Raw genomic sequence first — 108,724 nt, 5'->3', positions numbered from 1 at the left:
GGCGGCGGCGGACGAAATTAAAAGAAAGATCAAGGAGAATAGCAGCTCTCCAAAAGGCCAGTCCAAGACGCTATTCTACTTGTTCCCTGAGTAACTGCAAGTAAAGAACACACCAACACCAACACTAGGCTTGTTTTCTTTGTCTTTACTATTTTCGTCACAGAAGCCTAAAAAGAAAAGGATTGACTAGAGAAAAAGAGAGAGAGAGAGAGGGAGAGAGAGCTTTGAATCAAAACTCAGAAGTAGAAAAAAACACACATCACAATCGCTGTGGCTAGGTACGACTGAGCAATCACTGTGTTCTCCCCTGATGGCCATCTCTTCCAGGTCGAGTACGCCCTCAAAGTCGTCTGCAAGGGCAACGCCGCCATCGGCGTCCGCGGCACCGACAACGTCGTCCTCGACGTCAAGAAGAAATCCACCGCCAAACTCCAAGACTCCAGGTACTACTACTCTTTTCAATTCAATTCCCTCCGTTTCAAATCCCTTTCCCCTTCGATTACTAGGGATTAACCAAGAAAACTATGAGTTATAAGGAAACCAAACTCCGTTTCAGAGACTATCCAAAAAGTATGCGATCTCTAGTGAGAAAAAGATTACCAAAATTTACTACAGAGCAAACCAAAAACTACTTATTGGTTCATTTGATTTTATTGGCCTAAAATATTACTCCTCAACATATGTCTCTGATGCACCTCATCTAAGCAATGCTAGACCTAATTACATAACATATTCTCTTATCACTCCTGCATTTAAGGACTCCAATCTTTTATCATTCTATCAATTCCCTAAATTGCATGTACTAGTTCAATACTTTTAATTTTGATAAAATATTAAACTACCTCTTTTTATAATTATGCAGATTGCTTCTGATTTGATATATGTTACTCCAATAGGAATTTGTGACCTTTTTTTATATACCAAGGAAAAGTACAATAATCCATTGATTTACATCACTGAAAATGGTAAATAGCAATTGTCTATATACATTTAATTTCAATTTATGAAATAACATATGTTGTACATAATTTTCAATTTCCCCAATCTATTGAAAAGAATGTGTATTCTAACTTATGTTTCACATTAAGGATAAAAGAAATTTATTGTTATGATAAAGTTTTCATTTTTATTAATTATATTTGTTAATTTACTGCATCTTGTACCGGGGGTTTGTAAAAGTTGATGACAGTAAAGCTCACTCTGTTCTCATCATATGGTTGGAGAATAGAAATTGAACGAAGTAATTGAACAAAGCCACAAACTTCTATGTATACATATAAGTATATCCCCAAGAAAATAAGCACGATATATCTATAATTTTTGCATCCTAGTTTTTTTGTTAGCTACGATATATCTATAATGGATTTGATTTTTATTTTATTGATATCTGGTTGGTAATGTTGTTACTGATGATTATCATGATTATATTGGCACATTTGAATATTGGTGGACCCATGGTTTAGTTTCAGATTCCACGTATAGGATGCTAAGAATTGCCTGCAATTTTGGTTCCTCTTTGCATCCATCAGTGCAATGCATGCAGGCTCTCAGAGTTGCAACTGTGGAGCAGGGAAACATCGATCCATATAGTGTTCTCTTAATGAAAATTGAATTAGCTTCAATTTCTAATACTTATATTACTTCATGAGAAATATTATCTCCTCAAGAAAGTTATTGAAGTGGTTAATAAGCTTCTGAAATCTTGGAATTTAACATAGGAGCATTTTGATTACAAATTTACAATCTCTAGGAATTTACTGAGGTGAGGATGATATATGTAGTACGATTCACTTGCAAAATAATCTAGATGAAAACAAAACATATTGGTCCTAAAAACTAAACCATATTGATTTTCTGTTGTGAATGCAATAAATTGTTTAAATATCATTCTTCTTAATTTTTTTTATCCTAAAATTACATGGTTACTAGTCTATTTTTTTGAAAGGCTAAGGAAAATGGTTACTAGTCTATTTAAGATTAGGAGTTTAGGACTGTCATATTTTCTAGAATAACATTTTGCAATTGCTAAATTCCCTGAAGCAAAATAGGTGTTTGAACTTTTCATTGCATGTTTCATTCTTAAAATGTATAGCACCTGTAGTTGTTTAATTTTGTCTTTTTTCTGTTATTAAAATGATTTTATTGGTTGCTACTGATTTGAGCCAAGTAATTTATCCTGATTCTATTCACTCCCTTAAGATTGGACCCTTAACTCAATATTGGCAAATTTATGGCTTCCATTCGTTGTGAGGAAATATCAATTCATAAAAATGGTTTCAGTTTTATTTATGTGATTATGTCATCTATGACAATAATTATTAAAAACCATTTGTATATAATATTCATATATTATGCAAAATAGTAAACTTTAACGTCTAAAGCGCCAATGTTAGTTTTTGGAGGAAAAAAAGCAGCATACTTGAAAACATTTATAGCTTCCACACTGCCTTGCTTAAGGTGCTTGTAGACTTTGAAAACATTAGCATTTATGATGTGCCTTTATAGGATTCTTACATAATCTCTTTGTTTTTCTAGGAAGATATGAGGAATGGTCACTCCAATTGGCTTCAAAGGAACAAAAGATAGCCGATGAGAATGTCTTAAGGCTTGATGAAGAGCAAAAGGTTTGCCTCTTATTTACTATTTAGTGTCTTGGTTATGAAAAGCTTGCTATTTATCACTTCATTCTTATACATTGTGAATACATCTTATTGATGTAAACTTCAAAATTTTCAGCGAGAGAAAGAGGAGGCCTATAACAAGATACTTCACTTGGAAAAACAACTAGATTTCTCTATCCATATAAAAGTATGACCTTGTTTACTTTCTCCCTGATAAAAGTATACCCCCTGGTCCCCTTTTCTCTATCCATATATAGAGATTTGCTAATTTACCCCGACCTTTTTTAGGAGTATTTTAATTTAGCAAACCATACCTTGGTCTTGGATGCATTTGAGAAAATCCTAGTTATATCTTTCACTTAGATTCCATGGCTTAACTTTTCTCTTCATTGATTCTTGAAGATAACCACTCTAAAAAGCAATTGCTTCTGTTCCTGCGTCTAATTATGCCAACCTGTGAATATGTTTGCAAGAAGATTTTGTTCACCTTTATGATGGAAATAAGAATTTTGAAATTCTATTTTGTGTGAGTAGATTTCCTCTTGAAGAAGCTAGGACCAAAGGTGTCAAGCTTTGTTCTTTGTGACAAGAAAATGTGAAGAATTCAGCTTGGCATCCATTTAAAGTGGTCACAGTTGATGATAAAGCAGAGGTATGTACAACCTTGACATGCTTTGTGTTCATAAAGGAGTTCTGCCTCAATTGGTTAGTTGGCATGGTTGCTTGTAATTTTCTGTTTGCATATGAAGGAAGTTTGATTTATATGCTTTATTGTCCCAATAAAATGGTTTTCATTGTTAGTAATTAAGATGCTTCATGGTAGTATAGTTTGGTACTATATTGTCTCCAAAATACAAATATTTAATCTGTGAAGTAGGTTGTGGTTTGTTGGTAGTTTATACAAAAGTCGTTTCCAAGCTCTTTTTTTTTCTTTGTTCTTGTGACTTTTACCGACCTTGTTAATACTAGAATACTGGCATAAATTATAGCTTAAATTTATCACGTATCTTTCAATTGAATGCTCCTTGAATAAATATGTAGTATGTCTCTTCTCTTGTGTTCATTTATCTTGCTAAAAGTTTTCTACCAGCAAAATGGGGGGCAGGCAATCGACTGTTGCTAAATGATGTTCCAAATTTTGAGTGTTCTGAACTGACTAGGTACATGTGAATAGATTAAGGTTTATATTTTCCCCTCCTTTGTGTCCTGCAAGTAGCCTTCGTGAATGAAAAAACAGTTTCTTTAACCTTGGAAGACGATATTGTGTAGACCCAGAATGATGTTTGCAAAGATTCAAATAAGACATTTATAATTTTATATCTTGCTACAAATAGAAACTTCCATGATAGGAAAAAAAGTTCTTCCTATAAGATATGATTTGGTTAATACATATTTCACTTCGCTAATGTTGGATTCTGTTTAAGTAAAGATCTGATTTTGATATTTACTACTTTAGTTTTTTAATAGAATATCTATATGTTTTGGCTCATATGTACTTTGATTAACCAGCTATTGTTTTTAATTTGTGTTGCTCCCTGACTTACCTATTTAGTTTAAAACATTGAAAGCTGGTGCAATTAATTTTGAGGTTGCAGTGGTGTATCCTGAATGTTCTTTCAACTAGAGTACCAATTTTAATTTTGGGTATAAGTATAATTAAGTCAGAGCAGTTAGCCAAGTATGGCAGGAAGATATGATGTTAGTTATGGCATCTTTTTTACCATTTATAATAAACTAGGACAAAGCATAGTTACCAGTAGTGTAGGAAATTCATAGTTTAGCATTTTTGCATCGTACATGGGTTGGAAATTTATTTATAACTATTATAATAATAATTATCTTGTACATATTTCTTAGATGATTTTGTTCTTTAATTAATTTTAAAACTACCTCTAAATCAGACTATTATTATAATAGATAACTCCTCGACCGTTATATACATCTTTTAATCAAAAAATAAAAAATAAAAGATATTGTTAGTTTTCTTAGATAAAAAGTATTGTTAGTTAAGGCATGAAGTGCCTATTCCGCACTAGTAATTCATGATGACAATTTCAGTATAAAATTCTGGTAACAAAGCAAGGGACACACCCTTCCCCTGGAAATGTTTTCATCAAGACTTGACCTCTTGACTTAGTAACTTAGATACCTCATCTATATCCATTGCCACACTCAAGTTAAATGAGAGTGACTTCGATTTTGGGGGACGTCAGAATAGGAAGTAAAATATAATTGACTAGTAACAGCATGGTGATATCCACCTGGCTTGGATAGTGGATATCAATGTCTTGCATCAGAGTGATGTACTTAGCATATCCATAGTCTATTGAGCAATCCAGTGTGCTGACTTGCAGCCAATAACAAATAACAAATGTTGTGAAAACCAGGCCTTTAGTGTCTATTGTGCAGACTAAGAGCTGTCAAAACGAGTCAGCCCGGCCCACGTGGGCTGGCCCGCAACGGATTGAGCTAAAAGTGGGCTAGCCTAGCTCGGCCCACTTTTGTGTGGGCTAACAAAATGCCAGCCCGGCCCAACCCACCACGGGTTGGTGGGTTATGCGAGCTGACCCACTTTTCTGCCTTTTTTGTAAAAAAAAAAATATTCCAAACAACTTAAAATAAAATCCAATATAAAAATCAAACTAAATCAAATCCAAACATTCAATATTCAAGTGATTGAAGTCTTCAAAATAAACATTCAACATTAAGATAATTGAAATTTAAATGTCATCAAAAATAAACTTCTAAACTATTGAAATTAAACATTAGAGTCATGGACTGTGAAATCCAGAAGAACTTCCTCTTCTTTCTCAACATCACCATTAATTTCATCTACAAAGACAAAAAAAAAATAAACAATATCATTAATAAGTCAAATAAATAAAACAACACACCAATAACAAACTAAAAATTATGGAAAAAGAAATGTAAATTACCAATATCTTCAAAACCATTTATCCAATTTTGGGTTAAAATTAGTGCTTGAACATTGGAAGGAAAAAGACTAGCGCGATACTTGTTTAGCACACGAGCACCAATGCTAAATGTCGATTCACTAGCAACAGTTGTTATAGGAATGCTTAACACCTCACATGCCAATTTACAAAGATTTGGATAACGTTCTTGGCGGTCTCTCCAATAACTCAAAATATCCAACTTAGGAAAAAACTTTGGCTCAAGTGGTGTCTCAGCCAAATAGAGATCTAATTCAGACTTGTCATTGACATTAACATTTTGGCTCACATAATTGATATATTCCTATGACAATATAAGAGAAAAATTAAATTAAATAAATTGAATCATAAAACAATTAAATAATCAAACAAAAGAAAAGACTAACATTATATGGATCATCCATCTCTTGATTTTCTTCTATACTGAAATCTTCTTCAACAGTAGGTTGTTGAGAACTTGATGAAGTAGATGAACTTGACTTTACACTCACATATTTATCAAAGAGCTTGTACATCTTCTCTTTTATGTTATTAATCTTTTCATCACAAGTAGAAGCATCAAGCTTTGAATAGTAAAACCGAAGTGCTTCAAGCTTCATCCGTGGGTCAAGAATCATAGAAATTGAAAGAATGACATTATAGTCACTCCAATACTTGCCAAAATTTTCCATCATCAACACCGTCATATTTTGCAATACTGGATCATCACACTTAAGTGTTTCTCGCAACAACCATTCAATTTTCCATGCTTGCATGAAATATTCATTGGAAGTTGGATAAGATGTACCTAAAAAAAATTCAAATAAGATAATTAAACTATAAATATAAATCTGAAACTATTTATTATAATTATGAAGTTTGAAAAATATACCTGAAATCAAATTAGTCATCTTACAAAATGGCTTCAAAAATTCACACAATTTTTCAGCTCTTTTCCATTCCTCATTAGATGGACAACATTTGTATTTTCTATCACGAATAGTGAAACTTGCAAAAGCACGACGATACCTAAGAGCACTCTCAAGCATGATATAAGTAGAATTCCACCGAGCTAGTAGGCACATCCAACCTCAAGCCCACTTTAGTATCAATACCTCTCACTTGAGCAATACATTCGGTAAATACTATTTTTTTCTTGACTCGGATGCTCTCATATATTTAATGTTGTCTCTAATTTTTTGTAAAGCAACTTCAGCCACTTTTAATCCATCTTGAACTATAAGATTCAACACATGGGCACAACACCTCACATGCAAAAATTCACCATCACACAACAAGCTATTTTGCAATCTTAATTGCTCACCCAAAAGTTCTTGCATACAATCATTAGCACTAGCATTGTCTAAAGTAATGGAAAATATTTTCCTATCAATTTCCCATTCAGTCAAGACTTCAAACACTTTGTTTGCCAAATCTTCACTGGTGTGAGGAGGCTCCAATTTACAAAAAGCAAGAATCTTACTATTCAATTTCCAATTATTATCAACAAAATGTGCTATTAAACAGATATACCCCTCTTAAGTACTAGCAGTCCAACAATCAGATGTCAAACAAATTATATTATGACATTTATGAATTGCATATTTTAATTTTTCTTTCATCTCACCATGAAGTTTCAGCAAACTAGACACCAATGTGTTCCTACTCACATGCTTAACATCAGAATTTATATATGAAAGTAATTCCCTAACCCATTTATATTCAACAAAGTTAAATGGCAAACCATGTCGAACAATACACATTGTTAGAAGCTCAAGAACACGCTTTTGGTCAACTTCCCTAGATCTTAACTTTTCAGCATGATCAATTATCATTCCACCCACATCATGAAATTTAGCTTTCTTTTTACACAAGAGCTTAACATGACGCAATAAATGTGAAGTACCAACTTTACTCCCACCAATTACATATTGTTGCCCACATGCATTACATTCTGCCTTTTCTTTACCATCTACCACACCAATTTTAGTAAAATATTTCCAAGCTATAGAAATGCAAACCTTAACTTTTTTACTCTTTTTTTCATCATTGTCACTTCTGTTCTCCTTTGCATTTGATTTAGGTTCAACCCTGGCTTCTTCCTCATCTTCCATAAACTTAATATCATCAACAGAGTCAACTCGATTTATAGTTTCAGAAGCCATTTCCATCAATCTAATGCACCTGTAGTTAACAAAGAAAAGGAAAGAAATTAAACTCAGATTCAACTTGGTTCACAGTTAGAAGCCATTCAACTCAGATTCAATACATCAAGAATAATTAACATTTAACAAAGAAAAGGAAAGAAATTAAAAGCATGAAAATAGGAGAGAAATTACCGTTTTGGAGGTTGACCACAACGGTGTCGTGGTGACGGGCAATTGAGCGTTCGGAGGTCACCGTCACCGTTGGTGGCTCGTGTGGTGGAGGTGCCGCTAGATCAATTTTCACAATTCACACTAGTAGGGATTTAGGTTTCGTAACTTTTGTTGGCTCGTTGTCGTTTAGGTTTTCTACTTTTACATCTTGTCCTGTTTGTTTGGGCTTGCTCTATTACGGAATGTGAATTGCCAATTGGGTTACTAACTACAAAATAAAAGTTTAATTTCTTAACAATTATAAATTTATAATAATAATAAAATAAAATAATATACTATATAAATTTAGTGGGTTGACGGGTTGGTCCACCAACCCACGGGTTGAACCCACCTAACCCACGGGCTAAGTGGGCCGGGTTAAAAAGTTGTCGGTACCGATTTTTTTTTTAAAAAAAATTGAGCCCAACCCACCTCTAGCCCGCAGTGGGCCGGGCTGACCCACGGGCTGGAACCCATTTTGACGGCTCTAGGCCAGACTTGAAGCCAATAACAAATGCCTGTTACAATTACACCCTGTCAACAAACATTGTTAGAAATAATGAAACTGATAGAATAGAAACTAAAAAATAAAAAGTAATTTATATGTTTATTTTCTTTGGATTCCTCGTGTTTTGATTCATGGCAGATGATAAAGTAGAGATGAATGAATTAGATGGAAAAGTTGATCCATTGTACATTTCCTAAGAATAAAAATAGATCAAAATGGAAGGGGATGAACCCTAATCTATCCCATTTAATTATGAAAAATGTTAAAGTACTGCACGAAAGATAGTTGCACGAAATCAGATAACTAAAATCTGATTGATTACTTAATTATCATTTAAACCATCCATGTTTGATTTGATTTTGATAAAATTTATTATTGATAGAATTTAAAGATTTGATAGAATTTGATTTGATTACTTAAATCTGATTATATATGTCTGATTGATTACTTAATTATCAGTAAATTTTAATTTTAAGATTTGATTTTGATAAAATTTATTATTGGAGAATGTTTGATTTTAGTGATTCAATTCTTGTAAAATTAACTGTTAAAATCTACCTCCATTTAAAAGATTGATTTTTTTTCTTCATAAAATTGATTTGCATTCAATTGTTGTGGGTCAAAAAAATAATTTAAGATTTCAAGATAGCATCTATTATTAGAATATAAAATAAAATATTGAGAGATGTGATACTACATGATAAAAAAAAGATGACTATGATTTATATAACATCTATCCATTTAATTCAATTATTCTCCCACAATTTGGGATGAAGGGGTGGAATAAAACTTTTAAAATAAAAATTTTCTTATTTTGACTAGCTAAAATTTCTTAAATACTTGTTTATTTTTTTTTTTGGTGCCAAATAAATACTTGTTAAGACGATGATTCAATTTTTTTAAATTGGAATAAGCTTGTAATAACCAGAAATTATTTTTTGTTATATGAACCCAAACAAAGTCAATTATCAATGGCAGTGATGCAAAACCACTTGTTTAGATGACTGAGTAAAGATCTCTTCCCTGGTGTATTTATATAGTTACTTGTACAATTTAATTTTCTTTAATGCCTTCTACAAGCAATATGTCTTGGGCAATGCACTGTACAAAGGGATGTTTCAAATTGTGGTGGAAATGGGTTGAATAACTCATCAATATACTTATAAGTTTATTAATTTTATCAATATATTACAAAAACATTTTCAACAAATTGTATCTCTTGAAAACCAAGGCTTAGACCTGTTGGCTTTTGTAAAAGCTATAATGCAAAGTAAGCCTTTTAGGTTAGGCCAGGCAAAAAACGAATAGCCTATTTCTTATAATAGACTGGACTCAAACTTTATGTTTGAAAAACAAGCTTAATCTGTTTATGGCAAATCTGGTGTTGCTTATTTCCATGTCAAGTTGTGAATGTAAAGTTATTTTCATTTATTTTTCTTGAGAAGTTGAATGATTGGCAAGTTTCTTACAGGTAAAAGAAGAGTAAAGGATTTATTACTTCAAAAAGATAATCGCTTTTGTGCTGATTGCAATGCTCCAGATCCTAAATGGGCGTAGGTGTATTCACCATTGTACATTTTTTCCCGTGTGTGTGTGGTTTATGGTCATTGCCACAGATTATAATACTCAAAACTGGAGTCTGTGTGCTGAATATTTTCTGGGAAGAATTTATAAAACATCCTTGTGATTAAGTTTCAGGAAACTAGCTACATGAATTTTTCAAAATTGATAATGTGGAATGCATATTACCTCTTAGTTGTGAATCCATTTTTCTAACTGCTTCTTCAGGTCAACCAATATTGGAGTTTCTGTATGCTTAAAATGTTATGGTGTGCACAGAAGTATTGGCTCTCAGATATCAAATGTAACTATTCCTAAATCCACTTTACTTAAGAGTTTAGAAAGAAATTTTCACTTTACTAATAAGGAATTTAAACTGAGATCCTTCTTCATTTGTCTACAACAAATTGAGAGACTAATATACCTATAGATGTTGCTAATTATTTTTTGAATTGGGTTCAACTTGATTTGATGAGAAAAGAATCAACCACTCTTATATGTCTATACTCATGAAATAGTCCGGTGAACTTTACTTTGTCAGGGGGGCATTATTTTGTTTCATTTTTACTGCATTATGTTGTGGGAGTTTGCAGGGCAGCCTTATTCTTAGATTCCATCCCACAACATGTTGTGATGTGATATCTAGTGAATTTTTACATCAAAGCCGATAGAACCAATAGCTAGACACAGGTTCTAGTTGTAATAAGTGAGAAGTGAGTAAGGAATCTCTGCAACTCTTACCTAAGAAGTAAACTTGTTATTTTGATTCCCAAGGTCATTGCATTGGATTTTTTATTAAATGTATTATCAACATATTAAGAAAGTTAGTCATGTCAAGTAAAGCTCAATTTAAAGCTTATGCAGCATGAAATTAGGCCAAATAAATCTTCAGTTCTTCTCAAATAACTAAATGATAGATAGTGTGATCATTCTACCAGTCCCATAAAGGCCCTTCCCAATTTATCATTTTGCACTACTTGTTACCTGTGTTAGGATTTCGTTTAATGAAAGTACTATAGGCAAAGGTGCTGAAAGGCGTGCCTAAGCCACTGAGGCATGGTGCACGAAGCTTTTTTTTTCTTTTTTTTAATCATTTTATGCCTTCTATCTTTTCAATGAGTTGTGTCTATCAAGTTAATAGTGTGCTGAACTTATTTATTTATGCTTGGTATTATCGTGCATTACAGCCTTTAGACATTATTTTCTTACTTTCAGGTTTTGTCTGTGACATTGGATGAATGGTCAAGTGATGAAATAGATGCAATGATTGAAGTTGGAGGAAATTCTTCTGCTAATTCAATTTATGAGACTTATTTTCCCAAAGGATATACAAAACCTGGACTAGATGCCAGTCATGAGCAGCGTGCGAAATTCATCCGGTTAGATATGTTTTCATCTAATAACTTTACACTGTACATCTACCATTCTTAGCATCATTTTGCTTGTTTTATAAATCTATTATATATTATATTTATGGTCACCATAAAATGGGTAAAAAATGTAGTCAACTTTATATGATATAGATACGAACTTCTGTGCCCTCATTGCAATTTTTTTCTTCTCATGTTTTTCTTTTTTCTTTTTTACCATTTGGCTTTGCTGAGTCATTTATGTTCAAGTTTCTGTTTTTTTTTTCTGGTACTCTTTTTAATTGCAGTCCATTGTCCTAGGTTGATAATGGGCTAACTGGCATTGTGTTGGGATATTGCTCATGGTATCATCTATGATAGAAATCTGACCAGGTTAAAGTATGAGCATCAAGAAAAAAAAATATATTTGAATATATTGCTATTGCCATTCATAAACAAAAAGCAAAAAAAAATTATCCTACATCGTTATACGAATAATTGATGTAGAATGATTTACCATGGATAGCATTCTACAACGCTTGACAGCCACAGCCGATGTAGAAAGCTGACGATTCTACATCGGTTATTAGAAAACCCGATGTAGAAAGTTGATCATTCTACATCGGTTATCGGGATAACTGATGTAGAATCATCAATTTTCTACATCAGGTTTACCTAATAATCGATGTAGAATTGTCAGTACTCTACATCGGATTTGGGTCCGTAGTGGAACCCAAGCCATTCTGCATCGATCATTGAACCGTCTTAGTAGGATGACGATGTTTCAGCATCGCTGGCTACAACATTGGGTCAAAACCGATGTAAAAAGCCACTTTTAACCGATGCAAAAAGCCTACTTTGTAGTAGTGTCTACTAAATGAATTGAGTTGTTCATGAACTTTAATCGAGTCGAGTTTGGGTTGAAAATAAGATTCATGTTGAACTTGATCAATTTGAGTTAAATATTGATGAGTTTAGTGGAGCTGAACCGAACTTAATTACTAATTTTCAACCCTAACCACGAGCATAGCCCAAATTGTTAAGAAAAATCATTATTGAAGGGTTATTGCATCCTACACTCCCAATATTGCATCTTACACCTCCCAATGAAAAATTCATTCCAAAATACAAATTTGTATTTCAAAATAGTTTTCCCGTGCAATAGTGAGACTGCACCTCTCGAAGTCTTCTTAAAAGTTCGACCATATTTTTACAATAACGGGGAATTGAATCTGGCACCATATCAAAACTGTATTTCTGAATAGTTGTTCTTGAACCAAAGCCCGTGGTAAAATATATTCATTATGAAATAACGTAAAATATATTCAAAATATGTTTACATTATACTGTAGATATTTCAAAGATGCATAGAATGATTTTCACCCACAAATAAAAAAAAAAAAACAACAGAAAAAAGTCACATATTTGTAATTAAAGTAAAAATAGAAAAATAAAAAACAATTTTTCAAACCAAATATATAGATCTATTTGTAGTTATCATTGAAATGACGTAATTTGTTCCAAGGCATACCTTTGATTCTTTTTTTCCTCTTCTTTTGAAGTAATATGAAGCATTAAGCATGCCTATGGAATTTGGATTAAATAATGCTTGATGTAACAAATGTGGACCACAAGCATAACCCAAACCATTGAAAAAGTCAAAAGTTGTATAGTTCGGCCATATTTGGTACCATATCAAACTGTCATTTTTAAAAAAAAAAAAAAACGAACAAATAAATACATGAATGTGTTTTATGGATTTTCATCCATCATCCTAATTAACTCTTACCTGAATCAAGCCCATGGTAAAACATATACGTCAAAGTATAGTATACTTAGATTATACTTTAGATCTTCTAAAAAAAATTATATTTTAGATATTCCAAAGATGCGTAATTAAATTTCACCCACAAATAAGTTTATCAAATTTATGATTTAGTCATATGTGTTTAAATCCAACTTTTTTTACGAGGGTTTTACTGTAACTTTGAGTCTATGATTTGAGTAAAAATATTCTATCAAGTAAACCAAAATCATAATTTACAAACTATAATTTAAACAGGGTACTATTAGTTAATTATATGCGTGCGTGCGTTTGGAAATCTTCCTGTCACATCCAATTCAACATAAATTAATATTCTAAAATCACGTAAAACATAAATATTAGGTTTAGGGCCGGCAGGGTATGGAAGATTAGAAATTGGTAGCAATATATACCATATTAAAGTATATGTTGTGTTATTCTCATAATATTTTAGCGGAATAAAAGTTATAGAATAAATCTGTGATAGGAATTGACTCAATTCATTCACACACAAGGATCTGTCGTGTATGATCTTTTGAAAGAGACTAATCCTTATCCTAACACATAAGAACTATAATAATACAAAGAATAATATAGAGAATCTTAAAGTACTACACCGATCGAATTCAAACTTTGGCCGGTTGTAATCCCCAGAAGGAACATTGTGGTAACAACGTACATTTTGTGCCCCAGAAAATTATTTTTTTTCCTTTTCTTTTCCATTTTATTACCCACCGTCTATATATGAAAAAGAGAAATAAAAAATTTAAATTAACTCAGTGGATCCACAAGCTTTAAATGTAACCGACCGTAATGAAACATAAACCATATGTACCGTATCATTAACGGTGGCTTTACCTTTAGATTCATTGAAGATAGAGGCTGAACAACAGGGATTGGTCCTTTTTATCCCTTCATCGTAGAAAACATAACATAATTATGAGAAACATACATATCCCATGTGTTATAATAATTATAAAGTGTTTCATTTAAAATATGGGTGGCTACTTGCACCGATGAAGAAGATGTGACAACATAACCACGTCACAGAAAAACCTAACACTAAACACTTCAAATAGTACCTTAACGTGTTAATTTTTTTTTATTAAATGGCATCAAGGTCTATAATAAGAATGAAACGTCTTGGCGTCTCTCTCTCTGCCTTCTAATGTCTAGAGGTATATATATATATATATCGGTTTGATTATAGATTTATAGTATTATACCATTGAGTCTATGTTCAAATTAGCCACCCTTTAAGATGAAAAGGGCAAGTATGGGAACATTTTCCCAAAAGCATTCTAGCAAATATGGTGTTAGATCCATTAGTTTGCCAACAAGATCACATCCAAGCACAGTTAGAGTTGAAGAGGAGCTGAGCAAGCTTAAATCATTGGAGGCATCATCATCTACACCAAAGGTGGAAACAATTTGCTGTGGTCTATCTGGCCTTGCAGAATTGTACAAATGCATTGAAGATCTTTTGAAGTTGCCATTGACCCAACAAGCACTAGGCCAGCACCAAAATGAGAAATGGGTCAATGAGTTGTTGGATTGCCCAGTAGGATTCTTGGACCTGTTGGGAAAAACAAGGGATTCCATTCTGTTGATGAAAGAAAGTGTTGGAGAGCTTCAGAGTGCACTTAGAAGGAAAAGGGTTGGAGATTCGGACAGGGAGAGTTATCTCTCTACATATTGGAGGCTCAGAAGAAACATGAGGAAGGAGTCCACAAAATCTTTGCTTTTGTTGAAGCAGATGGAAAATGAGTCATTTGTGGCATCTCCAAATTTGGATCTTAGTGAGCACCTCTCTGCAGTGGTAAGAGTGCTCAGAGAAGCTAGTTTAATCACCAGCTCCATCTTTGAGTCACTTGTTGTGTTCCTTTCTTCACCAATCTTGAAACTAAAGCCTAATAAGTGGGCATTTGTTGTGTCAAGATTGATGCAGAAGGGGCTGTTCGCTTACAACAATCATCAGGAAAATATAAATGAGTTGGAAAAGGTGGATTTTGCACTTAACAGTTTGATTGTGGACAATCTGAGCAAAGATGCTGAGGCTGAGAAGATTCAATCTGCACATGGAAGGTTAGAAGCTTTGGTGGTGGCCATTGATGAGATTGAAAATGGATTGGAATGCTTATTTAAGCGCCTGATTAATACTAGAGTGTCTTTTCTGAATATATTTTCTCCTTAACATAGAATATGACATACATGTGTAGTTAAGAAGTCAAGTCCAATTAGGCCTTGCATACAAGATTTCTGGCATTTTCCAAATGTACAAATAGAGTTGTTAATATGTAATTCTACATTCTGTTTGTTCTTCTTTGACATTTTCTACCCTTTTACCCGAAATCCCGAATATTTATCTTCTTTTAATTTTCAAAAGCATATAATGCTTAAATCTTTGCAAGGCCCAAATTCTGTCATTTCAGTGAATCAGTGGCATTAAAGATTTTGAAGATTGAATCGGACAATTTGATCTATAAATAAATAATATATCAAAATGGCATGTTTAACATCCCATTTTTTTAAATAAATTAAAAATGTTTTTTAGTTAAAAAAATAAAATTTTAAAAAATGATGAGATTTTATAATTAAAAAAGGATAAATAAATGTATTAAAATAATAGTTTCAAGAAAAAAAAATAAAAAAATATTTGATTTATTTATTTGATAGTCAATAAAATAGAGTATTTGTTTATAAAATAATAAACAAAAAATAGAGTAAATAATAGGTTGTGAATATCCTAAGTATAAATAGATGCATTTTAGCTCAGTTGCGATACTTCCTACCCCTCCTCTTCCTCTCAATTTTGTTTTCCCTTCTCCTCTTTCCAAAACCTCTCTTTTTTCCGCATACCACCAATCCTGTCTCAAAAAAACGATGATATTGGACTCATTCACCGTTGGATCATCATGAAATTGTGCATCAAGTTCGGAACTCATTTCCAAACATTTTCACCGTTGGAATTTACGAAGACATGTTGGAGGTGAGAGAAATAGTCTTTCCATCATAGTTTTTTCTTTTCGCGTAGAAACCCAGAACTGTCTTAATAAAACTATGATCTCAGACTCTTTAATCGTTGGATTGTCGTGAAATTTTGATATGTGGTTCGCAATTCATTACCGCATAGTGTCAACACTGGGATTTGTAAAATAATGTCTATGGAGGGAGAAATACTCATCGCACGTAGACAGTGGAATGAAGGCTTCAATCCTTTCTTCTCTCTCTAACGCTTGGAAACCCTATCAGAACAATCATAGGAAAAGCTTGAGGAATCTTAGGAAATTGTTAGAGATGTCGCTATCGTTGTCAGAATACACACGTGAGCCCGCTCATAGGTAAGAGATGAGTTTATTGCAATTTGAGTTAGAATGAACATGTGTAGAGGTTCTTAAAGGATCAAATTGAGATTTATTTTGTGATGTTTATTTATTAAAATTCTTCTTGTATGATTATGTGAAATTGTTTGAGGGGTTTTACTCCCCTTGGATTGAGAAATATTTTTAATAATTTGTTGGTGTTTTGAATAAGATTAGCGTAATAAATAGTTATATTGAGATTATGAAATTGTGATTGAAATTATATATATAAGCGATAAATTGAATATATGATGAATTGTAGAATACTATATTACTTTGAGATTATGATATTGTTATGGAGATTGAGTATAAGTGCAAAGTTGAATGTGTTAAATTGTGAGATACACATAAATATAAGATGGTTGATTGTGACATAATGAGATGTGAAGTTGTGAACATGAGTTTTGGTTGTGAATAAATGTGTGTTTAACACTTGATGTGACAATAATTGTGTTGTAAGCTGTAAATTATACAATAACTCGATCAGTGTTTATATTGAGAAAAGTGTTTATGCGCAATGTTAAAGAGAAAGTATACGTTCCTAGTTATAGGAACCAGTGTTAAATTGTAGCGCAATGTGTTAAACGTGTTTGAAACACGAGTGTAAGGTCATGAGTATTGTATAATTCATGAGCAGTATCTACTTGCAAAAAAATTGTTTTAGGGGTTGGACTTGATTCTTCGGAGTCTAGGTCTTGAGGGTAAAGACACTCGGTTTGAGTGTTCCTTTAAGCCTATCTTGATCTCATATGATTGAAGCATTCTCGCAAAATGAAGTAACCCTGGTTGGTCACCTTATAATTTTACTTAGTGAGAGTGACTTGACATATCCATTATGTGGTGTGTCCAGTTATGTACTCCTAAGCGCCCCAGGGTAATTTTTCATTGACATGGTGTCACATTGCATGTAGACTTGAGTCTTAGTTTAAAAATTGTTGTATAACGCTTGCTAATTGTTTATTATGAAATTGATGAGTATTATTGTGTCTTGACTCGAGTGTGTGATTCATGTGTAATGTGATTAGTGATTGAAAAATGAATTTTAAAGATAAAGTGGTGAAGTGACGTGGGTTGTATTAAGTTGAGTTATATTATAAATATTTTCATAATTTATTTTGATTACGTCTTGTTTATTTATTTTGTTATTTTTTTGTGTGATAACTCACTCTCTGTGTGCTATTTGTGTTTGGATTCTGTGATGATCTCGAATCTTGTATTCGTGGGAGCAGATGACTAGGTGAATAACTCTAAAGAATCTCGTGTCAGAGGACATTGGAACACGATGCTTTGATAGAATGTGATATTGGGAATGAGTTTTTACTTTAATTGTATGATATTATTTTATTTTATTTTACCTCACTGATTTAACAAAAAAAAAATTGAAAATTTTGACGGCCTTGTTTTGAATTGAATATGTTTTTAATAAGTCTTGTTTGGTAATAGTAAAGTGAATGTAAACCTTTTACCCACATGAATTTGTTGATCAATATTTTTATATATTTTATTTATTTATATGTATGTCGGGGTAGAGGGTGTCACAGCATGGACTTAGCTCGTGCTTAGGGGATGAGGGAATTAAGGTAGAGATAAGATATTAAAATTGTAGTAATTCCTGAAATAAACACAATTCGACTGTTAATTGAAGTACTTTCAGTAAATAAAGAGACTCCTTAGCATCTGTTTCTGTTCCCAATTTTGTTCCTTGTTTGCAAGTTGCAAGTCTAAGGCCCTTTCACTCTTTCAATTGTTCTAAAGAAAGAAATACCGAAACTTATTATGGACTGCCCCCATAGTTACAAAACTATTGTAGTTGTAAATAGTGAATATAAATATGCAGTGTATAGTTTAAGCTGGGAAACTTAAATGAGTGGGACATGACTCCAAATTGGTTGCAGTAACCAACATTACTGGCTACCTTAGTGAAGTGGGTGAAACTAACAATTGGCAAAAGCATAGCATAGCAGAACACCACTAAAGCCCAACAACTCACAACTGGGAAGAGCATGAACTACATGATACAAAATTTATCAGTGGATTAGTGAAAGAAAAGAAAACATCAAGGTTTTCATGATTTCTGCAACGGCGTTGGCACTGTAATTATGGTCTCGTTAGTCATATTTATCAACAATTTTTCACAATATCTAGTAAGTGACTTAAACGCGTTCGAAACTGTAGTTTAAAAGACTGAAATTTGCAGAAATATCTTTCATTCTGTGACAATTTGTGCCTTCCTAATCCAGACCAGGGAAAATTAACAGCGGAAACACCTTCACTTAATCATTTATCAAATGTGGCCTAAATTAAGCTCTGCACTGGAGTGCTTTATTTCTGGTATGCAGAAGAGTCTGTTTTTCTTTTTTTCCTTGGCTGTCTCCAATTATGTTTCTACATAGTGGGGATATTTTCTTGTTAGAAAGTTCATAGCAACCTTACTGCTTAAACTACAATAGACAAAAATAAAAACGTCAATAATGCACACATCATATACAAATGTGGCCCCATCAATGTGTTTATTCACACGGATTCTTTCTGGTTCTACGTTATTATACGACCTTTTCCAGTATTGTTTCTTAATTTCACCCACTGCATATTTATATTCACACATCCTATATGAAAGGATTATCCATCAATGATTAAAATGAAAATTCTTGCAAATGGCAGTATTAATCTATCTGTGAGTAAATACGAAAACTATTAACTTGGCTTGTAATAGAGATCCATCAGGTTCTGTTATAAAATGACATAATATCTTTGAATTATGAAAAGAAAAAAGAACCTAGATGGATTTAGCGACTTTCTGATCTAAATAGATCACTTAGACCAAAACATTATGATATAGGAATCAAAACCTGGTGTACACAGCCTGACTTTGATAACAGGTATATACTCAAACAATCTTCTTCAAGAATTCTTGCAACGTTGAATTTTCTTTATTAGTAGAGAAATAGGTTATAAGCAATTCCATGGAGGTAGAATCAGTAGATAAACCTTTGTCTTTCATTAGTTGAATTTGTTGACCTTGAAATATCATATCTTCGTAGCAATCCTTGGACAAACACATTATAAGAGCACCCATCCGGGGAACAGCCATTCTCTCCCATCTTCATCACTAAGTCTTCAACATCATCCAGTATTCCTTCTTTACATAGACCTTTAATCATTATGGTATAAGTAACAACTTTAATTTTGACCCCTTTACTTGGAAGACAAGAAAATATTTCCTGTGCTTCATTTAATTTTCCTAAACTACACAGCCCATCCAGAATAATATTGTAAATTACAATATTGAGATCCAAATTCATCTTTTCCAACTCCCTAAACACTGACATTGCCTCGGCATGAAAATGACACTTGAATAGGCCATCCAATATAATGGCGCAGGTTTGGAGATTGGGAAGTTGGTCATGCTTGTGCATAATAAAAAACAATTCCTTTGCAGCTAGTGATTTCCCTGCTTTGCAAAACACCCCAATAAGAGTTCTCCAAGTGACAACATCTGGATTCAGTCCATTGTTAACCATTTTGCCGAAGAGATACATAGCCTTATTTAGATTTTTAGTTTTACACCATCGACGGATTAATGAACTATAAGTTACAACAGTTGGCATGCAGCCCTTGTGAATCATCAGATCAAATTCTTTGATAGCTTCCTTCATTTGATTTAGTAACCAGTCAGCACTAACCACAAATTATTTGTGAGAATATTAGGTTCTACCCCCATATGAACCATCAAACCCATTATGCTTTTCGCCCTTGTAAGCATCCTCTCTTGGCAAAAATAATTAACCAAAAAAGTAAAAATTTGCACACCCGGCATGACTCAATTTCTCATCAAATTACCCAGCAGAGTTGCAGCCTCTTTCCATCTATCAAACCTACAAAGATCGTGACATAACGAATTGTAAGTGATGAGATTTGGTTGAATACCATTGCCAGACATTTTCCAAAACAAATCCGAAGCCTTGGATACCATGTCATCCTTGCAAAGACCGTGTAACATCTAAGTTGCAATTTCTTTCCTCCATCTTCTTGAGATACTAGACAGCAGCAGACGTGTCGCCCACCTTACACAACCCATTAGTTATCGTTCTGTGGATGTAACTGTTTGATTGATAGCCATTGCCTTCTTAGCAAAGGCCATTAACAAGTGTGGTAAGAGTTAATAAGTTGGACTCCATGCCAATTTTGAACATAAGCCGCAAAACAGAGAACCCAAACACTGCGTGGTTCAAACGGCAGATACAATTGATGACAATGTTGAGAGTGTAGATATCTGGCTTGACCCTTACGGAACACGTGTTTGATCAGGGAAATGGCAGTGGGCGTAATGCTTTATCTTCGCAATGATGCCGAACAATAAGTTGGAGCCCTTGACACGTGGGAGAGACTTCATTGCAACCATTTTGTGGAAGAAATCGGAAGCAGCTTCAACGGTTAGCACACTACTTTTCATGGAATACAAAACTTGGCCTTTATTGGTAGCAGCATGTGTGTGAGTATGGTTGAAAAAGAAGAGTGTGTGGGAATAGGAAAAGGACCACATTGTCGAAGAAGAGAGAAGGCGTGAATCTAAACGCAAAGGTACTTTTAGCCACCAAGAATTGATACTCAAAAGATCAAAAATTTAAATTTAGTTTGGATGTACAAAACATGGAGACAAGTTCTACTCTTAAGTCTATTATGTTAACTCAAACATTTGCGTGTTTGTGCACCTCTAGAACCCGTTGTCATTTAAAATAAGTCATGTGAATTGTTTGCTTAATGAGAGTAATTTGTTATGATATCCATAAGTTAATTTGTTAATTTTAAAAATTGTTAAAAGAGTTAACAATTTATTATGATTTTGGTCGGTAAATTTAATTGTGTATTGTTATTTTGGTTTTTATATGTACTTTTAAATTTTTAATAAAGTTTTATGTGCAAAGTTCATCATTTATTCAACTAAAACATGAATTCTAATAGGAAAATAACACAAAGATATCTTAAAAAAATATTTAATTTTTTCTTAATAAATATTGTTTTTTTTTAAGAAGTTACATTTTATTCAAAAAAAAATTCATATAATGCTTCAATATTTTCAAGTAACCATTACATTTAAAATTTCTTGATGTTTATATATGACTTGCAGTAGTAGTTTGTGGAAACAACTTTTGTTGTTTACATTTTTTAATATGTTAGATTCTTTCACTTTAACTATATATCGATCATGTTCCAATAGATTGCATTGATCCTATGTCACCTCTTCCCCTTACACCTCCTTCGTTCTTAAATTTTTTAACTCCTTACATTCTAAACATGATCAATATAATGAAAAAAGACACTGCTTCGTGTGTCACCAAAGAGTCATATTCTCTAATCCTCGACCCTTAAACAACAATATGAAAATTACAAAAAATGGAAAAAGAATACAAACAAGATGTAATAGACTTGTCTCATCGAAAACATATATATGGAACCATTTCATTTATCCATGTATTTTCCTTTCATGATTCTCAAGTTTTTTAACTGTTTTTTAATGATTAATATTTTTCATAAATAGATTATTTAATTAATTTAATATTTTACACAAATTAATAGCATATAAGACAATCAATAACTTGATTTAGGTAAAAGAACATTATATAATCTTGTTAGCAATATCTTGAATTTAGCTGCTAATTACTGTTATATAATCACTCATAAATTAATTTCACATTTATAGTATACATAATTTAAATTGCATAATTGATAAGAGAAAGAGAAAAAAAATATGAGAGATAAAGAATAGAAGTTGGTCAAGAAATAAGATTAGAAATTTTTTTTTCGTAAATAATATTTAAGCGGTCATGTAGTGACACTGAATCGTTACAATGGGTGCTATCATGGCACTAGAAATTGCAAAAGATATGGATTGGTAGCATCTTTGGCTCGAGTGTGACTCTCTTATAGTGTTGGAAACTTTTAAGAAGCCTCGTATTATCCATTGGCACATAAGAAATAGATGGATGAACACTATTCAACTCACTAGATCCATGTATTTATTTATTAGTCACATTTATCGTGAGAGTAACATTTGTCCGTATAGATTGACTTCTCACAGGATTTCTGTAAATGACTTTTGTTGGGGGAACTCTATTCATTCTACAATTTTCCTTCTTTTTGTTTTTGCAAATGACAGGACAACTTCTTTCTAACTACAGGTTTAGATAGACCAAATTGGATTTATCTTTCTCATGGGTTTGGTGTATGTCCCACATGGTTGTGATGTTCTTTTTCTCCTATTATTAATATATTTTGGTTGTGTTGCTCTTGCTTGGGGGTTGTTGAGGTGCCAATCTAATTTGAGAGCCAACCTAGCTAATTTGAGATGTCTTCAACCCTTTTACTTTTAAAAAATAGATCTACAACGTTTTTTTTTTATAATATTTAAAAAAAATCCTAATTTTTAAGCTCATAAATTATTAGAAATAAATTCAAGAGTAAATTAAGCTAACCAAATTTTTTTATTTTACCTCTCAAAACAAGACAAGAATATTTTTAGATATTTTATTTATTGTTTTTTCACGAGTTTTTATTTTTTAAAAAAAAGAAGTTTGATATTATGGAAAAAAAATTGTATTTTTTTATCTTCTAAATTAATATATTTTTTATTTGTTGGACTTGACATGAAGAAACCTCTACTCTTACTTATCTCTAGGTGTAATAAAGAATTAGAGTTATATAATTCTTTTGTAAAAAATATTTGTGTTGATATTTTTATATTTTTTTAATTTTACTATTAGTTTTTATGATTATTTTATTTTATTTTTGAAATTTTTATTTTGTAGCAATTTAATTTGATTTAATAGTGGAATATCGTGCATGATACTACTATCCAAGCCCTATCCTGAATAGTAAACCCTAGTGCCGACAGATTCCAAAAAAGTGCCTTCATGTTATTTGCCAATCACTTTCATTTTGTGCAGAAAGTTGGCATCACTCGTCTTATTAGCCCCACATGCTTCCTCGTTTGACTTCTTCTACTCCTTATTGGGCCTAAAGTCATTTGCCACCTTAGCTTTCAATGGTGACCCAACACCCGATGGTGCTACACCTTTATTATTAGGCAACACCTTGGAGTTGACTTTCCTCCCACTACTAGGAGATTTTTCCTCCTCCTGAGAACTTTTCCCTCCATTAAGCTGAGGATTTTTCCCTCTCAATGCATTTATGACTCGATCCATCCGAGGATTTCCTTTCTGAATGAGAGGACTATCCTTCCTTTTGTCTGACTCTTTTTTGTTGTTGGCAGTAATCCCCTTTTGTGTCTCATGCCTATCTACCTTTAAACTTGACCCAGTTGTTGTTTTGTCTTTGCGTACGTGGGTTGCTAGGCAGTGCTTTTTCCTGCTTGTGAGGACATTTTTGTCCCTCTTTTACCTTCTTCCTAGGTTTCCTTTTGATGATCATCCATGGCTCGTACCCTACCGAAGGCTCCACCTTCGTTTCCTTACTCTTCTCTTCGTTCACCACTCGGTTGCCCTTGGGAACATCATCACTGTCTGCACTCTCATTATCGGGGCTTCCCTTAGTCTTCTCTCCCAAAAATTTTTGTTATCAGACACACTCTAGGGGCAATCTCCTTTCTTATGTCTGTACCAGCCACACTAAAAAAAAGTTTGTATACCTTCATATTCCAAATAAAGGGGATAACCCCTTATCATAACATGTGTAGTAAAAGGTTTGCTCAGATCAAGCTCCACACACAATCTCGCAAATGTCTCTCTTGAATGAATAGATGTCATCAGGTCGACTTTAAGCATTGTTCTAATGATGGACCTAATTCTCTAGAGAAATTATTCATTGAAAAGCTCAATCAGAAGCTCAGGTATTCTAACTCAATCAATTACTTTCTTTATCTTTTCCGCATTAAAACAGAAAATGGGCTCCATCTCTACACTATCAAATAACGTTCTACTATCAACCATGGACCTTCGAAAAAGGCATGATTATAATCATCTTGGTTGGAGAAGTGAATCACGTAGTAGTCATCAAGCATATCAAGAATCTTGATAGTGTTGTTCTTTGTCCAATTACGTTGGAGTTTTGCTTCCAAGAATCGGAAGCTCACCTTCCTACCTAACACTTAACTACTAGACAATTTTCCCTAGGTTCAGACCACTTAGTCCATTCTGTCAGACATTGGAACTTCAGGGCCCTGCAAGCCCTGTTTATTTGAGCTATTCGTTTTCACACTCTGGAAATCAATCTTCCCTGGCACTGTTGTCTCCAAACCTGGAGTTGTTCCTTTGACTCCTGACATACTCAGAAGCTTTTCTTTATACGAAGCTTTTGGTGAGACATACATCTCCTCCTCCACCTTCAAGGTTTCTATCACTACAGCCTCACTATCTCGTGTCTTCACTTTCTTAGTGCACCAACTAGCAGGATCTTCCTCAGTTGTCGGAGCTAGAGGCCTAGCCTCCAGTTCCATCATGCAAAAATCGATACAAACAATAAAAAGAAAAAACCCTAGCAGAGCCCTTCTTTCTACTTAATCTCAACTTTTTTACATTAAAACCCAAGTCTTACTTGTGCGTTAGTAATATTTTTTTTTATATATATAAAATGTGCAATAAATAGTTATACAGTGACAATCCGAAGTTGAATTATAGCCTTTTTACGTTAGCCTTATCTATGGCTTTTACATTATCTTTTTTTATTGTATATTACATTTGTTTCTTACTTTTTTGGTTTTTTTTTAAATTAAATTTTAATAGCAATGAAAGTGGACCTCTTTTTTTAACCACAAATTAATAAAAAAAAATTGTTAACCTATAGAGTAAGCTTTTAAATAGACTAATAGGTCAGGTCTTACTTTAAAAAATGTCAAACCAGACCTAGAAAAAAAATATTAATGAATAACATATTAGACTTAGGAATTAATTTTATAAAAGAGATCAGACCTATTTGTACAAAGCCTAATCCTGCCTGATCTATTCTCATTTTTATTTACAACGACTCATGCTCATTGTTCAATCAATTGAGCTAAAGCTCCTTACTAATATATGAACTTTTCTACCAAACACGTTCAATTCAATTAATTGGGTTATACACTTTAAGCTTTTCATTTCCTTGCGTTTAACCTATTAATTTTTTTTATATTTTTCTACTATCTTGTATGTTATTTTTGTCAAGTACATCCAAATGATTAATTACCTAATTTTATGATTTAAATGGTAATGCTCCGAAAACCTTAATTCACTGTTATTCATCGGTACATAGTTCTTTATCATAGAAGAAGGTAGAGGTGACAATGAATAAAATTAATTTAAAAATAATTTGAAACTTGATTCGATAATCAACTTGTTGAATTTGGTTCATGAATTAAATGAGTAGAACTTGAGTTAAAAATTAAACTTGTTAAATAAATGAGTCAAACTTGAGTTATAATAGTTAGACTTTGATTGTAATTATATTTTTCTGTCATACCTTGTAACCCCACAAAGCTAATAAAATAAATTTAGTTTTATATTTTTTTTAAAAATTAAATAATTATTTTATCTAAAATCTACTAATAATAAATAGAAAATTTGAAATGTATAGAATTAAAAAATTTTGATTTTTAGTTCATGTGATTCAAACTAAAGAGCAAAATCGAATGGTGAAATTGGCCAAGTCAAATTTGAATAAAAAAAATTAATGTCAAGCTCGAGTCAAAATTAAACTGAACTAAAGATTAACTAGATGACAGAAATTAAATCATGGTTGACTCATTCTCATCCAAAAAAGATAATATATATATATTTTTTTTTGAACTTATAAGAAGAACCTTTTAGCAATAAGGTTCCCATTACATGTCCTTTATTATATATATAGAGAGAGAGAGAGATATATTTTGAACTTATAATGAGAAGAACCTTTTAACAATAAGGTTCCCATTACATATCCTTTATTATATATATATAGAGAGAGAGAGAGATTTTGAACTTATAATGAGAAGAACCTTTTAGCAACACATGTCCTTTATTATATATATATATAGAGAGAGAGAGTTTTTTGCTTAAAATGGCCTTTGATAGTAGCAATCCAAGTTGTTCCCAGGGCTCACTCCCAATATACGGCAGTACCTTAGGTAGAACTCGATCCGACTTTCAACCCGAGTATCCGGCTTGTATCGGCATTCAATTCTGCCGTTGATTATGTTGGTGATCACACCGTATCCGGGGACCAGCCCCGCTGACTTGTCAATATCAGATGGCGTCCATTTTCCAGTAATAACGTCATGGCATGATGGCTTGTTTCCCTGCGGAGTCATCCAAAACCACAACGCTGTCTTGAATGACACTTCTACATTTGTGGCTACTAGGTCTGGATTGTTTAGCAAATCTACACCAAGTGCCGTACCAGCTTGCCCGTAATTGTAATTGCTGTTATAAAAGGGTCAGCATGCCATTAGCCCACGCATATGCTACACTAGTGTTACAATGAGTAATTATATTTTGATAATAAATAATATTAAATATCAAATTAATAATGTTTTCTTATTTTTTTCTTTCTATACTATTATATTATCAATCAAATTAATTATTTTTTTTTATATACCATTATATCATCAATCAAATTAATCATTTATCTTTTCTTTTATCTAAAAAGTATTTTTCTATTACAATATAAACACTTGATCACAATCCATATACTTCATTCCCTACTTTCAAATTAAGCACAAAACATTTAATATGAATAAATATTGTTTATTTTTTGTCTTAACCTTCCTGTTCATCACAAAAAAAGAATTTAAACTAATCCAAAATTCAATGAGAAGATAACTAAATTTTAACAGAATCAAATTTAAATAATTCTCAAACGATTCAATTTTAATTTCAACACATATTAACCAATTGTACTCGATCATAAATAAATAGTGATAAACTAAAAGTTTTTATATTTAAATAGAGTAACAAATAAGTTAAACTTACAATTTACATACAATTTCTTACACACTACAATCTCAATGAAAGGGGCTTAATCTAAATATACATTTAAACATATTATATCAACCACCACTATAGTTATGATGACACGTTATATGCAATATATTACACATAAATAAATAGTGATAGACTAGAAGTAAAGGATAGATAATCATTATCAACTTTGTTTTGCCAATTGTCACCACTCTAGTGGTTAAAGATAGAAAAGTGCAAGAAAGAAGCCATTGAATTAACCTAGGTTCCTTCCGTCCTTGGGTGCTGCCCAGTGGCTTGGCCACCGACGAAGTGGATCTTTGCTCTCTACAAACGCTAGGGTTCTTTCTTCGATCCTTGGAAGTTCTTACTGCCTCGGTCTCCAAAGCTTTTCCTTGTTTTTTTCCAATCGCGTGTCCTATCACTTTTTCTCATCTTGGGCTATGAAGTAGTTTGTTACTACCTGCAATATCCAGCTTGAACTACTCCTGATGGGGAAAAATAAGGGTCGTCAATCGCACTCAGCTGCAAAGAAAATTATGGTGAAGGGTACTACCTCAGGTTCAGGCAAGGTGCTCGTAAAAATGGCAGGGACAAGTTATGCAAAAACTGATGATGTCACACACCAAGTGTTTGATAATTTTTCAGAATGCAGTGCTGATTTTGAATCTTTCCCAGAGGTTTCTTGCACTTTAGGGGACAATGATTCAACTACTGATGATGATTCATCTCACTCCTATGGCTCTAAGTCATCACCGCAGCTAGACGATAATAAGGCTCCCACTCCTTGGGTCAATCTGTTCAAAGATAACAGAAACCCTTCCAAAGGTTTTGGAATGAAGTTCTCCTCTCCACCCTCTGATGATGAAGTGCTGTTGGAAGAAACTGATTTGCAACCCCTGGGAGAGGCTTGGGGACATAGCCTTATTGGCTATGTGGCTGATATGAACCCTCATGGAACAAGGGCTGACTTAGGATCGCCTAGGATTAAACCTTGATGGAAAATGCGGAAATTGATTAAGGTAAGGATGGAAAATAAGGTGGTTAATTTCGTGGGTCTTAATCAGGTGGTTCTTGGCATAAAATGGATGAATGGGATGGTAAAATGTAGGTTAAGTGGTGGCTGGACAGAAATATAGAAATGGCAATAACTGAAGCTACAGGGCTCCAAATGAGGTGATTCCAAAACGAGGTGAAAGTTCTCGTTTTGAAATTCAATTTAGGCTCAAGAATCACTTAATTTGAGTGCGTAAAACGAGAGTTATGGCCACGAGATAATTCTGGGCAGAGGTGGATTTTCTGGAATTGTGGTTTGAAAGAACAAGGGTGAAGATGAAAGGAAGGAAAGAATCACTCTTTCCAGCGAGGGCAACACACAAAGGTTGTGAAAGTCCTTTGATACAGCCAGGGTGTTCTTGAATCACTCAAGAATTTAGGAGAATCACTCTCACTAAGATAAAAGAGATAAACTCTAATTTTCTGAATAAAACTTAACTTGTGTTTATTGATAAAATGGTTCAGCTTATATAGAAGCTTTACAGCAGATTTTAGTAATGACCCACTAACCTAGAATTAAAATAACTTAATGCCATTAACCTAGGGAATTAAAAAAAAACTTAATGGCTGAGTGTAACTGAAATTGTGGCAACCAAAAGTCACCCCCAACAACCAACAAGTCAGCCACCATTTGGTCTCCCAAAAGGCTGATGCCTAGGTTGCCAATTGGGCCCTTATTACAACTTGAACTAAACCTAACTAAAGCCCTTTTAGTTGATCAACCCAAAACATATTTTTGGTCAGCCAACTTTACAAGGATTGGGCCATTATTTAGACAAACTAAACACTCTAAAATTGAAACAAAGTGGTGTCATTTAGTCCTCCTCCATTTGGGCCATGATACAACTCACAACCTTGGACTTTTCTCCTTGAAACTTGGGCTTGTATTCAAATAGTATGGACAGCACTTGTTGAAGAGCTTCCTTGGCTTTCCTTGCTCTAGCCCTTGTCATAGGTCCTCCAAGTCCTTCAAGTGGATCCTTGCCCTTGCTCTTGGTCATGTCCTCATCATTCTCTCCCTCTTGAGAAGGATTTGTCCTCAAATCGGATTCTCCATCTGCATCAAAAAGAGATAAATCAGAGACATTGAAGGTGGAACTAACATTATACTCACCGGGCAGCTCAACTTTGTAAGCATTGTCATTGATTCTTTCAAGCACTTGAAATGGTCCATCTCCCCTTGGTTAAAGCTTTGATTTCCTTTGTTCCGGAAACCTTTCTTTTCTCATGTGCACCCAAACCCAATCTCCGGGTTCGAAGACAACCTTCTTTCTCCCTTTGTTGGCTTGTTTAGCATAGCTTTTATTTTTCCTCTCAATTTGATCTTTGACTCTCTCATGAAGCTTCTTCACATAGTCCGCCTTTGCTTGACCTTCTTTATGCTTAAAAACAGAAACATTAGGCAAAAGATCAAGAGGAGTTAGTGGATTAAAACCATAAACAACTTCAAAAGGAGAACAATTAGTGGTGCTATGAACAGCTCTATTGTAAGCAAATTCAACATGGGGTAAACAAGCTTCCCAAGTTTTTAAGTTATTCCTCAAAACTGTCCTAAGCAAAGTTCCCAAAGTCCTATTAACAACTTCCGTTTGCCCATCGGTTTGTGGGTGACAAGTGGTTGAAAATAACAATTTAGTGCCCAACTTGCTCCACAAAGTCCTCCAAAAATGCAAATCATCAAGCCTAGGTATAGGATGCCTATATTTAATGGTGATGTTATTAAGGGCTCTACAATCAGAACACATGTGCCATGTCCCATCCTTTTTAGGGACCAAAATCACTGGGACAGCACAAGGACTCATACTATCTCTTACCCAACCTTTGCTAATGAGTTCATCCACTTGTCTTTGAATCTCTTTGGTTTCTTGTGAATTACTTCTATAGGCTGGCCTATTGGGCAAAGAAGCTCCCGGAATGAGATCAATTTGATGCTCAATTCCCCTCAAAGGTGGTAGTCCACTTGGCACATTTGGTGGAAACATGTCATGAAAATCCTGCAAAAGAGTTTTAACACTAGAAGGCACTTCAAAATCATCAAAAGTGTTAGTGGTCAAAATCTGATTTTTGCAAAACAAGATATAGAGTGACTGTTTAGCACGAAACAACCTCTTGACCTCACTTTTTGTGGCTAAATAGCTCTCCCTCACTTCAAGTGTTTTACTCTTCTTTTGTTCACTCTTTTTCCTCTCAAGTGTTTCCCTCTTTTTCTCACTCTCAAGTGTTTTGCTCACCTTTTCTTTTTCTCTTTTCTCTTGAAGAAGTTTTTCTCTCATTTTCTTTTGATCCTCACACACTTCTTGTGGACTCAATGGCTTGAGCACAATCTTTTTGTCTTGGTGCATGAAAGAGATCTTGTTGGTGTAACCGTCATGATTGGCTCTTTTATCAAATTGCCATGGTCTCCCCAACAGTAAGTGACTGGCCTCCATAGGAACAACATCATAAAGTACCTTATCATTGTATTTCCCAATGGAAACGTCCACTTCAACTTGCTGCCTCACTTGCACCTCCCCATCCTTACTAAGCCATTGAAGTTTGTATGGCCTAGGATGTGGTTTAGTAGCTAAATTTAGCTTTGACACTAATCTAGCACTAGCCACATTGGTGCAACTACCTCCATCAATGATCACCATGCACACCTTGCCATTGATTAAACATCTAGTGTGAAAGATGTTTTCTCTTTGGCTCTCCTCCTCATGCTTCAATTGACCACCAAGTAACCACCTAATCATCAACAAATCTCCCTCCGGAGTCTCCTCTTCCTCTACGTACTCACTCTCCTCTTCCTCTTCAACATCAGATTCACTTATATATTCTCCATCTCTAAGAACCATGGACCTTTTGTTAGGGCACTCATAAGCATAGTGTCCTAGGCCTTGGCACTTGAAACACTTCACATCTCTACTCCTTTTAGAGGGTTCCTCTTGGGACTTTGAGCGAGTTTTTGATGGGATAGGTGTGGAACTACTAGAAGTAGCAGCCCCATCTTTCTTACCTTTGTCTTTCCAACCAGAAGAATCAAAGTTGGTAAAACTCCTCTTAGCCACTCCCTTCCTTTTTAATTGTTGCTCCACTTGGATTGCTTTGTGAAGCAAATCATCCATTTCAACAAACTCCTGCAGCTCAACAATATCACGGATATCATTAGTCAAACCATTAAGAAATCGAGCCATAGTTACCTCCTCATCTTCTTCAATCTTTGCTTGAATCATGAGCACTTCCATTTTCTTGAAATACTCCTCAACCCCCTTGTTGCCTTGGGTTAGTTTTTGAAGCTTGAATTTCAAGTCCCTTGAGTAACTAGCCGGCACATACCGCTTCCTCATGATCTTTTTCATCTCCGTCCATGTATCAACCATTGGCTCTTCATTTCTTGCTCTCTCCTTTTGTAGCTTGTTCCACCACACAAGAGCATAGTCGGAAAACTCCGTGGCGGCAAGCTTCACCTTCTGGTCCTCCTCATAGTTGTTGCATGAGAAAACATGCTCTATTTTCATCTCCCACTCCAAGTAGGCCTCCGGATCATTCTTTCCTTTAAATGGAGGAATGTTGAGTTTAATACCATCAATTCGGTTTTGTCTAGGAACACCATCATTCCCTCTTCTCCTCCTTTCTTCTTCATTATGATCTCTATTCTCCATTTGATCCAACCTCTCATGGAGCGCATCATCTCGTTGTTTCATGAACCTCTCCAAATGTTGCATCAAAGCTTGCATTTGGAATTGCGAAAGCCCCACTCCATCATTAGGATTAGTACTTGACATCTCAAACAAACAAATCAAACGTAACAAGACAATTATAGTTGTTGTTTGAATACCTCACCCACTCAAGTGTATCAAACAATTATGGCTTTTCTCTAATGAAACACTCTTGCCTTTTAACACTCTAATTCCCCTTGAGTTCTTAGGCAATTCAAGAGATTATGGCCACAACAAAGAACAATTCACCAATATGTGTAAGGTAAGGCTAGAGAGACAAGGAAAAGGTTAACCAAGAAAAAGGCTAACAATGTTTTTAGGCACAAATGAAGGAAATAAAATTCAGAATTTAGGAATTCAAGTAACAATCCTTCATGCAACCAATATATTACCTTAAAGAGATTTTTTTTTAAAGTTCTTCAAGCATGAACCATTCAGCCCAATTTTTTTTTTTAATTTTGCTTATACGAAATTCTGCTTTTTTTTTTAACAAAGAGATCAAAAGGCTTAACTTTTGCAATGGTTCAGCCTAAAAAAAATATATATATGAATAAGAAGGTAATATAAATGGCAAAGAGAATAAAGAAGGATGTTACCCAATATTTCCAGCAAAGTAAGTGTTGATCCTAGAACCGGAGCTCTGATACCAAATGATATGAACCCTCATGGAACAAGGGCTGACTTAGGATCGCCTAGGATTAAACCTTGATGGAAAATGCGGAAATTGATTAAGGTAAGGATGGAAAATAAGGTGGTTAATTTCGTGGGTCTTAATCAGGTGGTTCTTGGCATAAAATGGATGAATGGGATGGTAAAATGTAGGTTAAGTGGTGGCTGGACAGAAATATAGAAATGACAATAACTGAAGCTACAGGGCTCCAAATGAGGTGATTCCAAAACGAGGTGAAAGTTCTTGTTTTGAAATTCAATTTAGGCTCAAGAATCACTTAATTTGAGTGCGTAAAACGGGAGTTATGGCCACGAGATAATTCTGGGCAGAGGTGGATTTTCTGGAATTGTGGTTTGAAAGAACAAGGGTGAAGATGAAAGGAAGGAAAGAATCACTCTTTCCAGCGAGGGCAACACACAAAGGTTGTGAAAGTCCTTTGATACAGCCAGGGTGTTCTTGAATCACTCAAGAATTTAGGAGAATCACTCTCACTAAGATAAAAGAGATAAACTCTAATTTTCTGAATAAAACTCAACTTGTGTTTATTGATAAAATGGTTCAGCTTATATAGAAGCTTTACAGCAGATTTTAGTAATGACCCACTAACCTAGAATTAAAATAACTTAATGCCATTAACCTAGGGAATTAAAAAAAAAACTTAATGGCTGAGTGTAACTGAAATTGTGGCAACCAAAAGTCACCCCCAACAACCAACAAGTCAGCCACCATTTGGTCTCCCAAAAGGCTGATGCCTAGGTTGCCAATTGGGCCCTTATTACAACTTGAACTAAACCTAACTAAAGCCCTTTTAGTTGATCAACCCAAAACATATTTTTGGTCAGCCAACTTTACAAGGATTGGGCCATTATTTAGACAAACTAAACACTCTAAAATTGAAACAAAGTGGTGTCATTTAGTCCTCCTCCATTTGGGCCATGATACAACTCACAACCTTGGACTTTTCTCCTTGAAACTTGGGCTTGTATTCAAATAGTATGGACAGCACTTGTTGAAGAGCTTCCTTGGCTTTCCTTGCTCTAGCCCTTGTCATAGGTCCTCCAAGTCCTTCAAGTGGATCCTTGCCCTTGCTCTTGGTCATGTCCTCATCAGTGGCTGGCCGCTTCCCAGGAAAGAAAGCTCTGCTGGATTGTTGCCAAAAATGGGGAGTCAAGTTTTCATACTCAGCTCATGAAAGTGGTTGGCTGGTGTTTAAATTTGAGTCTGAGAACGATCTGAACCAAGTCCTCTCTGCAGGCCCTTACTTCATATTTCAAATACCCCTACTGCTGAAGATTATGCCAGCATTCTTTGACTTTGGCAATGAGGAGCTCAGCAAGATCCTTGTTTGGGTTAAACTCAGAAATCTTTCTCTGGAGCTTTGGAATCCTCAAGCCTTAGGGAAAATCCTGTCCAAGATTGGTTCGCCCATTCGATCTGACCAGCTTACTGCTTCTAAGGGGTCTGTTTCTTTTGCTAGAGCTTTAGTTGAGGTTGATGCTTCTTTGGAGCTCATCGATGAAGTGCGATTTAGACTTCTTACAGATAAGACTTTTGTGCAAAAGATTGAGTATGAAAATAGACCTTCTTTTTGCACTCACTGTAAGATGATTGGGCACCACCTCACTAATTGTAAAACTGTCACTGCGAATAAGTCTGCTCTCATCACAGCCTCCCCTACCTTGGATCAGCCACAAGTGGGTGATTCAGCAATGCCCCCACATACCAATACAACAGGCCCCTCTGATAATCCAAAGACTGTTCAGACTAATCTGTCTGTCCCTCCTCACAGAAAACATGTCCTGGTTGCAAATCATGTTCATGTCCTTCATAATTCTTCTGACCCCAAAGAAACAAGGAACACTGAGTTTGGTGATCCTATAGAAGAGGGGTTTGTTCAGGTGAAAACAAAACACTAGAAAAAAGGTAAAACAGTGCAACTCATAAAGACAACCCGTACTGAGGATATGCACACGGATGTCCAAAGAGGAAGAAATCATAAAGCTGTAACTAGGGTCGGGGAGGCTTCCTCCCATTTGAATCCATGATCATTGTCTCTTGGAACATTAGAGGCTCTAATTTGCCTCTAAAGCATCATGCGATGCAGAGCTTCCTTCGCTGCAAGGAAGTTAACATCATGGTTGTGTTGGAAACTAAGTTGAATAAGGTTTCAGTTGAGGAAATCATGAGAAGAAAGTTTGGTGACTGGCACTTCACCCATAACTTCGCTTCTCATAATGCTGGCAGAATTCTTATCCTCTGGAAGCAGGATAAGATCCACCTTTCTGTTTTGGAGTCAAATGCCCAATTGATTCACTGTGCTATTGATTGTAAAACCACTGCCAAGCGCTTTTAGGTTTCATTCATCTATGGTCTTCACTCCATTGTGGCAAGAAGATCTCTTTGGATAAATCTGAATAGTATCAATGCTAATATGAACTGCCCTTGGCTCCTCATTGGTGACTTCAACTTCATTCTGTCTCCCACCGACCGTTTCAATGGAGCTGAGCCCAATGCTTATGAGTTGCAAGATTTTGTTGATAATTGTTCTGACCTGGGGCTGGGGAGCATCAACTCTCATGGCCCCTTGTACACGCGGACTAATGGGAGGGTGTGGAGCAAACTGGACAGAGCTTTATGTAATCAGGCCTGGTTCAATTCCTTTGGAAATTCTGCTTGTGAAGTTATGGAGTTTATTTCTATTTCAGACCATACTCTTCTAGTTGTCACCACTGAGTAGGTAGTGCCTAGAGGTAATTCTCCATTTAAATTCAACAACGCTATTGTGGATCATCCAAATTTCTCAAGAATTGTTGCAGATGGCTGGAAGAAAAATATTCATGGCTGTAGCATGTTCAAGATCTGTAAGAAATTGAAAGCTCTTAAAGCTCCCTTGAAGAATCTTTTTAAGCAGGAGTTCCGCAACATCTCCAACCGAGTGGAGCTAGCTGAGGCTGAATATAACAGTGTGCTTAATTCTCTAAAGCCAAATCCTCAGGACCATTCCCTTCTTGCTCTGGCAAACCGCACTAGAGAGCTGACCATTATGCTTAGAAAAGTGGAGTCTATGAAGTTCGCTCAGCTCATCAAAAACATATATCTCCTACATGTTGATAAATGCTCCAAATTTTTTCATAATTTAATCAAGCGCAACAGACACAGCCGGTTTATTGCTGCTATAAGGCTAGAGGATGGGCATAACACTTCCTCCCAAGATGAAATTGTCCTTGCTTTAGTGAATCACTTTAGGAATTTGTTTAGTGCTCATGAGTTGACCCAAATTCCTTCCATTTTGATCTCCAACAAGGGTCCTAAGGTTCCCACCGATTGTTTTGCGATCTTACTTTGTCCTACTTCTAAGCAAGAGGTTTGGAACGTTATTTCTGTGATGGATAACAATAAAGCTCCAGGGCCAGATGGTTTCAATGCTTTATTCTTCAAGAAGGCTTGGAATATCATTGGTGATGATATCTTTGAGGCGGTTGATGAATGCTTTACAACTGGAAAAATTTTAAAGCAGATCAACCATGCTATTATTGCACTTATTCCTAAGCATGGCCAGGCCTCCCAGGTTAACCATTTTAGACCCATATCTTGTTGTAATTTGTTATACAAGATTGTGTCTAAAATTCTGGCCAACCGCATAGCCCTAGTGCTTGAGACTATTATTGGGGAAACTCAAACTGCTTTCATTAAGAACAGAAAGATGATGGATAACATCTTCCTAGTTCAAGAGATTTTGCACAAATATGCACGGAAAAGATCCTCTCCGAGATGCCTCCTGAAAATTGACTTGCATAAAGCTTATGATTCCATTTCCTGGGAATTCTTGGATTGGATGCTTAAGTCCATTGGCTTCCCAGCCCAGTTTTGTACTTGGATCATGGAATGTGTTTCTTCCACTTCCTTTAGTGTGGAAGTCAATGGATCCATTTATGGCCACTTCAAAGGGCAGCGAGGTCTTAGACAAGGGGATCCTCTCTCCCCTTATCTGTTTTTGCTTTGCTTGGAGTACTTTTCCATAGATATGAGCCGTCTCAAGGATGATGCCAATTTTAAATTTCATTCCAACTGTGCAGGTATTCAGCTATCTCATTTGGCTTTTGTAGATGATATTATGCTTCTATCTAGAGGAGATATCTCTTCTGTGTCAACTATGTTTGCCAAGCTTTAACACTTCTGTAGAGTTTCAGGGCTTTCCATCAGCTCTGATAAATCTGTCATATACTCAGCCGGTATTAGACCTCATGAGCTTTCTCATATTCAGTAGCTTACTGGATTTAGCTTGGGTGGCTTCCCATTTAGATACTTGGGTGTTCCCCTTTTATCATCTAGATTAAATGTATGCCACTATACTCCCTTGCTTTCCAAGATTGCTGCCCTGATTCAGGGATGGAACAGGAAGTCTTTATCTTATGCAGGTAAGCTAGAGTTGATCAGAGCAGTTATTCAAGGAATTGTGAATTTCTGGATGGGGATTTTTCCTTTGCCTCAATCTATTCTGGACCGGATCAACGCTTCATGCCGTAATTTTCTGTGGGGCAAAGCGGATATTAGCAAAAACAAGCCCTTGGTTGCTTGGTCAGTAGTTTGTTCTCCGAAAAAAGAAGGGGGTTTAGGCCTTTTTAATCTCAAGGACTGGAACCTTCCGCTTTTTTCCCGTATCCTGTGGGACTTTCATTGTAAGAAAGATTCTCTATGGATTCGGTGGGTTCACCATTACTATTTCAGGGGGAGCGATGTGTGGAATTACAATACTTATTTATCAGATTGAGTTTTGATAAAGAAAATCATTCAAATAAGGGACTTTATTATCTCCAAAGAGCTAAGTACAGAAGAGGCCAAAAAGAGGATTCAATCTTGGAGCACCAATGAACAATTGCTTGTTGGCAAAGTCTATGAATACATTAGAGGTGTCAAGCCTACTGTTAGGTGTTCTGTTATATGGAACCCAGCAATCCCCCCTAAGATATCTTTCATTTTATGGCTTGCTAAAAGAAACCGGCTGCTTACTCTTGACAAAGCTGCTTTTTTGAACAAGGGTTCCCTTTGCCCTTTATGTTCAAATGAGACTGAGTCAAATGCTCATTTGTTCTTTTCTTGTAGGAAATCTCTCCAAGTTTAGGCTCACATTTGTGATTTGGCTCCTTTTCGCAGGTGTTTCACTTATTTGCAGTGCATTACTGACTCTTTAATTAGGGACAAATCCACATCAGGTGTTCAAGGAAAATTTCGTTGTCTAGCTATAACAATTACAGTCTACTGCATCTGGCTGTCTAGGAACAAGCTGATTTTTGAATATTATCAATTTTCTGTAATAAAGGTTATTAGCAAGATTAAGTTTCTTATGTATAGACAAGTGCACCTGTTGCATTTGTTTTAACATCTTGATATATGTTTTCTTGTATTATGGAGACTTTTGATTTTTTCTAGCTGCGGGGTATGCCCCGTTTATTGTTGTATCATTTTGGGTTTAATATAATTTACATTTTTTCAAAAAAAAAAAAAGTTAAACTTACAAATTAATTACATACAATTTATCACATACTACAATCTAAATGAAATGGGTTTCTTCTAAATTTAATTAATTAGAAAAATTATAATAACCTGTTCTGAATTTTCTTTGGAAGTGGGGTTGAAATGCTAGTGAGGTTTATATTACTTACAATCTAAGTTGGATTGGTCCTCGGCCATAATACTTTTTACCAGGAGCACAGGACCATCGGGTGCCGCTAGTACAATAATATGCCTGGTTGCGTTCGTTGATGAAACAATATCCCCACGCGTATGGACCATCTGGTGCAGTTGGCCACCCTCCTAGACAAAACATATATTCACATACTACGTACATACTATGTAACATTATCGCTTACAATAAGAAATTTAATGTGAGTTTGTGACTTATCTTATTATCTACACAACCAATTTTTAATTTTTAAATATATTTTTAGTCTTTAAAGTTATATATTTTTTTTCTTAATTTTAATTTTTATTATTGCAAAACTATGCAAAAATACATGGTTTTGTAATTTTTAGAAATGAAAATTATAATTAAAATAGAGGTTAATTTTAAAAAATATTATAATTTTAAGGGGTCAATATCTGGTTTGAGCTAGTATGCAATACAATTATCAACGAACCTGATGTTTCATGAGAAGTTTGAGCCAAGAAAGCAGCAATCTCCCTCTTGCGGGTGGTTATATCACCGGTTGTGCCAAAGCCATTGAAAGAGCTAGCAGCAGCAATGAAAGCATCATAGGTGTAGAATCCATGTCCAGGACAAGCTGGATCATTTCGGTGTTTAAGCATTTCCTCAAATTGAGAACGAGTCATGATGTTGCTAATATTTCCACCACTAGGTGTTGGTGTTGGTGTGGAGCCATTTCTACATTGGCTCTGGCAACCTGCTCCACAATGGGTATCTGATTCTCCACACCACCCAAATTTGCTGCAACATAACCCATTTGGGCATAACGCTCCTGCAACTTGGGAACCACAATTTTGTGCTGTGGCCCCAAGCAAGAAGAATGCTATAAACAAGCATAGCATAAAAGAACACAATTTCATGTTACCCATTTTTGTAAAGTAAAAGAATTAGACGGTGTATGATGTGAATCATATGTTTGACTTGGACAATCTCAAGATATTATTAATTTATAGATGAGCTACGATGAGAGTAATTAATCTTTTATCTACTTATTTTCAAAATTGGCTCCTGCTTCATCTTGCTATCAAGATATCAATTTGTAGATGAGCTACGATGAGAGCAGTTAATTAATCTTTTATATCTACTTATTTTCAAAATTGGCTCCTGCTTCATCTTGCTATCAAGATATCAATTTGTAGATGAGCTACGATGAGAGCAGTTAATTAATCTTTTATATCTACGTTATTTTCAAAATTGGCTCCTGCTTCATCTTGCTATCAAGATAGTAATTTGTAGATTAGCTACAATGAGAGCAATTAATCTTTTACATCTACTTTTTTTCAAAATTGGCTCATGCTTCATTCATCTTGCTATCTTAATCTTGTCTTCATGACTTTTTGGGGTAATATTAATTAGTTTGACGCCATACAGTGCACGAGAGTACAATTACTCTGAAGAGGATTGTTAGAACAAAGAAGACTCATGAAAGTTTTTTTTTTAAAAAAAAAACTTCAAGTCCTACATCGCTCAGGATAAACACTTAAATAATATTTCACTCCTTATATATAGAGAATTCCTTTCTTCATTTTTTCTTGTCCCAATTGAGAACCATTTCCTCAACTTTTCTTTCTCCTTCCCAAATCTTAGCCGATGCATTTTTGGCAAATTTCTCTCCCTTTCTTTCTGTCGCACTAAATTTTCGGTTGGCTATTAGAGTAAATTTTCAAGTCATATTTTCGGTTGGCTATTAGAGTGACTTTTCAAGTCATACAAGAGTGTGTAATTATAGAAAGGTTCCCTCAGTGCAGTGGGAAGAAATGTTATATAGTGATCTAGACTGTTTTATCCTGGAAACTTCGTGGTTGATAGTCTGCTTGCACAATTTTTGGCAGTGGCACGAAACGTCTTAAAAAAAGCGATATTGTCCGCGACTCACCCAATAATTTTTTTGGTTTGTCATAAATTATTTTTACAACAAGTACAATTACTTTGAAGAGCACAATCATTCTGTATATCCAAATTGTGTTCATGGTTTGATTTTCTTAGATTGTATCAATAATGCGTTTGAGGTGAACTATTGACAACGATCGAGTTATGATGAATGTTGATACTTTTTGGCCAAGACTACATGAAAGTTGAGTAAGCACATGTTAAAGATATTTTGATGCTCAACCCTCCCCTCTCTGCACAACCCAAGACACATGTAACCGATCATGATGATCATAATAATGATAATAATAATAATAAAACCCAAGAAATAAATCATGATCTTTAATTTATCAATAAAAATCATGTTTCTTAATTCTTATTTGTCACGAGATAAATAATTTCTTCATTCACACACAAAAAATGTCATGTTCAATGGCGGATCAAGAAAAAACAAATTAGTCAAAAAATCTATAATATTTTCATATAAAAAATATTATATTTTTTTATAAAATATATAATCTCGTAATAAAAATACAAATTATTTATAACTTTCTAGATTCATTTTTTAAGAAAAGGTCTTAATTATGGGGGCAAGCAAAAAATATTTGATGTGTTAAGTGGAAAAAACTTAATTTGTGGGGGTGGGTGGGGGAACTGTCCCCATTCTTTTTAATATGCATCGATTGATGGTCATGTTTCCTATAGAGATTGATTACATTACTTATTTTAAAAAAATGTTTCTTATTTGCTAAAAGATCATTTTTTAAAGAGATATATACATGAATAATATTGTCATTTTGTGATGTTTTATGATTATATTACAGAAGATCTTTCGTAGAAATTTTAATTTAATAACTATAGTATTTTTTATTAATCAATATTATTTATTTATCAAGTTTTTATATTAATTAAAATGCTATGGGTATCCAACAAAAAAAAAAACACGAGTATTAAAATTATTACTTATATAGGTGTTCGTCCAAGTATGAGGATTTTTTTTTAAGTACGAGTATGAAAGCAGGTTCTATGACCCGTTGTCATTCCTACATATCATCTATAATAATTGAAACAAAGATATGCAATTCCCATAAGGGCTAGTTTAGGGCAGGGTATAATAGGATATGGTATATAATAAGAGAATAGGACAAGAATATATAATAAGATAAGAGTAGGATGATTAACCTGTAGTCCTATCCAGTATTTGGTGCATATTAGATAACAAATTAGATAATAATAAGATATAATATAAATTAATTATGTTCAAATGATAAAATTATTTTTTAGTACATATTTTTTTTAAATATATTATTTTTAAATAAAAATTATAGTATTTTAAAATTAGTCTTTGGTATAAGATTTTAAAATTATGATTAATATTTGAAAATAATTATTTTATTTTAATATTTTAATTCATAATATAATTTAAATTTTCATGTCAGTTATTATTATTATATACATATATTCATAAATTACTATATATTATATTTATTATGTATAGTATATAAAAATCTAATATACTTTTGCATAATATTATATATATATATATATATATATATATATATATATTATGTTGAAAATTATAATAACATTAGAAAAAAAAAACTACACACTTATGAAATAGTTTTACTCTAATTACTGGCAACTGCCTCAAAGTTGTTGGTAGGAGAAAGAAATCCGAAGGAAGCAGAAGCCTTAGCGTTTAGATATGCGGAATCCACGCATCAGCTATATATATAAGTGAATGAGAATGGCAAATGCTACAGTCTTTTTTAGGAGATTTATCTTTAATAAAACGCTAACGATTAAAATGGGAAAATAAAAATATCTGTGTTAAAAGTCAAATACTTTTTAAGTTAGATTAAGGAAACAGTTAATGCTAATTATTTCTATTAACCTACAAGCAGGTATTAGTTACAACGATTACTACTTTATCTTAATACCAAATTTTTAGAAAACTTTATAAAATGAAGGGCAAAAACATATAGCACTTATGATTTTCAATTAGTCACCTTGAATTACAATTCTAAAGTAACTATCATATAAGAATAGTCCAACGTTCTTTGATAGGATTCCCAATAAAAGTACTATTTAAGGGTGTACACAAGGGTCTTCTACATTAGTTCTGGGAGCTTTTTACATCGGTTTCACTATTATAAAAACACTATTTTACGACACGAGATTAAAGATGGTTGTATAATTCTTTTATAAATAATAATAGTTTTTCAAAGACAGTTTTGTAATAAGTCATCTTTGAAATGTCTGTTCAGAGACGATTTTATTAAAATCATTGTGTAAACAACCTTCATATTTTGAGTTCTTGTTTTCTTCTATGACAATGAGAGTTACGGAAGTAGAGCAATGCAATCTTTGCACGTGCATTATCCTGGGTGTGGCCCACAATACCCTCAACACCTTCAGTAAAATTGGATTTGTCAAGCACACATTCCGCGTGTGGTCTTTGTCGATCTCGAACCCACGTTCATCGATGAAGTTCGCTGTGGCACCGATCGTCAACTCTTCCACCCCAAACAATCATCTTCGAAAAGGAAAGTGCCGCAAACAACTTTGCCAGAGGCCACTACTCTAGTTCCTCCCTCTCACATTCTCACTCAATTTAAATTTCTCTAACCTATTTTTTTCAATTTCTGAGCTAATTTGATTTCCCCCAATTTTAGTTGGCAAAGAGATCATAGATTTGTGCTTGGATCCTAAAAACAAGCTTGCTACTTGAGTTGGTTCTTTTCGGGCTTCTATTAGAAAGTTTCATCTCCAAAACAACTTTGGTGGCACTGAGAAAACCAATATTGTTGCATTAAAGAAATAATTGGATGCATAGTACTTCGATGAAATAGCTATTGGAACTTCTCCTCAAAAGTTCATTGTCATTTTCAACACCGACAACTCTAATTTGTGGGTTCCATCATCTAAATGTACCTTCTCGGTGAGTTTCATTGTTTTTTGTTGTATATATCAATTTGTTATTTATGACTTGTGAATAAGTATCAATTTAATTCCTTATTTATTCACGTCATTTTACATTTTGGTGCAGGTTGCATGCTACCTTCATCCTAAGTACAAGTCTAACAAATCAAGTACTTTCAAGAAAAATGGTTTGTCTTCCTCATCATTTCTAATAAGGCTTTAAAGTTAACTTCATTCTTTTAGTTCATGATTAACCTTTTACTTTTTGCAGAAGTTCCCATTTTTTATAAAATAAAAAATTGAAGTTTTGAGATTTGAGTAACGGACTAATATTCTATCATCTATTGAAGCATATTGAAGTTGTGTATTTCCTGTCTCTATATAATATCAATAGGAACAAACATATATTGTTTTCCTGGTGACTAAAACATGGTGGGGTGTGAACATTTATTATATGATGGAGCTAAGGTTTGAAATTTTACCATCCATCATATGGTCGGTAGTTTGTAGTTTTTGACATATTGTAATTGTGACTTATGCTTGTTTATATGTTCATCTTGTTGAACAAGTGGTCTCAATAACTTAAGAGGCGGGGGTGAATTAAGTTTCAAAATTTTTCCACTAACAAATTTTAACCCCCTTTTAAAGATAAGTTCAGAATGTAGAAGAAAAAGCAACAATCAATTTAATAATGTTCTTTAAACGTGAAAGACAAAATTGATTGCAATAAAATAAATAAGATAAAAGAAGAGAGAATTGCAAACTCGATTTATACTGGTTCGATCACTTCCCGTGCCTACGTCCAGTCCTCAAGCAATCAATTTGAGATTTTCCATTATCTCTTTAAATCCTTTACAGACTTTAAACATACCTTGGGATCCCTCACCCTTGTGTTCAATATTCTCCAAGAGACAACCCTTCTCTTAATTATAATTCTCACAATCCAAGAGACAGCCAGTCTCTTGGTTATAACTAACTTTCTAAGATTAACAGAAAGATTTTTCTCCTTTATAGTGGATGATACAAATTTAAAATCCTAGAGGAATTTCTCTCTTTTAGAGATGATAATTCAATTTGAAGTTCCTAGATGAATTATCAATAGATTTGCAAGTGTTTGCCCAAGAGTTGTTGAGAGAGCATTTGACAATTAAGTTCTCTTAGAATATCTCTCGTTTTTTTGCTTTTTGAAGTCAGACACACACATATATAGGCCCATCGTGCCTTTTCAAAAATGGTTTGAAGAGATGTGTCTTTTCAAAAAGCTTTTTTTGAAATTCTTCACTGATAATCGATTACAGGTTTCTGGTAATCGATTACATAGTTATATTTTGAAGGGTCATGACTTTTCAAAGTGTTTTCTGAAGTGTCATTGCTGGTAATCGATTGCAAACATCTGGTAATCGATTACATGATTCAAAATTCAAATTCAAAATCCTTTTTAAAAGCTTACTTGCAAACTTGTCTTCTAGTAATCAATTACACTGCCTGATAATCGATTACCAAATCTTTAATCTCTTGGAAACACTTTGTTTTAAGGCAAAAACCAATCAACCAATGAGATTGTTTGAGGCCTTATCTTTTTCTTTATCTTGTTTGCTTGATCTTGAATTAATCTTTAAGCAATGTTTAACCTTTGAATGTTTGTTGAAGCAACCTTGTTTGAATCTACTTTGGCATCATCAAAACCCTGTATTTATACATTTTTTCACACATCTATTTTGGGTCATTCATCATTTTGAACCTATAAAAAGGATGCTATGATTACGTCTTTCTCTATCACAATATTTTTCTTGCTATTATTTAGGGACTGTTGCTACAATTCAATATGGTACCAGAGCAATATATGGTTTCTTTAGCCACGACAATGTCAGAGCATTATTGTTCAAGTGTTTGTATGGCACTAAATGGTTTCCTTTATTTTACTTGCATTGTAGAGGTTGGAATAAATGAAGCCACAAATCAAAATTGATCTTGCTTTAGTTATTAGCTTGCTTTGGATTCAACAATCATTTTGTGGTTAGTAAAACAATTTGGAACACACTAATTAATTGTCTCCCCAATTTTTTTATTAGCATAGCTTATGCACTTAAATTTAGGTGCTTCGTTGCTTAAATAAAAATTGAATAATACAATAGCTTTTGATAGGCATCACAATTATCTTTTTAATTATTAATTTTAGATGTTCAATTTCCCATATGATTTTTGATTGGTTTGATGCCAAAAGCTATAAGGACTCATTTTATTCTTTTCTCTTATCCATTTCTTGTTTTCCCTTATGTTCCGCTAACTCAAAAAAGGGTCAAGTGGGTATCTATATTTTATTCCCTTGCCCTTTCTCTTTATATGTAGTTGCTGAAAATCGTGAAGTTTTAATTGAATGAAGACATTGAGGCGATCTTAATTAAATGAATGCTTCTTTTCATATGCATGACTTATGATCCTCAATTTATTGACATTTGTTCATCTCCCTTGATTCTAGCCCTTCTTGTTTGAGAACAAATATCAACTTATGAAGCTAGGTTTATAAATTAAATGTTTACAATCTCTGCTTTTATTATCAAAATTTAAAGGTAGAGGTCCTTTTTTTGTCCAATTTCTACTTATTAGTATTTATTAAAATAGGTCTTGAATGAGATAATCATTATCATATACGAGGAATGCTAACCCCAATTGTATATCAGGATATGGTCAATGGCTGAATATAAAGAAATTTCAAGGGCTTTTACTAAGATTCGAAGAATAAAATTAAACTCTGAGGGTTGTCATTAAAATCTAGTAAGTAGGGTAGGTCTTTCAGGTTTTCAATGGAAGATTGAGTTCCTTGAAATTATTTTATACTAGTTATTGGTATAGAAAAAAGTTGAGTGGAAGTGACTTAACTATATTCAAATATCTAATCTTCATGCATCTAGTGCTTTCTAAATGAAATTAGCTAGAGTGGCATTAATGTAAATAAGAAGTTGTACGTGCTTCCACTCAGTAATTTTCCTGTTTGAACTGATAAAGTTAACAACCTATGATAACATGTAGTTTCCATTTTCATAAAAAATCTGTCACAGTAAACATATATGCTTGTTATTAGTTAATAATAATAATAATAATAATAATAATAATAATAGTTATAGAAGCTTTATTTTTAATAGTCATTTCAAAATTATGTGAACTAGTGCATCCTTCATGAACATTTGAAGATCCTAGCCAGTTGGATTTTCTTTTGATGTTGGAATCTAAATCCTTCTTTTCACTACTTTATCTAGAGACTTCATTTGCAATAATATTGAGTAGATCAGGCTACATTCAATGCAGATGAAATTTCCACTTTTCTTGCTTGGCTTTCCTTTTTGTCCACTACTTGTTTGATTGTCTTGTCCTTAAAACAAGAAAGTGAGTAAACTTTTCCCGCGGGCAATATTTCATTTCTTAATGGTTACATTACAATTTTCATTCATTTAGGCATCCTATAGTGATGAACCTATCACTTTCTTTCATGACAAAACTGCATGGTTTTATGTTTGGAATAAATTTGTGTCTACAATTTTTGTTTTAATTCAACCACATGACATGAGTTTCTTATTGTGCTTTTGTTTAGTACTTGAAGCACTACTAAAAATAATGGATTCAATGATGGTTCTAAGGGTCTTACAAAGACGCTTTTGAACCATCTCTGAAGGCTATGTTATGGAAAGTTAATATTTTTCACGACTGTTAATCGACCATCTTCGTCTAGGTATGTATCTACGATGGTTTTTTAAATAAACCGTCTTAAAAATTGTTTTTTTAAAAAAATATTTGTTTCTAAGACGGTTTTCAAGTCAAAATTATCTTAGAATGACAGTTTTTCTAAGACGGTTTTAACTTGAAAATCGTCGTAAAACCGTCTTAGAATGATTGATTTTCTAAGACGGTTTTATGTTATAACCGATGTCATTATCATAATAGTTTTTCATGCCCATTGCCCATTGCAACCCACTACTTTTCTCTAGGGTTAGGACCAGTGTTTTGTAAGCCTTGAAAGAAAAATATGTCTCACCAAAACATTCAATAAAATAAATAAAAAACAGAAAAAAAAATTAAGCACTCATTTAATTTGAAAAGACACGATAGCATCAAAAAAGCACAAAGACTATAGAAGAAGCTTTTGATGAGTGGGATGATCGAACTTGATTTTGATATAGATTTTGATTAAGAATATCGGAGATGGACCAAGAGAACACCTGGTCTAATAATCCTATACCAGGAACCTCTTCCTTTTTTTTATTTGTTCTAACCATCTTCCTTGACTGTGACATTAATGTAGGCCTAGTTGAGATTGACTTGTATATACATTCCAGAAGCTCCATACAGAAGAACAATGGTCGCTCACTTAGTAATGAAGGAATTGCATTAGTCTTTATTTGTCTGGCTAAACGTGCTTGTACCTACTATTACTAAGGAATTAAATAAACGAAACAATAATGTCATTAAGTGCATCTCAAAATGCCAAACGATACATAGTAGGCATGCAAATATATTATTAACTCTTGGAATACTACCAAGTTGACGTTCATTTTTCCAAAGATTTTAACTCTTTGCTCCAACTGTCTTGCAATGCCAAACTAGATTTTTTTGCCACTTTCTAAATTACCAATGACATGGCCCACCACATGAATCGACAGTCTCAAAAAATCCTAAATCATAATGTGCAAGCATTAATTTTATTGCACATAAAGAAAAAAAATAATCAACATGTATGACCACATTGGTACTCTTCGGCGCAAGGTAGCCGACAAGGATGGCAGACTCCATAATGGCATTTATGTGGCTAGACAAAAATAATATTTTGTTAATAACATGAAAAGAAAAAAGATGCATTGTGAACAATTAAGCATACACTTTTTTTAATTAATGATTATATAAGTATAATAAGGATATTTATGGATAGTTTCTATTCATTCATATTTAGAGAAATACAAAAATAAAAACACATCAATATATATTATGAATATTTATTTTATGAAAAAAATATTAATATCTTATTTCATTTCAACCCATTTCCCGGACTCCTTGAAACAGTGAAATATTATAAATCAACTTGACAAAACTTATCTCAAAATGTATTAAATATAAGAACAAGCTATAACCTATCATGATGATGCTTACATGCTTGTCTTCCATTAATTTCTGATTAAAATTCTTATATATACTCAATTTGTTCCTATATAAGACTCAATTAATTTATTTATTAAGAATCAGAAAAATAAATAGTTTAGATGATAATAATATATTTATCTTTAATTTATAATTTTTTTGAAACTATTATTATTGATATTTCTTTCTCTTCTAATTATTTATCAGTATATTGTCTCTGCTATTTTAATAAGGGGTACCTCTAGTCTAAAAGAAATTAATTTAAAAAACAATATGAATTGTTTCTTATAAAAAAAACCAACATGATTTTAAATTTGAGTATTATAAATCGGAATTGAGGAAATACTTCTTGGCCAACTTTTGTATCCTAGAATATAAGATTTTGTTCTTGTCAAATTTGTCCCCTTGTAACCTTGGTTGAATTGCTAGGTGGAAAGAGATGTTGATGAACATTGACATCGAAAAGAAATTACATGGACATGTATACTATGGATCATGCATTATTTTGATGATGTCGAAAAGAATTCACTTGATTATCATCATCAAAAAGGGGGAGAATGTGAATGTATGTATACATGATTTTGATGATGCCAAAGATAATCACTTCTCAAGTTTGATCCGAGTCAAGAATTCAGAAATTCAGAAAATAATTCTCAAGAGTTACAACTCTTCAGAAAATAACTCCTCAGAGTCACATCTGTTCAAGAGATTTTTAAATGGTCATCAAAGGTCTATAAATAGGTGACTTGGGAAACAAAATGTATGAGAGAGATATTCCAAGAGAACTTCATTGCCAAATGCTCTTTCAAAAGAAACTCTTGGGCAAACACTTGAAAATTCATTAAGAGTTTCTCCATGGACTTCAATTGTAATATCCTTCTCTTCAAGAGAGAATTCTTCTTTCTTCTCATTCAAAGAGATTGATTAAGGGGCTGAGGGTCTCTTAAGTTGTAAGGATTCCTGAACACAAGGGATGGGTTATCCCTGTGTGGTTCAGACTTTGTAAACGAATTTTTACAAAGGGAGTGAAAAATCTCAAGTGGGTTGCTTGAGTATTGGACGTAGGCACGGACTTTGCGGAACCAATAAAAAAATTGTGTTTGCATTCTCTCTTCTCTTATCTCATTCATTTTATTGTAATCAATTTTGTCTTGCATGTTTAAAGAACATTATTAAATTGATTGCTGCTTCTTTTGCATTCTAAGCCTATCTCTTCTTTTAGAAGGGGGTTAAAAGTATGTTAGTTGGAAATTAATTCACCCATTCTTAAGCTTAAAAACTTTAAAACTTCAAGAATAGATATGGCCTCATCCAACTTTCCATTTCCTGAGGAAATTCTATCAATAGGCTCTTATGTTTAATGGTGAGGGTTATCATTATTGAAAAACCCGAATGCAGATCTTTAAAGAACTCATAGATTTAAAGATATGGGAAGCCATTAAATTTGATTCCTTTATTCCTACAATGGTAGAGAGAAATGTAACTACATAAAAAAACTAGAGAAGAAAGAAGATGATGATGAAAGAAGAAAGAAGAAGATTCCTCCTTAGCCCCAAAATGCTGAATGCGATCAATCTGGGCACATAAGATTCAATTGTCCTGTCTTCAAAAGAAGAATGAAAAATCTGACAAGAGGAATTTCAAAGAGAAGAAAGAAAAGAAAAGATACATCACTTAGGAAGATAATGTTATAAATTCTTCAAGTGATTCAGAGAATAAAATCATAAGTCTGGGTATTATGATGAAAGACTATGAAAATGGAGAAGAGCAAAGTCAATACATTGATAGCAATTTCTCCAAACACTTGGCATGCATCAAAGTATATTCGTATTTCTCCCCAAGATAAGTGGATATGTGATTTATGAAGACAACAAACAAAGGTCACATTTCTCGCCAAGAAAAGTGAATATGTGATTTATGGAGACAACAAAGGCCATTTGATCAACAAGTCCAACAAGTGATATCAAATGATACCAACAAGTCACTTGTCTTTGATTGATGATGCTTGTTTTTTACTTGAGTTTAGACTGTTCTTGATAATTGTGATTGAATTTGATTGATTGTGTTTTTTGATTGATGTGTTTTTCTTTGCTTGATTGATATTCAATGTTTGTTAATTTGATTGATTGATAATATTTTATATTTGATTAATTGTGTTTGATGATTGTTCTTGATTGAGTTTTGATTGTCTTTGATGGTTGTTCCTGATTGAGTTTTTGATTGTCTTTAAAGAATCTATTAAACTTTTCAAATTAGTTTGATATTTTAAGAAAACTATTTCAAATTTAGAAAAGGAAATTTTGAAATTGAAATTTGAAATTTGAAATTTGAAATTGAAATTTGAAATTTGAAATTGAAATTTGAAATTTGAAATTTGAAATTAAAATTTGGAAGTTGGAAGTTGAAGTTGCTGGGAGTTGAAGTTGGAAGTTGGAAATGGAAGTTATTAGAAGTTGAAAGTTGAAAATGGAAGTTGGAAGTTGGAAGTTGGAATTTGAAATTTAAAATTTAAAATTTAAAATTTAAAATTTAAAATTTAAAATTTAAAATTTAAAATTTGAAATTTGAAAATTGAAAATTGAAAATTGAAATTTGAATATTTTTTTTGAATAGAAATTATTGTGCATAGTTAGTTGATTGTTAATTTAATTAATTTGATTTGAAATGTTTGATGATTAATTGCATTTGATTGTGTTTGATTGATGTGTTATTGTACTTGTTTTTGCTTGATTAATATTGAATGATTGTTTTAATGCCTTTTGGTATCCCTTGATTCTCATACATTGCAACAAGTGGTAACATTTTTCTCCTCTCTATTCATAATTTGTTTTTGATGTTGACAAAGGGGGAGAGATAGATAAAAGATATATGAAATCTTTGAGACAACTTTTTATATATGAAATCTTCAACTATCTCAGATAAACAATCATTGCAAAACAAAGGGAACTATATACAAATGGATATTTTTTTTGTTGTTGCTCCTAACCTATAGGTGGTTGTCATCATCAAAAAGGGGGAGGATGTAAATCATGAAGATTTTGATGATGTCAAAAAGATCAAGCCTTGGATAATCATAAAAAAGGGGGAGAATGTGGATCATGCATTGTTTGATGATGTCGAAAAGAAATCACTTGATTGATCAAAAAGGGGGAGAATGTAAATGTATGTATACATGATTTTGATGATGCCAAAGATAAGCGCTTCTCAAGTTTGATCCGAGTCAAGAATTCAAAAATTCAGAAAATAACTCCCAAGAGTCACAACTCTTCAGAAAATAATTCCTGAGAGTCACATCTGTTCAAGAGATTTTTAAATGGTCAACAAAGGTCTATAAATAGGTGACTTGGGAAACAAAATGTATGAGAGAGATATTCCAAGAGAACTTCATTGCCAAATGCTCTCTCAAAAGAAACTCTTAGGCAAACACTTAAAAATTCATTAAGAGTTTCTCCATGGACTTCAATTGTAATATCCTTCTCTTCAAGAGAGAATTCTTCTTTCTTTCTTCTCATTCAAAGAGATTGATTAAGGGGCTGAGGGTATCTTAAGTTGTAAGGATTCCTGAACACAAGGGATAGGTTGTCCGTGTGTGGTTCAGACTTTGTAAACGGATTTTTACAAAGGGAATGGAAAATCTCAAACGGGTTGCTTGAGTACTGGACGTCGGCACGGACTTTGCCGAACCAGTATAAAAATTGTGTTTGCATTTTCTCTTCCCTTATCTCATTCATTTTATTGCAATCAATTTTGTCTTGCATGTTTAAAGAACATTATTAAATTGATTGATGCTTCTTCTGCATTCTGAGCCTATCTCTTCTTTTAGAAGGGGGTTAAAAGTTTGTTAGTGCGAAATTAATTCACCCCTTCTTAAGATTTCTGAGGCCACATGTCTAACATATACATAAATTAAAATTAAAGGTTCCAATTCATAAAAGACATCGAAAAGCACCAGGTCAGGAAATGAAAGAAACTACTTGGACATGTATACACAAATTAAAATTAAAGGTTCCTATTCATAAAAGAAGATTCATAAAAGACATCGAAAAACACCAAGGAAGGAAATGAAAGAAATTACTTGGACGTGTATACACAAATTAAAAGGGTTCAAATTCAAGCAAGTAAAATTGTTTCATCAAATTAAAGTGTATGTCTACAAAATAAACAAAGGCTAAAATACATTAGTGATTCATCATCATTCCCTATGTTTAAAATGATCAATTTTGTTTTCTTAAAGTATGAGTCTTTAAGGATATATATCATGATTTTAGATTTTGGAGACAAAAGCTATCATGAATATGTGAAGATCTTCATATAATTTTAAGGTTTTCAATTTTCAATTTCAAAAGATATACATAGCTATCATGATTTTAGATTTTGGAGGCAAAAATAAGGGTGAATAACTTAGAAATAAGAAATTTTGCCAAATAGACACATAACAAAACCCTGCTATAGGGCCACTTAACCAAGATTTCAAAGGATCCTCTAAAAGCCCAATAACAACACTTGTTAAGGGAATTGACAAATATCAGAGTTTTCATTTTTTAAAAAGATATACAGAACTATTCTACCGTTTTTCATGAAATTTAAAAGAAGAAAATAATAACTTTACCAGCAACGTTCCTTCTGTGGATGAAATAATTGCAAGGATATTGCCTAAAGTTGCAGCAACAGAGGTTATATAATTACTATTTTAGAGATCTTCTGGTCCTGTTAGACTCTTCACCGTTGAATTTGATCAAAGAAAACAAAAATATTTAAATTCCACATTGAAAGACCAAGATTAAATTCTGAAAGATTGAAACAATGGAAAGAAGAATAATAAAAGGATTAATTGGAACTATGGTAATAAAATATTTACCTAATTCTAAAGGATAAAACCTTTTATATAGACGCTGCCCACTTTCTTGATCTGGAAACAATTTGATGTCAAATAAATCACCAAACCACATGACATAACCACTGCCTGCTCCACTTAAATTTGTATTTGTATATTCCATTTTGTTTTCTTAAAGTATGTGTCTGTAAGACAAAGTTGATCTTTGGATGACATGGCAAACACTCATATGATGTGTTTTCCATGTTCACAAATTTATCACATGTTAAGAAATTTATCACCTTGGTTGGAGAAATACATGCAAAGTGGAACGATATCTTGCTCAATTTCACGAGTCCAAAGGGACCACTCCATTTGAACAACAGTGATGGGATAAACAACATGTGCTCTCCTTATTGTGTCAAGACTAGCTTCTAATAATCTTATGTACCTTATCTTTCCCTCATGGACTAGCCTTTTTAGCTCTCCCATCTGTCAATTCAAAGAAAAGCAGTACAACTTATAAGAAACAAAGCCATATATCAAATTATCCTCAGACTCAAATCAAGAAGAAAAGTAACAAAAAACTGTTAGGTGGCATGGCACCACTCACAGTGTCTTCAATGGGTACTGTGGTGTCAACACGGTCTCTGAATAGACAATGCATTAGATGAGGGGTCGTGCTCCATATATACACGGATCAGATTGGGTCCTTATGGGCCGAGGATGATGAAAATTATTGGTAATGTTAGAAAGAAATTTTGCCAGGGGACCAACATATGCCAAAGCTTGTTCAGCGTGTCTTTCACATGCACTTACCCTGGATTTTATAGTCCATGGAACCATGTTAGGCAATGGCATCTTAGTGTGTTCCTGTGTCTATGTCACTCTAGATTTTTCCTTCAAAAAATTTCTATATTTTTGGGAATCAACATTGCAATCACAATGGCAACAATAATGTAAGTTACTAGTAATCAATCATAATGGCAATTGAGACCTATTATTTAATTTAAGACCTATATTTCATGTAAGCTTCTACATTGCAGTTGAGACCTATTATTTAATTTAAGATTCTTTCAATTAACTATGAGAACTTACTAAATTTAGATTTAGGTGCAATGGCTAGACTGGTGGTGGATTCACTTTATACAAAGAATGATTAACTTGCTTAGGTAACTTGTAACAAATTGCAAGTATGGAAAATGAAATACACCTAAAAATGAACCTGTAAATGACTAGCAACATTCTCTCTTCTCAAACCTGGGACATTCATCTCTTCAAGAATTCTCTTTGGCACAACCTCTGAAAAATAATTTAGGAAGAAAATTGTAAGTGACAAATCATAATTTACATATATGTATCATGTATGTATCGCAATACCAACAAATAAATTCATTACAGAATTCTAGTTTTGTAAATTGAGAAAAACAAAACAGAAAGTTCGAAACTACGTAAGAATTCACATGACAACTTATTTTACATACCAATAACAGGAACATCAATTTGCTTGCTAACAAAGATTATATATGTTTCTCTAAACAATAGTGAGAAAAAAGAAGTTGTCACTAATATTATTTACAATAGTGAGAAAAAAGAAGTTGTCACTAATTTTATTATTAGTGACAAATATTATTTGTCACTAATATCTACATATTTTATTTTCATATTTAAAATTGTTACTAATGCATATTCTAGTAATCAATTAAGGTATTTATGACAAAAAAAAATGAGTTTGTCATAAATATTATATTTTATTAGTCTATTTGTTTTCAATTACAATTGAAAAATTATTCATCATTAAAAATTTAAAGCAATTATGAGATAATAAGTAATTGACAAATTATTCATCATTCAAAATTTAAAGCAAAAAGTAGATTTGAACCTATGACCTCTTACTATGAGAAGCAACCCAAACCATAAACCACCTTTGTTTCTTATAAATTAAGTGAGAATTAATTCATTTTATAAATTTGCATATTGTATTATTAATATTGCATTATTAGTATTTTATTATTTATATTTTTAATTTATAAATTTTATTTATTTTTTATTTATATCTTATTATTTATAAATAAAAAAACATAAATAAGATAATACAAATAAGAAAACATAAATAAAATCATATAAATAATAAAAAATATAATGATGCAAATATAAATAATAAAATGTAATTAATGAAATATTAGTTATGTAGTAAATGTAAATTTTAAAATTATCAGTGTGTTAAGATTTGAGATAAGTAATTAAAAATACTTATTATATGCAAAAAAACTTAAAATATTAAAATCTTTCAATTATATATTGGTTATCACATAATTCATTCAAACTTCATCAATTTCAATTTTTTCTGTATTAATTAATTATCATTAACTGTTGATTTTTTAAATTTTAGTTGTAAAATCGCTTTAAATTATTTATTATCTTTTAAATTATTTATTGGAGTTTTAAAACACATATATTAACCTTAAAATATTATTAGAATATAATAGTATATTTTGATTGCACGGGTATTTTTTAATAGAAAATCACGAGGCCATTAACAACAAACTTTGGGCAGTTAACTTCCATGTGTGGGAAAATAGACCACTAAAATATTGTTATAGTAAAATCTAAACCACCTTATTTTCTTCTCTTTTATCCTTACTAACCAGGTAGTGGTGGATTTGAGGATAGTTAGAATACTAACTACCTTTTAATATTAGTCTATTAAATCAAATTTTACATCTATTATTTCTATCAAACTAAAAATATAAATTAAAATTTTAAATTCAGTTGTATTATTTAAAGTAAATGACAAGAAAGGAACGTATGACCTTTAGACTAGCAATTATTGTAACAAGCAACAAAGTTTGGTGTATTATAAACTAAAAAAAATACTAAAAGTAACTAATAATAAAGTTTGGTGTACAAAAATTAAAATAATATATACAATACTAATTATCATCATCACTATTATTAGCTTCATCAATGTAATCACTTTCTTCATCTTTTGCTAAATCAATAATTTCGTCATCACTTTCTTCTTCTTCTTCTTCGCGGTCGATAACTTCTGAAGGTACCACCGGTTTTCCATCAACTATGGATCAGACTAAATCATTTCTATCCAAAGACAATCCTTGATCATTATCTAGGACATTAGATGTAAAAGGAATAGAGCCAATATCATCATTTTCTTGACAAGGCTCAAGTGTAGCTTTCTCAGGCACATCATACAAATCTCGAGGCTTTGTTTTTACAACAACTAACCAATTAGGATCTTTGGTATCTTTAACTTAATATACTTGTTGAGCTTGACTAGCCAAGACATATGGCTCATTAGTCCTCATTTTACAATTACTATTAATAAGAAAGAATCCATATTTGTCAATCGAGTGTCCTCTCTTGGAGGACACATCCCACCAATCACATTTAAACAAAACAACATTATTTCCACCAGAGTAACTCAATTCAATAATATCTATTAAGACACCAAAGTAATCTAAATTACCTGCAATTTCATCACCTTTAACTAAAACTCCACTATTTTGTGATTTCAAATGCATATCACGATCCTTTATATTAAACCTCCAACCATTTATAAGATAACTTGTGTATCGAAAAACACGTGTATCAGGTCCACAATGATTAAACAATGATTCATTTATACTTCTTCTCCTATGCCTTTTCAAGAGTGTCGCAATCTATTGAAAAAAATATAAGTGGTCATATTCTTAAATTATATAATAATAATTAATAACAACAATAAATCATATTATTATTGTAACTAGAGGGGAATTTCCCTAAATCTTTAAAATAATAATATAATAAAGAAAAAAATAAGAAGTTAAAAAATATACATGAAAAAAGAATTAATAGTGGGGAGGTATAACGGTATAATAGACAGAAATGTATACATCAAAGGGTGGTTACACAACATGGTACCCCTTTATATATTGTTATAGATTATAGATAGTGAACATATATAAAATCATACTTACATGATTTTTAAACCACGACAAAAATTCCTTCTCATGCCTTTGTTCCACATTTTGAGAATTTGCTTTCTCTAAGTCTTTTTTGTGTAGTCTAGTCATTTGAACACATATATAATAAATATGATGAATTATATGTAACTATAATAAATGTAAATATATAATTTAATAAAATTACTTACTTAATAAATGGTGATACTTCATCGCAATTTTGAAGAACATAAATCATTGCTTGCACGCATTCTACTACACTTAATTCAACATACTTTTTCCCGAGCAATGGTTTGTCAACTTGTGAAAAAAAATTCAACTTTGAATTTTTCAGTTGATCTAAATCACCTTCATAATTTCTTCCAGGTCTATTCAATCTTGTCTCAACTCCATGTAAGTACCTAGAACAGAAATGCAAGCATTCTTGTGCAATATATCCTTCAACAATAAATCCTTCTGGATGGGCCTTATTTTTTACATACGATTTAAGCCTACGTAGGTATCTTTCAATAGGATACATCCAACGGTATTGCACTGGCCCAGCAATCCTTGCCTCATCTACTAAGTGAATGGGCAAATGGACCATTATGTCAAAAAAAAAAGGAGGAAATATTTTCTCTAATTTGCATAAAGTCAGAACTATTGTTCTTTGTAGCAAATCCAAGTTCTCCAAACTTAATGTCTTAGAGCATAACTCTCTAAAAAAGAAACTAAATTCAATTACTGCCTCACAAACTTCCTTCCGTAGAACACCACGTATTGCAAGTGGGAGATAACGATGTAAAAACACATGGGAATCATGACATTTCATCCCGAATATTTTTCCATCATGGACATCTATGCATCGAGAAATATTGAATGAATAACCATCAGGAACCTTTAAATCCACTAAAAATTGGCAAAAAGCGTATTTTTCCTGAGATGACATAGTGTAACATGCATGTTGGAATGTATATTTACCTTCTTCAACCATGGTTGCATGAAGCTCAGGTCGAATACCCATACACTCTAGATCAAAACGAGACTTTATACTATCTTTTGTCTTCCCTTCAAGATTCATTAGTGTTCTTATCATGTTGTCATAAACATTTTTTTCAATATGCATGACATCTAAATTATGTCGTAAATGAAGACATTTTCAATAAGGCAATTCAAAGAAAATACTTTTCTTCTTCCAATTCCTAGGCAATTGAATCTTTCCTCTCCTCTTTCTTTTTTTCATATTTACCAAACTTCACCTAACATTTTTAAAAAAATATTACAATTTAATATAAAATGATATATATATATATATATATATATATATGTTCAATGATACTGGATCTTTAAATATTTTAAATTAGAATATAACTAAACTTATGTATAATTATGATCCTTTTTCACCTAATAAAATGCCAACTAAATTAATTATTAATTTTTTTTTAAATGATTAATATTAAATAATTTTGCATTATCTTTTATCGATAATAATGTAAATTAGGGGAGAACATTCTCTGCAACCACTCTTTGGTGTCCATATTTCTATACTTATTCTACCTTTTATAACTACCTAGTATTAACTTTTTTTCATATATATATTTTTTTTTAATTTTTTAACTTCTAATTTTTATTATTACTATTTAAACAAAATAAAGAGGCACAAATCTTTTAATTTGATCTATGCGTTATTCTTTGGTCAATAATTTTAAAATTGAATTTTGAATGAATTTGAATTAATATAACTTAATTTCACCAGGTAGGTAGTTATGATTTTATTAAAGATTTAGTATGATAAGTAAATTTAAAATTTTATTGCGTGGATAAGATTTAAATTTATTTACTATACAATTAATGATAATTGTAATTAGTATAAAATGCTTGAAAAGTTAAAATTTTGGTTAGATTTATCTTATTATACAATGAATTATAATTCTAAAAATTATAAAATTTTAAAAAAACTCAAATTCTGGGGAGAGAATCTTATCTCCTAGCTAACATATTGGGGCTAGATAGAGTTAGTACGCTAGCAATAGATTATGGTGAAATGGTTAGTTTAATAAGTAAGTTTAAAAATTTATTACGCTAACAAGAATTAAATTTATTTATTATATAATTAATTATAATTCTAATTATTATAATTTTTTTGAAAAGTTTAAATTTTGGTTAAAGTTATCTTTTATCATATACGTAATTATAATTCCAACTATTATAAAATTAAAAAAATAAATAAATTTTGGTTAGAGAGTCTTACCTTTTATTATATAATTAATTATAACTATAAATATTATAATTTTTTTAAAAGAATTGGTTTTCAACTGAGTCAAATAATATTGTGTGATTTATATAGGTAATCTCATTTAATGGAAAGAGATTTTGTTTTTATTGTTATTATTTGTTGTATTATAAAATTTAAGAATTGAATTTAATATGCAATTCACAAGTTAAAATATAGTTATGTTAATTTTATAATTTTATTTAAATAGATAAATATAATAGATAACTAAACATATAAATTAATATAATTAAGTTGTTGTCGTTAATTTTATTTGAAGAGTGTAAACTAATAAATTAATATACACAGTAAATGACTGTCAATTGAAATTTAGGCTAAGCAATTAAAAATACTAACCTGGTCAAAATGTTGATATTGTTCAATTATATCATCCATGGACAATGGTTTAGGGGCGGATTGTTTTTCTTTCTTGCCATCAAATGCTTTTGCATTATTTCTCCAAGAATGATCATGTGGCAAAAATCAACGACTTTCCATATAAGAAAATTTTCCTCCATTTAGTAACCATGAAGACCATGTATCCATGTTACAACAAGGACAAGCATATCGCCCTTTAGTGCTCCATCCTTATAGATTTCCATATGCCAGAAAATCATTAATAGTCCATAAAATTGATGCATATAACCTAAACATTTCTTTGGTTGATGCATCATATGTCACTACACCTTTCTCCCATAATTCCTTCAACTCTTCAATTAAAGGTTGTAAATACACATCAATATCATTTCCAGGAGCCATAGGACCTGGAATAAGTAGTGACATCATGAAAAAAGGATCTTTCATGCACATCCAAGGCGGCAAGTTATAAGGAACTAAAACTATTGGCCAAATACTATTTGAAGAGCTCATAATTACAAAGGGATTAAAACCATCACTAGCTAATCCAAGCCTTACACTACGTGGATCCGCCGCAAAAGATGGATATTTTGAGTCAAGAATTTTCCAAGCAATTGAATCAGCTACATGTCTCAATTGCCCATCTTCAATTTTTCTATCTTTATGCCACCTCATCTCTGTAGCAATTTGTGAAGTCATATATAACCTTTGTAACCTTGGTGCTAGAGGAAAATGTCGCAAAACCTTGTGGGGCAATTTTTTATTTGGATCTTTATAACGAGAAGTAGTACAAGTTGGACAAGATGTAGATTCCAAATAATCACCTCGGTAAAAGATGCAATCATTCAAGCAAGCATCTATTTTAACATAATCTAGCCCAAGTTCACGAATAAATTTTTGAGCCTCATAGTAAGACACGAGAACTTTATTTCCCTATGGAAATGCTTTTGCCAACAAAGAAAGCAAGACATCAATTGTTTTTCCACTCAAGCCAAAGAGACATTTGATATTCAATAGTTGAACAATAAATGATAGCTTAGAGAAGTTCTCACAACCAGGATATAGTTCTTGTTCGACAATAAAAAATAGTTTAGAAAACTTATCTTCTTTTTCGTTCACACTATTAGTGTTCATGCTAGTTGTATAATTTATTTCCTTAGCTCCTGTGATGTTCTCAATATTCATAGCACTTCCAAGATCATGTAACATACCACGAACCCAATCATTGCAATTATTTTGATCATCATCATCATCATCAGGCTCACTAATCACTTCTCCATGATTCTCTCATATAACATAGTCCCTTTTTATCCCATTTATGATCAAGTGTTCGTACATAACTTTCCGACCACAACAAAGATCATTTCTACATTTTCTACAAGGACAACGAAGTAACTTTCCTTTTTCAAAACTATTAAATGCAAAATCAATAAATTCTTGAACTCCTTTGTGAGTCATCCTATCAGTTATTTGCATCCAACTTTTATTTAACTCCATATCTATCAAAGAAAAAATAGTGAAGAATGAAAAAGATGAAGAGAAATAAATTCAATTTCAGGGTTAAATCTTGTGCATTCTAAGGTAGTTAACATAAATAAACTCATCAATAAAAATTCACGGAAGAAATTGAAAGTTTTTTTTTCTTATCTTGGTTTGCTTTTATATATCTTTCCTAATTTTTCTCAATATCTGTTTATCTTTATCTCTTTTGCTTTATTTATAACTGTTATTTTATCATTTTTTATTTATTTGCTGTCATTTTATATTAACTGTTATTACTCATTATTTAATTGGTTGAAAATAAATATGTATTTTTAAAAAAAATATTTTTAACAAAATTGTGTTATAAGAAAAAATGTTAACCCAAAAATAAAATAAAAATTAAATTTTAAGTAAATAATTTGATTTTTTGTACTTTTAAAAATATTTTTTAATACATAATATTTATTTAGCTTAATTACAATTTAATATTTTAATGATAACTATAAATTTTATACATTAAAATAGACTCATGTAATGCACATAATAAAATAATAGTCAAACAAAATATATATTTAATAAATTAATTAATGATGATAAAGTTATCTTGGTTAAGAAAATAACATTATCAACATTTTAAAAAAATAAAAGGTAATTTATCACATTAAATTTAATGATCTGGATCTATCTTTTCTTTTAAACCGACTACAAGTCTAATTTTATTTTGTTATTTAATTATCTAAATTTATGATTATTTTTAGATGATTTTTGAACTTAGTGCACTTTGAGCGTTCAATGTAGTTGTATATATACACACACATACTATATATATATATATATATATATATATATAAAGTATCTCATATTTTTTATGCTTGTATAGTATTTAATGTTTTTTTAATTTTTTATACAATTTTATTAGTCACATCTTTATATAGTTTATCTTATAAGAGTATTTTTAATGATCATATTTATCTTTGTGTAAAATTTAATTAAATCTTTGTATTACAAAAAACACAAAAGAGCTACTAATGATCATATTCACCTCAAGCATTAAAAGCGAATTCAACTTTCACAATTGTAGTTGCTTTTGTTTGTTTGTTTGTTTTTTTTTTTTTTTGAATTTAAACTTAATATAATACTTCATAGTTTTCCCTTGAGTTAATCAGATTTTGAAAATTCCTTGTAATATGGAGGCATGTACCATACATGACTAACAACTTACAGTTGTAAACTAAGGAAAATTTATCCAACAAATTAGAGTTTTTTTTGGACTTAAATATATTTTTGGTCCTTGATAAATTAACAGCTTTTATTTTTGGTTTCTAATAAAATTATTTTTTGTGTTAAATCTCTAATAAAATAAGAAAATAAATTTTTTGTCCTTGTTTTTTCTTTTAATCCTTCTAATATATCTATTTTTTTGTTTTTGTCTGTAGATCATTTTCTATTAGTCTCTATCGAGTATTTTTCAACGGGACTACTAGAAGATGAATAAAATTTTATAAGGACTAAAATAAAATAACAATAACTAAAAATAAAATTTGTATTACAAGGAACTCGATGAAAAAAATTATTAGAAATCCAAAATAAAATTTAACTAATTTATTATGAACTAAAACATACTTAAACTTTTTTATAAAATTAGAACTATGTCTTGCCTCATTAGTAAAAAAATTCTTCATTCACGAGTGCTCCCATTCATGCTAATTAATGAAATAATTTAATCTTATGAATGTTTGTTGCAAATGAAAATATTCTGTTTGTTTTAAAGATCACGTGGACCCCATTCTCTGTTCCTTCCATTTGCTCATTCAATTCCCTCTTTCTTTCTACGTTATCGTGCAATAGTATTTGGATCCATTAGATAAATGAGGAAGTTATAACTTCCCCATTATTAATTAACCTCTCTCATCCACTCTCTTAATAAACCATCAGTCCTCTTAAAAAGTTTTAAAAATAATTATAAAAAAAAACTCAACTATAACCTTGCACCTATGTACGTACGTCCAAACCAAAAGCACCCACACAAAGAAGTTACATTCTCTGATAGTGAAGAAGAAGGAGAAAATAATGTCAAAGGTTGAAGGTTCCAACTTAGAATGCAGAGAATTTCAGAGCATCAAACAAAAATAGAAGCTTTAGGGTTGTCCAAATTGGTTACCATTTTCAAGGATAGAATTCAAAAAGCAAAGAAAAAGGATAAAAAGAAGGCCAACGATGATGATGATGAAAACTACGTACCTGACTATGAAGGGGGACTTGGATCAAAGTCTTCAAGTGAAAATTACATGGATGACAAACCTGATTAGTTTGCTGTTACAAATGATCTTGAGTCACGGAAAAGAAAGGTAACTCTTGAAATTTTTTCAATATAATGCTACAAGTGAAAATTACTTTCTTGATTTATTACAATTATAGTTTATATTATGCACAAGTTTAACTTGTATTTTATTTCTTATTTTTATGATTAATCATTGTAATTGATAGGTGATGAAATCATCGATATTAAATTCTAAAAGAGTTTATAATGATTCATCCATACACCACTCTCTTGATAAAGAAGTGAAGGAGTCTTTACCTAATAATGCATCTCATGCCTCAGAATTTACCAATGTAGAACAAGTTGAATCAAATGCAGGTACCTTTATAGAATAATCTTTAATAAAAAATTATAATTGAAAATGTTATAATTTATCTTATTTATTTTAGGCGAGCATGTCACAAAGAAGGGACGTGGGCATACAATAAATGCAAAATTTCAAAAGAAAAAGGAAAATATTATGGCAAAGGGAAAAAATATCGACATCCAATTTCCTCCACCATTTTATAAGATTAACAGAAAACATGCAAAATATTTCAAGTCTGAGGCACAAGTGTGTATTCGCCAAAAAGCTCCTTTACAAGTTAATGGTTGGAGTGAAATTAGTAAGATGATGTAGATGAAATGTGGCGACATATGAAGGTCAGTATATAATTAGATCAATTATATTAAATTTATTTATATATTTGAATATTAGTTATGTCTTCAAATTGGTTTGATAATGTATCTTGATAGTATTTAATTTTTATTTTATTTTTTATGAAAACGTATGATATAAGGATATTTTTAGTTTATCTGACGAGGTGAAAGAATATGCAATGAAGCAAATTCAATCTCAATACAAAAATAAGTTTTATCATTTACATCAATCTTATCTTAAAGAAAAAGGTAGACCAAAATAAGTACCTCCAGAAGATTGGAATTGGCTAATTAAAAACAAGTGGAGTGGTTCAAAATTTCAGGTAAATTTATTTTATTATTTTGAGCAAATTTTTTTAATAGGTTTATACTTATAATATAAAATCATTTATACTTTGATGTAGAAAAGAAGCTTGACAAACAAAGCTAATCGAAGCAAGCAAGAAATAAAATCAATTATAGGCACAAAATCAATTGTGCAAAAGGCATTTGAAATGGTAACATCTTTTAATATTTTATATTCATTTTCTTATAAGTTATATAATAATAACTCATTTTTTTATTTTGTGATTTTTTTATGTGATATATGAAAGCTTGGTGAAATTTATATAAAGACATCATACATTAGATTATATTATTTTTATATTATTTAATTTGTCTTTTACTATATTTAATTTTAATAGAAAGAAGATTCAAAATCTGGTGAATGACCAGATGCTGTGGAAGTTTGGAAGGCCACGCACATGAGATCTAATGGAACTTGGTGCATTCCAAAAGGAGAAGAAATCATGGTAAAGAAAAAATTCATTTTAAAGTCTTGATGTCAATATTAGAATTAAAGACATTAATTGTATTATGATATCATATCTAGTTGTATTTTTATGAAATGTTTTTCTTTCCATTTGTCAACTAATAATGTGAAGATTTTAATGTATTTATGAAAATTATACATATTTTTTTCACATTGTACATAAAGCTTTGGAGAATGTGGGTGATATATATCAAAAGGAAATTTCAAAAGCTCTTGTACCACTAGTTGAACATTTTGCCATGGTATTAGGAAGAAATTCTTTAGGTGTTGGTAGTGCACCAATAACAAAGAAGTTTTCACACAAAAAAATTATTCAAAAATCAACTTGAAAATGCACAAAATTGAGCAAATAATTTGGAGTTGGAAGTGCAAAAGTTAACAAATATTACAAAAAAGCAAGAGGATGCCATTATCCAACTTCATATTGAAGTACAATCCCAATGAGAGTTGATTGAAACTAATCGAGAACAAATGAAGCAAAATCTTGAAAATGAAGTGAAGCGCCAAATTGTAGGCATATTGGAAGAACTGTCAACCTCTGAATCACCTACAAACTCAAGTGCTCAGGTTAGTAATATATAGCTCTTTTATTGAATATTTTCTTTTAGACTTATTATGTGGTCATTTTTCTAAAACCAAAATATCATTTTTATTTTTATCTGATTATTTTTTTTATATTGTTTGCAGGATTGAAACGTACGAAGATACTACTTATTGTAGGCATATTGGAAAAAATTGTCAAAATCACCTACTTGGCGCTTTATTATTTTTATGAGAATCTAAATATTGTATTAATGTATTTTATTTATGTATTTTGGATACTACTCTTTTAGTTTATCGTTCAACATGTAGTGACTTTGTTATATTTTAATGTAAACTTTGATTTATTTGATTTTTTTACTTTTATTTCAATGATAATTATTCCATCATTTAAAAATAATTTTCAATCATTATTGATATATTTTAAAAATAATAGAGATAATAAAACAATATTTTATTTTAAAATAGTAATAAAAATCATACTAATTACAATTAGTAACTAGTTGAGACGAAAAATTAACACTAATAATAACATTTTATCATTAATTATTTTGTCATTATAAACTCTTATAGGACATTGGTGACAATTATATAAAAATATTAGTGACGATATTTGTTTTCACAATAAAATAGTATTTTTGTGACAACCAAAAATATCGTCACTATTATAACAGTGACTCGAATATTAGTGATGACCGGTGACAAATCAAAATATTGTCACTAAATATTTCTAGTGACGATTTTTTAAGGTTTTAGTCACAACTTTTTTCATCACAAAATATATGGGGTCATTATCAATGGCAAGGACCCTAAGATTTCTTGGGAATTAACAGAGAATCTTCTCTTCAGAGGAAACTTTGGCCATTACTGCTTAGAATGGAGAAAGAAAGCGAAAGAATTGGTGGTGTGGGTACTTACTAAGGCGGTGTATGCCACCCTCACAACAGGATCAGACATATTCAGGGGAACCGTTCACTATCACATTACCATTATCCATTTTGACAATACCAAACTTTGGGGGAATCTGAATTTGATCTTGAGGCAAGCCCCTGACCACCTCAGAGTTAATTAAAATGTTATGTTACATTATATTATGGGTTGTTGTTGTTAAAGTGAAACAAATATGTTACAAAGTGTTAAGGTAATTAACCTTTTCGACCAAAACTTTGTTGGCATGGGGTCGATAAAAATCTACAGTAACAAAGAAAGTGATCCCTTTACTGAATGTGTATTTGATCAAAGAGATGCCAACCTCTTTAGGAACAGGATCATTGTACACTTTGGTCAGGCCCATACACCCGAATCCCAACTTGGAAACCTTACAGCCAAAAATGATTCACACAAGACAAGGAAGATACCAACTCAGAGCCATGATATGAATGAAGGATATAAAATCAATCCAACAACATAAAAACAAACCTCAAGGCCTTGGCTTCCAAGCTTCACTCGAAGAATATCTGTCATTTTTTTTGTTCCTGTGCAAAATTCCTCTACAAATTTTCCCACTATCTCTCTCTCTCTTACTCAGCTTCATTGTGCTCTTCTTCTTGGGATCTCCCTCGCCGTCCTGTGCTTCCCCTTCCCACAGCCGCCACTCCCTTTGCAACAATGCCGTCGATTGGGAGACCTCCGTTCATGAATCCACCACCCTTCATTCCAAGTCCAAATCAAAAGCCCTTTCGCGTCCTGGTGACTTGGCCATGCCCATGGCGATGACGGTCTTGACGGTGTTGGGATGGCCTACCAAGACAATTGTGCGGTTTGCCCAACCATGTCGTCCAAGACAGTGCATGACTCTAGGGAGGAGTCCATGCCAAGGCTGTGAATGTGTGAGTGCTCTATGCGCTCCAGGGAGGACTTTAAGAGAGATTAAACTCCACCGTTGTAGAAACGGTGAAGATGGTGGCAAGGAGAAAAAGGGTTTCAGAGTTTGTTTAGGGTTTTGAGGGTTTGGTCTTTGGAAAGCGAGAAGGAGTGAGAATATGTATTCTCTCACAGAGTAGCTAGAGGGACACATATTCAAATATCAAAAATAGTGGACTGTTAGTTGTTATTCATGAGTTAGTTTGGTATTGAAAAATTGCAAAGAATTAGCACTATACCTTTAATTTATGGTTCTTTTTGTAGGAATTGTACATATTTTTATTTATTGTATGATTTTATAGAGTAGAAACTCCATTTTTGTGGTTTAATATTGAATTCAACTCAGTTTTAAGCCAAAGAAGAGAAAGTTCAAGCAGCTGATGACTCGCTTAGCGAGGTAGATCCACTCACGAGAGGCATCCTCTTAGTGAGGCATCCAGCTCGCTTAGCGGATGGGAAACCCTAGAAAAGGATAAGCCAGAGATTTGTATGCCCAGCGTGCAGCTAGCCCGCTCAGCGAGGACATTGTCTCTTCTCGCGCTCAGCGCACCCTCTCTCGCTTAGTGAAAACTCACTAACTATCGCTTAGCGAGACATGCTTGCTAAGTGAGCCTTCGGAAGCTGAAAGGTCCAAGAGCCTTTAAAACACTGAGGTTGGCAGAAATGAAACAACAAGCAGAGGGAGACGAGTTTTGAGCAATAGAGAAAGCTTAGTCCAGATAAAAAAAAGAGTTAGGGTTTAGAGGCTAGAGGAGACATCCTCCATCATCTTCTTCCAAGTTCTTTCAACAAAAATAGCTTCTTTCTTGTAGTGTTGAGTTTTTGCTTGTAATGGAAGGCTAAGCTCCTTTGTTGGGGAGTTCTACTAAACCATCTTGATGTAATATTCTCACTATCTATTTAATGTTATTTTTTGTGTTCATTGCTTCTATTTGTGCTTATTTTACATGTTTGTGGCTTGATCACCCATTTTTATGTGTAGTTAGGCTTTTTAGTATTGGAAAATGCTTTAAAACCTTAGAACTTGATAGAGCAAGCTAAATGGAGTGCAGTGATCTAGTCCATTTTATGCTGTAGGTTTAATGCAACTCTTTTAGAACAAGTTTGTTGAGGGATCAAGGACGAAGTCTAAAGAGAGTTAGGCTCATTCATGTGAGGAATCATGGTTTCAGTAGTTTCTCAGCATAAGAACACTAGGATAGTGTTAAATAGAGAAAACATGTTTCAGACATCAAGAGAAATTCAATAGAACACTCCCTAACGCTTTTAACTTGATAGTTTTCACCTTTTATAGCTTTAGATATTTTGTTTATGCTCAAATAGATTTTCTAGTACAGAACTCAATATTTGCCTTATTTTAATCCCTATAAGTATTTACATAGTGAATGTACATGATCTAGGTGAAATAAATTCTCCGAGGATATGATACTCGGTCTTACCGTTTTATATCACTTGTGCAAATCGGTACACTTGCCGACAAACCGTTCCAACACGGGCTATCTTCTAAGACGGTTTTTAAAAAATTGGCATCAAATGACAACCATTCTAAGACAATTTTCATGAAACCATCATAGAATGATTGTATTTATTTATAGAAATGTCACCGTGTTTCTTTCTAAGAATTTTTTTTGTTAACCAATGTTAAATCAACATTGTAAAAATCATTTTTCTAGTAGTGAAGGTTTTGGCATCACTTCCAATTGGCTTTGTTGTGTTCATGGTTCAACCGGCAACCATCCTAGTTAGAGGAGCTGGCATTAACCTTACTAGGAGTGGAAGTATAAGGGAAGTTAGAGGTAGTGGAATAAAAATGTTATTAATACAGTTGAATCATGGGCTATACTAGGGAAGTCAAAGATAGTTGAATCAACTACAAGGAAAAAATGTTTCATGGTTATAAGGATCAATACATCTTTTGGTAGTAGGAAGCGCAAAGATTTTGTTTGTGCAACTTGGATGCCATAAGGTGATTTAATGATATTTCAACATTTTCTAGTTTTTCCTTTCTTAAAATATCTCATTTTTCTTGTTTAAGTGATTCCATATGCCTCATGTATCTAATCCAAGTTTCTAATGGAACTTGATATAGCTGAGGAAAGAAAGAAGTTGGAGAAAGAAAAAGGCATAATCCATGATGAAAACCTATATGGTTGGTAATTGATGCAATTTCAAGTCAATGAGCCAAATACAAAAGGATAATTAGTTTGATGTAATCTCAAGAAACACAAAACAACTAAGTAGGAGCAGATAATATTGAAAATTGGAGCAAATATATTTTTCTACTTTCTATAATTCCTTTTTACATGTAACATTGTCCTTGGTCCTCTCTTTATTGCGAATCCTGATGAGATGTTCAGGCTTTTGCACATGATATTTTTTAAAATTTTATATATTCTTTATTTTTAAATTCAAAAATACAGCTACACACATAGTGATTAATTGATATGAACAAGGAAATGGGACGGATTACCTAAAAGTTTTCAGACTTAGAAATTAACTTAGTTTTCTTTTAGAGAAGGATATTGCAGGCGTCACACTCAAGAAATAAGTGAGAAGTTGAGTGATAAGTCATTGATTTGATCATCACAGATTGCCTTAATAAGATCAGATTCAGTTCTTTTCCCAAGAATCAATAGAAGCTCTCACAAAAGGGAGAAAACTTAAACTTTCATTGAGACTTAAATCTCCTTAAAGCTACAAAGTTCCTACTATTTATAGGCTAGGCTTCCTTCTAAACATCCCACTATGAATTAATTTTCACTTAGAACTAAATTCTCACTAACATTAAATATCCCACTAGCACTAAAACCCCACTAACCACTATAATAACTTGGGAAGCCTAAAAATATAAAAACTGACCTAAAAGATGTCAACAACCATATGAACTTATTACATGAAAATAAAATACAAAAATTAAAGGAAAATTAGAAAATGGACCTTAATTAATTCTTTAGACAAAAAGTTATGTAATCCATCCAAATAAACTTCAGCCTATAGATGCATCTTGAGTATAAACTCTTGGGCTCATTATGCTCTTCAAATTAATGTCTTTAAGTTTGTTGAATTTATCTTCAAGTTCTACAAATGAGACAATTCTTGATTTGGACACTTGCATGACTAAGCTTTGGAAAGACTTCTTAGTTCTTTTTGGTCTTGCTTTGGTCATTGAGTCTTTCATCCATTGCAAAAGACATTTGAAATAATTGGACCCTTGCTGGATCATATCACTAATTGAGACCATAAATACATAGTCATCTATTTTATATATGTATAGATTTGTCATTTTGAATTTGACTAAGAATCTATTGATTATTATGATAAAAGGTGTGGTAGACATTTTTTAACCAAAAAGTAACACTTTCTAAGACGATTTTTGAAGAATTCTCTTAGAAATTATCAATTTTTAAAATAAAAAATAACACATTGTAAGATGATATCTTAGAAAATCGATGTAGAAAATGAGATTCTAAGACGATTTAAAAATTGTCGTGGAAAGTCAACGTTCCACGATGGCAAATTCAAACATAACTATTGTTGAAAGCATAAAATAACCGTATTTGAATACCTTTTTGTAGTAGTGTTTCAAAATTGATATAGAGTGGGGTAGTAAAAATTGATCACTTTCTACATCGATTTAGGCCATAAATGATGTAGAAAGTGATCATTTTCTACATCATTTTTTTCCTTAGTTTTTATGAATTTTTTTTTAAAAAATTTCTATTCACCGTTAAACTCCATTTGTAATCTACCACCAAATACGTGAATAAACTGGTGTGAGGTTGTTCCAACTTAACCAAGGGTGTCTGGTTTTAATCTTGGATGTGTAATTATGTTAAATACTTAGAGGAAGAGCTTTACTAACCATCGTTATCCTACCTGACTCAAACAAGATTATATCCGGTGAAAGATATATATGGTCTAGGCAAAAAAAAAAAAAAAAAAAAACTCAACTTGCAATCTTACACATGTTATTTATGTTTTATGTTTCTATATATGGTTTCAGTTTTAGGCTCATACATCATATATTGTATATTCAAAATTATGATCTGTCAAATTATAAACTACAACATCAACAAGATACAAAAAGGTTCTTAATGAGGAAAATCCCTTGACATAAGAGTGAAAATGATTGGTCGTCCATACAAAAGAAAACCTTTTATTGTTATTATTAAATGAGACAAAATAGTCTACAAGAAGTGTACAAATAGTGCATAAAGTGATAAAAAAAATTAAATTGTTTTTCATTGGAGTTTAATGTAATTGATCCTACTTTCATGTAATTTCTATCTTATTTGTATTTAGTAAAGCATCGTTATTGTTCTTCTTCCATTCTTAATGTTTTTTTTTTTGTTTTATCAACCTATTTACATAATTTTATGATTCCAAGTGTATTAGGAAAATTCCTTTGGATTGTGAACTGAAGAAGACAACTAATTTTCTTCATGCCTAGGGATAGGTAAAAAGGATTAGTCATCAATAAACTCTTTTTCTTAATGCAAATCATTTGGTATGCTAGTTTGAGGGATTTAGGTCATCTCACTCAAGGAATTAAGGTTAGGATAAATTTGTGGGTTGATAATAACATAAGTTTGATTGAATAGGAATACATATTCATTGCATGTACGAATTCCAATGAAGTTAAATTCCAACAATTTATCTCATTGAATTCATCTCAATTTTCTATACACACTAAGTACTCAATAAAATTCCTCAACCAATTTTCTCTTATTTTTACTTTTAATTTCTATGAAATCATCATTTTAATTTGGTTTCTTGATTCTTCAATTTTCGTAGTCTAGAAATTATGCTATTAATTACCCAATTATCACACAAGTCCCTATAGAGATGCTACTTTGTTACATGAGCCATTTGATACTCTTGCCAAAATCCCAATAAGTTTTGATCTCATACTTGAACCATATCTTTTTTCTATTTTTCATCTCCTGCATAACATATCACCAGTTAAGACACTAAAGGTAGAGATAACACCCATTCAAACTCAAGTTATGAAATTAGAGTCATATCTTTGGTTCTCAATAATCCTCCAGCAACAACACATAGCTTGGCAAGGTTGAAATAAATAAGGGTAGTCTTTTCTTAGCTAGAGCCATGTGTACCACTAAAATTTGTAACTTAGAGATGAACATGATGCAACGGCGAAGGATTCAATTCATTCTCAAGTCTTTCTTGGTTTTTGAAGGTGAGCCAAGTTACTAAAAAGTGAATAAACTTATCACAAAGGAATTTAAAGAGAGTAAGGTGCTAAACTATGAGGTCCCAATACCTGCAGTCCATCTTTGCAAAACAAAACATACAAAAAGAAACAAAAAAGGTATGGAGTGAGGTTATATTCTTTCAACTTCATTTTCGTGGAAAGAGTCGAGACTTTTTCCACTCCGACACACACACACACATTCTAACCTATGGTGAACCTAACAATGAATCTAAATTATCTTATCATGATCATCATTATCATCATCATCAACATTATTATTGTTAGGATTATCGTCAGATGATCAACTACTAATCACAAATCAACCCTCATGAAGTGATGGAAAGTAAATATATTACAAATTTTAGTTAATAAAAATTAATACATTTTTATCATGTACATTGCACACGCTTAACTACAAGTGACAATAGTATAGAAGACTTTATATCTAGCATTTTGACTTTTATATAATATATAACTGGTTGTGTTTAATTTTTCTATCCGTAATGCATGCACCTTGAAATAATGTAAGTTGAAAATGGTTTTATGTTATTCAGTGGGGTTAACCTAATGGTAGGATTTTGTATAATTTGTATGAGGTTCTATTTTATTTTAATTTTTTATTAATCATATTGTCACTATATTATACAGAAAAAGATTATTCTAGTATTCATTATGCTTTAAAAATGGTTAAAGAATTTAAAATAAAAATTTATATAATTAAATAGTCAACATTCAATTTTATTGATATATTTTCTCTATAATAATTTTAATAAAATACCTTTGTTTATTAACTTTTAAATGATATTCTCAGCATTATAACTAGCCAGTCCGAATTTAAAACCATTTGTTGCATAAGTAAATACTCTTAATAACATGAGAAAATTCTTTGAATGTGGTATTAGTTTCATTGTCTTTGATTAACATTAATAAGGCAGCAATAAAGGTCAAAACTCGGCTGCTAAGATAACCACTTTCGTGTAAGACATGGCACTCCCAATTCCGATTCAGCCATGCACAGTGATAGACGTGAATATTTTCATTTTTAAGGAGTAAAGTGAGTTCATATGTGTCTACAGTTTAATCATTCGATGAGTCATATTAATCAATATTAAAAAAGATTAAAACTTAAAAAAAATTCCTCCAATCCTGTCGACGTTACCTGTCTCCCTCTTCTCCCTCTTCCTCGATCCCTTTCTCTGTAATTATGTTGGTGGACGAAGGCAAAGCCATGTGTATCAAGTGCGGAGAAGACAACTCTATGTTTGAACCGTGCATGTTCCTAATGAATGGTTGGCTCCAATTACGTACACAATTTTTATTTTTCATGTAAAATAGCTTAAATATAACAATTTTAATAATAAAGCAAGGTGAAATATCTGGCTATGAAAATGATGCCCACAAACTACAATTCGATCAGCAGCAATAATAAAAGTTTATTTTTACAGTTATGAGCAATTCTTTCGGATGTTTGGTTCTCAGGGTTTGTTTTTCTGAGATCACACACACTTTCATTTTGAGAAACTTTTTTTCTATTGTCATACATCAACACTTACAAAGATTAAAATAGTTTTTAAATCTGCTGTCCTAGCAAGTATTCATAGGAATTTATGTTTTTTGACAATCAACAAAAAGTCAATCATAACAACTCCAGAAGTTGACCACACTGGTTACCTACAGAACTTTTAATTTTAAAAGTGACGAATTCAGAATGGTAAACATAGACAAAGATTCAAGTTGAGTGGATAATTTGTGTTGGGTGAGTGGTTTGAGTGGTGGAACTTACATGAGGCAAGTTCTGACATGACGATGACTTTGAAAATGACGAAGAGAACCCTTGAAGCAGAAGATAAAGAAGCTTCATATGTTGTCTAGGAATGTGGGCAGCGGCAACTAGAAAAGAAACTTGAGGTCCTCCAAATTAAGCATCCGTGCGTGAGCGTTGCTTAATTAGGAACCTCCCTAATAGATATTCACTCCACCACTTTCTCATTTTCAATTGGCACAATGAGGAACTGTTAATTTTCTCTAAGCTCACATTCACATTCCCACAATATTAATGGAGTGTTTCAATATGAGCTTTAATTAGAAAGCTTCCCATAATGGAGGCTAAAATTTGGTAAGGGAATAGTGTTGGAGACAAATACTTTTTCTTTCTCAATTGACACGATTCAAATAAATTTTAAGAAGAGAGGAATGCTAATAGTTGGTACTAAAAGTTTGTTTCCAGACATTATTTACAGTTCTTCACTTTCAATTGCTTTAAAATAAATTATTAAGTGAAATTTATTTGTACATATGTTTGATAATGTATATTTTTTTTGTTGGTTGTGTCAAATAATGATGTATTATTTAGTATGTGTCTATCAAGTTTAACTTTTCATGTATATGATCACAAATTGAATGCTAGAAGATTGTTTTCTTTTTCTAAGCATAATGATAAAAATGTTCCATTAATGTAGAACTAAAAGTGAACTAATCAACACGAAATTACTAGAGACAAATTTACAAGTCCACTAGTTATTAGCCTAAACAAAATATGATTTACTTATATAAGCATTATCTTATTTTTGTATTCACCATTTAATTTTTTATTATTGTAATCTATACGTTTAAATACCCACAGATCTATTTTTCTAAAATTAATGGAACATTTATTTATTATATGATGAAAGCAGCGCAAATTAATTTTAAAAGAAAAACTAATAATTACAAATGTAATATAAAATAATTTTAAAAATATCTATATTTTAAAATTATATACAATTGCAAATATGTATTTATTAAGATAATAATTTTTCAAAGAAATATTTATATAAATTAAAATGATATAAAACACGTATAAGTAGTTACACTCATTTTCCCTAACCTTATGTTTGGATGAAGAATTCGAAATTTTCTAGGAAATTCAAATACACGACATTTTAATTGTTTTGATTTAAATTCCTTTCATTTTGTAAATATTTTGTTTGGATGAAATAATTTAATTTCTTGTATTTTAATTTCCTTGTTTGAATAAAGTAATTCAATTTCAATGAAATTCAAATTTCCACTTTTAAATATTTATTTAAAAAATAAAATTTTAATATTGAATGAAAATAAATATTAGTACTTTTTAAATATTTAAATATTCAAAATAATTTTACTTCTAGAAAATATTTAATAATTAAATTTTTAATATTTAATAATTAAATAATCAAAATAATATACCTCGACGACCGTGAAAGGGAATTAAATATTCAAGGTTAATGACTTAAATAATCAAAATAATTAAATAATCAAAATCTCAGAAATAAAAAATCCAAAAAACCGTGAAAGGGAACCTAGTAGCACTCATCGATTCAAAACGAGTCGTTTCGGTGGAAATCGATTCAGAAGAAACTCGTACGTGGCCGAAGATGGGAACGCCGTTAGAGGTGGGAGAAACCTCGATGACCTTAACGTTAACGTTGTGCTCTTGCGCCACGCGAAGGTGGTACTTCTTCACGTCCAACATCGGAATGTTCTGCTTGCAAATAATTTTCACCTCCGTCACCATCTTCACATCCAATCATTGTCGTTGAAACACAACGTTTGGCTCAAGCCTTCTCTTCCAAAAACCACTACAACAATGCACAACACAACAAGAAGACCCAAAGTTCCCAAATCACATGAAGCATTATTGTTGATGATGATAACGATGATTATGGAGAGAAATCGTTGTTGAATGGTGAAATTGTTAAAGAAAGAGAACAAAGATAAAAAAAAGAGAGGTAGGTTTTTTGAGGCTCAAACCCCATAATTACTGTGAGAGAGAACAAAGATTGAGAAACCTACAACTACTATGAGAGAGAATGAGCAGAACGAACAAGTGAGACAAAGAAGGAGAGCTAGGGTGCAAGAGGATGCAGAGAATGCAAGGTGTGAGAGACAAAACAAAGGGGCCTATGGTACGGTGTGAGAGGAGAAAAGTTCAAACTCTTAGCATTAGGGTGAAATTTTAATTTCTACTATTTTAGTCTATTAAAATTCTTTTAAAAAAAGATGAAATTTAAAATTTTTTGAAATCCTATATCCAAACAAGCAAATTATGATAGGAGTATTTTAAATTCACTAAAAAAATAAATTGCCTTATTTAAATACCTCATCTAAACAGAGGGTAAGAGATGCGAGTATTACACTCTACTTCCTACTTATGTTAAAATATATAATTTAATTAGTACAATTAACATAAAGCTCTTAAAGTAGATTGCACTTCATTCTCTTGAGAAATGCAATTATACACACTATCCTTTCCTCTTATGTCAAATTATAGAATAAATTATATTTTTCTCCCTTGAGAGATGCGATTTTATACAGTCTCTCTTCTCTTATGTTAAAATATATAATTTATTCTATTTACATTGTTAATATCTCTAAAGAATACTCACGATAAGATTCTAAAATGTGTTTTAATTAAAATATATCTTAAAATAATTTTTATTTGATTCATTCACTACATAATGATTTTTTTAAAATATATAATTAAATTTAAATCATTTAAATATTTTATTAAAATAATAATTTAAAATTGAATATTATATATATACTTTAATATATATTATATTAAATTTTACAATAATTATTTTTACTAAATAACATATTTTTAATATAAATAAATTGATTCATTTAAAAATGTGTACGTTAAGAGAGGGAAGTGTGCATTTTATCACAAGAAGATAGTGCAATATTTGCATGTTTGAGAGGTGTTAGTGTAAACGATGTTTTAGTATTAATATTTTTAATAAAAGTTAACAGAAATTTAACGATTTTTTTTATAACGTACATTTTTATATATTTGAATCTGTCATGCGAGGGGAGTTTATTCTTTAACATAAGAGGGAAGGGGATGTAATATGTACATCTCAGGTGAGGAGAGTATAATTTACTTATATATATATATATATATATATATATATATATATATATATATATATATATATATATATATATATATATATATATACCAACGCATCCTTATGTTGTAACAATAGTTTATGGCAAACCGAAAAAATTACTGGCTGAGTCACGGACAATGTCGCTTTCTTTAAGACGTTTCGTGGCGCTACCAAAAAATTGTGCAAGCAGACTATCAACCACGACGTCCTCAGGATAAAACAGCCCAGATCACTGTATAAGATTCTCACTGCACTAAGGGAACCTTTTCTAGAATTACACCCTCTTGTATGACTTGAAATGTCACTCTAAAGCCACCAAAAAATATGACTTGAAAAGTCACTCTAATAGCCAACCGAAAAATATGACTTGAAAAGTCACTATTATAGCCAACTTAAAATATGACTTAAAAAGTCACTATTATAGCCAACCGAAAAATATGACTTGAAAAGTCACTCTAATAGCCAACTTAAAATATGATTTAAAAAGTCACTATTATAGTCAGCCGAAAAATATGACTTAAAAAGTCACTCTTTTAGCCAACCGAAAAATATGACTTAAAAAGTCACTCTTAAAGCAACCAAAATTTTAGAGCGACAAAAAGAAAGAGGGAGAAGTTTGCCGGAAATGCATCGGCTGAAATATGGGAGGGAGAAAGAAAAGTTGAGGAAATGCTTCTAGGAAAAATGAAGAAATGAGCTCTATATATAGGGAGTGAAACACTATTCAAATGTTTATCCTGAGCGATGTGGGACTTGAAGCCTTTTTTTTTCTTTCTTTTTTTCAAACTTTCATCCTTTGTTCTAACAATCCCCCACTTGAAATTTGAAAAGAAGATTTTCGAGGATTTCATAAAATTGTGCATAAACAAAGGTGTCATACAACTTGAACCTTTGCATAGTGAGTAAGATTCAGATTTTACTAGAGTGACTCGAAGTCTTGAACTCTATCTCCGACATCAAACCACACACAACATTTTCATAGGTGTATTCTATAAAGCTCGTGCGTTAAAGGTCATGCACGTCTATCCCGGTATAGTGAACGCTCTAGAAATTTTTGCCCAAAATTTCATATGAAGCGGCCCCCACTTCAACATTCACATAGGTGAGTCTATCAAGAGTACTCCTGTAGCCTAGGTACTCCACTCAACGTAGAGTACAGATCTCATTAAGAATTATGAATTTTTTTCATAACTCATCCTCTTGTTACTTCAGGAATCATGCTGCTTTCACTTATAACAGCATGTTCATCTCATATCACTTCATAACTTGTTATTACCCATTGAACCTAGTTCTTGGGATCTCCAGTCATTTAGGTCGGGTTACCATCATGAATGATCATCATAGTAAGGGCAATAGTCCCATTCTTTTAGAAGTGTTATGGACTTTCTCTCTAGCTAATCCTTTCGTCAAAGGATCTGCTAAATTGTCATCAGTGCATACGTGATCCATTCTAACAGCTCCTGTTGAGAGTAATTCTCTAACAGTGTTTTGCTTACAACTTATCTGTCGTTTCTTACCATTGTAATAACGGTTCTCAATTTTTGCAATAGTCGCGGTACTATCACAATGGATCAACACAGCTGGTATCGGTCTTTCCCATAAAGGAATCTCTGCAAGTAAGCTTCTCAGCCAACTTGCTTCCTCACTAGCAGTTGCTAGTGCTATCATCTCAAATTCCATAGTGGACTGAGCTAAGATAGTCTGTTTCTTTGACTTCCAAGAAACAGCCCCACCAGCGATGCTAAATATATAGCCGCTGGTTGCTTTGGAATAATCTGAAAGAGTGTTCCAATATGCATCATTGTATCCTTCAAGCATAGCGGGAAACCTTTTATAATGTAATCCAAGGTTTATGGTTCTTTTAAGGTACCTCATTACCCTTTCAATAGCGTGTCAGTGCTCCATACTAGGTCTACTGGTAAACCTGCATAATAATCCCACAACATAGGCTATGTCGGGTCTAGTACAATCAGTGGCATACCTAAGGCTGCCAATGATACTTGTGTACTCAGTTTGTCGTATACCTTCACCAGTGTTCTTAAATAGTTTTACACTTGGATCATATGGTGTACTAGCAGGTTTACAATCAAAGTAGTCATATTTCTTTAAGATCTTCTCAATGTAGTGAGATTGATCCAGAGAAATTCCCTCTTTTGACCTAGTAATCTTAATACCAAGGATTACACTTGCTTCTCCGAGATCTTTCATATCAAAGTCGTTACACAACAATGATTTCACATCGTTCACTACATGAATATTTGAACCAAATATGAGAAGGTCATCAACATATACACATATGATAGTGCAAATATTATTTACAGATTTGTAGTAAATGCATTTGTCACTTTCATTCACCTTAAACCCATTCGAGACTATTAAGTTATCAAACTTTTCATGCCACTGCTTAGGTGCTTGTTTTAGGCCATACAAAGATTTATCTAACTTGCAGACTTTATCTTCTTGTCCATGAATCACAAACCCTTCAGGTTGTTCCATATAGATTTCCTCCTCCAATTCACCATTTAAAAAAGCAGTTTTAACATCCATTTGGTGTACCACTAGACTGTGAATAGCAGCAAGAGATATTAGCACCCGAATAGATGTTATTCTAGTGACGGGTGAAAAGGTGTCGAAGAAATCCACATTCTCTCTTTGCCTAAAACCCTTGGCTACAAGGCGAGCCTTGTATTTATCCACAGTACCATCAGGTTTTAGTTTCTTTTTCAAGATCCATTTACAACCAATTGGTTTGCAACCAGGAGGCAAGTCTACTAAATGTCATGTCTTGTTAGATTCTAAAGAATCCATCTCATCATTAATGGCTTCTTGCCACAAGTCAGCATCCAAAGAAGACCTTCTTGGAGGTTTGATGGATCCTCCTCTAATGTATAAGCCATATAATCGGGCCCATAATCTTTAGCGATTCTTGCTCTCTTACCTCTTCGAGGCTCTATATCTGGTTCTGGTTGTGCAAGATTTTCACTACTAATAGCAGGAAGATAACTGGATGAAGTACCCCCACTATCTCTTAATTTAAAAGGAAATTTATTTTCATAAAAATCAGCATCATTTGACTCTATGATCACTTTTGCGTTTAGGTCATAAAACCTATACGCTTTGCTATTAATAGCATAACCAATGAACACACATTCATAGGCTCTACTTGCAAGTTTAACCCTCTTAGGGTCTGGGATCCTTACATAGGCCAGACATCCCCAAGTTCTCAAATAAGACAAATTTGGTTGTCTTTTCTTTAATATCTCATAGGGAGATGTCTTTCTTTTTGATTTGGGGATTCTATTTAGCACATAACAAACAGTTAACAAAATTTTGCCCCACCAAAAAGATGTTGCACTAGAACTCAACATAGTAGCTACAACTAATTCTATAAAAGTTCTGTTCTTTCTTTCAGCTTTACCGTTCATTTTAGGTGAATATGAAGCAGTCGTCTCATGTATGATTCCATGCAAATTATAAAACTCATTAAACAAACTGGAATCATACTCCTTGCCTCTATCACTTCGAAGTTTCTTAATTTTCTTATTGAATTGATTTTCAATTTCTGTTACAAATAACTTAAACATGTCAAGCGCTTCACTTTTATTTTTCATAAGATATACATATGTATAATCAGAGCAGTCATCAATAAAAGTGATAAAATATCCTTTTCCATTTCTGGTCAACGTTCCATCAAATTCACATATATCAGAATGTATTAAATCCAATGGCTCAGATTCTTTAACTATTGATTTATGTGATTACTTAGTTATTTTAGATTGACTGCAAAAAACACATTTTTCAAAGTGATTTGAAGATAGCTTTGGAATAAAACCTAAGTTACTCATGTTAGATATGCAACGACTATTTATATGACAAAGTCTAGAATGCCAGATATTAAAATCACACAACATGTAAGCAGAAGGAGAAACTTTATTAATATCAAGATTCAATTTGAACATGCCATCAGTGGCGTACCCTTTCCCTACAAATACCCCATTCATGGTCAAAGTAAATAAATCTGCACCTATGGTCTGAGTAAACCCAGCCTTGTTTAAAAGAAAACCAGAAACCCGATTCTTTCTCATCTCTGGAGTATGCATCACATCTTTGAGAATCAAAGTCTTTGCAGAGGTAAACTTCAGTTCAACATCTCCAGTTCCAGCAACAGTAGTGGTGTGGGAATCATCCAGCAACACTTTCTTATTTTCAACATTCGTGTATGTTTTAAACATAGCACGATCATAGCAGACATGGCGGGAGGCGCCAGTGTCTACCCACCATCCATCTGATCCTCCAATCATATTGATTTCTGTTATCACAGCTATGTATGGCTCTTGAGTCATATTAGCCAGGGGAGCACCTGTCATTGAAGGATTTTTGCATTTACGTGCCATATGTCCCGGTTTGCCACAATTGTAGCAGAGGAATGGCTCACCAGGATTATTCTTGGCAGGTGGATGTTGTCTAGCATGTTGGACCCTTGGGGGGTTCTTGTTGTGGTTGGAGGTATTGCTCACATTGCGATTCTGATTCTTAAAGTTTTTGTCAATAGGCTTCAGAACTGCACCTGTGTTCTTCCTTTTAGTGTTGTTGTGAGACACAACCAACACTTCATCTTTCTGATCTTGTCTGCGTGCCTCTTCCTCAATGCGTAGACGTGTGATCAGAGACTCCAAAGAGAATTCTTTGGTCTTGTGTCTGAGAAGGTTTTTGAAATCCTTCCAGCCAGGAGGCAGTTTGTCTATGATGACAGCAACCTGAAATTGCTCATCCAATGCCATACCCTCTGATATGATATCATGAGCAATTTTTTGTATATCATGGGATTGAGACTCTACTGATTTATCATCAGTCATTTGATACTTGAGGTAGCGGCTAACAACATACTTTTTAGTCCCAGCTTCCTCAGTATCATACTTCTTTTCCAAAGCCAGCCAAACTAATTTGGCAGACTTATATGGGCTATAATAATCATAAAGATCATCAGCTAACCCATTCAGAATGAAATTCTTGCATAGGTAATCATTTTCATTCCAGAGAGCTAACTCCATAGTCATTTTATCCTTCACTTCCTTCTCAGCATCCTCAAGTACCACCGGAATATCAGTGTTCAAAACATAGGCAACTTTTCTCATAGTTAAAGAAAACATCATCTTTTGTTGCCAACGTTTGAAATGATACCCTTCAAACCTAAAAGGTTTGTTGAGGTCATTGATGTTCGAGCTAGTAATATCTACGGTAGTCATAGCAGAATCAAAAACGTCTTAAAATTGTTGTAACAATAGTTTATGGCAAACCGAAAAAATTACTGGTTGAGTCACGGACAATGTCGCTTTCTTTAAGACGTTTCGTGGCACTGCCAAAAAATTGTGCAAGCAGACTATCAACCACGACGTCCCTAGGATAAAATAGCTCAGATCACTGTATAAGATTCCCACTGCACTGAGGGAACCTTTTCTAGAATTACACCCTCTTGTATGACTTGAAAAGTCACTCTAAAGCCATCAAAAATATGACTTGAAAAGTCACTCTAACAGCCAACCGAAAATATGACTTGAAAAGTCACTCTAATAACCAACCGAAAAATATGACTTGAAAAGTCACTATTATAGCCAACTGTAAATATGACTTAAAAAGTCACTATTATAGCCAACCGAAAAAATGACTTAAAAAGTTACTCTTATAGCCAACCGAAAAAATATGACTTAAAAAGTCACTCTTAAAGTCAACCAAAATTTTAGAGCGACAGAAAGAAAAAGGGAGAAGTTTGCCAGAAATGCATCTGCTGAAATATAGGAGGGAGAAAGAAAAATTGAAGAAATGCTTCTCAACTGGGGCAAGGAAAAATGAAGAAATGAGCTCTCTATATATAGGGAGTGAAACACTATTCAAGTGTTTATCCTGAACGATGTGGGACTTGAAGCCTTTTTTTTTTCTTTCTTTTTTTCAAACTTTCATCCTTTGTTCTAACACCTTATATATAAATTCACTAAGAAAAATCATTATATTGAATTTAAAAACACATTAAAAAAATGTTAGATATTATAATTAAACTCAACACCTTTCAAAAGCATAGATTATCATGTTAGTTGATTAAATAAATGACTCTTATAATTATATCTCTCTCACACTCACACACATAGTTGATTAAATAAATGACTCTTATAATTATATCTCTCTCACACACCCACACACATATTATTTTTGAAATTCAAACATGCTCCTTACATGAGTATGATATATCATCTAATACTTTTAATTTAAAATGAAAAACTTAACTTTTTATTTGTTTCAGCCTATCATTTTCAGCATTTGTAGTTCTAACTTAACTTTGAATTTTTTTTAAAAAAAAATTGTTAATTTGAAAAAAAAATTATAAATTTGTTTATCATAAATAAAAATATAATTTATATGTTAGAGAATATTTATTTGTTACAGATTTTAATTTTAATATAATTTATATAATTAGAATAAAAAATTATATATTATAAAATATAATTTTTGTTGTATAAAATAAATATTCATTTTGTGCTTCTCACAAGATAAATTAGTAGTTTTCAATTCAATTAAATGTGTGACTCATAAGAAAAACCCATTCAAGTTCAAGATATTAAGATTATTCCTACCCAACACCGAAGGCATGGCAATGACTAATGTATAATTCTTTTAAAAAGATTATGGTAGTTATGAATTACCAGCTTTAAAAAAAGAACTACTATTATCAAAATTTCAATTTATCGACATAAATTATTAATTATCTAATTTCCATAATTTTAAATGGTAATGCTTCCCAAAATTTTAATCCATTGTCGTTATTCATCAGCAACTCTTTGTCATAGAAGATGGTAATACATTAATTATTTTTTGTTATAACATGATAACAGAAGGAGCTTCGTTAGCAATAAGGTTCCCGTTACATGTATAGGATCATTGTTGGCCCTTTATTACATACTATATATTATTATTTGTAAGAGTAATTTGCTTAGTTAAGCAATTAAAATGGCCTTTGATTGTTGCAATCCAAGTTGTTCCCGGGGCTCACTCCAAAGATTTGGCAGTACCTTTCGTAGAACCCGATCCGACTTTGGACCCGAGAATCCGGGCCCCGTCCGCATTCGAGCCCGCCATTGATTATGTTGGTGATCACACCGTATCCGGGGACCCGACCCGCTTGCCAGTCAGCACTAGATGGGTTCCATGTTCCAATAATCACACTATGGCTTGATGGCTTGTTTCCCTGTGCGGTCATCCAAAACCATATGGCTGTTCTGAATGCCACAATTGGGTCTCTGGATACTAGATCCGGGTCGTTTAGCAAATTTAGATTAAGTTGTTCTCCTGCTAGCCCGTAATTGTAGTTGCTGTTAAAAAGGGTCAACACATCCCATTAGCTCACTCATATGCTACAAACATGCATTATTACTAATATAGACCCTCATATATACTTGATATATATCCCTTAAGTGTAATCTAATATATTTATTGATTGATAAGCTCAATATCCCATTAGCCCTCTCATATCATATGCTACGCTACTTCATCCTTTGAGTGTATGTAAATATTAGGTTTAACATACATATCTTATTATTGTTTTAATGAAATGGGTTTCATCTAAATTAATTGCAGAAACTTAATTATAATAACCTGTTCTTATTTTTCTTGAAATGGTAGGATTAATGACTTACTGTGTGAGTTGGATTGGTCCTCGGCCATAATACTTTTTACCAGGAGCACAAGGCCATCGGGTGCCGCTAGTACAATAATCTGCCTGGTTGCGTTCGTTGATAAAACAATATCCCCACGCGTATGGACCATCTGGTGCACTTGCCCACCCTCCTACACACAAAACATACATATAATTGATATCGTTGTCAATCAGCCAATTCGTATATATAATAGTTTTGCTTCACAATACGTACTAATTTTAGCTACCATATATTCAATTAGTTATCAATGAACTAACCTGTGGTTTCATGAGAAGTTTGACCGAAGAAAGCAGCAATCTCCCTCCTGCGAGTGGTTATATCACCGGTTGTGCCAAAGCCATTGAAAGAGCGAGCAGCAGCAATGAAAGCATCATAGGTGTAGAAATTACGCCCGGGACACGCTGCATCGTTTCGGTGTTTAAGCATTTCTTCAAATTGAGAACGGCTAATGGTGTTGCTTATATCTCCTCCACTAGGTGTTGTTGGTGTTGGTGTGGAGCCAGGTGTACATTGGCTCTGGCAACCTCTTCCACAATGGGCTTCTGTGTTCCCACACCACCCATATTGACTGCAACATAAACCATTTGGGCATATCACGCCACCAACTTGGGTACCACAATTTTGTGCTGCGGCCCCAAGCAAGAATGCTAATAACAAGCATAGCATCAAAGGACACAATTTCATGTTACCCATTTTTGTAAAGTACAAGAAAAGGTGTATGATATGTTTCACTAGGACGATCAAGATATTTATAGATGAGTGGTGATGGGAGTAATTAATTTCTAATATACTTTTTTTCAAAATTGGCTCCTGCTTAATCTTGCTATGCTGAGCTATGACTTTGCATGTGCATGGTGTAATATTAATTAATTTCACGCCATAGAGTGGACGAAAGTATAATTACTTTGAAGATCAGCACACTCCCTTTCTATACCCAAATTATGTTGGGCGGGGCAATTGTCCCCATTCCCGTTAACAGCTTCAGCTCTTGATCATGTTGCTTATAGATCATAGTACTTAATTAATAAAAAAAATTTGTTGCTTATTTTCTAATAAAAGATAATTTTTTTAACAGATGTTTGCATCCATAAGATTTTCATTTTTGTGATATTTTATGATTATATTTTACAAAAGATATCTTTCAATGGGATTTTTATTTAATTGATAATTTTATTTTTAATCAACATTATTTATTTATTTATCATTTTTTTCATATTAATTAAAATGAAAGTAATAGGTATGGATATTGGCATTTAGGTACCCAACAGAAAACAACACAAGCATTAAAATTACCAGCCACACAAGTGTGGGTTCGTGTATAGGTTTTTTTTTTTTTTTAAAAAAAAGTATGGGAACAGGTTCTATAGCACCCTATAAACATCCTACCCATTTTCATCTCTACATATTTAATCTATATTAATTCAAATAAAGATGTGCAATTCCCATAAAGTCTCCTTTGGTAACAAGGTATAATAGGATATGATAGAATAAGAGAATAAGACAATAATAAAATAGGTAATAATAGGATAAACTATAATCCTATCAAATTTTGGGCGTACTTACTACATAACAAATCAGATAATAATATATAAGATAAATTAGGTTTATTTATTTTGTTGATCTCTATACTTTTATCACATTTTTAATTAGGTTTCAAAACCTTTTTATTTTCTTTTAATTGGGTCCATACAACTTTTTTTTTTCAACAGGGATTGTTTTATGAGTATATGGACAGGTTCTATAATACCTTACACATATCCCCATTACCATCTATGCATATATAGTCTATATTAATTCAAATAAAGATGTGCAATTCCCGTAAGATCTCCTTTGGTGACAGGGTATAATAGGATATGGTAGCTAGAATAAGAGAATAAGCCAAGAATATAATAGGATATGAGCAAGATAAAGTATAATCTTATCAAATGTTTGTAACTTATTAGGTAACAAATCAGATAATAATATATGATATAACATAAATTAGGTTTAATTATTTTAAGGATCTTTATATTTTTACCAAATTTACAATTTGGTTTCGACCTTTTTTTTGTTTTCTTTTAATTGTATCCCTAAACTTTTTCAGTTAGGTCTTTCTCTCTAATTGTTATTATGAAAAATTAACCATAAACACCTATTTCAAGGTGAAAACAATGAATTGGTTCTTCTAGAGTGTGTTATGAGCACAACCCACTCAATTATATATATGATATTTGTTTTTCAGAGTGTCAACCATCTAGAAAGCCAAACAATTTCTGAGGTTTGTGAAAAAGTATTTTACTATATCAGTACATGACAATTAAATTCAGTATATAATTATATATATAATAGTTATTATAATATAAGAAAACAGATTATATATTAATAATGTAAAATAAGTTTACTCAATCATCTATTCATAAATTATCATGGTAAGTTGGTTGATTGAATAATTATATAAAATATTTTATATTATCACTATCTAATCATTAAACTTTTTTAATATTCAACATATTGCATAATATATATAGAGAGAAAAAGAGAGTTTATCCTATCTTGTTGTTTCCTAGCCTAGCTCATCCCTCAGAATAACAATTATGCTAGCTAGCATGATAGATAAGAGATATAATAGTGTCATCATATCCAGTGGTGGAGCTTGACCAATAAGTTTATGGGAATTAAAATAATAACAGTTGTCCATTTACTTAAATTTATATATAAGTAATGATGAGAAACGAAAATTTTAAATACATTTTAATCTAATTCCTTTGTTGCAATTTGGATCTTCTTTTAATTTCTAATTCATGATTTTAGTCTTTCAATTTTTTCCTGTCATTCTCACCTTTTAAAAAATGTGCAATTTTGGTCAATTTTTCATAGGTTTGTTTTCTATTTTTATATTTAATTAATTAAATAGATACCTTAAATGAATATGATAGATTTAGGATTTAATTTAATCAAAATAAAAGAAATAAAATTATGCAAAATTAAAGATTGAACCAAAATTATGATTTCTTAAAATTAGGGTCTAAAGTTGTGTAAAATAGAAGACAAAAATCACAAATCAGGATTTAAAATGAACCAAAACTACAATTTAGGCTAAATTAATTTAATAAATTCATAATTCAATCCAATTAATTTTGAACAGATAGATTTAGGTCGATTTTAACACTCAAATTATTAACAAGATTGTGACAAGTTGTCAATCCACAATTTGTAGAATAATATACTAGAAGCACAAACATAATTTTAAAAAACATAAGAAAATACATTATTCTTTTTCTAGAATCATATAATCCTAATTTATGGGACAATGATAAAATTAATAAAAACTATATACCATCATTTAGTATAGTGTCATACCAAGATTTTAGCAAATTCTTTCAAAGAGATTTAATCATTAAAGAGAGCAAATTTTTCTTATGACTTCGAATAGCTTTAAAAACTTTGTTATTTTCTTTTAAAAAACACTTATCATCCATTAAAACTAATATATATTAATATATTTATATTTGGGGGGGGAGGGGTATCCATACTTATATATAGTTGATTTTTTTTTTGGGGGGATGGCCATGGCTTCCACTGCCTATAAGAAGCTACTGATCATACCTTATTGACAAAAAAAAAAAAAAATTAAAATAAAATATTTATCTTAACTATTATGACCACTAAACGAGCCGTAAAAATATTATACGAGAATGACATGCTATAATTTTTTTTTTTTTTGAGATTTATCTATCTAAAATGGGAGAATAAAAATATCTATTGTTTAAAAGTCAAATACTTTTCCAGTCTGATCAATCCCATAATAAAGGAAACAATTAATGTTAATCACTTTTAATTTACAAGTAGGTATTATTTACTACGATTACTACTTTATCTTCACGATACCAAATTGTTTAAAAACATTTATAAAAAGAAGGGCAACAACTTAATTTTAATAGCACTTATTATTTTCAATGATTTACCTTGAATGACAATTCTAAAGTAATTATGAAATAAGAAGAATAGTCCAGCATTCTTTGATAGGTTCCCTAAAAAACTATTATTAAAGGGTGTTTTAAAAATAAAAATCTCCTTTAATAGCGATTTGATTCTAAGTAAAAAAACCTTGTGATATTTGAGTTTGGTTTAGTGTTTTTAAAAATATTTTATAAAATAATTTTCAAAAACAGATTCTTAAATAGTAGAAGTGAGATAAAAAGATGACTTCTACATCGATTTTTGGAAGCTTTTAACATTGATATCCAAAATCTAGATGGATAGTGGCAGTTGTAAAAAGTGATCATTTACTACATTGGGTAAGACAATTATAATCAATGTAAAAAATAATCACTCTCCACATTGCATTTTTCCTTAACTAATATACAAACTATTTTGTTTTAAAATAGTGTTTGTTTCCCGTCAATCCCAACATGTAATCCTACATATGCTATGAAATGATCAAAATGTCATAAGAAAGAGATTCAATTGTGATTTGTCAACTGAAATTTTCTCATTTCTAAACTTTTATAAACTTTTATAAGATTATCTTGACGTTTAAAAAGTCTTGATACAAAGGTTCAAGTTCTTGGAGAGTTCAACTTTCTAAGTGGTTAATCACAATAATCATTATTAAATGCTTAATATTATTATAAGAACCTATAATGTCAATGTGCATTTGCTCATGTTCAGAATATTAATACATAGATAAATGTATCATAGATAAATGTATCTCTTAGTTGTTATGTAATGATCATGATTTGGCCCTCAGAAAATTGTTGTTCTAACTAAAGTACTCAAAATGTTGTTAATCATCAAAATGATATTGTTCAGAATGTTGTGTTCAAAATGTTGTTTTCCCTTATACACAAAGTCATTTTCATGTTTTATGAAATTTTTTTATACTTTAATGCATATAATTGAATTGGTCTAAGAAGAATCTTGTTATCACAAACATGATCTAGTTTATATATGTCATACATTATGATGAAAGTCATTTTAATGCTCAAAATGTTCTAATGCCACATAACATAATGTAAAGAGAAAGGAAAGAGAAGATTTAACCATATATGTTACTATTTTTGGAAAAGCTTGGATTCGTTGGTTATGTTTGTCGTTTAATTACCAACTCAAAATATCGGGTAATAAATTTTTAAATGCCGTGTTTCTCGGGTAGAAGCTAGCTTTGAAATTTCTCTTAGCTCCATAGTGGAGTTGAGTTGAACATCAAAAGAAAACTAGTTTTTTTCTTTTTTTAATGTCTTTAAAATAAATCATTTTTGCTAACCATTATATTTGGCATGTTAGTATATACGGAATCATCGTACGTAGTTTCTTAATTATGTAGATGAAAATATATTTTTATGATAAATTAAATATATGTATTCATCAAAAAATAAATTAAACATATAAAATATGTAATTAAAACCTTAAAATTATAAAACCAAAAAAATAAATTTAAATTTATACTAATGGGATTAAGCCTAGTAAAAGATAATAATCCTATGCAAAGTAGTAAAATAAATTATTTGAGTCTGTATTTAAAAAAGTTTCCATGTTTAATTAACGTTTAATCGTATATAGAGCAACATTATCTATTTTATTATATTAAATCTGAATTTATTAAAAAGATAAGACTAATATATGAATGGATACCCATATATATTATCTAAAGTATAATTATATCTCTATAAATGATCAAATAATTGAAAGTAATATTTTGTGTATTATAAATTATTTATCATAAACCTAAAATATATATTATAAATTCAAAAACATTTATTTGTCTATTTATTATGAATTTTATTAATAATATTATAATTTATATATAAGAATAGTTATTTATCATAAAGATAAGACTTTATATCTAGCTTTCTAACTTTTATATATTATATGATTTGTTCTGTTTAATTTTTCTATCCGAAGTGCATGGACGTTGAAATACTGTAAGTTGAAAATGGTTTTATTTTATTCAGTGGCATTAACCTAATGGTAATAATTTGTATAATTTTACGAGGTTCTAATTTTTTATAATCTTATTGTCACTATATTATACATACAGAAAAAATATTATTTTACTATATATGAATTATGCTTGAAAAATGGTTTTTTATTTTATATATACTGAATATGGTTAAAGAATTTAAAATAAAAAATTCAACTAAATAATGCAACATTTTATATTATTAATATTTTTTCACAAGAATTTTATTAAAAATACTTTTAGTTGTTAGTTTTTGATTGTTATTCTCAGCATATTAATTAACTAGACATTCCGAATTTAAAACAATTTGTGTTGAAAAGTAAATATTTTTTAATAACTTGACAAAATTCTTTGAATGCGGTATTAGTTTCATTGTCTTTGACAACTTATAAGGAAGTAAAGGTCAGAACGCGGCTGCTAATAAGATAATCCCTTTCGTGTAAGACATGGCACTCCCACTTCCAAGTTAAATTAAGGAGGACGTAAATGAGTTCATCTCTACAGTTTAATTACTCAATGACTCAGATCAATTTATATTTCAATTTTTAAAACTTACAAAAAAAATCTCTCTAATCTGGTTGACATAATTACGTACATTTCTCCAAAGATATTTAAATAAAGTGTTAAGTTTTATTTTTAAGTCCTCCAACTTTTCAACATTTATAACTTTTATCCTTAAACTTTGTGAAGACTTGTCAACTTTTCCGATTTACTTTTCGGTCCAATGTTTTAGTCTTTTCCATTTATTTGCGCCATTAAGCGATGACATATAATTGATTTTATTATTATTTTATCTCAATTCATTTTTTCAGCTAAAACCTCAAGAAATTGATTAGTTAATTTGTTTGAACGTTGTTAGAAATTGTTATATCCCAAGTTTCACACCAAGAAAAATGATTTATACTTACAGATAAAAATTATTACTAGAAGTTCAAATTCGAAACTAAATGTATAAATGACTTTATCTTATAGACGTTTTAGGTGTCAACTTTGAAGGAGTATACAATGACATCATCATAGGCTTTATCTATCAATATTTTTTACCTACAGTTAAATTTGACTATCATTATAAGTAACACCTAAAATTTTAAATTTTTAGGTAAAAGATATTAATTTATACATACAATCTCTAATGGTAGGTAAAAGTCAGTGGGTAAAAGTTAATTTACTTATACCTAGGGTCTTCTGTAGGTAAATGCCATCTCATAAAAAAAATAATTCTTAATTACACTCTTTGTTGATTATAATTTTTAATTAAGTATTTTATTTTTTCTTAAAAAAATAATATAATTGAAAGAAGGATTATTGAAACTTGAAATAGAAGGAACCACCAACAATTTATACACTTGAAAGTTGGAACTTAAAATATTATTTCCTATATCTTTTGTTTGAATTTTCTGTATATTTGAATTTCACAAGTCAATGGGTAATGACAATCATATGTACAATTTAGAATTTAATTAACAAGCATTGAAGAGATTTAGAATATCAATGTCTTTCCAATCAAAACATTCTCTCATCTTTATCACCATCTAAATCATGTTCCTGAAATAACAAAAATGTCAACATATTAATTATTAAATGTCAACTTACTACATACATAGATAGTACTGCTAACAAAAATGGTATTATTAACATATTAATTATTAAATTTCAACTCACCTCTAGTTGAGATCATTTGTAGTTTGATGATTTTTACTAGTAGAACCTTTTGTAGGTACCTAAATTGAAAGAATGTTTTTTCTTTGTAAAGTATCATATTATAGTTAAATCTTTGAATAAGTTCAATTATAAATTCATACCTCTTGATCTATAGCTTCTAAGACTTGATTAATTTGTGGATCTTCTACAAATCGCATTTTAAGGACAACAACAAGATTTCCAAGCGAATTCTCCTAACTTTTGAATTCTATTGTTTGCATAAGAGCTTTGAGATGAACTTGCTTGATGTGAAAGCTTGCCAAGAAACCGCACACGTCCTCTCTTTTTAGGTCCTTTGACTTTTGAATATATATCATTTGTCCAATTAGTAGAATCTTGGGTGCTTTGTAAATTTTGTGAACTCTCTGCTTCAACCATTTTCCTTTTTAGTTCATCCTACATAAATATACTTTATAAATTATTACCATGCATCAATATCCTCAATACTTCAATGTCACTAAACAAAACTCATCTCCTCAATAGTTACTCCTCCTTACACTATAACCTTTTAGTAGAAAATCGAGCAAAACAAAGAGAAAGTATTGAAATAAAAATTAAAATTCTTACAATTACAGTAGCAGCCTTTTCAATAATAATACTTCCATCTTTTCGAGTTTGAGTGTCAATATAAATTTTTGTCTGAGAAGGTTGCACTCCTTTAGCCTTTGTTGTCTAACATTAGTTAAAAAAATTAATCATACTATTTGCATTAAGCAATTTAATATTAAAATAAATATAAAAAAGATAAACCATCTCATGAATTCGTCTTGGAAGATTCTTGGTTCCCATGCAATGCAAGTCCTTATATTTTGAGCAGTTCCTTTTGTTAATGTTGCTTATTTTCTATAACCAACAAATATAAAAATTCAATAATAAAAATAAGCATACAATATATAATTGTTATGTTAGCCAAAGGTTGGTGACATTGTCATGTATACCTGTCCTTTCTCAGAACACCAATAATGTACTAAATCAAGATATTGAGAAGGATCAACCCTTGGATCTGGGATGTGAGCAACCATTTCCTCCTTAGTTTTGCTCTCATCATATCCTTTTGATTTCAGTTCATATTTAAATTGCCTCCATTTCAGACTCATGTCATCAATCAATATTTCCTTTGTTTGTTCAGTTAATTCAGGAACAAATCGAAACTTACTCTATTATGAGTATCATTAACAAACAAAAAAGATCATTTTGTTAGACATTACAAAACATAAAATGATTAAAAAGTATTCATACCTTTCAATAGGATACATCCATCGGTAATGTACAAGACCTCCAACTCTTGCTTCATGTGCCAAATGAATTACCAAATGTACCATTACGGTGAAAAAAGATGGAGGAAAAATCCGTTCTAATTGGCATAATGTTAGAGCTACTTGATGCTCTAAGTGCTCTAAATTACACTCATTAAGCACCTCGCCACACAACTCCTTGAAGAAACAACAAAGATCGGATATAGCTAAACTCACTTTGTCTGGCAAACAACCTTCCACAGCTATAGGAAGAAACTCTTGCATTAAAAGATGACAATCATAACTTTTGAGACCGAATATTTTGTGTTCCTTCACTTTCACACATCTTGATATATCAGACAAATATTCATCAGGAGCTTTTATTGTTTTCAGAAATTTCAAAAATATTTCTTTCTCCTTTGAAGTTATTTGGTAGCAAGCTCTAGGAAAATATTTTTTGCCTTTATTTGGATGCATTTTTGGATGTACTTGGCTCCTAATATTCATATCAACAAGATCATAGCGTGCCTTATCATCGTCTTTTGACTTACCTTCTAATTGTAACAACATCCTAATAATGTTATCACACTCATTTTTTTCTATATGCATATCACCAAGATTATGACGGAGCACACTATGTTGCCAATAAGGCAATATGAACAAAATACTTCTCTTTTTCCATGGTGACCAATCCCAAACTACATGATATTCCAACTGTCTCAAAGCAAAAACTCCACTAGGTAGATCAGGTGGAGCTTTAAACTCCTGGGTTCCATCAAAATCTCTTTTATTGTATCTCCCCTTATGATCGGGCTCTAACCAATGATGATGACACATATAGAAAATCTTTCTACCATAACGCAACCACTTTGAGCTAATCTCAAAACCACAACATGGATAAGCATATTGGCCTCTAGTGCTCTAACCAGACAAATTTGCATAAGCAGGAAAATCATTAATAGTCCATATAATTGCAGCACACATTTGGAATGACTCTTTTCTACATGCATCAAATGTTTTTACCCCAATTTCCTATAATTCCTTTAATTCTTCCACAAGAGGCTGCATATAAACATCAAGGTTCATACTTGGACCTTTTGGACTAGGAATAAGCAATGAGAGTATAAAATTAGGTTGCTTCATACACATCCATGGAGAAAGATTGTATGGAATAAAGATAACAGGCCAAGTGCCATGTGAAATTGTCATAGTTTTGAAAGGATTAAAGCCATTAGAAGCCAAACCTAGTCGAACATTATGAGCGCCACAAGCAAAATTAGGATACTGACAATCAAAATTCTTCTAGGCAAATGAATCAGCTGGATGCCTCAAGAGTCCATCTTTAGTTCGACCAACCATATGCCATATCATAGAACAAGCTGTTTTTGGTGATACAAAGAGTCTTTGCAGTCTAGGTATAAGAGGGAACCAATGAAGAATCTTTGTTGGTATCTTTTTTCTACATTCAACATCATCAGAGTTGCATTTCCTTCTTGACAAATTGCATTTAGGGAAAATTTAAGCATCATCCAAATCCTTCCTATACAATATGCATTCGTTGGGAGAAACATGATTTTTTTCATAAGATAGACCCAACCTTTAAATAATCTTCTTTGTATCATAAAATGATATGGGCAAAGTATTTTCTTCTAGTAATGCATCACTTAACAACTCTAACAACATCGAAAAACTTTTATCAGTCCACCCATTTAGACAATTTAAGTGATACAAATGTACAATGAATGACAATTTTGTAAACTTCTTACAACCTATATAAATACTTTGCTTTGCCTCCCTTAACAACTGATAGAACTTATCTGAATTATTGTTGTCTCCAAATTGTTGAACACTAGGCCCATTCATGAATGCTCTAGTATCTCCAACCAATGTGTCCATATCATGATCAAACTGTCCTTCTACTTGAGATGTACCCAAAGAACTAGATGAGCCAACTTGTTCACCATGAAAGGTCCAAGTAACCTATCCTTTTAGAAATCCATTACTAATGATGTGCTCATAAACATCCATCCGAGAGTGCCACTTGCAATTGACACATTAGGTACAAGGGCATAAAAATTTTCAATCCTTTGATGATTTTGCAAATACAAAATCAACAAAATTTAAAGCCCCTCTAATATGCTTCTCTTTATTAAGAGAGTTGTAGTCTATCCAACTCTTATCCATTTGATAAAATAAACTGAAAAAGTAGAATGAAATAGACATACTAAATTAGTGCTTAGTATAACTAAAATATCCATATATAAATCAATCATAACCCTATCAGCAACTATAATAATAATAATGTTAGTAGTGAAAATGACAAATTGTTTTAATTGACCAATTGGCAACAAAAGATGAAAAATAAAACATATAAATACAACCATAACATATATTTTAACAAGAGTGGGCATTGAAATAAAAACTAAAATATTAACAGCTAATTCAATAATGATGCTCAAATTAGTATTTAATAAAACACTTTGAAACGAATTAACCGTGCATGAAATAGAGGTCTGCCATACTAAGCAATTATAATATATAGACAAAATTTCAGATATTGGACTGAAAAGGGTATTTGTTGGGCAAGAAATTCAAATGTTCAAGACATTGATGACACAACAATGGGTTTCAGATTACTAAGATTACATGGCTACCAAGTTTCAGCCAGTAAGTATTTTACTTGGTTGACCAGATATCAACATTTATCAAATTAAATCCAAAGTATAATAGTTATGAACTAGCACTATAAAATTTAGATTGTTAATTATTTCAAAATCAGCACCAATACTATAGTAAGACTTCTACCCCTCACATATATATACTAATAAAGAAATAAAAATTCAAATATTAATTAAAAGTATTTTTAAAACATTTTAAAATACAAGTCTTTCAAAGGGGTAAAAGGCTCACATTCCCTTCCTTCTACATCATATTCAAACTTGTCCAAATAAATAATAAAGTCATCTTGGCTCAAACATGGCCGTCTAAGCTTCATACAATTAATATAGAACCTATATCCTAATGTCACATCCTATCAGAGTGTTGTGTTCCCGTGTCCTCTAGCATGAGGTTCTTCATAGTCATCCACCTATTCATCTGCTCCCCCGAACACAAAGTTCAAGATCATCACAGGATCCAAACACAAACAACACACAGGGAGTGAGTTATCACATTCTTAAATAATGGAGAGAAACAAGATAACATGTAGGTATAAATATCATATAAACAAAATACAACTTACTTAAGCATCACTCACGTTATTTCACCACTTTGTCGCATAACATTACCTCACAACACCACACATTTCATTTATTTTCACAGCATTCACGTACTCAAGGATCAAAACACAATATCATCAAGTCAATCAATATCGATAAATACACAAGCGTTATGCAACATATACACTAAGACTCAATCATATATGCAATGTGGTACCATGTAAGTGAAAAACCTCGTCGGGCGCCTAGGAGTACATGACAAGACAAACCACACACTAGTAAGTCAGGTCACTCTCACTAGGTAAGATCATAGGGAGACCAGTCAGGGTCACAATGTTTTGCGAGAATGCTCCAACCATATGGGATCAACATAGGCTTAAAGGAACACTCAAACTGGGTGACCCCCAAGGCCTATACTCCGAAGAGTTTGTCAGGGCCTCTCCCTCCTGATTCAGGTCCAACCCAGAAAACATTTTAGCACACAAACTCTATCTATGAATTGTACAAAACACACGACTCCTCAATTGTTCTCAAAATAGTTTTAACTCGTCGCCCTAAAAAGGACTTAACATTAACTCGTCGCCCTTAAAGGGACTTAACATTAACTCGTCGCCCTTAAAGGGACTTAGCATTAACTCATCGCCCTTAAAGGGACTTATAGTCGTGTGATTGTACAATTCATAGTTCATACTCAATGCACACAACATCTCAATCACATACATACACAATTTATCACATACACTCGATCTCAATCACAATGGTATAATCTCACAATAGCATGTTATCACACCTCATGAATCATATTCACTTTACCTATGAACTATGCAATACACACAACTACTCAATTGTTTTCAAAATCATTTTAACTCATCGGGTTCCCACAATAGATTCCATCACAATACTCGTCGCCCTTAAAGGGTCTTACAATTGTGTGATTGCACAGTTCATAGTTCACAACTCAATACACGCATCTCATCTCAATACACATGTATTTCATCATCCGTCACATGTTCAATTTATCACATACTCACAGTTTGAATCATCATTTCATAACCTCAACATAACAATTTATACAAAAGATTTTATCACAACATGGGGTGTAAAACCCCTAAAATAGTTTCTCACAATTATATCAAAATCAATTAATCAAAATCACGGGTTAAACACAAAGATATCAAGAGCACTCAAGTTTATCAATCAATTCTCATCAGGACATCAATTGGTACATAGAACACAATAATATTGTATTTATAATCATAAAGAGAATATTATAATTCAATAAACATCCAAAAATAAACCCAAATTTAGTTCTCTAAGGATCTCTACACATGTTCATTCTAACCCCCAATTGCGATAAACTCATCCCTTACCTCTAAGCGGACTCACGTGTCTTCCGACAGCGATAGTGGCATCTCTAGCGGTTCCCTAAGATTCCTCCAGTTTTTCCTCCGACTACTCTGATAGAGTCCCCAAACGTCAGAGAGGCAGAAAAAGGATTGAAGCTTCTACTTGTACTGTCTTCATGCGATTCCTTTTACTCCCTCCAAGAATATTATGTCGTAAATCACAACGGTTAAAGTGTGCGCAATTGAATTTCGAACAACATATCCAAATTTCATGAAAATCCAACGGTTAACGAAACCGGGATCGTAGTTTTACTGAGACCATTTTGGGTTTCTGCGGGAAAAGAGAAAGCTACGGTACAAAGGGTATTAGCGCTGACATGTTTTTACAATTCCCAACGGTGAAAATGTTAGGAATTGGGTTGCGAACATGGTGCTCAAATTTCATGACGATCCAACGGTGAATAAATCCGAGATCATTGTTTTTCTGAGATAGGTTTGGTTGGCTGCGGGAAAAAGAAAAGGTTTTGGGAGGAGAAGGAGAAAAACGAAAATGAGGGAAATAAGAGGTACCGTCAGTGTAAAAACTGACCTAGCGCTATTTATAGCTAGGTTTAATCTATTTATTTATTTATTATTTTATAAAAAAACTCTATTTTTTTTTCTACCAAACAAATAAATGAAATACCCTTTTTATTTTCTCTCAAATTATTACTTTAATTAATAATTATATCTTCTTATTTATTTATTTATAAAATCTCATCATTTTTCTAAAAATCTATTCATTTATAAATAATAAATATTTTTTAAATTAGCTTACGAAAAATGAGATGTTACACAGACATCCATGGGGGACGAAGGATCCCTGTGTTGCCTGCTCCTCAAAGGAATCTTGCACAGAAAAGACCCAGTTGTACATGGCATTCACAAAATATTGAAATATAATTCTAATGGTTAGTTGAAAATGACTTACGATCTTCTCAACGATTTCCTTTGTGGCCTCAGTCGTCATCTCCCCTATTTTCTTGGTACGGGCCATCTTCCACTTCACGTGGCGTTTGACGGGGGATGGAGGATCGATGACGCCATCAATGCTTCCTGACTGTGCAGCTTCCTCTAGCTTCTTCTTGGTCTTCTCAACCAGGAGCTTTTGCTTCAAATATTCATAACCCTCACGAGACAAAACGTGGGGGGCAGTGTTCTGTTTCTGGATGGCCTGTGCCTTTTTCCGCACATCCTGCAAAAATAAAACAATAATCTTTCAAATTGGTAGAATGAATTATAACAAGTTAATGTTTTTTGAAAAACAACTTAAATGGCAAGGTACATACCTCCCAAGAAGGGTCTCTGCGAGTCTGGCAAAACTGGGCCCATTTTTCCTTGCTTATGCTGTATTTCTCACAGATAGTCGTCCACACCGTCCTGATTGGCTGCAAGGGCCTATTTCCTCGTGAGGTCTGATTTAAACTGCCTCCATCTCTCGCCGACAGTCTAAAGTAACTTCCTTTTCGTCCTACTGTCAGAAGCCTCTAGGATTTCAAATTCCGCCTGACAATAACAAATAAGGTTTATTTGTTACAATAATGTATTTTTTGGCTATTAATTAAAGAACATCAAATAAGAAAAGAAAAATACTTGAATATCCTCCCAAATCAAGTCCTTCTAAGCAGTAGGGACCTCCTTCCAATTCTCGTACGTCACATCCACCTTATCACGCGCCACAATCCCCAAATATATTCTTAATTTCTTCCTGTGGGGACCGTCGGCCTTGCCGATAGCAAAATCAACATGGACCACTGGTCTCTCAGCACCAGGTGGTCTAGTAGACAAGGATCGTAGACGTGAGGCTTTCCGTGTCCGCTTCATGGCAGACGGCAAAACCGATGCGTTAGAAGGAGGAGGAGGAGGATGAGAAGGAGGAAGAGGAGGAGGGGAGGAAGGTGGAGAAGCCATGATCCTTTATACAAGAACATACAAATTATAAATTTCGATTACAATCAAATATCGACATCAACAGTTCTTTATGTAACTAATCTGGAATTGTGGGGTTCGGGGTGCTTATGCTTTATTATTGTAGGTGTGTGTGTGTGTGTGTGTGTGTGTGTGTGTGTGTGTCTCTCTCTCTCTCTCTCTCTCCGTGTTTGTGTGTGTGTGTGTGTGTGTGTGTGTGTGTTTGGCATGGACTTGAGCTGTGGCTTGTGGTGTGTGCAACCTTGGGAAGACCAAAAGGAGTTGTTTTATGACCAAATTCCTGAGGCACGTAGGAGTTTGGGGGCTGCAACATATATAAGAGTTTTTAGGATATGAGAAGTAGCCTTATGGGTGGGATTTCGCTGATTCTTTTTCAGTTTGGTAGGTGTTGTTGTAGTTATTGATGGTTTATATGTTGTGCTTTGGGGTAAGGCCAAAGAGTTTGCTGAGAATAAACAAACTTGGCTTAGTTCCTTTCATCACTATTTAATAAGCTTAAACAAATTTTGGAAGACATGACTTAAGTGTACCTTCATTATCTGGTTGGAGAAACACTACTTATGATTCTTGCTACAGGGGTGCCATTCTCTTCCAGAATTTAATTAAGTAGATGCATGATGTTAATTATTAATGGTTTAAGGTATATAAATGTTATGTTATTAGGCTACAGTTCTTGATATAGGACCCATCGAGGGATATGAATTGTTTCTTAGAATTTTGGTTGTTGGACAACTATAAAAATCGGGATAGGACATAACAGGTGTTGAACCTGGAATAACAAACCATAATAAGCTTGAACCAGCAGCAAAGAATGAATCTCAACCCAAATTTTGCTCAATTGTCTGCTGACAACAATCTCAATTGCTAAGTCAAAAGAGGATAAGAGGATAAGTCATAAGTGATTTAATTGTGGTTTTTAATTGTGATTCAAAAGAGGATAAGATGTAATAGTAGTGAAAATGACTAAGGAGACTTGGATTCAGAAGATGATGATTGGTGTTTCCTATCTATGAAACTTGTATTTGACTTTTGTTGGTATTTAACACACCTATGACTTTCTATTCTTAATTATGATAATGAATTTAGAATAATTTTTTTTATCATTTTTGAGAATTTGTATGCATACACTATATTTTTTTGTTTGGTAGAGTAAAATTTAATGGAAAGGAATGTCATTCTAGTCCAAGGCGGTAAAAGTATCCATAACAAGGATCAAACAGTTTGATTTGAATGGGGATGGTGTCCTAAGCTTTGAAGAATTAAGAATTATGATGCAGTGAGGCATGTATATATAAATGTTGATTTTGTATAGTGTGTATTTAAAATTTGATTGATTTGTTTGCACATCCTATGTATAACACTATAAAATGGGATAAATACATTGGTCTTTAGATTTCACGTCAATAAACAAAGCTGATGCTTCACGTGGATACTAAATTTTGAACCACCTCTACAGCTACTTCTTGCAAGAAACAACACAGATTAATAAACATTACAAAAAACAATCGTATGACTTATGTAAATGAATCTATCAAAATCAAATATATAAATACAAAATTACATTAGACGATGTTAATTAATTCTCCTTCATCATGATCATTACGATTAGCATGAACGTCGTCAGCTTCTTCTTCTCTGACAACGTTAGGAGTGATTTGTGTGGACAAAGGACTAACATAGGTGTCCATGTATGAATCATCATCTTCTACATTAACACCAATTGTTTTGCCCTGGAGAACCACGCACCACCTTTCATCACAAGGGTCTTGCACGTAAAATACTTGTCTAGCTTGTTCTGCCATCATGAAAGGGTCATTGTGGTAACCAAGTTTCTTTAGGTCTACCAACATAAATCCTATATCATCGGTGCGCACACCGGTGTTGCTATCAACCCATTTACATTTGAAAACACAAACAGTAAATTTCACATAGTTAAGCTCCCAAATTTCATCAATGAACCCAAAGTAAGGGATGGAAGCTACACAGGGATTGGCGTCATGCACACTTGCGAAGTGTTGAGATTCAGCCCTTAGGGTGATCCTGTTGTTTTGCATTGTACTTTTGTCATCTTGTGCTTTTGTGTAAAATGAATACTTGTTTATGTCGTATCGTTGCCAAGTTATAACATTTCTTTTAGGCCCATTTGTTAGCTTTCTTAAAGTTTCTAAAGCATTTTCATCTGCAAAGATTGTATCTTTAAACCAATCATAGAAAGTCTTGTTATGCTTTTTCAACACCCAATTCTTTGACATTTTTGGATTATTCTATTTGACATAAGCTTTATGCCTAAGTAAGTATGGCAAAACTTCATTACTGTTGTTCAAGACATACAAGTGAGCTTGTAACAAATCTTCTAGACTTGGAGTGTTCACATGCAGTCCTCTTGAACCCTTACCACCCACTTTGTCATCATGCTGAGACTCAGGAAGGCCAATAGTTTTAGCCTTCTCAATGTATTCTGAAAAAAATTCAATGGCTTCATCTGCAATTTACCTCTCAACAATAGATGCTTTTGGACGATATAGATTCTTTGTATACCCTTTTAAGATCTTCATGTATCACTCAAACGGGTACATCCACCGCAAATAAACAGGACCACGACATTTGATTTCTCTGACTAGATGCACAATCAAGTGAATCATGATGTCAAAGAAAGCAAGGGGAAAATACATCTCCAACTGGCACAGTATAATTGCGGCCTCATTTTGTAGCTCATCAAACTTGACAGGATCAATGACTTTGCTATATATGGCATGGTAAAAAAAGCACAGGTGAGTTATGGCTAACCTGACTTTGTTTGGCAAGATGTCTCGTATAGTCACGCCTAACAATTATTGCATCAGCATGTGACAATCGTGAGACTTTAACCCTACAAGCTTAAGCTCCTTCAACTGTACAAGGCTCTTAATATTTGAAGAGTATCCTTGTGGAACCTTCACCCGACAAAGACACTGACAAAAACTTATCTTCTCCTTTTTGGACAAAGTATGACAAGCTGGGGGCAAATAAATTTTCTTCCCATCAGACCTTGGAGGCAACTGTGATCATATCCCCATCTCAGCTAGATCATGACGGGTATTCAAGCCATCCTTCGTCTTGCCTTGAATATTAAGGAGCGTCCCAATAACACTGTCACATACATTTTTCTCCACATGCATAACATCAATACAATGTCTAACGTCTAGATTAGACCAGTACGGAAGATCAAAGAAAATGGACTTCTTCTTCCATATGCAAGTCTTACTTTTATCCTTCTTTTGGGCCTTTCCAAATACAGTATTCAGGTGTTGAACCCGCTGGTATACCTGCTCATCAGTCAACGGTATCGGCGCAATATCGTGCTCTTGACTTCCATTGAAAGCTTTTTTCAGTCGTCTGTAAGGATGATTGGGTGTTAGAAAATGGCGATGCCTACTGTAGACTGTTTTTCTTCCATGTTTTAGTTGTATGTAGCTTGTGCTTTCTTCATAGATGGGGCATGCATGATGACCCTTAACACTGTAACCGCTGAGATTCCCATATGCTGGAAAGTCATTAATGGTACAAAAAAACATTGCACGCATTTCAAACGTCTCCTTGCGAAACTCATCAAACACTAAAACCCCTTTGTCCCACAGCTTTCTCAGGTCTTCAACCAACCAACTTAGATAAACATCAATGTCATTTCCTGACTGTCTTGGGTCTGATATCATCATAGACAACATCATGTATTTTCGCTTCATGCATAACCAAGGAGGAAAATTGTAAATTACTAGCAGAACTGGCCATGAACTGTGTTGAGTGCTTAAGGTGCCATATGGATTCATTCCATCACTGGCTAGTCCAAGTCTAAGATTTCTTGGCTCTTTCCCGAAATCCGGATACAAACCATCAATCTTCTTCCACTATGAGCAATTAGCTGGATGACGGACCATTCCATTAGAAATCCTTCCATTTGCATGCCATGTAAGGTCTTTTGCATCGTCCTCGTTAGCAAAAAGACGCTTAAACCTTGGAATGATTGGAAGATACCACAAAACCTTCGCTGGAGGGCCCTTGTTTGAGTTTTCATCAGAACTGCTTTCTCCTCCATCCTTCACTTTGTACCGTGAAGTCCCACAGATAGGGCATTTGGACATTTCTTGGAATTCATGCTCGTACAATACACAATCATTGGGGCAAGCATGAATCTTCTAATACTCTATACCCATTGGACACAATATCTTTTTCGCCTTATAGTAAGTTTTAGGCAGCGTGTTGTCCTCTGGAAGCAGATTGTGCACTACCTCAAGCAGTGAGGTGAAACTTGTCACTCCACCCATACCTGGCCTTCACATTAACCAGACTTAACATCACAGACAACAGGGTTAAGGAATTCTTGCACCCCGTATACAAAGGCTTCTTTGAATCACTTTGCAATCCTCCATACACAGGGGCGTGTGCTTGCTGAAAAGACTCTTGTCCAAGGTCACGAATCATGTCCTCCAAGTGATCTCCCATTTCTACATCAAACGGTTCAGATTGGGACCCACTCTGCATGTCTATCACTTCACCATGCCATATCCACGTCGTGTAATTCTTCTTAATCCCATCACACAATAGATGCTCCCGTATGTTGTCCAGTAGTTGTCGTCTTCTGTTCAAATAGTTGATGCAAGGACAATAATATTTTCCTTCTTCATTCGGTCAACCTCTTTCTGAAGGACGCCATCCTTATATTCTGGGCTCATGCGACTTTGATTCATCCAACTTCGATCCATCTAAGCAATTTCATGCATGAAAATCTCACTTTTTTATTTATAGGTGTGGCCCTATCCCATTTAGGAAGATTGTCTTTTATGTTAGCTTCAAACGTCAGGGTTAGCATTATTTTGAAAATTTTGACTAAATTTCGGCAGCATTTCACATTGGTCTCCAAGTACACGACATGACATCGGTGAAATGAATTTCCCGATAATCAAGTATGCACTCAGAGAACAACTTGAAATGCATTGTACCGAATTTTCATCAAATTAATCAAAATAATAATAACCTCAATGAATGAATCTAACATAAAAATACTAGTCTCTCCAAACTGTCCAAATGGACAATTCAAGACTAAATACAATGACTAATGCAAACTATCCGCAAGAATCATTGCATTCAGTCTCAAACAGGAATCTAAGGTTCACTCAGCATGAACAATAGTTGTTTATATAGAAAATTACATTGATGATGTACAAGAACATACAAAATCTAAATTTCAATTACAGAAAAATATCGACATCAACAGTTCTTTATGTAACTAATTTCAAATTCTGGGTTTGGAGGGTGCTTATGCTTTATTATTGTAGTTGGGTATGTGTCTTCTTTTGTGAATATGTTAGAGGTATGACAGAGGTGGATGGAATATGTGACAACCAAGAAGGATTAGGTTGTGAGTACACCAGCCAACCCACTGCTTCCGAAACCAGTAGACCTGACCTCTTGAGTGGACCTCATGGGCCAGCAAAGGTGACTAAACTCTGGCTCTCAATTGTTAGATGACTGTTAGAGTTAGTTTGTCAGTGACAAAGGTAGTTAGTTAATTAGGTTAGTTAGGCTGGGACAATTTAGACTCTGAAGAAATAAGGCATGTTTGCATTTATATATATAGAAGAGAGATTGGGAGAGAGGAACATTTTGTTATTTATGACAAAATTAGTGTGTCATGAGGGTGTGTGTATCATGAGGGTGTGTGTGTGTGTGTGTATCAGGAGGGTGTGTGTGTGTGATGAGGGTGTGTGTGTGTGTGTGTGTCATTAGGGTGTGTGTGTGTGTGTATCATGAGGGTGTGCGTGTGTGTGTGTATCATCGTTGTGTGTGAGTGTGTGTGTATGTGTCATGAGGGTGTGTGTATCATGAGGGTGTGTGTGTGTTTGTCATGAAGGTGTGTGTGTGTGTGTGTATGTATCATGAGGGTGTGTGTGTGTGTCTTTGTGTGTGATGAAGGTGTGTGTGTGTGTGTGTCATGAAGGTGTGTGTGTGTGTGTCAACTTAACCAGAGATTAATTAAATATAAAATAAGGGATAAATTTTATAGAGGCGGGCAATATGGTTTATAAATATGATTGCCTTTATCGAGAACAGAGAAGTAATCAATCACACTCATATTCATAGCCGTATTTGGTTATTCTTCCTTTGAGTCAGTCAATGTTCACTACTATTCACTACTATAGCTTTTTAAATTTTCATATGATATGTGACACTAAGGGATTTTAATTGCCATGACTATATGTAGTTGGGCAATTATTGCCACCATACAACTTTACTTGTGGCCAAGAGATTTTAATCGTTGAATTTTGACTCCTGCACCATACAACTTTATTGTGGTTGTTATATTCATGAAGTAATCTCTCTATTCCTTACCTAGTTTTTGACTGGGTTTTTTGGTTTTCATATAAAATCACCGAATCAATTTCACCATATAACAATTGCAATTCTCACCAACAAAATCATCAGCAGAGCAAAGCATACAAAGCATAGATATGAATCACAGGCCAAAAAAGGTAGCAAACAAACCTCAGTATTTGCAAGATTACGTCAAGGAAGTCCAGCCAAGACAATGATGACGTGGCAAGAGGATATTGGCTCTAGAAGATTATCCTATCTACTATTTTGTAATTCTGTTATAATCTAATCCAAGGGCAATCAATTAATTTATTAACTACCTATAGATTAACTTCATTTTGGATTCATGTTACAGATTTAATTTATCAATTAATATGAAGAAGGGAGGACCGCGAACCACATTATATGAAGTATGTAAGAAATTACAGTGGTCAGTGCCTACATTTGATTCAATAGAATATAAAGATAGGTGAGTCCATCAACTAATTTGTACTTTCAATTGCTTGAGCAACTTGAGTCTGAAAAGAACTTTTGTTATGTAGTACTACATGAAGGATTTGTGTGTGTAATATGTAGAGAACAGAATTGATCCCTAAACTTTAGGGATTGAAATCAGCTAACATAGGAAACAATCAACTAGCTAGAGAAACTGAATGGAAGAGTATTACAAAATCAAACAATATAGATCATACTCAAAACCGTCATTTCTCATACTTATTCTTACAATCCAATGTATTTGAAGCATGGGGTTTCTTTTTTTAGGGAATCGCTTGCACCACCTTACATCATGCATTTCAAAAATTGGTTTGATATGGCAAAAAACAGATTTTAAATGATATTATTGTTTATATATGATGTGCAGATAAGAATATTTTGGTCTAGAATTTGTAGTGATGTGACATGTGAATCCGACAAGTTTTTATTTTGTCACAGATCTCTATTTGAATCCTGTGAGGGGCTGCAAGGGACAAAACTGCTTTGTGTCGAAAACTACCTTGTGCATACCCAATTATGGTAATATAGAAAGCAAAGGAGAAGCTAGAAGTGATAAGAAGACCTCCTTTGACTCTGCTGCAGTTCAAATGCTTCTTGAGGTGCAAAGATTGGGAAAAGTTGAAATTGATCCTCTCCCTTCTAGTTAGGGGAAGAGAAAGGAAAGAAAAGGGAAGGAAAGGAAAAGATAAGGGAGAGAATATAAGAGAAGGGATAGTACCCCAATTTTGTGCCCCCAAAAAACATGAATTGTTGTTGTGCCATTGATCTGGTAAATTCTCTCAGATTAATGGCAGAGGACCATTAGTTTACAATATTTTTGGGGTTGCAAATTTTTGGTACTAGTGTTGTGACCAAGAAGAGAAAATGATTGAAAAAAAAAAGGATTGAAAAAAATGAGGTGGTGTTTGAGAAGATTCAAGTGAGAATAAACAGAAGTCCTTTTCCTTTCCTTTCCTTTCCCCAGGGAAGGAAAAGAAAACTCAAACAACAAAGGTTGATCAATTTTATTCATAAAACATAAAATTGCAGAACATGACTTTGATGCAATAATATTGCATGTACATGAATGTAGTAGCTGTTCTTAGGGCACTTGTGCATGTACATAGATCTAGCAATTTCATTGTACAAAAGAACC

General features: G+C 32.5%; 3 protein-coding genes and 2 pseudogenes across 3 annotated transcripts; 2 read left to right on the top strand and 3 right to left on the bottom strand.

The window, feature by feature from the left end:
* The first annotated feature begins 9,868 nt into the window (after positions 1 to 9,868).
* Positions 9,869 to 11,500, top strand: LOC114389906 (ADP-ribosylation factor GTPase-activating protein AGD12-like). The gene is made up of 3 exons (XM_028350612.1): positions 9,869 to 9,972; positions 10,208 to 10,283; positions 11,195 to 11,500. Exons 1-3 carry the CDS (start codon positions 9,869 to 9,871, stop codon positions 11,408 to 11,410), a joined length of 396 nt encoding a protein of 131 aa, XP_028206413.1. The 3' UTR covers positions 11,411 to 11,500.
* A 2,780-nt stretch (positions 11,501 to 14,280) lies between these two features.
* On the top strand, positions 14,281 to 15,502 carry LOC114389477. Its single transcript, XM_028350170.1, has one exon. The coding sequence runs from the start codon at positions 14,394 to 14,396 to the stop codon at positions 15,324 to 15,326; it is 933 nt and encodes a 310-aa protein (XP_028205971.1). The 5' UTR covers positions 14,281 to 14,393; the 3' UTR covers positions 15,327 to 15,502.
* An 11,013-nt stretch (positions 15,503 to 26,515) lies between these two features.
* On the bottom strand, positions 26,516 to 86,040 carry LOC114389476 (endochitinase A-like). Its single transcript, XM_028350169.1, has 6 exons — positions 85,595 to 86,040; positions 85,317 to 85,467; positions 84,633 to 84,992; positions 38,981 to 39,420; positions 38,507 to 38,657; positions 26,516 to 26,882 (listed from the first exon to the last, which is right to left on the bottom strand). The coding sequence occupies exons 1-6, from the start codon at positions 86,028 to 86,030 to the stop codon at positions 26,516 to 26,518; spliced, it is 1,905 nt and encodes a 634-aa protein (XP_028205970.1). The 5' UTR covers positions 86,031 to 86,040.
* LOC114389478 lies at positions 53,502 to 67,104 on the bottom strand (annotated as a pseudogene).
* A 6,741-nt stretch (positions 86,041 to 92,781) lies between the features above and the next one.
* LOC114389905 lies at positions 92,782 to 94,132 on the bottom strand (annotated as a pseudogene).
* Positions 94,133 to 108,724: the final 14,592 nt, after the last annotated feature.

This window comes from Glycine soja, chromosome 16 (genome assembly GCF_004193775.1).
Source record: "Glycine soja cultivar W05 chromosome 16, ASM419377v2, whole genome shotgun sequence".
Classification (NCBI taxonomy): domain Eukaryota; kingdom Viridiplantae; phylum Streptophyta; class Magnoliopsida; order Fabales; family Fabaceae; genus Glycine; species Glycine soja.
The sequence above is the reverse complement of the archived record's forward strand: the minus strand, read 5'-3'. Positions and strand labels throughout refer to the sequence as shown.

Bases quoted from the DNA above. Each gene is read 5' to 3' on its own strand.
- LOC114389476 (XM_028350169.1), bottom strand. From the start codon at position 86,030: ATGGGTAACATGAAATTGTGTCCTTTGATGCTATGCTTGTTATTAGCA. The intron at 85,468-85,594 runs GTTAGTTCATTG...TTTTGTGTGTAG, and splicing joins AACTTCTCATGAAACCACAG to GAGGGTGGGCAAGTGCACCA. The intron at 38,658-38,980 runs GTTCGTTGATAA...TGTTTTGTCTAG, and splicing joins AACTTCTCATGAAACATCAG to GAGGGTGGCCAACTGCACCA.
- LOC114389477 (XM_028350170.1), top strand. From the start codon at position 14,394: ATGAAAAGGGCAAGTATGGGAACATTTTCCCAAAAGCATTCTAGCAAA.
- LOC114389906 (XM_028350612.1), top strand. From the start codon at position 9,869: ATGATTGGCAAGTTTCTTACAGGTAAAAGAAGAGTAAAGGATTTATTA. The intron at 9,973-10,207 runs GTAGGTGTATTC...CTGCTTCTTCAG, and splicing joins GCTCCAGATCCTAAATGGGC to GTCAACCAATATTGGAGTTT. The intron at 10,284-11,194 runs GTAACTATTCCT...TCTTACTTTCAG, and splicing joins TTGGCTCTCAGATATCAAAT to GTTTTGTCTGTGACATTGGA.